General features: G+C 40.0%; 3 protein-coding genes across 5 annotated transcripts; 1 reads left to right on the top strand and 2 right to left on the bottom strand.

Annotated features, from left to right (window-relative positions):
* Positions 1 to 57,627: 57,627 nt before the first annotated feature.
* LY96 (lymphocyte antigen 96) lies at positions 57,628 to 86,213 on the bottom strand. The gene is made up of 5 exons (XM_059901777.1): positions 86,047 to 86,213; positions 73,279 to 73,368; positions 68,492 to 68,620; positions 58,393 to 58,445; positions 57,628 to 57,758 (listed from the first exon to the last, which is right to left on the bottom strand). The coding sequence occupies exons 1-5, from the start codon at positions 86,156 to 86,158 to the stop codon at positions 57,660 to 57,662; spliced, it is 483 nt and encodes a 160-aa protein (XP_059757760.1). The 5' UTR covers positions 86,159 to 86,213; the 3' UTR covers positions 57,628 to 57,659.
* Positions 86,214 to 91,979: 5,766 nt separating this feature from the next.
* Positions 91,980 to 98,264, bottom strand: TMEM70 (transmembrane protein 70). Of its 2 annotated transcripts, none has more exons than XM_059901708.1 (3): positions 97,937 to 98,264; positions 96,544 to 96,649; positions 91,980 to 92,582 (listed from the first exon to the last, which is right to left on the bottom strand). In XM_059901708.1, exons 1-3 carry the CDS (start codon positions 98,132 to 98,134, stop codon positions 92,125 to 92,127), a joined length of 762 nt encoding a protein of 253 aa, XP_059757691.1. In that variant the 5' UTR covers positions 98,135 to 98,264; the 3' UTR covers positions 91,980 to 92,124. The 2 variants fall into 2 exon arrangements, with proteins under 2 accessions (XP_059757691.1, XP_059757690.1); XM_059901707.1 differs by having other exon boundaries at positions 97,925 to 98,264.
* A 5,592-nt stretch (positions 98,265 to 103,856) lies between these two features.
* ELOC (elongin C) lies at positions 103,857 to 121,557 on the top strand. 2 transcript variants are annotated; one of them, XM_059901710.1, is made up of 4 exons: positions 103,857 to 103,994; positions 113,369 to 113,422; positions 115,670 to 115,813; positions 121,340 to 121,557. In XM_059901710.1, the coding sequence occupies exons 2-4, from the start codon at positions 113,419 to 113,421 to the stop codon at positions 121,528 to 121,530; spliced, it is 339 nt and encodes a 112-aa protein (XP_059757693.1). In that variant the 5' UTR covers positions 103,857 to 103,994; positions 113,369 to 113,418; the 3' UTR covers positions 121,531 to 121,557. The 2 variants fall into 2 exon arrangements, with proteins under 2 accessions (XP_059757693.1, XP_059757692.1); XM_059901709.1 differs by lacking the exon at positions 103,857 to 103,994 and adding an exon at positions 104,064 to 104,169.
* The last annotated feature ends 339 nt before the right edge of the window (positions 121,558 to 121,896 follow it).

Raw genomic sequence — 121,896 nt, forward strand, 5'->3', positions numbered from 1 at the left:
TGCTGAGACAGGAAGGAAGGGGGCAGGGCACAAGCATTAAACAAATGACACAGCTGTTGAGGATACAACAAAACCTAGTTAGAACCAACTCGGCCCGAGATGGTAGAAGATTCGACTTCTCGTAGACCTTGAGCCTCATTATATGCTCATTGTAATATATTAGCATATGCTAAATAACACACCCACCAGCGCCAAAACAGTTCCGAGGCCGACCGGTAAAAGGCCAAAAAGTGAGTGGTGGTCCAATTCCTGGAAACCCCTGCCCCTTCCCTCAAATTGTTGGAATAATCCTCCCACTCGTTAGCCTATGAAATTACCCCGCCCATAAAAACTAACCACCCCATACCCCAAGGCCACTCTCACCTTCTGAGATGGGCTTCATTCTGCCCATAGGATGTGTATCTCTCTAAATAAATTCGCTTCCACTTTATCATGGCTCTTGAATTCTTTCCTGCGCGAAGCTAAGGCCCCTCACTTGGCAGCCCATCACAGGAGCTCACCCGAGACCTGAGACATGACCATTCTCAGTGCTCCTCCTGCAGCACTGCCAGATGCCTTAGGAGCCTGAGAAGTCACCCATTCCAAACCCCAGTGGCCCAGTGCAAGGGCCTAGAAACCAGATACCACGTGACTTGGAATCCCAACTCCAGCACTTGGATGAGCTCCCACATTTCTGAGTCTTAATATTCTAATTTGCAAAATGAGAATCATATCCTGGGAAATCTTGAACAATAGCATGGGGTGATTACTGTGAGAATTAAAATAAGATGAAGTGTGGAAAGCCCCTAGTACTGTGGCTGGATGCTCTCAGAATTAAGTAGTTTTCTTTCTCCCTGCCTTACTGCCATCATCCTATTATTTCAGTCTTTCCTTTCCCAGTTATTCATTTGGCCTCGCTCAGGGAAATCCTCAAATTCCACTGAAAGCTATGGGCTGACGTGGCAGGATGCTTTGTTTCCTGAACAGGGCAGATGAACATGGTACTCAAATTTGACTTCTTTCTGGATTCGTGTCTAGCTCTAGAATATGAGACACCCAATAACATATGCCCACTCTATTTATTATAATTCTTTTACCAAGAGAAAAAGAATTTTATGATGCTTAAAATTTCAAATACATACATAGAATGCTATAAAATACCCGTGTGAAACCATCTCTAGCTTTAATGGTTATCAACAATTTAGCATTCTTGTTTCACCAGTAGCCCTTCTACTTTTGTTGCTGTTACTGTTTTTCTAGACATCTTATCATACCACCATTAATACTTCAAGATATGTCATTAACAGATAAGGACATTTTCTATCATAACCACAATATCATTATCACAACCAATAAACTTAATAATAAATCCTAACTATCATTTGATACCCAGTCTATAGTCCCCCATTGTCTCAAAAATGTCTTCTGATGGTTGTTTCTTGGAATCAGGAATGCCCTGCATTTGGTTAATGTCCTTTAAGTCTTTTTTAATCTGTAACAGGTCTTGCACCACCCAGATCCCCTCAAGGAGAACCTGCAGCCCAGCTGCAGAGCATGAGGTCGATTCCAAAAGCCTCTTCACCCATGGTAAACACCTTCCTCAAGCAGCCCACAGTCAAGGCAGGGGAGAAAGGCCCAACTTCCTGGCCTGACACAGGACAGACAACTCTGATGGACAACATTTGCTCCAGAGAGACCCACTGGATTGACCAAGGCTTTGCTAGGCCTGCTACGTGGGCCCTTTCCCTCTGCCCCCTGCTTCCCAGCCCCTTCCTTTACAGGTGTCGATCCTTATTAATCAATCACCTTGCCCCCAAACTGTGTCCCAGTACCTGCTTCTAGAGAAGGCAATTTCCATAGTTCTCTTCCTTTTCCATAACACTGACTAGTTGGAAGAAACTAGGACTGACCTTATATTTTAAAAATACTGTTTACTAGACTTACTGTGGTGATCATTTTGCAATATATACAAATATTGAAACAGTATGTTGTACACCTGAAACTAATGTTATATGTCAATTACATAAATAAATAAATAATATACTCTTCAGCATCCCCACATTCATTTTTCAAGAGTTGAAATTATAAGCCAAAGATTCTCATTTTCACTAAAAGAAATTTCTGATCAACTAAAATCAAAAGAAATCAAAGATAAATACAATATACCTTAACACTTCCACTCCATTTTCTTCAAAAGCTAACCTATTTCATATATATGTCTACTGAACTGCTGATGTTACCAAAATAAGCCACAAAGAAGAAAAGGCCAAGATTTCTTTTTTTTTTTTTTAATTTATTTATTTTTTATTTATTTTTATGGCTGTGTTGGGTCTTCATTTCTGTGTGAGGGCTTTCTCCAGTTGTGGCAAGTGGGGGCCACTCTTCATCGCAGTGCGCGGGCCTCTCACTATCGAGGCCTCTCTTGTTGCGGAGCACAGGCTCCAGACGCGCAGGCTCAGCAATTGTGGCTCACGGGCCCAGTTGCTCCGCGGCATGTGGGATCCTCCCGGATCAGTGCTCGAACCCATGTCCCCTGCATTGGCAGGCAGATTCTCAACCACTGCGCCACCAGGGAAGCCCCAAGATTTCTATTAAAAACTTTTGTCATGTGTAAATTATATGTTCATCGATCTCCTTCTTATCCCTAATAGAGCAAGAGCCAACTTGAGCAACCAAAGATTGTAGGGAAACTGCAGGAATTAGAATTCAAAACCTGTCCTAGGGACTTCCCTGGCGGTCCTGCGGTTACGACTCGGCATTTCCACTGCAGGGTTCATATGAATGAAAACTGGCTGACCTAAAGCAGTCTCATCTCCATCTCTCCCTGGATAAATGAGCAAGCCACCTTCCTTCCAGAATCTCATTTGACTCACCTGTAAATTGGAAACAATTACACTTCCAACTTCACAGGACTGTTGTGAGGGCTGAATGGGGTAAGGAATGAGACAGTATCTTTTATGCTGTTACATGCCCTCAGTTGTAAATCCTTGCCTGCACACGCACACATGCACGCACAGACGCACACACATTGCTAATCTGCTGACTCACCTTGTTGTTGGGAAGCAGCAGCTGGACCTGCAAATACTCCACCTTCCCCTTCCCACCTTCAGGGTCTCTGACCCCTGAGCCAGGTGTGCGTGTTTAGGTCCTTGACAAACATCCTGGGCTTCCAAGGGATGCCCACACCATCGAGGTGAGCGGCAACAAGAACTAACGTGGGTTCAGTTCTCACTCATGCTTGTGGGGCCCAGCCTTCCCTCACTCTCCCCTTCTTTCCATCCATCTTCAATTCCTGACCACCTGCCCCATGGACTGCAAGCTCCCGCATCAGACAAGTGACAACAGCCTTACAGAGACCATGTAATCAGCTCCCATGATTGCATAAGGCCAAGTCTCTTTGTCTACATCTGTAGTGGTTCTGCTCCTCCGGCTGGACCGGGTCTGATGCACCCACACCCTCACCTCCAAACTCATGCTCGCTCCCCACCTTCCTCAGAAGAGCCATCGAGAGCATGGCCTCACCCCCTTTCAGCTTCTCCCAGGACCTCCCTATATCTTTAAGCTGACAGCAACTTTGTCAAAAGCCATAAAACTGCTTAGATTTTGCAATCCCACCTCAAGAAACAAGAAAAATCTCAAATAAACAACCTAACCTTACACCTAGAGCTACTAGAGAAAGAAGAACAAACAAAACCCAAAGTTAGCAGAAGGAAATAAATCATAAAGATCAGAGCAGAAATAAATGAAATAGAAATGAGAAAAACAATAGCAAAGATCGATAAAACTAAAAGCTGGTTCTTTGAGAAGATAAACAAAATTGATAAACGTTTAGCCAGACTCACCAAGAAAAAAAGCGAGAGGACTCAAATCAATAAAATTAGAAATGAAAAAGAAGTTACAACTGACACCACAGAAATACAAAGGATCATAAGAGACAACTACAAGCAACTATATGCCAATACAATGGGCAACCTGAAAGAAATAGACAAATTCTTAGAAAGGTACAACCTTCCAAGACTGAACCAGGAAGAAATAGAAAATATGAACAGACCAATCACAAGTAATGAAATTGAAACTGTGATTAAAAATCTTCCAACAGGGGCTTCCCTGGTGGCGCAGTGGTTGAGAATCTGCCTGCCAATGCAGGGGACATGGGTTCGAGCCCTGGTCTGGGAAGATCCCACATGCCGCGGAGCAACTGGGCCCGTGAGCCACAACTGCTGAGCCTGCGCGTCTGGAGCCTGTGCTCCGCAACAAGAGAGGCTGCGACAGTGAGAGGCCCGCGCACCACGATGAAGAGTGGCCCCTGCTTGCCGCAACTAGAGAAAGCCCTCGCACAGAAACGAAGACCCAACACAGCCATAAATAAATAAATAAATTAAAAAAAAAAAAAAAAAAGAACCAGCTCTTGAACCTTCACCATAATACCTGGAAGATAAGATATCTATACTTTAAAAAAAAAAAAAATCTTCCAACAAACAAAAGTCCAGGACCAGATGGCTTCACAGGCAAATTCTATCACAGGATTAAAAGACAAATCTCTCCTCGTAGAGGGCCACCATTTCAGAAGGTAATTTGTCAGTGTATACCAAAACCTTTTCAAAATGAGCGTATCTGCCACCTCAGCCTGCTCCACTTTTAAGATTTATTTGAAAGACATAATCTTGGATGTACACAAAGGATCATCATGTCAGTTTAATTTACAATGACAAAATATTGGGAAAATATTAATCAGAGGACTGAATGAATTATATTTTAACCATATGGTGGATTATAATGTATCCATTAAAAATAGTCAAAAAAATTGCAAGAAGCAGGCTTTTCACAGGAGAGGAAACATTATATGGCCTATAAAAATATGAAAAATTGCTATTTCATTAGGATATATGGAAAAGCAAACCAGGATTTCAATAAGATGCAATCTTATACCTATGAGTTTAGCAAAATTTAGAAGTTTGACAAGATCACCTATTAGAGATATTGTGGATCAATGGCTGGTAAGGTGTAAACTGGTACAATCAATTCAGAAAATTGTTTGGCATTATCTTGCCAAGCTGAACACTCACGTACCTTCCAACCCAGTAATTGCATTCCTGGCTGTACATCCCAGAGAAATGCTTGAACTTGGCACTTGTGTACCAGAGACATATATAAGATCAGAGCAGTGTCTGCAATAGCAAAAAACTGGCAACAACCCAACTGGTCACCAACAGAAAAATAGATCAATAAATTGTATATCCACACAATACAACATGATATAGCAGAGAAAATGAACCACTGCTACACATAATATGGATAAATATTAGAAACACAATGCTGAGGAGGGAAAGGCAAGTGACAGAAGACTATGTATCATTTATACAGTGCACAAAACAAGCAAAGATGAACAATAGGACTCTTAAACAGACATACATTACAGCTAAGACCATATTTTACTTTAAAAGGTGGGCCTGGGCATTTGCAGCAACATGGATGCAACTAGAGATTATCATACTAAGTGAAGTAACTCAGAAAGAGAAAGACAAATACCATATGATATCACTTATATGTGGAATCTGAAATATGGCACAAATGAACCTATCTACACAACAGAAACAGACTCACAGACATAGAGAACAGACTTGTGGTTGCCAAGGGGGAGGGGTGCAGAAGGGAAGGCCTGGGAGTTTGGGATTAGCAGATGCAAACTATTATATATAGGATGGATAAACAACAAGGCCCTACCGTATAGCACAGGGAACTAGATTCAATATCCTGTGATAAACCATAATGGAAAATATAAAAAAGAATGTCTATATGTGTATAACTGAGTCACTTTGCTGTACAGCAGAGATAGGCACAACATTGTAAGTCAACTATACTTCAATAAAAGATAAATAAATAACACTAAAAAAAAAAAAGTGGGCCTGGGGATGAGAGTTACGGGATTAGGATAGGGAAACATAGATATAAGTGTCTGGTAATATCCTAGTTCTTGGATTGGGTGGTGGGTACACAGTATTCACTGTATTGTTATGCTTAAGAACTAACATCAAATTACATGTCATCTTTTGTATATATCAATTTTTTTTAAATAATGACATTCTGGAGTCAGGTGTGTTCAGTTTTGAGAGTGACCAGAGGAGGATTGGTTGGAGTGCCACAACGGAAGGGTTAACTCTGTTGGCAGTATAAAATACTGAAAGAAGGAGGACTATTTAGGACGATTTTCCGATTCTACAGAAACATCTTTATCTGTTTGTTCTAACCCTGTTTCTGCATATTTCGTAAGCTTTGCTTCTCAAAAAAAAAAATTCTTGCAAGTCAGTTGATGCCATGTAAATTACTTCCTGCCAAGCCTCCTGTGAGTAATACTTCTGAGCAGCTGGACAGCATCATAGCATGGTGGTAACAAGCCCATGTTCCCAAGTCCAGCTGCCAGGCTCCAAAGACCATCCTGCCACTTACCTGAGGTAAGTCTCTTCGTCTCCCAGTCTCACTTTGTCATCTTTAAAATGAGCGTGCTAATAAGAGTTCCACCACATTTCACTGATGTGAGAATAGTCTGTGTAGTAAAATGCTTGACACTGGATATTCAGTAAGAAAATTTTCATTTCTGGCAATATGGTACACTAGTACCCAGAACAACACTCCTGCCAAAAACAAACTCAAAAACAGTATACAATATTGTATATAAAATATTTTTTATTTTTTAAAATGCATCCATAAACTGGCAAGAAAATAAAAACAACTTGTATCCTGATTTTGGTCTCTAGTACCATTTCCCATGAAGAGAAATGAGGACTCTTTAGAGAAAAAATTGATTCAGAGGGAGGACGGGAAGGATACAAAGGGAGCCTGTGACATTTTTGTAGTTCTTGAAACCAGGGAAACTTTCAAAGATTAATGGAATCATAACAAACAGACACAAGAGTGGGACTTCCCTGGTGGTACAGTGGTTAAGAATCTGCCTGCCAATGCAGGGGACACAGGTTCGAGCCCTGGTCCAGGAAGATCCCACATGCCGCAGAGCAACTAAATCCATGTGCCGCAACTACTGAAGCCCGTGCGCCTAGAGCCCGTGCTCTGCAACAAGAGAAGCCACCACAATAAGAAGCACACGCACCGCAATGAAGAGTAGCCGCCGCTCACCACAATTAGAGAAAGCCCATGTGCAGCAATGAAGACCCAACACAGCCAAAAGTAAATAAATAAAATAAAAAATAATAAAAAGCCAATTCTTTTTTTAAAAAAAGACACAGGAGTAAGTTGAAGGTGATCTTAAGGGCTTATAAGCATCAAAAAGAATGATTATACTTGAATGACACACATTGACTATATTAAAACCAAAAATTCCATTGTACTGAAAAAAAATAAAGCTGCGGGGGAGGAGGAACTCATTTGTCACCATCTAAAGAAGCTGTTAAACCACATTCTTACTGAGAAAATTGGTAAAGGGAAGAAATTAAGCATTTACCTTGGCTTTCTAGTATAAAATGTATTTTAGGAGAGCCAAATGGCTCTATTTTACAGAAGAATGCCAGCTAATAAATATAGAAGGAATAACAGGATTAATTAAAAATTTTCATTTCACAGCCCCTAATGAAATTATCGATTTGTTTTTCAATAAATGAATGAATTGACTGTTGACTGACGGAGGTTAAAAGCATTAGGAGAATGGTTGATAAGGAAATGGACCTTCATATGATGCTAAAGGAACACCACATAGACTCTTCTTGGTCACAAGCAAGGAACGTCAGTGTTCCCTGCTGATCAGGTTGCTGTCCCCCCAACAGCCAGATCCCTGATGATATGGATACACAGTTCACAACAACGCTTCTGAGACATGCGAGCCAAAACATGTCCACTTCATACCTTCAGTCTGAGATAAATCCCAGTCCAAAACCTAAAACGATAAGACTTCTAGAAGAAAACAGTGGAGAACATTTTCATGACCTTGGGAAAGACAAAAGCCACACACTAGTTTTTAAAATAATAAATTGGACTTCATGAAAATTAAAAATTTATGCTCTTCAGAGGAGATCATTAAAAGAAAGAAAAGAGAAATCACATAGCAAAAATATTCACAATACACTTCGGTGACAAAGAACTTGTATCCAGAATATCTAGAGAAATCTTAAAAATCAGTAACAAGAAAATAAACCACCCAATTTTTTAAATAGGCAAAAGATTTGAACAGACTGTGCATTAAAGAAGATATATGAATGACCAAGGAGCACATGAAAAGATGCTCAACATCATTGCAAATTAAAACCACAATGAGAGGGGAGAGAGGATGTAAGCTTGACTGGGAAAAAATTACGTCTTTATTTTCCTAACACTTAACTAAAATTTTTCATTGTATTCAATTATAAACATAGACAATAAACCACACACACACACACAAAAAAACCACAATGAGAAACCACTGCACACCCAGTAATGGCTAAAACCAAAGCCTGGCAATATCAAGTGTTAAAGAGAGGATGTGAAGTAACTGGACTTCTTACACACTGCTGGTGAGAATGTAAGGCACAACTAATTCAGAAAACATTTTGACAGTTTTTTCTTTTTTTAAGTTAAATGTATACTAATCATATGACCCAGTAACTCTACTTCCGGGCATTTACTCAAGAGAAATGATTTGTTCACATAAAGATATGTACATGAGTATTCATAGTCACTTTATTCATAATAGCACAAGCCTAAAACAATGCAAGTGTCTGTCAAAAGGTAAATGGTATAGGGGAGGAAACACACTTTTCCTCTGTCTTCTTAGATTCGGTGGCTGGGACATGCAAATTAAACTAAGAAACAACAGATTAGCAGGAGGAAAAAAAAAAACAGTTTATTTATGTGTGTAATGCATATGCATGCAGGAGAATTCAGTGATGACTAACTCAAAGGGGTGGTTAGAATTTGAGGTTTATATATACCATCTTAACAAAGTGATAAACTGTGAAGAAATGGCAAGACATAGGAAAGGGGCTTTGGGCTTCTAGGGGAGGTAAATTGTGAGAAGGTAAACATATGGGGAAACTAACAGAAAAGTTATTTTAGTAATATTTATTGTGAAGACCCATCTTGATGCCAAGTTTCTGTCTCCAGTAATAAGAGTTTGTTTTCCCTTCCTGATACGGGAGAGAGCAGGGAAGACACCTTCACAAAGGGAAATTTATGCCCTGCTTTTAGGCAGATAGGAGGGCAGAAAACTCTTTCCACATCTGCTGTTTCTCAATTGCCTTCAGATCAAAATAATCCTTATGCCAAAGTGGCATATTCTGAAGCGGCATAATCTGATCCCCTTCAATGAATAAAAACTTGTAGTACAGGCATGACTCAGAGATATCATGGGTTCAGTTCCAGACCACCACAACAAAACAAGTCACACAAATTCTTTGGTTTCCTAGCTTATATAAAAGTTATGTTTACACTATAGTAGAAGTAGTCTAGTAAGTATTCAATAGCATTATGTCTAAAAAAGAAATGTACATATCTTAATTTAAAAATAATTTATTGCTAAAAAGTGCTAACCATCCTCTGAGTCTTTAGCAAGTCATAATCTTTTGGTGGGGGGAGTGTCTGGCCTCAATGTTGACAGCTACTGACTGATCAGAATGGTGGTTGCTAAAGGTTGGCAGGGTAGCGGGGGGCAATCTCTTAAAAATAAGACAACAATGAAGTTTGCCACATTGTGACATCTCACAAATTGACTCTTCCTTTCACTAACAACCTTTCTGTAGCATGCAATGCTGTTCGATAAGCATTTAACCCACAGTAGAACTTCTTTAAAAAATTGCAGTCAATTCTCTTAAACCCTGCCACTGCTTTATCAACTAAGTTTATGTCATATTCTAAACCGTTTGTTTTCATTTCAACAATTGTCACAGCACCTTTACCAGGAGTAGATTCCATATCAAGAAACCATTTTCTTTCTCATCCACAAGAAGCAACTCCTCATCTGTTAAACTTTTATCATGAGATGGCAGCAATTCAGTCACATCTTCAGACTCCATTTCTAATTCTAGTTCTCTTGCTATTTCTATGAGAGCTGCAGTTACTTCCTCCACTGAAGTCTTGAGCCCCTCAAAGTCATCCATGAGGGTGGGAACCAGTTTCTTCCAGACTCCTGTTGATGTTGCTATTCTGACCTCCTCCCATGAATCACGAATATTCTTAATGGTATCTAAAATGGTGAATTCTTTCCAGAAAGTTTTCAATTTACTTTGCCCAGATCCACCAGAGGAATCACTATGTATAGCAGCTGTAGATTTACAAAACGGATTTCTTAAATAAGAGTTGAAAGTCAAAATTACTCCTTGATCCGTGGGCTGCAGAATGGATGCTGTGTTAGCAGGCATGGAAACAACATGAACCTTGTACACTTCTATTAGAGCTCTTGGGTGACCAGGTACGTTGTCAATGAGCAGTCATATTTTAAAAGGAATCTTCTTTTCTGAGCAGTAGTTCTCAACAGTGGGCTTAAAATATTCAAGTAAACCATGTTGTAAACAGGTGTGCTGTCATCCAGGGTTTGTTGTTCCATTTGTATAGAGCACAGGCAGAGTAGATTGAGCATAATTCTTAAGGATTATGGATTTCCATAATGATAATGAGCATTGGTTTCACCTTAAAGTCACCAGCTGCGTTAGCCCCTAACAAGAGAGTCAGCCTGTCCTTTGAAGCTTTGAAGGCAGGCACTGACTTTTCCTCTCTAGCTATGAAAGTCCTACGTGACCTCTTCTTCCAATATAAGGCTGTTTCATCTACACTGAAAATCTGTTGTTTAATTTAGCCACCTTCATTAGTTATCTTAGCTAGATCTTCTGGATAACTTGCTGCTTCACCTTGCACTTTTATGTCATGGAGATGGTTTCTTTCTTTAAACTTCATGAACCAACTTCTGCTAGCTTCAGACTTCTTCTGAAGCCTGCTCACTTCTCTCAGCCTTCGTAGAAATGAAGAGAGTTAGGGTCTTGCTCTGTATTAGGCTTTGGCTTAGGGGAATGTTGTAGCTGAGTTGACCTTCTATCCAGACCACTAAGACTTTCTCCATATCAGCAATAAGGCTGTTTCACTTTCTTATCATTCGTGTGTTCACTGGAGTAGCACTTTTAATTTCCTTCAAGAACTTTCCCTTTGCATTCACAACTTGACTGTTTGGTGCAAGAAACATAGCTTTTGGCCTATCTTGGTTTGCAATATGCCTTCCTCACTGAAGCTTAATCACTTCTAGCTTTTGATTTAAAGTGAGAGACGTGCAATGATTCCTTTCACTTGAACACTTAGAGGCCACTGTAGGGTTATTAATTGGCCTAATTTCGATGTTGCTGTGTCACAAAGAATAGGGAGGCCTGAGGAGAGGGAGAGAGATGAGGGAGCAGCTGGTCAGTGGAACAGTCAGAACACACACAACATTTATCAATTAAGTTCACTGTCTTATACTGCACAGTTCATGGCATTCCAAGCAATTCAAGGGTAACATCAAAGACCACTGATCACAGATCACCATAACAAATATAAATCATAATAAAAAAGTTAGAGGGCTTCCCTGGTGGCGCAGTGGTTGAGAATCTGCCTGCCAATGCAGGGGACACGGGTTCGAGCCCTGGTCTGGGAAGATCCCACATGCCGCGGAGCAACTGGGCCCGTGAACCACAATTGCTGAGGCTGCGCATCTGGAGCCTGTGCTCCGCAACAAGAGAGGACGCGATAGTGAAAGGCCTGCACACTGCGATGAAGAGTGGCCCCCACTTGCCACAACTAGAGAAAGCCCTCGCACAGAAACGAAAACCCAACACAGCCATAAATAAATAAAATTTTTTTTTTTAAATCTTAAAAAAAAAAAGAAACATCCTTATTTGGAGTGAGATTTAAGCATATTCATTTGATTTTTTTTAATTGAAGTAATATTGACTTACAATATTATATGTTTAATTGTACAACATAGTGATTTGATATTTTTATACATTAAAAATGACACCACGATAAGTCTAGTTACCATCTGTCACCACACAAAGTTATTACATTATTGACTATATTCCCTATGCTGTACAATTACATCCCCATGACTTACTAAACATATTCATTTTAAATGCAAAGCAGCATATGATTAATACCAAATGGGTGATATCTTTAATTCATTGACAAATATTTATTGAGTACAAGGCACAAGATTGGATCTGAGATACAACAATGAACCAGAGTTAGGAGACTTTTTTTTTTAATGAAGTTCTGTCATGCTCTAGGGATTTAATTTGTCATACAGGAGAGGTAAAATTGTCTCCTTAATTATTTTTTATTCTATACATTTTGTGTTTATCATTCAAGAATTGTATTATTGAATAGGTTTTCCCCAATGCACAGTGTCATGAAAAATTCAGCAGTTCATTAAGGGCTGGGAATTTTCACAGCAAAATTTCTGATTTAGGGTATGAAATACATTATTAATAAAGACGCATAGAATTGTTTTCTCAGAAGAATATTGGGAAGGGGGAAACAAAGTTGATTTTGCAACAAAATGGGGGGAGACTGGCTAAACATGAGTCAGCCTCTCATACCAGAGCACAACCTAAAACAAGTTAAAGGAAATTGTCAGCTGCTGTGCATTGTGAATAATCACATTGTTAATCGCTCAGCGTCTCCGAGCTTTGAGTCTCTTCTCTGTTGATTCACTTTGTTATAAAGCAGAAACTAACACACCATTGTAAAGCAATTATACTCCAATAAACATGTTAAAAAAAAGTTAAAAAATAAATAAAATAAAATCTAAATTTAAAAAAAAGAAGAGCATGAACACGGGGCCCCAAGCATTTTGCATTTATCTTTCCTTCTGGCTTTTGCCCTGAAGCACTTGGGTGAAACTGCTCTCTGTAAGGTCACCAGCGACACCCTAGCTAGCCCGTGGTCTCTTTTCAGCTTAACCTCTGGCTGATTTCATAGCTGGCACCCTTTTGTTACCCCTCACCTCACTTAGTGATACTTATCTTCCCAGGTCTCCCTCTGCTTCTTCAAATATTCGTCTCAGGCTCCTCTCTCCCAGAGGAAATCTCAGGGACCCCATGGCTGCAGCCACATTAGACAATGACAGCTCCCACCCCTGAACCCCACCTTTCTCCTGCTTCTGCTCCAGGAAATGCCACCTCAGCATGCCCAGAACTGAAGGTACTGTCTCTCTCTCACCAAACGCCTTCCTCAGCCTGTGCCTCACCATTGTTAATATCATAGCTCGGAAATTCCCTGGTGGCACAGTGGTTAGGAATCCGCCTGCCAATGCAGGGGACACGGGTTCAAGCCCTGGTCCGGTAAGATCCCACATGCTGTGGAGCAACTAAGCCCGTGCACCACAACTACTGAGCCCGCGTGCCACAACTACTGAAGCCCGCATGCCAGAGCCCGTGCTCCGAACAAGAGAAGCCACCGCAATGAGAAGCCCACGCACTGCAACGAAGACCCAACATGGCCAAAAATAAAATAAATAAATAAATTTATTTTTTAAAAAAAGTCATCATCGCTCACCCGCGTGCCAAGGCACCAGCCTCAGAATCCACCCAATGCCTCCACCTCCCTCACCACCACCAGATCCAAATGGTCTCAAATTCTGCCAAGTCTGCTCCTGAACATCAGCTAAATCTGGGCACTCCTCACCTTCCACTGTTTCCATTAAGCCTCCAACCTCCTACCCAGACTGTTACCTAGACAGCTTGCCTAAACTGTAGCTGGTGGTCCACACGCCCCCAGTTTCTCGCCTTCACCCCATTCTGCCCCCAGGGGGATCTTTTAACACAATAATCTGCTCATGTTACTTCCCTGCTTTCCCTGAATCTCTCAATGCTTCTCCAATGCCAACAGGTTAAAGTACAAATTCCATAGTATAAGATATGAGGCTTTGGGACTTCCCTGGTGGTCCAGTGGGTGGGGCTCCATGCTCCCAGTGCAGGGGGCCCAGGTTAGATCCCTGCTCGGGGAACTGGATCCCACATGCATGCCACAATGAAGATTCCACGTGCTGCAGGTAAGACCCGGCGCAGCCAAGATAAATTAATTGATTTTTTTAAAAAGGCATGAGGCTTAAAAAACCCTGGATTCTACCTATTTTTCAGCTTTGCTTCATACTTCTTTTCTCCGCACTTCACCCGCACATGAAATACAAATGCACATCCGCTTTCCCCATGCCCACATTATGCCAAGGCCATACTGAACTCTGTGATACTTCGTAGTCACCTTTCTCTTTCATGCCTCAAGTGCCCTTCCCTCACATCCAGGTTTGCCAGATTTACCAAATAAAAACATAGGCGGCCCGGAAAGATTTGAATTGTCCTATATGTCTAAGTATACCATGTTAACAATTTCACCTTTGTACTTACCAATAAAGTTCAGGGCTGGCATTCAACTCCAAGAGCATCTCTCCATCACCAGAGCACAGAATGTGGCCTCTTGCTTTAAATGTCACAGAAATGCATGTCATAGAAATGCAGAAATGCACTCTCAGCTATGAAGATTGTTTTAATAGCAACTGTTATTCAATGCTTCATAAGTGGTTCGTATGGCCTTGTTTATCATCTCAATTCTCCTATAAGACAGGTAATGTTATCCACCTCACACCAGTCACAATGGCCATCGTTAAAAAGTCTACAAACAACAAACGCTAGAGAGGGTGTGGAGAAAAGACAACCCTCCTACACTGTTGGTGGGAATGTAAGTTGGTGCAGCCACTATGGAAAAGAGTACGGAGGTTACTCAGAAAACTAAAAATAGAACTACCGTATGATCAGGCAATTCCACTCCTGGGCATATACCCGGACAAAACTATAACTCAAAAAGATACATGCACCCCTATGTTCATAGCAGCACTGTTGACAATAGCCAAAACATGGAAACAACCTAAATGTCCACTGACAGATGAATGGATAAAGAAGATGTGGTACATCTATACAATGGAATGTTACTCAGCCATAAAAAAGAATGAAATAATGCCATTTATAGCAACATGGATGCAAATAGAGATTGTCATACTAAGTGAAGCAAGTCAGAAAGAGAAAGACAAATACCATGTGATATCACTTATATGTGGAATCTAAAATATGACATAAATGAACCTACTTACAAAACAGAAACAGACTCACAGACATAGAGAACAGACTTTGGTTGCCAAGGGGGAGGGGGGTGGGGGGAGGGATGGACTGGGAGTTTGGGGTTGGTAGATGCAAACTATTACATTTAGAATGGATAAACAACAAGGTCCCACTGTATAGCACAGGGAACTATATCCAATCTCCTGGGATAAACCATAATGGAAAGGAATTTTAAAATTTTAAAAATGTATGTATGTGTATAACTGAGTCACTTTGCCATACAGCAGAGATGGGCACAAAATTGTAAATCAACTATAATTCAATTTTTAAAAAATAGAGAAGAAAAAAATTAGGTAATGTTATTAAATTTCATTTTATAGACAAGGAAACTAAGGCATAGAGAAGTTACAGAATTTGGCCAAGGTAATATAATAAGTGGGGGAGCACCAGAATTTGAAGCCAAATAGTCTCACAGCAGAGCCCACATGATTAAGCTTTGCGTTTTGACAGCTACTTCTGTCTGCATAGTACTTTGCAATTCTCTTTTCTTTCCCTCATGTGATGTCTTAGAAAAAGATAATATGACCAAGACTCATGTACCACCATCCACAAGAAATACAACACAAATAAAGCTGAAACCCCCAATAGCATTCCCTTCACCTAGTAAACACCATGTTTAGTTGGTCCTGATCCTTCCAATTTGTGTATATGTGGTATACAAGGTATAATATTATTCCATATTTTTAACATATTATCACATGGTATGTATTCATCAACAGTTTGCATTTTTCCCTCCTATTGTATTTTTGAGACTTATCTATGTTGATATATGTAGTCTTATTTATTCATTTTCACTGCTGTGTAACTTTTCATTGAATGATTAGGTCACAGCTTATTCATTCATTCCCTTGTTAATGGATATGGTTGACAATTCTGGATTTTTTCTCTTGTTTTAGCTTTCATTTTATGTTTTATTTTTATTTATTTATTTATATTTGTTTGGTTGGTTCTGTTTGCTTTGTTTTTTATTGGCTAGAAGAAAAGCTACTTGTTATACATGGCTCCTCAGGCAAGAATTTCTCTTTAGTAAGAACTTAAGAAAGGGATTTCTCTTAAGAGTGAGTATGTGCATTATTATATTGGAAGTCCTAGCTAACAGAGTGAAACAAGAAAAAGAAAAGGCACAAGAATTAGAAAGTAAGAAACTAAACTGCCATTATTTACAGTCAATCTAGTTGACTATGGAGAAAATCCAAAATGTAATAAAAGAGTTCAACAAAAGTGGCTAGATATTAACTCAGTGTTTTAAAGTCTATTATATTCTTATACTATAGCAAAAAATAATTAGAAATATAAATTTTAAAAATAATTAGGAATAAATTTTACAAAAGATGTGTAGGGCCTTTAGTGAAGAAAATCATAAAAAATTATATGATGCATTATAGACCTAAATAAAGAGATATACTATATTCATGAATGGAAAGACTCAGTATTATAAGGCTGTTAGTTTCCCTCAAAGTAATCTGTACATTCATTGCAATTCCAATCATAATCCCAACAGATCTCGGAGAAAATATTTGCAGTGCATTTATCCAAAAAAGAATGTGTATCTGGAATATATAAAGGATCATACAAGATGGACATAGTGTTGTAGGTAAATTATACTTCAAAATCAAATAAACAAGCAAAAAGAGATCAGATTTGTGGTTATCAGAGGCGAGGGGACAGGAAGAGTGGGAATTGAATGAAGGCAATCAAAAGGTACAAACTTCCAGGTATAAGGGAAATAAGTACTAGGGATGTAATGTACAACATGATAAATATAACACTGCTGTATATTATATATGAAAGTTGTTAAGAGAGTAAATTTTAAGAGTTCTCATGACAAGGAAAGAAATATTTGTATCTATTTGAAATGATGGATGTTCACTAAACTTCCTGTGGTCATCATTTCATGATGTATGTGAGTCAAATCATTATGCTGAACATATTATAAAGTGCTATATGTCAATTATATCTCAATAAAATTGGGGGAAATTTTAATTAAAAAAAAGAATCACAAAAGACAAATTAAAAAAAAACAAATAAAACCGTAAGAATATAGGCAGTATATTTGGTGGTTTAAAAATATGTCCACACTTCTCTGGTGGCACAGTGGTTAAGAATCTGCCTGCCAATGCAGGGGACATGGGTTCGAGCCCTGGTCCAGGAAGATCCCACATGCTGTGGAGCAACTAAGCCCGAGCACCACAACTACTGAGCCTGCGCTCTAGAGCCCACACACCACAACTACTGAAGCCCACATGCCACAACTACTGAAGCCCACATGCCACAACTACTGAAGCCCACGTGCCTAGAGTCCGTGCTCCGCAACAAGAAAAGCCACCGCAATGAGAAGCCCGCACACTGCAATGAAGAGTAGCTCCTACTCGCTGCAACTAGAGAGAGCCCATGTGCAGCAATGAAGACCCAAAGCAGCCAAAAAAAAAAAAAAAAGTCCACAAATTCTGTCCATGCTCCCTTCAAAAGATAGAGCTAATTTCCTTCTCCTTGAGTGTGAGTTGAGTTTGGTAACTCACTTCCAACAAACAGAATAAGATGGGAATGATGAGAAGCGTATGTGTGATTTCTATGGCTATGTGTGACTTTTACGTCGTAAAAGGCATCATGACTTTCTGTTTGCTCTTTCTTGGATTACTTGATCTGGCAGAAGCTAACCACCATGTTATGAGGACACTCAAGCAGCCCTAGGGAATGGCCCTTGTGGCAAGGAATGGAGGTCTCCATCCAATAGCCATATGGGTGACCCATCTTGGAAGCAACTTCTCCAGCCCCAGTCAAATCTTCAGAAGACCAAAGTCCCAGCTGACATCCTGACTGCAACTTCATGAGAGATCCTGACAGAACAACCTAGCTAAGCCACTCCCAGATTTCTGACACTCAGAGATTATGAGTTAATAAATGTTTGCTGTTTTAAGCTGCTGTGTCTAGGAGTTATCTATTATTATGCAATAATAGATAACTAGTAATTATGCAATAATAGATAACTAGTACATGAAGTTATACAGTAATAGCATAGTGACTACAAACCCAAATGCCAAGTCTGACTGCCTAGATTCCAATTCTGGCTTCACCATTAACTAACTATGTGACTATGGGAAGTGACTACCCATGTAACGACCTCAGTTTACTCCTCTGTAAAGTGGAGATAATAATAGCATTCCACATAGGACCACTGTGAGGATGAAGTGAGTTGATACAGTAAAGCACTTAGAAGAATATCTGGCACACAGGAAGCATTCGGGAAGTGTTAGCTGCTGATATCCATTTACAAAAGAGTAAATCTGAATGTAAATTGGATGATCAACCTCACTAGAAATTAGTGAAACAAACTAAAACCACAATGAGACTTATTTGTTCCCCATAAAATCAGCAAAAAGCATAAACTCTTAGCTTGAGTGACGGTAGAATGGGCATCCTCACTGCATGATCATTTACCAACATGTCTATCTCTGATATGAGACATTTTTTGCAAACATGTTATACTTCAATTCAAAAATTTAAATAAATAAATAACACAATACACACAAAAAGCCAATCCTCACCCTCACTCTACCCTTACCCCCAGAAAATGCTCTGTTAATGTCAAATATTGGCAAAGATGTGGAACACAAGAGCTTGCATATCTTGCTGGTGACAGTATAAATTGGTACAGCTATTTTAGAGAGCAATTTGGCAATACTAGCAAAGTTGAAAATTCACAAGTAAGGTTTTACCTGAGTAATAGGATACAGACTTTCACTATCCATTTTTTTGTATCTTCTTTAAACTTTCATTCCTGTTAAGATGTCGAAGTGGGGGAGAAGGGAAGCATTCAACCCCGCCATAAAATTCTGTGACCCTGGACCCATTTATGTTCTTAAGAAGTCTCACTTGACAGAGAGAAATGATCATTCTGCTTCCAGCCTCAGGGACAGCATGTAAAACATGCCTGGCATGCCGAGTACTCTGTTATGTGCCTCTGAAAAGGAGAATTCCTAGATAAAACAGTAATCACGGTGTTTTTTTTAAAAAGCAGAAGGACTCGAAACCTGAAAAGGAATTAAGAATGAGTTGTATTAGGAGTAGGAAAGAGAGCGGGAAAGGGGATTGTCTTACAAGTAATCCAGTACTTAAAAAAAAATTTTTCTTTATTGTGGTAAAATATATATAATACAAAATTTGCCATTCTAACCATTTTTTAAGTATACGGTTCAGTGGCATTAAGTATACTCGCAATGTTGTACAACCATCACTACTATCCATTTCCAAAATTTTTCATCACTCCAAACAGAAACTCTAAAACAATAACCATTAAATAATAACTCTTCCTCCCTACTCCCCTCTAGTAACCTCTGTTCTACTTTCTGTTTCTATGAATTTAATTAAGTACCTCATATAAGTAGAATCATACAATATTCGTCTTTCTGGGTCCAGCTTATTTCATTTAGCACTTTATTTTTAAGGTTCATCCATGTGTTCAAAGGCACACTCAGAACTTCATTCCTCTTTATGGGTGAATAATATTTCATTGTATGTGTATACCACATTTTGTTTATCCACTAATCTATTGATGGACACTTGAGTTGTTTCCACCTTTTGGCTATCATGAATAATGCTGCAATCGACATTGGTGTACAAGTATCTGTTTGAGTCACCTGAAGTAAAGTTGGCTGTAAGTTCCAACATCCACCCCTAAGTTCGCAAAGTAAAGACAGATGTGAGCCTGGAAGGTGCTCAAGGGATTCGGGTTTATTCATTCAGTTTGGTCAGTCTTGCAACAACTATTTGGAGCACCTCAGTGCAAGAAACAGAGATTCAAAAGTGGGAAGAAAAAACAAAAAACAAACAAACAAAAACAACACTGTTTCCTCCTCTCAAAGAGCTTACTCCCTAGGTGTTCAACAGCAAAGATGGTTTAACAGTGAAAAGTGTTGTGATATAACAACCAAATTGAGGGTCAGGATGTCCGGGGGTAGTGAATTTTAAGCCAAGACCTGAAGGCTGAGAAAAGACAAAGAGAAGCAAAGAGGAGGTAAAAATGTTTCAGACAATAGGAATAGGAATTGTCCAAGTAGGACAATAGACGATAGGAATACCATGTATGAACCGCAAGGTAGAGAGAGATGGTTCTTCAGAAGACCATTCAAAGGCTCATTATGACTAAACACTGAGAACGAAGAGTAGTGGTGGAAGAGATTACGGGAACAGCAAATGTCAGATCAAAATTAATGGCTTAGGTGAACGGAAAAGCATTGCAGGGCTTGAAGGTAGGAGCACGAGAATCTGATTCATAATGTGGAGATGACTCTGAGGGCGTAGCACCAGGGGAAGCTGTGGCTGCACATCTGGCTTTGGCAAGCAGGTCACAGTGATTTCATTCCCCTTTGTCAGGACTGGCCTGGCAGTGGATGCGTGACCAAGTTCTGCCAAGGAGACATGAGGCAAAGCCTCATGGGGAGCTTCTGAGAAGTATTTCCTTCCTCTTGTGGGAGGGGGGGCGGGGACAAAGACATGTTCCTGCCGGAATTCCATCATGAAGAACATTGGAAAAGCCCAAATCAAGGGACATTATGGGAACAACTGACCTATATCCAGGGATCATCTGGGAACAAGCATGAAGATGAAAACTCACATGATGAGGAAGGTGGAATGGAATGATGGAAATCATCTGGGTTCCTGACAACTGTGTTTTGCTACTAATTAACCAATCCTGGATTTAACTTCAACCAGAACTTATGTGGTTTATGGTTAAGCCAGTCCCAAGCTTTTTTTATTTCATACCACATACTAAAAAGTGATGTTCACAGGACACACTTGGGTAAGCAGATGAGGATGCTCATGGCTAGAGGTAACTGTCTCCAGGGGCTCCCGGCCACCTCAGGCTCTCACCTGGTTGCCCCAAGGACTAAGTGGGTCAATATCTCAGAGCACCTGGGACACACCTGCTGCGCACTATGGTGCTAGGCACACTGGTTGGCAAACACTGGCTGAAGCCACTGTTAGTTGGGCTTTTGTTCCTTGCAGCTCAAAGCATCCTACCATCTGGCTAATGACTAATTCCAAGCATTATCCACTTAGCCACCCAACTTAAAAACCCAGGAGTCATCCTGCACTCATTCCTGTCCTTCGTCCCCACTTCCCTTATGTTTGTCCTGATGCCTCCCTGAAATCTCCATGTTCTGCCCCTCACTTCATCCCCACTGCTGTGGCCTTCATTTGGGTTACCACAGTAGACTCAACCACCCGACCTCTAATCTCAATAGTCTTTCATCCATTCTAACATGGCCAATGACTGCTCTAAAATACAGGTTACCACTCTCCTTTAAATCATTGCTGGAGTTCATCAATCCCAGTCTTATGTCATGATCATTTGTGATGAGGGCAACAGATAATTTGTTAAGCTAAGAGGGAGAACACTAAAGTATGCTGCTGATTTGCTATTTAACATAAATTAGAATATATCCAAATTTGTCCCAATGACGGTATTTGTTTTACATTCTGAGTGTTAGGAGTTACTGGAAGAGCACTGAGAATTTCTGCAGCAACTATTTATCCTTCCATCTGGGGAGGATAAATGGAAGCGGGCATGGAGGGGAGATGAAGAGAACGATTTTATCCTTGAAAAAAGGAGCACTTCCTGTGGGATAGGAGTGAAAAAGAAAAAGGATGGATAAATATCCAAAGACTTGAAAGAATTGGAAACATCTAAACTTAGGAAGCCTTAATCTTTTCAGGAAAATAGAAGACGTCTTCATTTGGGTCAAGAGAAGGTATACTGGCTATCTTGCCTGACCTCCAACCTTCTCTACCCTACTCTGAGCCTGGGAGGCTGAACTGTATGAACTCTGTCAACGACACCCTTGCCTCCACATCACGATGTGATCAGCCAATGGGAGACCTTGACAGGAGATGAAGGGATGGAGTAGACTGACGTTGGTTGTATTTCCCCCAGCTCCCTCCCTGCCAGTTACCATGAGTTGGCCATGTACCTGCACCCGAGGCCACAAATGTTGCCAGGCTGCTTCTCCATGTAACTATCCTCCCAATGTTCTGATAACCATTCCCCCCTGTTGTACCTTCAGGACTAAGGTGGTAATAGCTCCCCCGCTGTCGCTACCTCTTGAGATACTGCACAATCCGCCACTGGTTTTCTTAAATCTTGCCCATATCTTTATAAAAATCCTCTTATTAAACTCTCAAAGTTGGTTTGAGAGTATTATCTGTTTTTGCTGGGACCCAATGATTTCGAATCACAGAATGGGGTTTGGGTGAGGAGAACAGAAAGTTTTGAAATAGTCATAATGAAGAATTTTATAGGCATCTACTAAGTAAGCCTATGAGTGCATGACACACAAGAACCCATGCTCCCCCATCTTTCAGGATGGAAAATATTTAAGAAACTAGTGATTTTTTGGACTGAAATTACCAATTACCAACAAAATTAATTTTTATAATTATTAATCAATATTATTATTCACGTAATATTATTATATTAATGGCCACCAAATGATCCATCTTTTTCACTGTGCACCTACTGAAGTTAGCTGTGATGACACACTTAACTTCTCTGGTTTTGTTTCTTCATCTGTAAGTAGATAATCTCTAAGTTCCTTTAAGACTTCGGAATTCTGTGATGATATGATGACAATATTGAACCCAGGAATAAACAAAAATAGGAGAGAGAGAGGAGAAAGAAGTAGAGGTGGTGGGCTTCCCTGGTGGCCCAGTGGTTAAGAATCCGCCTGCCAATGCAGGGGTCACAGGTTCGAGCCCTGGTCCGGGAAGATCCCACATGCTGAGGAGCAATTAAGCCCGTGTGCCACAATTACTGAGCCTGTGCTCTAGAGCCCACGAGCCACAACTACTGAGCCTGCGTGCTGCAACTACTGAAGCCTGTGTGCCTAGAGCCTGTGCTCCACAACAAGAGAAGCCACCGCAACAAGAAGCCTGCATGCCACAACTAGAGAAAGACTGTGCACAGCAACAAAGACCCAACACAGCCAAAAATAAAAATAAATAAAATAAATTTATTAAAAAAAAAAAATAGAAGTAGAGGTGGCAAGGAGGAGCCAAGAGCATACTCCTCGTGTACATCCATGAATCTGCTGACAGCCTCAACCCTGAATAGTTTCTCTTCTCTAAATGTGATAGCACGTGACCTGCATCACTCCATCACATGATTTATGCCACTCTCTCATCTCTAAACATAGTATAGATATCAGTATACCCTTGTCTCTACCCCTCACCAACCAGCCACAAGCTCGTCAAAAGTAAGGACTACACAGTATATCTCTGTATCCAGTGCTGCCACAGCCCAATATATTTTTACAGATATTCAATATACATTTAATGAATTGAAATGATGAATACGTACTGACTGACTTCCGTGTATTTCTGCCAAGAACCTTTCCCACACACTTCCATTTTCATTTGTTTTTGTTTTCGTTGTCATGTTTTTATAGGAGAAAAAAGTAGATAGCATTTGGGGGCTTAAACTATTTTCTCCCAATTGGTAAATATTTACATTTACAGAACTAGTACATTAGTTAGGATAAGCTAGGAGGCAGTTACAAGTAGTCCCCAAATTCCAGTGGCTTAACACAAAGAAGCCCACTGCTCAAGTAACACCCATTTATTCCCTCACAGTTCTGTAAGTCAGGAGTCCAGTGGGCTCAGCAGGTTCCCTTCTCTGGGTCTCACAAGGCCAAAATCAAGTTGTCAACCAGCCTGAGCTCTCACCTGCAAGCTCTGGGGGAAAATCCACTTCTGGGCTTATTCAGATCCCCGTTTCCTTACTAGCTGTCAGCCAGCATCACCTTTCAATCTCCCAGGGCCTCTCTCCAGTTCTTGCACATGGTCACGTGGCCCCTGTCTCTCAGGGTCAGCAGTGGTGCAGAAATCCTTCCCAGGCTTGGTGTCTCTCTGACTCCTTGTTCTGCTGTACCTCTTCTGCCTCTAGCCAGAGAAGGTCCTCTGCTTTTACGGGCTTCTGTGACTAAATTAGACCCACGGGGACAATCCAGGGTAATTTCCCTTATTTTAAGGTCCGTCACCTGGATCCGTCTTCCTGGATCGCCAGGAAGATCCCACATGCCATGGAGCAACTAAGCCCGTGTGCCACAACTACTGAGCCTGAACTCTAGAGCCTGCGAGCCACAACTACTGAGCCCGTGCACCACAACTACTGAAGCCCACACACCTGGAGCCCGTGCTCTGCACCAAAGAGAAGCCACCGTAATGAGAAGCCCGTGCACCACAAATAAGAGTAGCCCCCGCTCGCCGCAACTAGAGAAAGCCCGCGCACGCAGCAACAAAGACCCAATGCAGCCAAAAATAAATAAATTTTTTAAAAAAGAAAAACATAAAATTGATTGTGGTAATGACTGCACAACTCTGAATATGCTAAAAACCACTGAACTGGATGCTTTAAATAGATTAATTGTATAATGTGTGAATTATAAAATTATATCTAAATAATGCTGTGAAGAAGGAGGAGGAGACGAGAAAAGGAAGAGGAGGAGGTGGAGGACAAGGAAGAGGAGAGAGGGGAAAAGAAGAAGAAGAGGAAGAGGAAGAAGGAAGCTACAATGTCTTTTATGTCCTGATTTCAGAAATCACACACTATCATTTCTACCATCTTGTTGGTTAGAAGTGAGTCATCAAATCCAGCCCACACTCAACGGAGAGGAATTAAGCTCCACCTCTTGAAGCAAAGAGTATCAAAGAATTTGTGGGCATGTTTTTAAACACTATATAGAGCCTCCCCAATTATTGATTCTATATGGGTGTCTATCTATTGACTAGGCTTTCTTTCAACTCTGTAGAAGTAAAAGTTAAGATGTAATGAGCCATACGTTCTTGTCTGCAGCAATGCAAACGAATTTTGCCAACAGAGATAAAATTGATTTCCATCCTATAAAAAGGATGACCCCCAAATATTTCATTTTATTGGCCTATAGGATATTAGCCAGATTTGGATCCAGTAGTAAATTCATTTCAGCATTCCTGACTACCTATGCATGTCGGTTCTTCAAATTCCCTTTAAACTGGTTACAGCATCTTACTTGTTCTCCCATTAATGAATGAGTTGAAAAAAACCTCTGACATATTTATTTTACATTTGCATAAAATCCATGTCTCTTAACCTTCTGAAAAGTATACTTTAGTATTATGATTCATGTATCTATACTGCTCTTCCTGTCAAAATTAGGTGTGGTGGGGCAGAGACTGGAACACTCTCAACCCAGCGTTACACAGCACAATGTAAAATGAGAACATTACCCTGGCCAAGAGGTTACAAAAGTCCAAGTTCCTCTATTCCTAATCTTAATATCACGTGTAGAACCTACCCAGAGCTGTGCAAACTATCAGAGCTCATCAGATGTTTGGGATGGTAGAAGTGATGAGAAAGAAAATACGAGGAACTTCCCTGCTGGTCCAGTGGGTAAGGCTCTGTGCTCCCAATGCAGGGGGCCCGGCTTCGATGCCTGGTTGGGGAACTAGATCCCACACGCATGCCGCAACTAAGAAGCCCGCATGTCGCAACTAAATATCCCGCATGCCGCAACTAAACATGCCACAAGGAAGATCCCATGTGCCGCAACTAAGACCCGGTGCAGCCTAAATTAATTAATTAATTTAAAAAAAAAAGAAGAAGAAAATACGATACCCATCTCAGGGTCTCAAGTTCTGAGAGGAAAAGTAACTTACCAACACTGTTGTTTTGTCTATAATTTATTTTCAAATGCTTCAGCATAAATGGGGTAAAGTATGAGTGTTCGTTTTCACTATACCCAAGAAGCAATGGATTGCCCTATTAGGCATATGAACTCAGGGTGGTAAGCTAACATGGCAGCAAAAGGATACGCTCCAATTTAGAGACTATCAGAGCTTCTGCAATCGTTTTCTCTGATCTATTACAGAATGTAACTTACTAGCAAAGTGGGGTTATAAATGGTTTTTCAGTGGTGAAACTAGTGGTTCAAGAACTAGTTCACAGGCTTTTCTATCCATGCGTGACCAGGGCATAGAAATCCAGCAAGCCCTGGTATCCATACCCTTAGAAATGGTGCATGATTCCTGAATGAATAGTCCCAAATTTAGCCACCAATTAAGAAGATTTTTGGTCATCTGACTTCAGTTAGCCAATGAGCTGGATCCTGTCCTTAGACGGTTGTCGCATTTACCGCAAGATGCTGTTGAAAGACCTAAAAGAACACAGAGGGCACAGAGCACAGAATGTATAAATGACTCTTTTGGGCCCACTTATTTATAAATATCTCTGTGTGACTGAAATTTGTCTAAAACTTGCTATCATTATAAACTGACAGAAAAGCTGAAAGGAGACATAGACCCATTACTATCAGTGATTTTTGGAAGCTACTGCTATTTATCCAAAAGAACCTAATTGACTTAGGTGAATTCACATCTGGTAAGTGGCAAAAACTAATCAAAATCATATTCATCTAACACCAAAGTCTATGCTTGTTCCTTGACATTACACTGCCTCTCGGAATTATTGCTTTTAGCTGTTTTTATTATTGCTATTAACTTTTACTAGCTATTATTTGTGAACATTTCTGGATAATAAGATTTTCATTTTGTACAAGCGCAATATATGAAAATCTGGGTTTTTCCAAAAAATAAATGGTATAGTGAGAATTTGAGATTTTTCATTTTGCAAAAGGTCTAACAAGATTTGATTCCTTTCCAAAGGAAGCTTTTTGGGTTCATTTAAAATGTGATTTAACTTATGAAAAATTAATATAAAGAGAATATGAGCAAAGACAAAGAAGTGAGGGCAGGATGTTCAAGGAAGAATGAGTAATCCAATTTGGCTGGAATGGAATGTATATGCTGGGAAGTGCTAGAGATAAGCCTGCAAAGGTAATTTTATTATGATTACTTATATATAAAATTCACATGTAACTGTGTCTTATTAGGCTACATCTGCTCAGTCTCAGAAGTATCTAATCAAAAACACAGACACAGATCCAATTAAGAATGTATCGACGAGTAATGCAGAATTTAAAAAAATGCTTTATTGCTATAACTTAGATATTATAAAGGGCACATATCTTAATTGTACAGATCAAAGATTTTAAAATATGTTTACCTCATTTTCTTCTCTTCTCTACCACTACCCCTATTTAGGATGTGGCCAAAGAGGCAGGTAGTCCAGGCGTTGTCAGCGGCTGTCTTGTAATGCCAGCCTTAAGATGAAGACATAACAATAGAAGATGGAAAAAGAGGAATCTGGGTCCTTGGTGACATCACTGAGCCACTAGATCAGACCAACCCTGAAGCTTACCCTACTATTTGCATAGGTCAATAAACCTACTTTATTATTTAAGCCAGTTTGAATTGGGTTTTGTGTTACTTAGAACTGAACACATCCTGATACAGAAAGGCAAGGGCATTCATCCCAGATAATAGGAGCAGTGAGGGCAAAGGTAGAGAGGAACGAAACAGCACGACCCTTAGAGGAACTGCAGGCAGGTCAGTATCTGAGCATAAAACAGGAGGAGGAAGGTGTAAATAACAAAATTTGCCCGACATCAAGCCATCAGCCACTACAGCCTCCCACAGCTGTGTGTCCTGAGGGAAATTCAGGATGGAGAACAGGACACTGGCCCTAGATAGTTAAGATGCATATCAAAGGAATAATTTCAAGGAGCCCAACTCTTGCATCTTCCCATACATGGAAAAGCACTAAAATCATTAACTTGAGATGTCTGGTTTTTGTGATTAGCAATAATATTTTGATGTTTGACTACATGGTTGGTTTTTTGTTTTTGGCAATGAAAACTCCTATATATCGTGGCTCTTCTCTTACCTCTTTGAAGTAAACAGTCCCTCAGAGCTATCTGGGAGGCTGCCCTCCTGGGCTATAGTCCTCAGTAAGGCCACTGAATAAAACATAATTCTCAACTTTTAGGTTGTGCATTTTTTTTCAGTCGACAAAGGCACATAAGCAATGAGGCTGAATATGTAGACAGGAGTCAGAATACGGAGCTGTGTGCCATGCCAAACCACGCTGACTTTACACAACAGGTAGTAGGGAAGATGGAATTTTTTGCACAAAGCAATAACTTGCTTCAATTTTTTTATTTTAGGTAAGTCACTAGAGGATTAGAAATGGATGAGACTAGGGACTTCCCTGGTGAGTCCAGTGGGTAAGACTCCGCGTTCCTTATGCCGGGGGCCCAGCTTCAATCCCTGGTTCAGGGAACTAGAGCCCGCACGCATGCTGCAACTAAGAAGTCCGCGTGCTGCAACAAAGATCCTGCGTGCCACAACTAAGACCCGGTGCAGCCAAAATAAATTTTTTTTTTAAATCTTCATTTAAAAAAAGAAATGGATGAGACTAAAGGCTGAGAAATGGATTAGGCCAGGAAAGAAATTGTGAAAACCTAAACAAAGCCAGTGAGAGTAGGTTAGGGGACAAATATAAGTGAGATTTCAGAAGTTGAATCCACATAGCTAGGTCACCAGTTGGATGTAAGGAGTAAGGGGGAGGGAGGAATCAGGGCTGATGCCCATCTTTCTAGCTTGAGCCCCTGGCAGTCAGTGGAAGCATTCACTGAAATGGGGAATAGAGACTAATGAGTTCCATTTTTGGCATATTGAGTTTGAGGGGCTGTGGGATATGCACACGTGGTTTGGCAGGTACAGCAACATCTGTCCCACATGGTACTTTTAAACTTTTAAAATCAATTGTCAACATTTTGTGATTAAATTTTTTTGCATAAAAATTCAAATTTATACTTTGTCTTGAAATGTCAGAAGATCTGAATAATTTGGGCCAGGATTCTATATATGATGATGTCGGGGAGGAAGAAATTTTCCTCTACTCTTCTAGGTTTTTCTGGCTGGTCTGAGAGTTAAATTGACGTGAGACAGATTAACAAGAGAAAAATCACACAAAAGTTTAACAACATGTATACATGTGAGAGACCCAGGAAAACTGAGTAACTCACCAAAATGGCTGAAACCTCACTTTAAATACTGTTTTCAGCTAAAGACAAAAGAGGATGTTGGGGATAGTGGTCTGGGAACTTGAAGGGGAGAAAGGCAACTGACATGGAGATGAAAAAGCAAATGCTTGGTAAACAAATGTTTTCCGGAGTATGCAGGGACAGTGGGACACAGGAATTTTAACAAACAGACTTTGCTAGATTCCTCCCCGTCTACACACCTAGGTCATCCGTATAGTTATCTACGGTGATGGTTCCTTTCCTGGAACAGGTCCTCTCTCCACATTCTTTAGGCAGTTAGGGGGAAGGTCAAAGTTTCTTCTTGAGTCCTTTGGAATTTGATTGTTTTCAGCCTGAAATAATCTGCATATCAACGAGACATTTTGGGGTGGCAAATTTTGTTCCCCTACAGCAAATTTTTTTTAATACAGCAGGTTCTTATTAGTTATCTATTTTATACCTATTAGTGTATACATGTCAATCCCAATCTCCCAGTTCATCCCACCACCACCCCCTCACTCACCCCCTTGGTGTCCATATGTTTGTTCTCTACATCCCCCTACAGTAAACTTACAATGTCCTCGCGTGCTTCTATTCGCCATAATCACACCCCTCCCCATTATCTTACACGCAGCAAGCTCTACCTGGACTGATTTGGGATCTGAATTTGCAACCTCTCTTATTGATGCAATTGATGTCAGAGAAGTAAGTATCCCATGAATGAAGTTCCCATCATTCCCAGGTGCCTCACTTTCTAGGTACGTTTCTAGTAGCATCTGGAGCCCCTGCCACAACCAACCACTCTTTCCTTCTGTAGCTGGGCTTGAAGCTTCAACTATGTCCCCAAAGGGGTGCCTGGTTTCAGGTGCCACTGCCTATAAGCTCTGAGCATTTTCCCCTTCCTTTGTCTTTTTCGCCCTTGTCCCTTCCAATACCAGAGGGGTAGGCCTCCATCAGACCAGGAAAGGAAGGGTCAGAAATGCATCAGCCTAGTCAGGGCAAACTGGGCTAAACTGGAGGAAGCTAGTTACAGCCTTCCAGATACATCTGCTTATGCAGGGCTGCCACCAGTGCCCTTATAAAATTGTAACAGAGGCAGTTATGTCACAAGTCTACTTTCTTTTCTTAGCCCCTCTTATCTGCCCCCCCCACACACACTCACATGTACCTGTTCACGTGGTATCCTCCGATTGGCCAAAATTGTCCATCTACCCAAATCTCCTTCCCTGCTCTGAAATAATCTTCTCTCCCCAGCTATATTACCAAGTCCTTTTCTTTGTTTCTTTTTCTGCACATTCAGCCTCTCTAAACAGCTGTATGAGTAAATTTTACTCAGACATTAGTTGAACTTGAAAACTCAGGCATTTGAATTGAGAAGTGAGTAAAATTGAACCCTGCTGAAGATTTTGGCATTACGAGGGAGAAGCTTCCTAAACTACATGACGAGCGGGAAATATGTGTGCACTGGGGCATCTATGGTCAAATGCATTTCTGAGCAGTCACTGAACAATTTATTAAGAGGTCACGCTCAGTGAGGTTCAGGAGCAAAACTGCTGAGTTCCCGACTGCTGGAGCTGTGCTGGGTATCTGCGCACAGAAGCTTGGCACGTACGCACGTACTTTCTGTCTGAGAGCGTGCTGTTCTCATTAGCAGTAATGTCAATGCCTGCTCAGGAACTCTAAGGAAATAAAAGCCCTTTACTTCCTTTCCCTGGAATTATTGCTTCCTCTCTTGGCTTTCAGAATTATAATTGAATCTTATACAGGAAAAAGTGTCTTCCGCACACTGGCCACATTCATGCTTATATTTAGAACAGCCCGTCTCCTTTTCTCTATTACCCATAATATCTTATAGATCTTGTGTATTTTTCTTAGTTCCCCAGCCAGGGATTGAACCCCGGCCCCAGCAGTGAAAGCGCCTGAGTCCCAACCACTGGACTGCCAGGGAATTCCCAGGTCTTGTGTATTTTTAAAAGGACATTGCTAACAGAACTGGTGGTGGTGATAATGTTTTGGAGATGGTAATGGTGCTGTGATTTAGCTTCATTAGCAACAATATAAAAAAAATGTTAAAATGACGATAATAAAACCTAAATCCCACCACCCTCACATATTTCCATTTTTTTTCCTATAGCTTCATTCAGTGTGTCCATATTAAAGTATTTTATATTTGTTATACTCTTATTATCTTTTTTTTTTTTTTTGGATAGAAAATTCCTACTTTGGGCTTCCCTGGTGGCGCAGTGGTTGAGAATCTGCCTGCCAATGCAGGAGACACGGGTTCGAGCCCTGGTCTGGGAAGATCCCACATGCCGCGGAGCGACTAGGCCCGTGAGCCACAACTGCTGAGCCTGCGCGTCTGGAGCTTGTGCTCTGCAACAAGAGAGGCCGCGATGATGAGAGGCCTGCGCACCGCGATGAAGAGTGGCCCCCACTTGCCGCAACTAGAGAAAAGCCCTCGCACAGAAACGAAGACGAAACACAGCCATAAATAAATAAATAAATAAATAAATTTAAAAAAAAATATAAAAAAAAAAAAAAAAAAAAAAAAAAAAAAAAAAAAAGAAAATTCCTACTTTACTTCATCAACAAAGAAGGTGAGGATGAAACCAAACACGTGGAACTTTGTGAATTTTCAGTGTGACAATATTCATATCTATTTTACTAAGAAACAGGAAATCCATGTGCGTGATGTAACCACTGGAACACGTGTCCACAGGCAGCTTCTCCTATTCTTTTTCTGCTTTGTCACCATGACACTGGTGGGCGTACCTTTACTTCTTCACCGGAATGGAAATCGGGTTACCAGAAAGCTCTCAGGAGAAGCTTCAATTCTGTCTTGTTTAACAGAGGTGACTTGGAGACTCTCCAGGCTTAGTTTATTTATATGGCGAGATGGAAGGGTCTAGAAAGTAGCATTCTCAACTTTGAAGGGAGAACTTCAACTGTTCCACTCTGCTGACATGAACCCACGCCTCCCCCTGAGTGGTGGGATCACCCAGAGAGCTGGGAGAATCAGCACCAGGCTAAAAGCCTGCTGAGCACCAGAAGAGCCGACCTCCCCGTTCCAGCTCCAAGCCGGCCTTCTCCTCTGTTGATTTTTGCGCTGCAGCGGCTGGTGACTGTGGCCTGGAACTGACACAGCATCACGGCGGCCGCCCGCTCATGGACCGTCGGAGACATGCAGACGCGAAGGCAGTCGGCACAGAGCTAGGTGTTTCAGCTCTTTCTTGTACTTGTCTTTTGTCCGTCTCCTTTGGTAATCACCGCTGCTGTGACCTGAATAGGTCCTCACGCCAAGTGCGAGCTCGACCAGTGGCTGGATCTCCAGCTCTTTCGCGCTTCTCTCGTTTTCAGGGACAGTTTCCCTCTGGTGCTCTAATCCCACCCTTTCCAATCCCTGTGTGTCTATACTCTTATTATCTCTTAAAAAAGGAAAACATCTGGTAGTAGGTGGTGTGGTTGGGTAATTGTGGGCGAGCTGGCCATCCTTCCCACCGTGCCTTAATCAGACTTATTCAGTTATCAATACAACATTAATCTTTACTGACTGCTGAAACTCATGGATATTCCCTTAAAGAGCAATTTAAAACACCACCTCCAGTGGGTGTGTTTTTTTCCACACCATCAGGACATTAACTTAATTCTCAGAGGACACTGGCCAGGTGTCCCACCGATTTAACTCAATTCTGACACTATCTACCTGGAGGTAGCCTCAGATGCCACAGGTTAGTAGCCAAATCCCACTAGACTCACCCGCTTCAGATGCCAGTCGTACGTCCAGCTTGTTATCTGTGCTTTTTCCGATCAACTGGCTGTAAATCGGAAGTTCCCACAAGCTCCACCTCAGGTTTGATTGATTTGCTAGAATGGCCCACGGAACTCAGGAAACCAGTCTACTTACTAGATTACCAGTTTATAACAAAGGATATTAAAGGATACGAATGAACAGCCAGATGAAGAGATACATAGGGTGAGGTCCCCAGCGCAAGTGCTTCTGTCCCCGTAGAGTGTAAGGCCCGGAGAGTAGCTGCATCCTTGTTCACCAACCTGGAAGCTCTCTAAACCCCTTCCTTCTGCGTTTTTATGGCGGCTTCTTTATGCAGACGTGATTGATTAAATCATTAGCCATTGGCCAACCTCCAGCCCCTCTCCCCCTCTCCCATCCCTGGAGGTCAGGGGGTGGGACTGAAATTTCCAACCCTCCAATCACATTCCCCTGGCAACAAGCCCCTAACCTTAGATCCTTTCCAAAAGTCACCTCATTAACATAAACTCAGGTGTGGTTGAAAGGGCTTTGTTCTGAGTATCAAGGCACCTTAATTGCTCTTAACACTTAGGAAATGCCAAGGATTTTAGGAGCTCTGTGCCAGAAATGAGAGGAAGACCAAATACAGATTTCTTATTATAAATCACAACATCACACCAACCTTCCAGGTTCTAAACAGGGAATGTAACCTTTAACTCTTTGCTTCTCAACTCTTGTGGAAAGCTCAGGTTTAAGAAATAGCATTCAGGTAGAATTGCATGAAGGCCCTAATCCAAGCATTATATTTTACTCCTCATCAAGCAAGTGCCTGAGTATGCTGCCTAACTTTGACTAAAATCTACTGTGTTAAGCTCTTAGTGTACTTCAAAGGATGTTGTTAGAATTGGTCATATCAAATCTCAAAACAAGAAGTATTAATGGAAATATGTGAAAATGTGTGTAATCTCAAAAATCAAAGAAAGTTAAACAGTGAGATGACTATTTTTGCTTTTCAGATTAGCAAAAAAAAAAAAAATTTTTTTTTTTTTTATAGAGAACGAATTAAGGCAACCACAAGTGGTTTGGTCTGGCTGGAGTGTCAAGTGTGACACCAGAAGTAACAAGAGGTAGTCAGAGACCCAATCTCTTCATTCATGCATGCATTCAACAAATATTTATTAAGGTCATACTATGTGTCAGGCATGGGGTTAGATGATGAGGACACAATGGTCAGCAAAAATAGATATGGTCCCTGCTCTTGTAGAGATTACAGTCTGGTGGGTTAGATAGACATCAATCAAATAATTACACTAATTAATGTAGCATTGCAGTCAGGGTTGGGTGTTATGTCACAGGGACCACTAGGTGTCCCCATATCCATTCACTCCATCTATAGGAACAGATCTCCAGGTTCATTGCCAGGTATATGGCAACCAAAATAAAGGCTACTTTTCCCAGCTTCCCTTACAGCTAGGTGTGGCCACATGACCAAGTTCTGATCAGTAAGAGGTGAGTAAAAGTAATAATTGGAACTCCTGATTCATACACTTAAAAGGAGTGATTGTGCCCTCCCTTCCCTCCTTCTCCCTTCCACCGGCTGGAATGTGAGATGGTGGTGAATCATCTTAGAGCAGGCTGGTAAGCAACAATCTAGAGATGTCAACACAACAAGGCAGAAGGATCCTGGGCTCCCAATAGAACAGAGCCTCCAGACAAATCCTCAGCTACTTAGGCACACAGTGTATTTTGAGCGAAAAATAAACTTCTATCACATTAATGTCACCAGAGTCTCTGTTTCAGCAGCAGATCCATGTCCTACCTAATACATATTCTAAAAAGAAGAGAGTTCTCCGAGGAGACACAGTAAAGGGTCATGACCTACGCTTATTTGAAGAGTTGAGGTGAGAGCTTAGATGGATAGATGGGTGGACTTAACCAGCTGGGGTGGTGTGGGTAGGAGTGGCCTGGGGGAGGCTTGTTTAAAAAACTGAAAGAAGACCACTGTAGCTGTAGAGCATAGAGGAAAAATGTATAAGAATGATGGTGGGAGCTGGCACTGGGTTTGAAGGGCTTGAAAGCTGTATCAGAGATGTCAATCTTTAGTCTGAGAACAGTGGGAAACCATTAAAACATTCTAAGCAGGAGAATAAGATGATCAGATTTGTGTTTCAAACACATTGCTCTAGTTGGGATTAACGTTAAGCTTATGTTTGGATAATACTGTAGTAGTTGAGGGAATTCCCTGGAGGTCCAGTGGTTAGGACTCCGCACTTTCACTGCCATGACCTGAGTTCAATCCCTGGTCGGGGAACTAAGATCCCCTCAAGCGGTGCAGGGCAGCCAAAAAAAGAAAAAAAAAATTGCAGTGGTTGAGAGAGAAATTATGGTGCCTTTTCCTAGTGTTGCAACCCCTGTGAGCCCAGGGCACAGGCACAAGACTGTTCATGGCAGCGTTGTTGTTTGTAGTAGACAACATGAACAAGCTACAACTGCTTGTAGTAACAGTGAAAGAGTCTCACAAACATCCTGCTGATCCAAAAAAGAAAAAAGACAGAGGTAAAAGAACACATGCAGTATAATTTCACTCATATGGTTCAAAAACAAGCAAAACTAGTCTACATCAAATCTAAGGTGCCACTAATTGTAAAACACACCATTATTTTATATTGTATTTATATTTTATATTTCTTCTTCTAGGAAAGAAAAAAAGTGCTGCCAATTAAACCTTGACAAGCCATCATCATAAGCACGTCTCCACTTCAGATATGCTCAAATATAAAAAAGAGAACTTCTTGGATTCACTAAAGTGAGATATATCGTCTAGTGATTAATCATACATAGGTGGTAAAACTAAAAAGAAAAGCAAAAACATTATCACAGATATCAGGAGAGTGGTTACTTCTTGGAGAGAGGGCTGGTTTTGTAACCAAGGAAGGGCACACAGCAGTGGAGAGGGTTCTGGAGAGCAACAGTGTTGAATTTCTTAACCTAGGGAGTAGTTTATGATCATTCCTTAAACTGTGTACAGATTTTGTACGTTTTTTTGCATGCCTGCTGTATCTCACAATCAAGCAAGCAAGCAAGCAAGAAAAAGACCTAGAAGAGTGGTTAGAAAGATGGAGAAGGAGAACTATAGGGAGAGATGTGATAGGTGGGAAGGGGTGAGGACAAAGAATCTGAGGCTGCAGAGTGACGGAAAGGTAAGAGGGGACAAGCCTAGAAGCAGGAAGACCAGTTAAGCAGAGAGAGAGATCTAAGCCTGGCCTAGGTAGCAGCCTGAGAATAGAAGCAAAGGAGCAAATGGGAAACATGCCTGAGATTTAAAATAACCTGGACTTGGATCTGACTCGATACATTGGTTGATTGAATTATCTTATCATCCTCATAGCCATCATTTGTGGAGAGATTACTGCATCTCAGACACTGGCACTTTACATGCATTGTGCTGGTAATCCTCACCACCACCTGAGCTGGTAAATATTATTATCAGCCGTATTTTAGAGTGCAGAATGGAGGCATAAATCACACAGTTCGTGGCTGAGCCAGGATGCAAAGCCAGGCCTGACCAGGACACCCAGAATTTATTTACCAGTTGCCTGTCACTGGACTCAGGTAGCAGAAGAGCTTTTCTCTTGTGTCTGGTGCACAAAGATTGTGTTACTGGGCACCATGCTTTACCCAACTTTCAAAATGAGGCAAGCAACTTGATCCACTGAGATCTTCTTCCATCCTTCAGTCACTCCATGCTGAATCTTTCTACTGTTTCCAGTGGAGAAAGGCTCCTGGGTCGGCCTCTGGGCTCACCCATAAGTCATGGGGCCAGAAGCACAGTGTGACGGGCAGGGTCCACCATGCCTCTTTGGCTGTGTAAAGAGGTCAAATGGTAAATTACAACTAATAAATCTAGATTTAGTTTAAGCCATGATATATAAGCAATAGTGGGTGTTTTAGAATGTGTGGTCAAAATCAAAACTACAATGAGGTACCACATCACACCAGTCAGAATGGCCATCATTAAAAAGTCTACAAATAACAAACGCTGGAGAGGGTATGGAGAAAAGGGAACCCTCTTACACTGTTGATGGGAATGTATATTGGTGCAGCCACTACGGAAAACAGTATGGAGGTTCTCAGAAAACTAAAAATAGAACTACCATATGATCCAGCAATCCCACTCCTGGGCATATATCCGGACAAAACTATAATTCAAAATACATGCACTCCTGTGTTCATAACAGCACTGTTTACAATAGCCAAGACATGGAAACAACCTAAATGTCCATCGACAGATGAATGGATAAAGGTGTGGTACATATATACAATGGAATATTACTCAGCCATCAAAGAGAATGAAATAATGCCATTTGCATCAACAAGGATGGACCTAGAGATTATCATACTACGTGAAGTAAGTCAGAAAGAGAAAGACAAAGACCATATATCACTTTTATGCAGAATCTAAGATACAACACAAATCAACATATCTACAAAGTAAAAACAGATTCACATATATAGAGAACAGACTTGTGGTTGCTAAGGGGGAGGGAGGCAGAGAGGAGGGGAGGATTGGAGTTTGAAATTAGCAGAGGCAAACTATTATATATAGGACAGATTAACAACGAGGTGTCCTACTGTATATATAGCACAGGGAACTATATTCAATATCCTGTGACAAACCATAATGGAAAAGAATATGAAAAAGAATATATATACGTATAACTGAGTCACTTTGTTCTACAGAAGAAATTAGCACAACATTGTAAATCAACTATACTTTGATAAAATTTTAAAAGTAAAATAGAAATAGAATGCATGGCTACAGACAGTGGATACTCCTTAAAATGGGAAAAATAACAGTGCTTATCTCAAAAAAAGAAAAAAGAAGTCAAATGATGTTGTTTGAACCCTCTGATTCTGTGCTGTTGTTCCTGGGGGCTCATTAAGGATGGGAACTGGTTCAGGGAACCGGTTCTTCCATTAAATTAAAACAAAATCTTTTCCTGTAGAAAATCCCCAGAGGATGAGTGGATCAGGAAACGTGCTCACCTCCCCCAAAAGGCCATGAAGATAAAAAGTTCTAATAAACAACAAACACACAAACAGCCATGTAGGAAAGGAGATGGGGGATTGCTGAAAGAAAACGGGAAGGATGACAAAGGCAAATTCATAATTTGCCCTTCACGATTTAGCAGAGCCTGCTCCAAGAATAGCCTGACTTTCTTAGTAAGGCTTTCCTGGTCTTTGTTATTGATCATACAGTACCAGAAAATATTCAGGACAGCTTCCTGCTTATGGTTAGTAAGGAAGTGGTTTTTCTCACATGCAGAACATCCTTTTTGTTTAAATTACACTGCCTTACTACCTTGGAAAAGGTGTCCTTAATACATGGCAAAATTGTTGGTGGATGCACTGTCAAGGTGTGTCATCCACATTCAGTAACCATTAAGTGACCTGTTCTAGGATTTTGTCAAACATTGGCTGGGAAGGTGATCTGATGTCTTTGTGAATGCTGATGTTCAGTTTCCTGTCATGGAGTTGTTCTGGACATCTTCCACTCACCCCTCCCTTCTCCTCCCTGCTCTGTGCCCTAGGGGCTGACCTGTAAGGATGAAGACAGCTTGCTTCCACGCCTTCTGGTTCCACTGGGTTCAGCCAGCGGGGACCCCAGCAGGAGATCTGAGGGAGGAAGCAGAGTGAAGTCCCTCCCTGTGGGGTTACTTCTGGCTAGTCTAGCTGCATAAAGGATGTAGGGGATGTCAGCTTCCATCAGACAGACCGTCTACCTCCCAGTTCCTGTACATGGTCCCCTACCCTTGACCTAAAGCAATAATGGAGCTCCTCTGTTTCTAGCCCTGGGGTCCTGCACTAATCTTCATGGTTTCCCCACACCTGGGCCTCAGTAAACTCTTTCTTTACTAAAGGCTCCTTAAATTATCCTAATTTAAATGTGTCATGTTTTCTGCTGGGACCCTGACTGACACAGTAGTAATAACTTACAGCTAAAACTTTTAAAGTTTCTCATTCATTTATTTGTACTTCGTTAACACTTTCTGAAATTGTTTTTTTTTTTTTAAAACAATAGACCATGGACACCATGCAAGTGTCCGTGTTTGATTTTGAGTCACCATGCTGCAAGTAGAAATGAACAATCTCTTTATTCTTGTCACTGGCATTGTTTTTGTACCCTTTGTGTTTTTGTTTTCATTTTCACCTGTTGTTCTTTGAGAGATTTTTATTGTTAGGTAGTGTTAGGGCATGAAGCCACTCTTTCCCATTTGCTCTTTGCTTGATTCACTTTTTATCCTCTAATTTCTGGACTGACAAGCCTGTGAAGGCCCTGCAGCCAGAAAAGTGTTTTCTATTTGCACCCTCCATGCACAGCACCTGGCACAGAACACAACTCAGGGCAGATATTTTGAATGAATGGAGAACCACATCTACTCTTGCTCACAGTTATTAGGGAACAAAGATCATCAGACAGTACTCTTCTGAGAGACATGAAGAGGTGTGTCTGTGTAGAGGGCAAAGCATATAAAAGCTTGATCAGGGACAATCAGAAGCTGAGATGCTCACAGACTTACATTGCCTTATAATTTCCCTTTAAAAATTCAAAGATGACCACTTTTTTTTCCCTCTGAGCAAATTATCCCACTTAAACAGTCATGAGTTAACCACATTAACTTACTTTTAACAAAAAGAAGAAGAAATGGCTTCTGTCTCATACATTTCAGCTGTCTTGTACCCAGTGGGTTGTCAACTTGAAGGATTTCTTTTACATTCCTAATATTCCACTATTCTCTGTGAACAAAAATTTAATTTAAAATGGAAAGTGAGGGTTTGGGTTCATGTCTAATTTTTGACTCACTCTCTATGCTCTAAGAACATAAAACACCCAAGATAAAATTAGAAAGTAATAGAATTCTTTAAGAGGGTAAATCATGTTTTAGGTTCTCCTGTTTCATCAAGCCATGGCCTTTAGAGATGATCCAGTCCAAACCTCTCACTTGGCAGGTGACGATGATAAAGCCTGAGGTCAGATGCATGATAGATACAGGTCTGGGATCAATGTTTCCTGGCTTCCATCAGCAAACCAACTAGAGCGAGGGTTCTGTGCACCTGGACTAGTCCAGTGACAGAGAACTCTGCCCACCTGGTCATGACCCAGTCATGATCTGAAGCCCACCCAGTGGCCGACAGGCACTGGCCAGACCCTGGAGCTGGCACAGCAGTACAAGTAGTAGTGATTGGTGACAGACAAAGGCCACTGACATAAAAAAGAAGCCTGAAAAACAAACAATCCAATTGAAAAATGGGCAGAAGATATGCATAGACATTTTTCTATAGAAGACATACAGATTGCCAACAGGTACATGAAAAGATGCTCAACACCATCAATCAAAGGGAAAAGCAAATCAAAACCACAGTGAGATATCACCTCAGATCTGTTAGAAGGGCTATTACCAAAATGACAAAAAATAACAAGTATGTTGGAGAGAATGTAGAAAAAAGGGAACCCTTGTGCCCTGTTGATGGGAATGTAAATTGGTGCAGCTTCTATAGAAAACAGTATGGAGGGTCCTAAAAAAATTAAAAATAGAACTACTGTATGATCCAGCAATTTCACTTCTGGGTATTTATCCGAAGAAAACAAAAATACTAACTTGAAAAGATATATGATCCCCAATGTTCATGACAGCACTATTTACGATAAATACTCAAGACATGGAAACAGTCTAAGTGTCTGTCAATGAATGAATGGATAAAGAAGATGTAAGATATATATATGTACACACACACACATATATGTATACAATGGAATATTATTTTTCTATAACAAAGAAGGAAATCTTGCTGTTTGTGAAAACATGGATGGACTTGGAGGGCATTATGCTAAGTGAAATAAGTCAGACAGAGAAAGCCAAATACGATAGATATGATCTCTCTTATATGTGGAATCTAAACAAAAACAAAAACCAAGCTTATAGATACATTGAGCAGATTGCTAGTTACCAGAGGCCGGGGGTGGAGGGTAAGAGAAATGGGTGAAGGAGGTCAAAAGTTAAAAAAAAAAATAAAAATAAAAATAAAAATATATATATATATATATATATATATATATATATATATATATATATATATATATGAAAATGAAGATGGGAAAAAAAAATCAGCCTAGAGGCTCTGATTTCCACTCTAAAGCACTGGAAATTTCCATCTTCAAGTAGTTTATAAAAGAAAACATGGGACTTCCCTGGTGGTCCAGGGGTTAAGAATCCGTCTCCCAATGCAAGGGACGTGGGTTCGATCCCTGGTCAGGGAACTAAAATCCCACATGCCGTGGGGAAACTAAGCCCGCATGCCGCAACTACTGAGCCTGCACGCTCTGGGCCCCGCACGTCACAACTAGAGAGCCCACCCACCGCAACTACTGAGCCCACGCTCTCTGGAGCCTGTGCACCGCAACGAAGAGCACGTGCACCACAACAAAAACATCCCACGTGCCACAGTGAAGATCCCGCGTGCCGCAACTAAGACCCGACACAGCCAAATAAATAAATAAATATAAAATTATTAAAAAAGAAAAAACTGTCAATATAGTGTGATTACTATAATATATTATTTAAAAAAAGAAAACATGGAAGAGGGAGGTTAAGGGAGATAAATAATATTTACGGTAAACCTACCGTGTTTCAAGTTCTCTCATCTTACCTGAGTACTATACTCTTGTTGGAACACACTGGGGCTCTTGTGTAAAGGAGCAGAATTTTGAGTGAGTCCACATCTCAACTTCTATTAGTTTAACTAAATAAGTATAATGCAAATGCCCGTTTATTTCTTTTTTTAAATTAATTTAAATTTTTTAATTTACAGATCATTTAAAATAAATTTTTAATTTCAGAATTTAGTTTTAAATTTACAGAAAATTTGCAGGAATGGTTAAATTCTTGTATACCTAGATTAACCAATTTTTAATATTTTACTAATTTGCTTTATAATTCTCTCTGCATATATGTGTGTATGTGTACATATATAAAATGTTTGTGCATATATATTTTTTCTTCTAAACCACTCAGGAGTAGATTATATACACCATGCCCCTTTACCCTTTATAAACAAGGATATTCTCTTACATAAACATAGTATAATTATTAAAATCAAGAAATTTAATAAGGAATTTGAATTTAATATGTAGTCCACATTTCATCTCATTTGTCCTAATAATTTCCTTTATAAACAACTTTTGTCTGGGCCAGGATTCAATGAAGGATTACTTATTTCATTTAGTTGCCATGTCTCAGCCTTTCTTTGTCTTTCATGACCTGGGCATTTTGGAAGAAAACAGTTATGTTATACAATAATCTTCAATTTGTGTTTCTTTAATGTGTCCTCATGATAAGTTCAGTGCATTTTGCCTGCAATGCTACATGAATGGCATTGTGTCCTTTTCAAGGAGTGCCATCGGGAGACACATGATGTCCACTTACACTTTACTGGTGATGTCAACTGTGACTGCTTTGTGAAGGTGTTTTCTCGTTTCTCCACTGGATAGTTATTACTTTTCCTGTTGTAATTAATAAGTAACGGTGGAGGGTACTTTGGGTAAACACTTCGTTTCTCTTCAGACTTTCCCTCCCTAGATGTAGCATCCATTGATGATGCTTTTTTTTTTTTTTCATTGATGATCCTTGCCGGAATAAAACTTTACTGTGATGGTTAAAATATGGTAATTTTGTAACTCCATGATTCCTTCTAACTTCATTACTAGTTGGCGTTCTACTGTAAGAAAGAACACTCCCTTCTCTCCTATTTATTTATTCTTTTATTTATTACTTGTACACCTCTAAAGACTCTTCATATTTTAATAGATAATAATCTATTACTGTTCTTATATATTTTGATGCACTAAATGACCTGGTTTTGGACAGTGAACGTTTCAAGCCGGCTTTTGAGCGTTTTTGACATGACACTCTTTTTTTTCTTGTTAGCACTTCCTTACTGTCTGGAACAATATGATGATTTGGGCTCATCTTGGACCTTCCCTACCCCAAGCTTGAGTCACCCATTGCTTAAAGAGTACCAATTCCTATTAGTGGGTTAGTAGGGAATGGTATCATATGCGCTAAATTTGTGCTGGAGTGTCCTTGCTCCTAAGCCCCTTCAATGAAAAGTTAGGAAAGATGTTAGAAATCATAAGTTTAACCAATACCAATTCCAGGACCGGTTTACAGGGTTCTTCTTTACCTCCCCACTGTCCATATTTATATCTCCTTCCTTATATAGTGGGAAACCTAGCTCCCAACAAATTAATATATTTATTCCTTTGATCAATCCTATAATACATAAAAGTAGGTTTAGAATTGCTATTCCCACACTACTGTGGAAAAAAACTACTAAGAAGAATTCAAGATTTGTTTGCACCTTTTTTTTTTCTTTAGACAGGATATATAGACAAATTACTATATTCAGAAGTTACTTAGTTCTTTTTCTTCCTATTTCAATGTGGTCATGATGTTCATTTTAAAACATAGTTGGGCTTATATGCTTCTATTTACCTTCAATTTTAGGGTTTTTATTCTTCATCCCTGTTGATGTATTTTCATTTTGAAATACCTAGAACATTAACATAACTCTAAAAGTGAAAATTATATTAAAAGGTGTAGTCAGAGAAATGTTACTCCTACCTCTATAGTTTCTGTGCCTCCTCTATACACACTCTTTGTAGGTAACCAATTTTACTAGATTTGGGTTTGTGAAAATAAACAGATACATGCATTTAAAAAAATTTCTTCTTCTCTCTTACACAAAGGTAGCACACTCTACATACACTTTTGCAACTTGCTTTTTTCACTTAATATACCCTGGAAATCATTTCCTATCAGTTCACAGAGATCTCTCTCATGGAACTCCATCATGAGTATATACCAACATTTATTCAACCAGTCTTCCAACATTTATTCAACCAGTTTGGCCATAGAAGTAGTTTCCAGTATTTTGCAATTGCAAATAATGGTGCAGTGAATCACCTTGTGAATTTATCCTCGTATTGTTTGAGGTACATGTTCACGTTGAATTTCCAGAAGTAGATGGCTGGGTTTGTTAGATATTGCCAAATTCCCCTTTGTAAGCCTGGTACCATTTGCCTTCCAAGAATCAACAAACGTTTCCTCCTAACCTCACCAACAGAATATATTATGAAGCTTTTGAATGTTTGCCAATCTGAAGAAAGAAAAATGGTATTTCAATGGAGTTTTAATTTCAGTTTTCCTTATGAGAATGAATGTCATTTTATATGTTTAGAGGCTATTTTTATATAAATAATTCATGAATTGATTCATAAAAACTTGAAGCACCCTTTTAACCATCACCCACAATCTGGACCCATTTTCCCTTGCCCAAGGGTAACTACTGTGATCAATTTTGTGTATATCCTTCCAATTTTTACCTACTGTCTTTATATATGAATATATGTCCCTGTAGAAAGTACACTGTATACTTTGGTAGGTTTTGATTTTTTCTTTTGCTTTTCTCAATGTATCATATAGTACATGTCTATCTGCAGCTTAACTATTCTTTTACAAAGAAGTAAAGCACTTTAATACTCAGTGTTTCCAATGTTTTAAATTACAGTATACTAAATAAATACTAGTTTTACTATTTTTCCATTTCCCTATACATCTACAAACAACAGAATTTTTAATGTTTTGGCAAAAAATTTTACTGTGGTCTAAAACACATAAAATCTACCATCTTAACCACTTTTAAGAATACAGTTGAGTATATTCACATTGTTGTGAAACAGATCTCCAGAACTTTTTTCATCTTACACATCTGAAACTCTACACATTAAACAACAACTCTCCTTTTCCCTTTGTCATACTCCTGGTAACCACCACTCAACTTCCTGGTTTTTGATTGCTTTAGATACCTCATATAAATGGAATCAAACAGCATTTGTCTTTCTGTGACTAGTTTATTTCTCATAGCACGTCCTCCAGACTCTTTTGTGTTGTAGCATTTGGCAGGATTTCCTTCCTTTTTAAGGCTGAATCATATTCCCTTGTACGTATACACCACCTTTTGTTTATCCGTTCATCCACTGATGGACATTTGAGTTGCTTCCACCTCTTGGCTATTATGAATAATGTTGCTATGAACATAGGTGTGCAAATATTTCTTTAAGACCCTGCTTTCAATTCTTTTGTATAGATACCCAGAAGTGGAATTGCTGGATTACATGGTAGTTCTATTTTTAATTTTTTAAGGAACCCCCTTACTTTTTTCCATAGTAGTTGTATCATTTTACAATCCCACCAATAGTGCAGTAGGGTTCCAATTTCTCCACATCCACAAATAACTTCACAAATAACACTTGCTATTTTTTGGGTTTTTTTTTTTTTTTTTTTTTTTTTTTTTTTTTAATAAATTTATTTATTTATTTATTTATTTTTGGCTGAGTTGGGTCTTTGTTTCTGTGCGAGGGCTCTCTCTAGTTGCGGCGAGCAGGGGCCACTCTTCATCGCAGTGCGCGGGCCTCTCACTATCGTGGCCTCTCTTGTTGCGGAGCACAGGCTCCAGACGCGCAGGCTCAGCAATTGTGGCTCACGGGCCCAGTTGCTCCGCGGCATGTGGGATCTTCCCAGACCAGGGCTCGAACCCGTATCCTCTGCATCGGCAGGCAGATTCTCAATCACTGCGCCACCAGGGAAGCCCTTTTTGGGTTTTTTGATAGTAGCCATCCTCATGGGTGTGAGGTGTCATCTCATTGTGGGTTTTTTTTTTTGGTTTGTTTTGTTTGTTTGTTCTGTTGTTGTTTTTTTTGGCCACACCACGCAGCTTGCAGGACCAGGGATTGAACCGGGCCCTCGGCAGTGAAAGTGCAGAATCCTAATCATTGGATGACCAGGGAATTCCCTCTCATTGTGGTTTTGACTTGTATTTCTCTGATGTAATGATATTGAGCATCTTTTCATATACTTCTTGGCAATTTGTATATCACCTTTGGAGAAATGTCTATTAAATAAAATCCTTTGCCCATTTTTAAATCAGATTATTGGATTTTTTGTTGTTGAGTTGTAGGAGTTCTTTGTATATTCTGACTATTAACCCCTTATCATGGGGAAATAATTTCTCCCATCCATAGGATGCCTTTTCACTCTGTTGATTGTGTCCTTTTGTGCAAAAAAGTTTTTAAGGTTGTTGTAGTCCCATTTTCTATTATTGCTTTTGTTGCTTATGCTTTTGGCATCTTATCCAAAAAATCATTGCCAAGTCCAAAGTCAGAAAACTTTGCCCCTATGTTTTCTTCTGGGAGTTTTATAGTTTTAGGTTTTACATTTAGTTCTTTAATCTATTTTGAATTAATTTATGTCTATGGTGTAAGGCAAGGGTCCAACTTCACTCTTTTTTTTTTTTTTATAAATTTATTTATTTATTTATTTATTTTTGGCTGCGTTGGGTCTTCATTGATGCGCGCGGGCTTTCTCTAGTTGTGGAGAGCGGGGGCTACTCTTTGTTGCGGTGCGCGGGATTCTCACCACGGTGGCTTCTCTTGTTGCAGAGCACAGGCTCTAGGCACACGGGCTCAGTAGTTGTGCCATGTGGGCTTCAGTAGTTGTGGCTCGTGGGCTCTAGAGCGCAGGCTCAGTAGTTGTGGCGCACGGACTTAGTTGCTCCGCGGCATGTGGGATCTTCCCGGACCAGGGTTTGAACCCGTGTTCCCTGCATTGGCAGGCGGATTCTCAACCACTGCACCACCAGGGAAGTCCCCCAACTTCACTCTTGTACATGTGGATATTCTGTTCTTTCCCCATTGAGTGGTCTTGGCACATTTGTTGAAGGTCATTTGACCATATAGACAAAGATTTATTTTGGGGATCTCTATTCTGTTCCATTGGTTTATTTATCTGTCTTTATGCCAGTACTACACTGTTTTTACTACTGTAGCTTTGTAATATGTTTTGAAATAAGAAAGTGTGAGTCCTCCAACTTTGTGCTTTTTCAAAACTGTTTTGGCTATTCAGGGTCCCTTGATATGCCATATGAATTTTAGGATGAATTTTGCAGCTTAACTTTTTAAAAAATATTTATTTATTTGTTTGTTTGCACCAGGTCTTAGTTGCAGCTCCTGGGCTCCTTAGTTGTGGCATGCGAACTCTTAGTTGCAGCATGAATGTGGGATCTAGCTCCCTGACCAGGGATCAAACGCAGGCCCCCTGCATTGGGAGCATGCAGTCTTATCCACTGCACCACCAGGGAAGTCCCTGCAGCTTAACTTTTTAACTCAATAATATTCCTTGGAGATTTATCCATATTAGTACATGTACATCTACATCTATCTCATTCTTTTAAAATGCTGTATAATGTGTATTAATGATATCATGATTTACTTTGAAAATTATCCATAATGACTGTTTCCAGTTGAACCCCGTGGCCCAGGTTCAATCCCTGGTTGCAGAACTGAGATCCCACAGGCCACACGGCGTGGCCAAAAAAAAAAATCTAAGATACCTATAATCCCACCAAAATGATAGGCAACGTAACACAGATTTTGGAGATTTACAATATGGAGATTAAATCCTAGATCTTACACTTACTAACTGTGTAACTCTAGGCAAGTTACTTAACTTCACTAAACTTAATTCCCTCACCTAAAAAATGAAGATAATAATAATATCTACCTCTTGGAGACTTGTGAGAATTAAATAATACTTTGTATAATGTTTAGTACTATATTCTACATCTATACTATATCCTATACTATAGATTCTCTAAGGAAATGGGTAACTAAATCATGGTATATCCAAACAATAGAAATTTACACAGTCATTAAAAATGAGGTAGATCTATATGTTCTGACTTGGAAATATTTCCCAGATTCAAAATAAAAAACAACATACAGTAATTTCATGTTTAAAAATGTGCATGTTTATATACATGTGTATAAAACTGGCATGTATAGTGTGACATACGTATGAAACAAAGGTCTGAAAAGTTACATACTAAACTGTAAAAATGGTTTTGGGGAAGCAGTGTAGAGAAAGAAATGAAAAGAGAAGTTCTACTTGTTGCTTTTTGCATTTACAAACTGTGTGAAACTGTTACAATGCAATGCACTATTTGGTAACTAAGAGGCCAACAAATTTTTTTTTTATCTAAAGAGAAATTCTAATTGTAAAAAACCCAAAAATTTAATTAAAGAATTGCTTTACAGAACCTTCCACCTGTTGTTTTTTGAAACTTGAAAACACCATATGAAGAACAATTTTAAAGTAAATATAGCAAATAGGTCATTTAAAACCTTCTGATTGGGCTCATCTTGAAGTAATATCACAAAAGGTTTACTTTAAAGCAGCTCTGCAGGAAGACTTGCGAGATTGACCTGAATCTTCTGACCTCAAGGGATCAACCTTGGATAGAATAACCACCTGCTAGGTCTCTCCTGGCTTTTGTTAATCTGGGCCTTCTGGCTCATTTGAAAATTGGCCACCCCAGCTCTCCTTATGAGGCACAGCAATCCATGTAAATCTCTTAGCCTCAGCTGCCCAGGGCCACACAAGTAAACCACTACAACCACTGTCTTTTCTTAATTCCTAAAGGAAATCAATGGTGAGGAAAAGACTACTTCCACAAACCATGGGGTTTTCCATGATACACTTATGATGCTGCCATAAACTGATCTAAATAAAAGAATTGCTATTTTCAGGATTTCCTTGAATTAAGTTTGTAGATCAAGAAGAAGCTTCTAAAAACAATTATATTTATTCACTGGATTATTTATTCAATGAGTAAATATGCTGAAAACCCTAAAATGACTCCAAGAGACAGAATAAAAAGTCAACATCTAAGCAATATTTTTATAAGTCATTTACTCTTCATGGGCAATGAAGGAGCAGTAATAAACAAGAATTAAAAGAGTGATGTCTGCTACCAAATATAAAATAGATAGCTAGTGGGAAGCAGCCACATAGCACAGGGAGATCAGCTCGGTGCTTTGTGACCACCTAGAGGGGTGGGATAGGGAGGGTGGGAGGGAGGGAGATGCAAGAGGGAAGAGATATGGGGATATAAGTATATGTATAACTGATTCACTTTGTTATAAAGCAGAAACTAACACACCATTGTAAAGCAGTTATACTCCAATAAAGATGTTAAAAAGAGAGAAAAAAAAAAGAGTGATGTCTGATAACTTTATAAAAGTGTCTTTTAAATGGTGTTGTTAACAGAAAGGTGCCATCTGGGTCACAGATATAGTGAAGAACTGTTTGGTCCATTCAGACCAGGGCCAGCTAGATGGTTACTGGGTCCTCAAGGTGCCATATCAGTCCTAGATGAGAGAGAAATAAACTTCTATCTGATTTAAGTCACTGTTATATAGGGTCTTTGTCCTAGGAGCCAAACTTGCATCCCAACTAATACTGATGAAGTCTGATTCACTGAAAAAATTGAGGGTTTTTTCCTTCTGTAAAACAGAGAATTGTTCTCCCAGAACATGGCGATCTCACCAAGACATTACAACCCAAAGTCCTTTCTCTGGGCGTTTCTCTCCAAAGTCATCAGCCATGCTGCAAGAGAGGCTTGTAAATGAGCTGTCAGTAAAATCAAAGTGGCACCCCAGCATCCATAAATCAAACTGAAAGACAGCTAATGAGGAATATATATATATATATATATATATATATATATATATATATATATATATATATATAATAAAATCCTTCACTAGGCCGTTAAAATCAGCTCCACTGTCAGATTGTCCTATTTATGTTTGGGGAATTCTCCCCTGTCACACAAGCTTGAAAACTCAGTGGTCTTTGAATTCTTCTCCTTATGCCCTTATAATAAGCAGTTGCTGCATATGTTAAGACTGTGTTTGGCTGCATGTAAGAGGAACCCAACTAAAGTGGCTTAACTGAATAGGGGCATATTTTCCCTCAAAACCAGAAGACAGGAGTGGGCAGTCTAGAGCTGGTATGACATCCAACTCCATAACAATTATCAGAAACTCAGGCTCCTAGTTTTCAGCTGCATGGATCTTAGCAGGTGACTTTCATAGAGCTTGAAAGACGGTGCTTCTTATCTAACACCTTCTGTGTTTGTCTTAGCCTAGGAAACAGAGACTGGGGCAAGATAGATAGAAGTGCTCCTGCTTTATTGGGTTTTATAATCCCAGGGCATAGAACAATAAACAAAACAAGATTCCTGCCCTCAGGGAGTACATTTTAGTGGCAGAATCACACAATAAACAAATAAATAGATATATTGTGTAAACTAGAGAAGATGGCAGAAAGTGAGTTCTATTTTATATAGACTGACCAGGGAAGGACTCTCTGAAGAAGTTATATTTGAGCAGAAAATTGAATGGAAGGGCTCCCCTGGTGGCACAGTGGTTGAGAATCTGCCTGCCAATGCAGCGGACACAGGTTCGAGCCCTGGTCTGGGAAGATCCCACGTGCTGCGGAGCAGCTGGGCCCGTGAACCACGATTACTGAGCCTGCGCATCTGGAGCCTGTGCTCCGCAACAAGAGAGGCCGCGATAGTGAGAGGCCCGTGCACCGCGATGAAGAGTGGCCCCCGCTTGCCGCAACTAGAGAAAGCCCTCGCACAGAAACGAAGACCCAACACAGCCATAAATAAATAAATTTAAAAAATAATCTATTTAAAAAAAAAAAAAAAAAAAGAAAATTGAATGGAAAGAATGGATAAATTATGTAAATATCTGAAAGACATTCCATGCTCAGGGAAGGATGATTGCAAAAATCAGAGATAAAAATGTGTTAAACATTTTGGAGGAAAAGGAAGGAGATAGTGTGGCCAGAACCAAATGAAAGATGCCAACAGAAGTAGGCCATGAAGTTGGAAGGGTGGACTTTGGGGACCAGAAGATGTCAGGTCTTATGGGCCAAATGGTAGGATTTCATTCTAAGGATGATTAGATGGGCCATTGGAGGGTTTGGGGAATGAGAGACAAGAGTAGAAGAGTAGATGTCAATTAAGAGGGCAATTGCAGTGGTCCAGGAGAGAGGATGTGATGGATGTGGTGAGATAAACACAGAGGTCAAGAAGGAGCAGGGCTCCTGCTCAGGGTTGGGGGTCAGGAGTAGGACGGCCCAGCAATGCAGCGCTGTCCCCTGCCTCACCTCCGACAACTCTCTCTCTCTCTCTCACTTTCTAACTCCCAGCTATACCTGAAAAGAAGAGGAGAAACCTAAGCCTGGAGCCAGACTGTCAGGATCCAACCCCAGCTCTGCCACTTACTAGGTGTATAACCTTGAATAAGTTACTTTAATTTTCTGTGCTTCTTCTCTATCTTCCTCACCTGTAAGATGGTGATAATACTAGTACCTATCTCTTAGATTGCTGTGAGGATTAAATGCTTTATTACTTGCAAAATGCCTAGAAAAGTGGCCACCATCTGGCATGATAAGCATCAGTAACTATTAGACGTTCTCAACATCTTGAATATGCTGTATCTCTCTCACCTCTACACCTGGCACCTGCTCTTTCCTATGCCTGGAATATAGCACTTGGATTAATTTCAAACTCATCCTCCAACTCTCAGCCTCCATGTCACTGCCTCCAGGAGATCTTTTTCCCATCCCCTAGACTAGATTCAATTCTCCTCTTGTCTCTTGCCCCACCACTCTATTCTTCCCCTCCAATAATGACCCCCCTATCATATTTTCCAATAATCACTTGTTTTGTTGTTCGATTTTCTTACTAGATCAAAAATTCTGTGAAGGGAGGAACTATTCTTGTTTGTCTTGTTTACCCCCGCATCTTCAAGGCCTAGCACAGTCCCTGGAAAACAATAGGCATTAAATAAACACTGAAGAAGTCTATTCATCTAGCAACCTTCTAATATTAGCAAAAGTCCCCAAAGCAGAGAATGTAGTAACCAAGCATCAGAACCACGTTACGACTTTCTAGGGTCCTAGTGCTTTTGCTTTCATGGGCCCCCTTTCTGCTTCAAAAATACATATATTAAGAAGTATATTTTAGGGACTTCCCTGGTGGTCTTGTGGTTAAGACTCCGTGCTCCCAATGCAGGGGGCCCGGGTTAAATGCCTGGTCAGGGAACTAGATCCCACATGCTGCAACTAAGAGTTCGCATGCCGCAACTAAAGATCCCACATGCCACAACTAAAAGGATCCAGCATGCTGCAACTGAAGATCCCTCACGAGGCAACGAAGATCCCATGTGCCGCAACTAAGACCTGGTGCAGCCAAATAAATAAACAAATAAAACTTTTTGTAAAGTATATTTTATAATTGACTTGGCATAAAGATGAATATAACCCAGACTAGATTCATCATTATATATTCATTGTTATTATATTCGTTTTTTAAATTCTGATTTTAAGAGAAATTAAAATTTTTTAACATTTTTTTCTATATTTATAACATTTTATATAACTCAAAAAACAGTGCTTGTATAAAAATTCACACAAAGTTGCTAGAGAGCATACAATTTCTAAAAATGTCCTGGGTTTTTGCTACATTCAGTTTTCTAAGGATGTACTCAAATCAATGGTAAAATGCAGACATTATGCGATATTTTATTATCTTTGGTAAAACTACTCTCATTATTTTGTCTCCTCACAGTATTAACTCTGATATCCACTTGGTGTAGGGTCTGCTATCACTAGGATGTGAGAAAAACATTAAGGCTTGATCTACGTGAGGCAAGTATCTCCAAATGACAGTCAGAGTCCCTTAGCCCCCCATTCCCACTTCATATCATGTATATACACAGCAAGGCAGGGTAAGAGCTCAATGGCCTCCAATCTGGGGTCTCGAAACCCTCCTCCTCAATCAGGCAAGAAGTAAACATTTGGGGGCAAAGGTGGAAACTGAGGCCATCTCTGCAGGAACTTGAGTGGCCATGCTGTGGTGTGGTCAGGCCAGTGACCCTTAGCATTTAAACAGCTAATCCATTTACCACTAAGTAGATCCCACTGGTTGGTTGATGATGGCTGCTGATGTGGTGGTTCCTCCTCGCAAATGTAAAAAGAAAAGAGGGTTCGGGGCCAACGCTGAAGGGGGAGGGGCAACTTTAAAACATTTTTGAGGGCCTTAAGCACTGTGCCCACTATGCCTAATAGATAAGTTGCCCCACAAGTATCAGCAATGGAAGGGTTAAAGAAATGGAAAAAACAAACACGAACTGTAGATACAGAGAACAGAGTAGTGGCTACCAGAGAGGGGTGGGGGGAGGGTGAAATGGTAAAAGGGATCAACCATATGGGGACAGATGGAAACTAAATCTTTGGTGGTGAGCCTGCTGTAGAGTACACAGAAGTAGACATATAATGATGTACACATGAAATATACAATGTTATAAATCAACGCCACCTCAATTTTTAAAAATTAAATTTAAAAAAAAAGCAATGGAAAAAGTGAGAAGGGAGCAAAGGGAGTTCCAGAATCTGAAATTAACCTGACTTCTGGGATGAGTCAGACCCTGTAGTTGTAAATCAACTAGAATGCTTTCAGCTGCAAGTAATAGAGTCCTGACTCCAACTCACTAAACCAGTAACAGGACCGTCCAGAGGTATGGCAGGGTCTGGCTTAGTTGACTCAATGACTCAACAGTGTCTGCAGAGTTGCAGGTTCTTTCTAATTCTCTATTCTTCTGTCCACAGCATTGGCTTCATCTAAAGTCTGGTTCCCCTTTGGTCATCAGATGATTGTCAGCAGAAATGGAGGCAATATCCTCCTTGTTTATATCCAGTGAGACAGCCAAGGAATTTTAGTACTTTTTTGCCATCTGACTGAGCCAATTTCAGTCATGTGCCCAAGTGGACCAATAATTCCCTGGAGAACACCCCACACTGGCTGATCTAGCAAATCAGGATCCATTCCTAGAGCTAGGGCTGTGGCTACACCAAAACAACATCAGGGAATAGGGAATGTCTGATAACCCATTCCACAGCTCTGGAACCCTCTCAAGAGTTCAAAAGTTACAGAATGAGCTATCATACATGAAGTATATAAAAAAATATTTACATCAAGTAATAAAAAGTATTTCCATCAAGTATAAAAAAAGGGTCAAGGGATCTTTTATGCAAGGGAGGATCTTAAAGGGGATTTGTGGAAGTGTTTTTAGAGGAAGCTGTGCTGTGATCCTCAACCCAAACCCCTCCTCTTAAAGGGCGAAATGGAGGTGGGTAAGGACCTGCCCTCCTACCTCAAACCTTAGTGAGTGGGGATTGCACAGAGCATTGCAGAGAGCTTAATAAATGACTCCCACATTTGGGTGGCACATGGTTGGAACTGATGCTTAGAAAATTCAGGGGACTCTCTCTTGGTGACATTATCAAATCACAGACCTCCACAATGCAAAATCCAAAAGTCAACACTCAGTCTTCATCTTATTTAGCAGATCAGCAGATCAAAATTGTGGAAACAGTTTCTTCACCTGACTTCCAATAGGCCAGCATTCCAGGTTTTCCTCTTACCTCCATGGCCACTCCCTCTCTTTCGCTGGCTCCTCCTAAACCTTCCACTCTCCGATGAGGGAGAACCCCAGGGCTCAATCCTTGGACCACTTATTTTCTCTCTCAACACTCCTCTCTACGTGTTGGCAACTTCCAAATGTCGATCTCCGGCCCAGGAGACCTCTCCTCATTTACCCAGTGCCTTTAGAAAGTCTCCACTTGGATGTCTAATGATATCTCAACATGTCCAAAACGAAGTTCTTGCTTTCCCCCCCTAAAACGTGCTCCTTCCTGACTTCCCCATCTCAAGTAATGGCAACTCCATCCTTCCATTTGCTCAAGCAAAAAAGTTGGAATCATCCCTGACTCCACTCTCTGTCTCATATCCTACATACAACCCATCGACAAAAGTATTTTTGGAGTTGTCTCTACTTACAGAATATATCCAGTGTAGCTCACTTCTCACCACCTCCTCCAACATCTTTTACCTGGATTGCTTCATAAGTCTCCCAACTTTCCCCTTCCTTCCCTACTTAGATGATCACAAAAAGCTCCCTAGTTTTTTCCCATGTCTAAGCAGATGGCTGCCAGAATAAGCCTTTTTAAAATGTGAGCTGACATCATTCTCGACATAGACCCCTCCAGGAGCTTTCCATCTCATTCAGAGCAACGGCCAAAGCCCTAACAATGGCCTATCAAACTCTACAGCACGTGCCTACCCACTGCCAACGCGTACACCTCTCTGACCTCATCTCCCCTCACTCACTTCATCTGAACAGCTCCCTGTTCTTCCTTGACCCCTGGGTCTTTTCATCAGCTGTTCTCTCAGCTACAATGCCTTTACTCCCAGAAAGCCACATGGCCTGCTCCCTCAACTCTTTCAAATATCATCTTCTCAGTGGGGCCTTTCCTGACCAGCCTATCTGAAAGCACAACCATCACTACCTCCCCACCCCAGTCCCTACACCCTGCCCTGTTCTATTGTTCTTCATGGCACTTACAAAGCATGCTCACTTCTAAAGTAATTTAGTTGTCAGTCTCTTCCCACAAAAATATAAACTCAATGAGGACAGGGATATTTCTTGCCTGGGTTGTTAAATGCTGTATCCCCAGCATCTAGAACAGGGCCTGCCATATAGCAGGAGCTCCATAAATACTAGTTGAATGATTGCAGGAATATTGCTTTCTATAGTTAATGTATTATTTGAATATTTTCTAAGAAGAAAATGTTTGTTTATCCATTCAACAAATATGGATTCAGAGCAAATTTAAGTCTAAGTACTATGCTAGGTGCTGGGTCAAGAGCGCTGAGCAAAACTGAGCTGACTACCCTGCCTGGGATCATGGAGTTGAGTCTTGTGACTGATGATTGACATAATGACAAAAGGAGTGTCGAGAACTGGAAGGAAGGGACACAGGTAGACAAAAGCATATCACAAAGAAAGCTGGGCCTGCCTGGATGAGGTAAAGGTGGGTGGAGGAAAGGGATCTGGGGGACCAAGAAAGCCACAGGAGACTGGAAGCCTGGCTTCATGTTATATAGTTTCTGCAGGATTTTACTCAGGACTGCCTCTGTCCAGTATCAAAAGTGTAAGAGGTGTGCTGCATGCTCCCTGATGATAATTCCCTGAGAAAGTAGCACCTGAGCCAATGAAGATCCACACCTGTTACTGATAAGGGGTAAAGGTCGGGTTGTGGGAAGCATGCAGTCTTAGCCGGAGGTAACTCCTGGAGGAGACAGTATGTCTCTCACAAAAAGCAAAGCCCTTACCTTGGAATGCACTCTTTTCCCCAGGCCTAAGGAATGTAAAAGAGATCAGCAAAGCTATCTCAAGCCAGGAGACCTCAGGGAACTGAGAGTCCTGGTTGTTCCTTATGGCTGGGGGCTGTGTGTGAGCCTGGTTAAGGGAAGATAATGTTCAAGGATAGTTGTTGTAAACTTGTTGACATCCGTGGTAGTGACCGAACTGAGACTAGTGACCGAACTGAGACGATAAGCAATTCCATGGGATTATTGTCTAATAATGAGTTCCTCTTCTGTCTATATAAGATTCAGTAGATTCTAAATAAAGTGCCTTGCAACCATCAGTTGTCTTGGTCCTTCTGACCCCATACTCACGGTGCTATTCAGTCCCTTACCCCTCTCCGTCGGGACCGTCGCATAGGGTAATGTGGAGGCACGGAGCTGAGGTAGAGGGAACTGTGTGGGTGAAGGTCCTGGAGTAGGAGGGACTATGGCACATTCCGGAACACAGAGAGCAAGGGGAGGGTGGTGGGAAAAGGGGCTGGAGAGGGAAAGGGTGGGCAGGGCCTGGCATACTCTCCGAAAGATTCCAGCTTTATCCCGAAAGGAATCAAAAGCCATAGGAAGGGCCTTGTTTGTTTTTGTTTTGTTTTGTTCCATTTGCACTGCAGTGACGTGACAGGACCTGTATTTTGAAAGTATTATTGAAACTACCTTTGTGGAGGATGACTTACCTGAGGCACCCGACCAGGTGCAGGACAACCAGTCAGGAGGCAGCAGAGGCGTCCACGGGAGCAAGGCTGGCAACTTGTCCCAGGGTAGAGGCAGGAAATGGAGAGAAGTCGACCGATTGAAGAGGCTGTATTATGGGCTATGTGTCTATGTGTGCTATGGGCTCAACTGTGAACGTTCAAAATTCACATGCTGAAGCCCTAACCCCCAGTACCTCTGAATGCGACTGGATTTGGAGACAGGGTCTTTAAACAGGTAATTAAGGTAAAATGATGTCACTCAGGCGGGCCCTAAACCAACATGACTGGTGTCCTTATAAGAAGAGGAGATTAGGACACACGCACAGAGGGAAGATAATGTGAAGACACAGGGAGGAGAAGGCCATCTACAAGCCAAGGAGAGAGGCCTCAAAAGGAACCAAATCTGCTGACACTCTGATCTCAGATTTCCAGCCTCCAGAACTGTGAAAAATAAATTTGTTGTTTAGACCACCCAGTCTCTGGTATTTGCTATGGCACTCCTAGCAAACTAATACACTGTGCAAAAAAAATTTTAAGTGAAAAGACTTCCCTGGTGGCACAGTGGTTAAGAGTCTGCCTGCCAATGCAGGGGACACGGGTTCAAGCCCTGGTCCGGGAGGATCCCACATGCCACGGAGCAACTAAGCCCGTGCGCCACAACTACTGAGCCCGCGTGCTACAACTACTGAAGCCCGCACACCTAGAGCCCATGCTCTACAACAAGAGAAGCCACTGCAATGAGAAGCCTGTGCACTGCAACGAAGAGTAGCCCCCGCTCGCCGCAACTAGAGCAAGCCCGCGCGCAGCAACAAAGACCCAATGCAGCCAAAAATAAATAAATAAAATAAATAAATTTATAAAAAAAAAAAAAAAGATTTTAAATGAAGAATAAAACCTTTGAAAAATAAAAACATATACTCGATTTATTCTAACTGAAATCAGGGTGGTGTATGACGGTAAAGTTCAAGCAAAAGAGCCTTTCTTCAGTGTTCCCAGCGATGGCTTCTGTAATACAATTGTATCGTCCCTAAAATGAGTAGTAAGAAATACATTAATATAAAATGTTAGATGCTTGTATTTTGTAAGACTTTTTTATAAGAATTTTATCTTACTAGGAGAAACCCATTTAAATTGAATTGGTTTTTACTTTCTCAGTTTTCTAGCCTAGCCTATGAAATCTTCAAACATTAGATATAATTTGTAACAAAATAGGTAAAGAATATGCATTATTAATGTTTATCTTAAAATTGTTACCAAAAGTGAAACATGTGCAAAATTTCATTGCATTTCTAATGCAAATATCTAGAATTACATCATTATTATCCATGGAGGCAGTTACTGAGTTATACACAATGGTCCTACAGTGCTTTCACCCAAAGATCATTCAACATATTAACAATGAGCATTACTTTTAGCAAGGTATGCTGGAAGGAAAAAATAAAATTTAAAGAGGACTTTCTTCGGTGTAAGTTTTCTATTTTTCCACATTCCACAGAAAGAAGAAATAGCAAACTATCCAAAACCAAAAAGAAGTGAAAAAAAGCCCTGAACATCTTAATCTTGAATCGATACTTTTAGAAGCTGTGAATTGCTTGTTTCAAATTCTTAACACATCTGTTACTGCAAAAGGTTAAGGAAGTACAAAATGACTTGAACAATACCTTAGAAAATCGTATTCCCCTGAAGGAGAATGATATTGTTGTATTCACAGTCTCTGCAACCAAAATACAAAATACAAAAAGTTATTGGCTGACATCAGGTGACTTTTTTTGTTTGCTTGCTTGTTTGTTTGTTTGTTTGTAGTACGGAGTGCACCTCTTACAATTTTACTACTGGCAGAAGCAATCCCAAGCAAAACTGTAGAGAAATAATGAATCTTATACCCTGGCTACGATTCTCCTATGGCTCCCTCTGCCACACTGAGCCCCTCTCAGTATCAGCCTGTATCTCATCCCTTAGCGGATACAAACTTGTAAGGCCCACTGGTCTCAATAATGAATGAATGATGAACAAGCTAGTGCTAATATGCTTCATCCCAAGTTACATATGTGCTTATTTATTGTTGCTGCCTCTTATCAGGGAATGATAAAGAAAAATCTTCCTAAAGGTGGAGGAGAGATTTGGGAGGCAGCCAGGATACCAAAGCTCCTTCCAATCCCACCACCGAGAAGCCTAGATATGTAGTCACTGTTGAAATGCACAGCCATGGGCCTGGCCCTGAGGAAGCTGTGGGACAGAGTCAGAAATGCAGGAAAAACCACACTCCACTGACCCAGTCAGAAACAACAAAGGAGTGAACTTACAGGGTAGGGATAGAAAGAGAAATGTTCTGAACCTCTAACAAAAGCAGTATTGACCAAAAATCTTTCTTAAAGTAATATAAATAGTCAAGTGCAAACTGTATTGATTATTTTTCTCCAAGTTGGCTAAAGACAATCCTTACCAGCAAATGAATAGATTATGTCTACATCTATACCTTCATTTCTCACAAATAAGCATTTATTTATTTGCTGCTGGGAGTATTCTTATTAGGGGTACTAATACATTAAGATGTTGGTTCTTGAACTTAGTAAAGTGGTCATATCTTCATGATCTTACGATCTTTCATTCAAGGCTAATCCAGTTCAAATTTAATAGTTCAACCAATATTTATCGAAAGCCTACTATGTACCAGGGACTGGGGAGACAAGGGTTAGTACAATACCATCCTTTCCCTCAAAGAGTTAAAGTCTTTTGGGGACACAGACATGCAAAGAAACCATTCCAAATACAATGTGCAATGAAAAGATGCAGTAAGGATAAAGGCAGGATAGCATTTTTGTTAAGGGTGATGGCTCTGGGACCTGAACTGCTTGGATTTGAATCCCAGCTCCTCTACTTACTCAGTGTGTGACCTTGGGCAAGTCACTTAACTTCTCTGTGCCTCAGTGAAATGACAGTGGATAATGACACCTACCCCGTAGGATTATTATGAGGGTGTCAACTGAAAAAAATGCACAGCCTATAGTTGAGAATTATGTTTTATTCGGTGGACGTACTGAGGACTTAAGCCTGGAAGACAGTCTCTCAGATAGTTCTGAGGCACTGCTCCAAAGAGGTAAGCGAGGAGCCAGAATATACAGAAGTTTTTCCAAAAAAAACTGAGATAGTCGGAACATCAAAAGATTACTGTTAATTAAAGAAAAACCAGACCTCTCAAGTTCATGAATTTAGCACTTTTCCATGTATGGGAAGATGCAGGAGTCTGGGCTCACTGAATCATTCCTTTGATGTGCACCTTAACTATCTAGGGCCGGTATCCTGTGTTCTCCATCCTGAATCCCCTCACAGTCTACCACGGTGGGGGGAAAGGGAGAGGAAGGAGGGGGCGGCTGCAGTGGCTGAAGCCTTGATGGCCACAACATTCTCTGTTTACTGATATGGCAGGTGACATTCTTTGTCCACAAGGGCTATATAAGTTAATACACGTAAGTGCTCAGAACAAGGCCTGGAACATAGCACTCATTAAATGTTATTAACATTCAAATGTCATTTATTATAACATTAAATGTTACTCCTTTCTAGACACCCCTCCCATGGCATCTTGCGAATAATAATGATAATGTTATGAATATTATAGTTGATGTTAATATTATTGTTATTGTGACAGTAGGACCATCATAAAAGATGGGAAGGAAGGCAGGGGGTACATTCCACGTGGCTGGAAAAAGAGGAGCAAAGGCAGGAAGGCGAAAATCAGTATAGCTTACACGTATGCCTGCAAGGGGCTCAATGTTATTAAAGCAAAGAAGCAGCAGGAGTGCTAAGAAGTAAACCTGAAGAAGTAAGCGTGACTGCGCTCAGGTTCCACACTAAGAGAATGGAGGTGATAGGGAAACATCCAAGGATGTGAAATGGTCAGAGTTTGTTTAGAGAGATGAGTCACACGGCTGTACAGTAGCTGGATTTAAGGGGAGCACTGAAAGTCAGGGAGACCCGTGAGAGCCCAGGAGGCAGTGACAGTGGTGAAGGGAAGAGGAAGTAAATGCCTCCCATGACCTCCATCTCAGGTAACCTCCCTCATCATGCTCTGTCTCGTCATCCTGCTGTTTTCCTTGAGAGCACTTATCGTACACTGAATCTTATTTCACTTTCATCTTTATCTTCTTTCGTGACCTAGTTACCATCTTGTTTCCTCCACTGGCCTACAAGCTCCATGAGGACAGGGGCTTTGCTTTGGTCACTTTTGAATTTCCAGCTCTTGGTACTACCTGGTCCCTGCATACCTGGCTCCCAGATCAGCTACATAATTTGCAAGGCTAAGCACAAAATGAAAATGGGAGGGCACTTATTCAGAAAGCAGGGGAAACATCCATTAAAGGTACTAAAATACAAAGTTTTTTCCTTTCTTCCATAGTCTCTCTCTCCCTCTCTCTCTACTTGCCATGAGTTAAAAAATTTTTTTTCTTTCAATTTTATTGAGATATAATTGACATATAGCACAGAAATTTAAGGTGTACAGCATAATAACTTGACCTACATACACTGCAAAACGATTATCACGGTAATCCATCACCTCATAAAACCAAAAAAAAAGAAAAAGAAAGAAAGAAAGAAAAAAATGGTTTTTTTCCTTGTGATAAGAGCTTTTAGGATCTACTCTCTTAGCAACTTAGAGATATACCACACAGCAGCGCTAACTACAGTCACTGCCATATTTTTTGTTTGTTATTTAATGTATTCAAAATAAAACAAAAATTTTAATCATTAGCATGAATTTTACCATTCCCCTTTATATTGTACAATGCCGACCGTAAACACAAACATCAGAGCATTTAACTCTGAGGCAGAATCACTGAAGTTTCACAATTTATATTTCGTGGCTCATCCCCAGAAGGTGCCTGAAGCTGGTCAGGAGAAAGTGACCTAAGCCAGGCTCAGGAAGTTTGGAAGGAGGAAGAGAAGGTCCCCCAGGCATGAAAGAATCTGAGGGAATGTTCCCTGGCACAGGGCGCAAGGTAAGTGTAGAAGCTCACAGGCACCCAGGGGCTGCTCCACAACGACCTGGGGGTGGGAGGTGGGGGGACACCTGTGCAAAGCCTGGGCCTGACAGCTGCCTGACAGGGTCACCCTCCCACATGCTGCCAGATGCCTCATACCCCAGAGCGGGGCAAGGAAGCCAAATCGGGCATCTTTCTTTACCACAGGCCTGCAGATGCACAAGTGACCCTCAAAGGTTTTGCAACCTCTGTGCAATACTTCCACGAGCTACCTGCCGCGGGGGAGACCGTCTGGCCCCCACCTAGTCACCCACTAAACAGTGCCGCGGTGCTGCCAGCCCAGGTGGGGCGGCCACTGCCATACCCCAGCCCCGATGGTACTGCAGGGAGGTGGGCACATGCACCACTGTCCCAACACACTCTGTGTACAAGACACACGCTCAAAGATAAAATGACTAAGCGTCTCAAGAATGTGATGCCAGAGTAGTAAACCCCAAATGTGAAGCCCTTCTGAGTATGGGGCCCTGGTTGTGAAGCAAACCCTGTCAGCTTTGTAGGAGGGAGGGAGATGGATGGGACTTGAGTTTGAGGAAGAAATCAAGAGTAACTCCCAAAGGACTTCCCTGGTGGTCCAGTGGTTAAGACTCGGAGCTTCCACGGCAGGGGCCACGGGTTCAATCCCTGGTCAGGGAACTAAGATCCCGCATGCCACACTGTGCAGCCAAAAAAAAAAAAAAAAAAAGTAACTCCCAAATTTCTACCTGGGGAAACTGCCCAAATGTTTACCAGGTCACGTGGGAAGGAGCTCTAACCTCTTCTGTGGAGTAGCCCTCTTTTTTCAACTGTTTTGTCTTTCTTTCCGAGAAAGACGTATCTCCCACTCTCCTCTTACGGGAAGTTAGCTTGAAGCCTCGTGAAGGCGCCAAGAGAGAACCAAGGCAGAGTCAGAGAAAAGGAAGACAGAACCTCAGCTTAGGCCCTTCTCTGCTCTTCCCAGAAGGGATCCACGCAGCTCACTGGTGGTCCAGTCCAGGTCTCCTGGCAACTATGCAGGACGCAGGACCCAAGCCTCGGATGGTATTAAGGGGTTGCACAGTGTCCCCCCAAAAGATCTATTCAAGTCCTAACCCCCAGTACCTGTGAATATGGCCTTATTTGGAAATAGGATCTTTGCAGACGGTCAAATTAAGATGAAGTAATTAAGGTGGGCCCTAATTGAATACGACTGTGTCTTTATGAAAAGGGGAAATTTGGACATGCAGACTGACATTCATAGAGGGAAGACCACGTGAAGGCACAGGAAGACGATGGTCATCTACAAGGCAAGAGTCTCCTGGGGCCGCCAGATCCTAGGAGAGAGGCCTGGAGCAGATCCTTCCCGAGAGCCTTCAGAGGGAGCACAGCCCTACCAGCACCTTGATCTCAGACTTCTAGCTTACAGAACTGTTAGATGATAAATCTCTATTGTTCTAAGCCACCCAGTTTGTGGTACCTTGTTACAGCAACCCTTGCAAAATTCTGAAAGTAGGGCTAACAGACTTATTAAGTTTAAAACACCTTTGAAATATCCATTTATTTATTCATAAACGTGTTTTTGAAAGAAATGAAGGGGTGTGTGTGTGTGTGTGTGTGTGTGTGTATAAGAAGTGGAGGGACTTCCCTCGTGGTCCAGTGGGTAAGACTCTGTGCTCCCAATTCAGGGGGCCCAGGTTCGATCCCTGGTCAGGGAACTAGATCCCACATGCACGCCGCAGCTAAGGAGTCCATATGCCGCAACGAAGATCCCACGTGCCGCAACTAAGACCCGGCGCAGCCAAAATAAATAAATTAATTAAATAAATATTTTTAAAAAATAAAAGAAGTGGAATGATTATGTGTAATTTTTATTTTATGTTCACTTGCCCATATTTTCTAAATATCATATCCTAAAAATGTATGACCTTTGTAACGACAACAGAAAGGCAAGTTATTTTAAAAGTTGGTAAGTATGTTCCGTACTCATTTGCTTCCCAAATTTTCAAGGAACGGTTGACAGCATTAATGCTTCTTAAATCAGAATGTCCTGAGCTCTAAGCCCATATATTTGGCTGCCAGATGGACATGTTTATTTGAATGTTCCCAAATGACCTTGAGCCCAACGTGCCAAACCAGAACTCGTTATCCTTTAAAAATCTGCCCCTTCCTCTTGCACACATCATTTCTGATAATGGCACTTCCGTCCATCCAGTCAACGGCCCTGGAGCAGTTCCTGATTTATCTAATGTTTGCCTGCCACATGAGATCAGTCAGCACTTCCTGCCTGTCCTGTTCCTCAATACGCTCTCTTCCGTCTCCTCCTCTTTACTCCCAGGGCCGCCCTCGTGGTCCCTCACACAGCCTCCCAGCTGTGTTTCCTTCCGTCCAAGTTTCTTGCCTCAGCCAACCCCACCTCCTTTTGAGACAGGCTGGGACCTGGGACCCTTTGCTGCAGTGCTTGCACCTGGACTAACGTCTCCTCCAGCAACAAATCATAGAGAAACTGTAAGGGAGGAAAAATAACTGCATGCAGGCCCAGTCAGGGCAAATTATGGACAACAAGATACAAAAAGGCCAAAAAAACCCCCAACTGCCACTTCTGAAGAGCCGGAAACAAAAACCGGGTGTCGGGAGCAAAAGCAGGGTACTGCGCATGCGCCCTGCACACACCACCACCTAAGGGGTGGGCAGACCACCTAAGCCACGCCTCCGGCCGACCCCTGGACACACGCCTACCGTCATCCCATATAAGAAACAAGCTCGCCCACCCCTTCTCGGGGAATGAGCAAGGGAATCTGTTACTAGCGGGGGCTACTCTTTGTTGCGGTGCGCAGGCTTCTCATTGCAGTGGCTTCTCTTGTTGCAGAGCTCGGGCTCTAGGCGCGCGGGCTTCAGCAACTGTGGCACACGGGCTCTAGAGCGCAGGCTCAGTCGTTGTGGCTCGCGGGCTCTAGAGCACAGGCTCAGTAGTTGTGGCGCACGGGCTTAGATGCTCCGCGGCATGTGGGATCTTCCCGGACCAGGGCTCGAACCCGTGTCCCCTGCATTGGCAGGCAGATTCTTAACCACTGCGTCACCAGGGAAGTCCCTCTTATCAATTTCTATCGATCAGGGAAGGCTAAGAACACTGGTCGGTAACACTTCCATAAGGACCCTAGTTATCTGCAAAAATGGAAATCTCAGTGGGTCATCCCCACCCACTAACAACAAGGTGCAGGCCAATATTTTATGCATGACTTACATGTTGGCTCCTTCCCCCTTTTCTAGGCTCACCTCCAGCAATTCCCCACAAACACATTCTGCTCCAGCTACAAAAAAGCTACTCCCCAAATAAAACATATTCCTTCATGGCTAGATACGTTTGCATATGCTGTTTCCTCTCAGGGGATGTCCTTTTTCCTCACTCTCTGATGTTCTCAGACTCAAGATTCTAATAAAAGACTCTCTGAAGGCTTATCTGAGTTCTCCTGTCACAGTAAGTTGGTAACTATGCAGTTAAGACTAAGAGCATATAATCTATTAGCATTTATGACATTTCCTTGTAACATTTGTTCCCATGACTATTTTTCCCAGAACAGAGTGACCTTCTGAAGAGGGAGAACCTATCATTCAACTTTGGATCACCACAACCTAAATCATGACTCGCTCAAATTAGGTTCAACAGATGTTTGTGGAAAGCAGGGAGGGGAGGTGGGAAGAAGCAGGCAGGCTGGGTTGAGTCTGATACATCTTTGATCTCAAGAAAGTGAAACTTTGAAAATTCACATAAATGTCAACATAATCCCACAGAGATTAAGTGAAATAATTGTAAAGCTGTTGTATGAGAGAAATGGACACTTTTTAAACAACAGTAATCTACCAAGAGGATTTCTTTCACTTTTTTGTTGTTGTTGTTTTGGTTTCTTTTTTTTTTTTTTTAGGCCACAGTGCAGGCTTGCGGGATCTTAGTTCCCTGACCAGGGATCGAACCCATGCCCCCTGCAGTGGAAGCGTGGAGTCCTAAGCACTGGACCACCAGGGAAGTCCCGAGGATTTCTTTCAAAGGGAAAGAAAGCATGGCCAGTGGAAGAGTAGTTCTTAAGAGTTAGGAGGCTACTCCATTACCAGATCTCCAAATGACCAAGGGCACATTACTGAACCACTGCAGACATCGGTTTCCTCACTTATAAAAATGACAGGACTATAAAGTCAGGAACAAAAGAAGGATCCGATTATGCACATGAATACTTAATCACCATAATTCTTGAATTCTCACGCTGAGCACTGTACTAAGCTTTTTAACACACATTCTCTAATTTAATCCTTAAAACCATGTAAAATAGGTTTCACCGTTGCCATTTCCCAGATGAGGAAAACGAGGTTGATAGAGGTTAAATAACACCCAAGGTCACATTGCTGATAGGTGGAAAAGCTGGGACACAGACTCAGGTGTTTATGGCTCTGAGCCCAGGCTCATAAGCAATGCCAGCTCCACAATGTGTATGTGGCTTGGGGGTGGCAGACAAGTTAGAGATGCGGAGAGTTGGTTGGCTGGGAGACATATCTTGAAGCTTCATTTGCATAGCAAGCAGATTGGTTTACTTAGAAACTTTTTTTTTTGGCCACACTGCACAGCCTGTGGGATCTTAGTTCCCCAACCAGGGATCGAATGTGGGCCCTTGGCAGTGAAAGCGCAGAGTTCCAACCACTGGACCGCCAGGGAACTCCCAGAAACTTTTTTTTTTATTGACTGCTAAAAAATGTATAATCCAATTGATGTCCCTGTCAAAGCAAGTATAAGCCTTTCTGTTAAGAATTTTTATATTACTCTCATTCCATTAATTCTCTACCCTTATTTTCCATTTTTGTCCCATCTAATTTTTGTCTATCTAATTTATGTTATGTTGCTCAAATTAACATATGCATGTAAACTACCTGAAATCTTTTTTTAAACAAGAGAGGGCACTGGTTAATGGTAAATAATTATAGGGGAAAACATTCAACTGCAATAGTAATTTTTAAAATGTTAATAAAAAACAATTAGGCTTAAGTTTTTTAACCTAATAAAGTTTTTTAAAAACTTCTTTTTTAAAATGATAATGCCCTATACCCTGAGAAAACCATAATTCAAAAAGAGTCATGTACCACAATGTTCATTGCAGCTCTACTTACAATAGCCAGGACATGGAAGCAACCTAAGTGTCCATCGACAAATGAATGGATAAAGAAGATGTGGCACATATATACAATGGAATATTACTCAGCCATAAAAAGAAACGAAATTGAGTTATTTGTAGTGACGTGGATGGACCTAGAGACTGTCATACAGAGTGAAGGAAGTCAGAAAGAGAAAAACAAATACCGTATGCTAACACATATATATGGAATCTAAAAAAAAATGGTTCTGAAGACATAGAGAATGGACTTGAGGACACGGGGAGGGGGAAGGGTAAGCTGGGACGAAGTGAGAGAGTGGCATGGACATATATACACTACCAAATGTAAAACAGATAGCTAGTGGGAAGCAGCTGCATAGCACAGGGAGGTCAGCTCAGTGCTTTGTGACCACCTAGAGGGGTGGGATAGGGAGGGTGGGAGGGAGATGCAACAGGGAAGAGATATGGGGATATATGTATACGTATAGCTGATTCACTTTATTATAAAGCAGAAACTAACACGCCATTGTAAAGCAATTATACCCCAATAAAAATTTTATAAAATAAAATGATAATGCCCGATGTTAACAAGACAAGAGATTAAACTACTATATGTATACATTGGCGGTGGTACAATGTATAAACTGATACAATCTTTCAGAAAAGCAATTCGGCCTTATGTAAACAAAACCACATAGATTCAAACCATTTAAGCTCAGGAATCTCCCTTGGAGTTATGTGTTACCTCCTTCTTCCAAACATGAGAATATTCAAATCTAAAATATGAGAATATTTATATATGCATTATATTATTTATAATAGTAAAAATATCAGAGGAAAACTAAATGTCTAATAGGAAAATAGTTAAGTAAACCAGGGCATACCCACTAAGGGAGATGTTTCATTATGTAACATTTATACTCTGATTTTTAAACCACATGCATTATCTGGTCAAATAATTAATTAATTTTTAAAAAGAAAATAATTATAGTACAGTATACTTACAACTGCATAACAATATGCATGAATTTTAAAATGAGAACAAAATACACCAAAATGTTCTTAGAAATATGATTCTGTGACTTTTTGATTGTTTTCATTTTCTAATTTTTGGTAATGTGACAATATGATATATAGAATTTTTTAAACTATTTAAAATACTAGTTTAAAAATTATTAAGGAAAAATTCATGGGTTTACAGTAAGTGACCTTTAAGTTCCTAAAGTTTGAAATTTTATGATTCTGTGAATAATTGCAGGGTGGATAAAAAGGGAGAAAAGACACTGAAGGAACGAATGTAACTGCATAGAAAAATCTATTGTGTTTTTATGAAAAATAATAAATGCAATGTTTAGAAAAAGAGAACATAACCAAAGGTAAATATACAGTATTAATCTGAACAAAGTAAAAATTTTAATATCCCTTCAAACACACCAAATAAGTGTCATCTTAATAATAATCCAGTCACATAATTGTAAAATATTGTTTAAACTGCTAAAAGAAAAACTTTGGATGGAAATAAAGAATTATTATCAGAAAAGGAGCTTCACATTTTTAACATATTTAATTTTCATAGCGTTCTCATAAGGTATTATACTCTATTCTGAGGGTAATATGAATTGAATGCTTACCTCCCTTCAGAGCTCTGCAAAAAGAATAATCATCATCAGATCCTCGGCAAATAACTTCTTTGCGCACTGGGAAATTCACGGACTTAAAAGATACATAGATATTGAAATATAAGCTTTTTAAGTCTCTTCCTTAAAAAGAAAAAAATTTCATTAGCCCCTCAAATAAGGTATTTTTTAATAAATATTTAATAACCAACATTTACTGTATACTTAAAATATGCCCTGTGCTTTTCCTACATTATTTCATTTAATTATGACAACTACCCATAATGTGGATATTATTATCCTGTTTTGTAGATGAGAAAACTGAAGTTCTGACAGGGCCACTAGTTGATTGTAATCAAATAGGCTGTTCCACAGTGAGAATTATGTGGGCTATGCCTAAAAATAGAATAACCTATATTTTTGAGAAAACTATCAAATGAAAATATAAAATTTCCAGTTGTAGTCATAGTTCCACTAGGAAATTCAAAAGAGAGGGAAGGGAAAGGAAGGTTGGTTTTTTTGGTTTTTGTTTTTTTTTGTTTTTTTAAAGATTTATTGATTGATTGATTGATTGATTGCTATGTTGGGTCTTCGTTTCTGTGCTAGGGCTTTCTCTAGCTGCGGCAAGTGGGGGCCACTCTTCATCGCGGCGCGCGGGTCTCTCACTATCGCGGCCTCTCCCGTTGCGGAGCACAGGCTCCAGACGCGCAGGCTCAGCAGTTGTGGTTCACGGGCCCAGTTGCTCCACGGCATGTGGGATCCTCCCAGACCAGGGCTCGAACCCGTGTCCCCTGCATTGGCAGGCAGATTCTCAACCACTGCGCCACCAGGGAAGCCCAGGAAGGTTGTTTTGATGAAAGATTTCTTGGAGAACAAAATTGAACCTTTTGATTAAAAATTAAATAGATGAGCTATTTATTATTTCCTCAGGATCTCTTTATTACCAATGAAGATGGAAAATTCCAGGAAGAAATGCATTTTGCTCAACTCTTCTAAGTTACTCAGTTGGTCCAACTGGACAAGATGCACAATCTTTTTTATAATGAAAACAATTATTGTAACCACTATCTCATGGAAAGTATTTTTCTAACAAAGTCACCATGACTCATTGTAGTCATAATAAAAATTAAAAAAATTTTTTCCATCTTTACCTTGACCTTGGCTGTGCAGAACAGAACTGCCAGCTCCTTCCTCAAAACCCTGTCCTTCCTTTGGTGTTGGTGCTACCGCTCTCTTCTTGTCCTCCAACCGTTCTGACTCCTCTCCCCAGTCTAGCTCACTGACTCATCTTTCTTAGGATTCTAATCTCAGTGCTTCTCAGTTTTCACACTGCACACTCTCCCCAGCTTTAAATACCACATAGGGTAATAACTCCCAAATCATCATCTTTAATCTCAACTTTTCTTTTAAGCATCTGTCCCCTGTGTGCATTCAATATCTCTACTCAAATGTCACTTATTACCACACCCAAAAGATCCAAAATTGATTTCCTTATCTTCATTACCAAATCAGCACTAGAATTCCTAATCCCGGTCAATCCTACTTGCGTCCCTTTTATCCGCATTACCACTATCTTAATGCAGGCTCTCGTTACTCTGAGCCTAAAGTACCACCAAACTTCCTTATTTGTCTCCACTTCTCTACTTTCAGGGTAAAGCGTAGAGAAGAAGAACGTTATACAGTCTGTTTCAAACAGTGGCCCCGTGGCCCACGCCATGGACATGGACCTGAACCTTTCTCAAAGCAGGGATGTGTACAGAAGTTGAATAGCTGTTTTCACAAGGGGTGCCTTGAGATACAAGCACATGGTAGCGTGGCATCCAATGATAATGCAGAACAAAGAATCTTCTTCCATTTCTGGGTGGAACACACTATGATTCCAGTCTTCAATGATTCCAAGAAAGGAAGTGCTGCTTTGACATCTCAACCCTCTACATCTTGAGAAGCTTCTTGCCCTTAGATATCACTGTGGTCATGTTAGGCACGTGAACAGTGGTTGAAGTGAGGTACCACTTGCGTGGCTCAGCAGGCCAGAGATATCAATGTGGGTGTTGGAGTGAGAGACAAGAAACATGGTGGCTCTCGGGGGTTTAGCAAAGAAGACTGTTTTTGAGCTCACCTAACACAACTTTGGGAACTTCTGGAAATAACTTTGAGGAAGGCTTATGATCCAGCTGTATATGTCAATTAGTTAATAGTGACATATAATTTATTAGCAAGGCTATGAAGTCTCAAATCATTTCCATTCCCAACCTATTTTTGGTACAAGATTGCTCTTATAGCTCTCACTGAATTTAAGTAGAGATAGGGCTACAAAAATAAGGTTGATTTCTATGAATGTGGCCCACATTTTATACAGATGTTCTAGTATATTCTAGGGAAACTCAGGTCATAACTGCAAAGCATTATTAAAAAAAACATGACTAAATAATTCTTTCATTACTGAATTAATATCATGTTATATAAATGTCATATTTAGTAAGTGATTAGGGTATTTGCGGTGACCATGGAGGTGTGCTGCTTAAGACTCCCTTCCAAAGAATCTGTGGGGAGGAGGGCAGTGGGCAGACAGCCATCAGCTACTGCACTTTCAGATATATCTTAGCACTCATCCGGAGGCCAGACCCTAACAGTCTGCTCCTATAACGACAGAGCACAACAAGGACACTAGAGCCAGCCTACTCCTGCCTATCATGGGACACATGTGACAGGCTATCTTTGCTCTAAGACTCCCCACTGACCTGGCTGAGGATGTCTCAGGGATGCATTTTGGTCTGATGACCATCCTACCAAATTATCCTTCCTTCTCTCTCATTTCAAAGGTATCAGACCAACACCTCTATCTGCATCCTCTCCTTGCCTGCTCTAGCTTCCTCTTTCCTTTATTGTTCACAAACATTTCCCCCCAAAATATCCTTTGTATGTCTAATTCCTTCTTGGTATCTGCTTTTCAGAGAACCCTAAGTGAAACTGTGCTGTATTATTATTACTTGGGTCTGGAAGGCCTGCTTCCTGTGTGTAAGGGGAAGGGGATCACTTGAAAATGAGGTCATTCATTATGTAAATAATCACTTTTGCAAGCACCTAGAGGTAAAGCACACCACATCGACCAGAAAACAAAACCTGAGAAAAGAGGAAGAAATTGTAGAGCCTTCGTTGGGCAAAAATTTAGATTATTTTAGGGGATTAAGAGATACAAACTACTATGTATAAAATAAGCAACAAGGATATATCATATAGAACAGGGAAATATAGCCATTATTTTGTAATAACTTTAAATGGAGTATAATCTGTAAAAGTACTGAAGCACTATGTTGTACACCTGAAATTAATATAGTATTATAAATCAACTATACTTCAATTAAAAAAAAAAAGTTTAGATTATTTATTTCACCCTTGGCCAAGAAAGTGGAGCAAGTAGCTCATTGTTCTTTCCTCTGTGCTACCACTAAGCCTTATTGCTATCATTTCACTTATCATACTATATTATCTACACATCTGTCTCTCCTATTGCGCTGAGAGATTCTTGAAGGTCAAGAGAATGGCTTATTTATCAATGAAATCACAGCACCTAGCATAATACTTGAAATGAACTATACATTTACTAAGTATTTTTTAATGAATAAATGAATGCAGAAACAAAGTGTCAAGATACAGGTTTTCAGGGAAATTAAAGCATAAGTTTATTGTCTATCATTTCTAGATTCTCAACTACCTTTTTTCCTGTAAGCTGGAGAACTAAAATCAGGGTGATATGTTTCTTTAGCTTATTTATGTAAAAGCACATTTTAAAGTATAAGCGCCAAATATAAGCTAGGATGTAAATGATAATAGTGAAAATGAAAACAATAATGATAATGATGATGATTACAACTGAATTTCCTGGGATCCTTACAGGCAACAGCTGACCAGTAGGAGAGGATGAAAGTTTTGTGTGTTTTCACAAACACTCAGATCCAGCCCAATGCTATCACCATCACCCAATTAACTTTTATAAGATGATGGCAAGTAAACTCATAGAGAGGAAAAAGAAGAAATAACACAAAACAAAAATCATTGCCTTTTTTCATATCATCATCATCATCATATTTTTTTCTAGAAAGGTCACCTCTAGGAAAAAAAGTCCTGGCTTGCTCATACACAAATCCTTGACTCATGGAAACCCAAGTTTACTTATCAGCTGAATATCTAATGATTGACAATGGATATACCTAGCAGATGGTTAGAAGTTTCAAATTATTTCAATTTTTACCATGCCATTATGTAATCCCTCCTCATGAGTGTAAGCTAGCCTAGTGACTTGCTTCTAACAAACAGAATACAGCAAAGGTGATAGGGTGGCACTTTCATCATTAGGCTACATAAGACTGTGACTTCTATCTTGTTAGTTAACTGTCCCCCTTGCTAACTTCAATGAAACAAGAAGCCATGATGAAAAGGCCCACATGACAAGGAACTGAGGGCTGGCCAACAGTCAGACAGAAACTGAACACTGTCAACGACCACATAAGCTTAGAATTGGGTCCTTCCCTAGTTGAGCCTTCAGAAGAAACCCTGGCCAACACCTTGATTGCAGCCTTGTGGGAGACCTCCTGAAGCTGACACAGGTAAGCCATGCCCAGACTATTGATATACAAAGACTATGAGATAAAGAATATGTCCTGTTTTAAGCCATTAAGATTGTGATAATTTGTTACATAGCAAGAGAAAACTAATACACATACATTTAGAACACCATCATTTTTCATTGATATTTCTGGAACCCTTTTAATTGATCTACAAAAACAAAACTTTGGACTTACTTGGAATGTAGTAAAGATACAGATTTCCACGGCCTCCCTTCAATGTTATACAGGGATCAGAATTTACTGAAATAGGGAATTTCAAGTTATCTAAATGGAAGAAAGAAAATGTCAATAAAATTACTATAAATCATTTACAATAAGTATTCTGAATATCAGCTCCCCAAAACTACCTTTAGCATTAAAATTTTATAATGAGAAAAATTGAGGGTAGTTAAAAATATCTCCCTCCCCAGAGGAGTGAAGTCAGCCAGATGGTAGAGTAAAAAGTCCTCCTTCCCTTGACCAACACACCAGTTCAGCAAAAATTTACGGACAATTTCCCTTTGTGAGAAATCAGAAACCAACCGAAAGTTTCCTGCATCCAGGAGAATGTAAAACCAGACTCACCAATTCAGTACTGAGGTTCGGGACACCTCTCACAAGAGACACTGCTGCTGGCATAGCATAATTAGGAAGAGATAACCTACCCCTCAATTTCACTCAGAGAGAAGAGATTGGTTCATGCATTCAGAGCCCCACATTTTCCAAGGAGATCCCCAGAGGACTAAAGAAAGAAAGTCTGAACAGTGTTATAACTAGTAAGGAGACTGAATCAGTAATCAAAAATTTCCCAAAGAAAAGTCCAGGACCAGATGGCTTTACAGGAGAATTCTACAAAACATTTAAGTCAGAATTAACACCAACCCTTCTCAAACTCTTCCAAAAAAATGAAGAGGAGGGCACCCTTCCAAACTCATTTTATGAGGCTAGCATTACCCTGATAGTAAAGCAAGACAAAGACACTACAAGAAAACTATAAGCCAATATCCCTAATGAGTTTAGATGCAAAAATCCTCACAAAATATTAGCAAACTGAATTCAACAGCACATTAAGAGGATCATATACCATGACTAAGAGGCATTTATCCGTGGGATGCAAGGATGGTCTAACACACAAAAATCAATTAATGTGATATGCCACATTAATAGAATGAAGAATAAAAATCGCATGACCATCTCAATAGAGGACAAAATTCAACATCCTTTCATGATAAAAACTCTCAACAAACTAGAATTAGAGGAAATGGCCTCAACATAATGAAGGTCATATATGAAAAGTCCATAGTTAACATCATACCCAACAGTGAAAAACTAAAAGTTTTTCCTCTAAGATCAGAAGCAAGGCAAGGATACCCACTCTCAACATAGTACTGGAAGTCCTAGCCAGATGAATTAGGTAAGAAAAATAAATAAAAGGCATCCAAATCAGAAAAGAAGAAGTAAAATTTTCTGTTTGCAGATGACATAATTTTATATCTAGAAAACCCTAAAAACTCCATTAAAAATTGTCAGAACTAATCAAAAAATTCAGTAAAGTTACAGGATACAAAATCAAAATCCAAAATATCAGTTGCATTTCTATACACTAACAATGAACTATACAAAAAGGAAATTAGGAAAACAATCCCACTTACAATAGCACCAAAAGAATAAAATATCTAGGATTAAACTTACCTAAGGAGTTTGTGAAAGACTTGTATGCTGAAAACTACAAAACATTGATGAAAGAAATTAAACAAGACACAAACAAATGGAAAACTATCTTATGTTCATTGATTGGAAGAATTAATGTTATTAAAATGTCCATATTACCCAAAGCAATCTATAGAGTCAATACATTTCTATCAAAATCTCAATGGCATTTTTTACAGAAATAGAAAAAACAACTCTAAAATTCATATGGAACCACAAAAGATGACAAATAGGCAAGAAAATCTTGCGAAAGAGGAAGCATCACATTTCCTGATTTCAAACTATACTGCAAAGCTACAGTAATCAAAACAGTATGGTAGTGGCAAAAAGACAGCCATGTAGACCAATGGAACTGAACAGAGAGCCCAGAAGTAAATCCATGTGTATTTTGTCAACTAATCTTTGACAAGGATGCCAAGAATGCACAATGGGGAAAGGACAGTCTCTTCAACAAATGGTGCTGGCGAAACATGCAAAAGAAAGAAACTGGACCTTTATCTTATACCACAAACAAAAACCAATTCAAAATGGATTAAAGACCTAAACATAAGATTCAAAACTGTAAAAACCCTAGAAGAAAATACAGGGGAAAAGCTTCATGACATTGGTCTTGACAATGATTTCATGGATATGACATGAAAAGCAAAGGCAGCAAAAACATGAATAAACAAGTGGGACTATATCAAACTAAAAAGCTTCTGTACTGCAAAGGAAACAATCAACGGAGTGAAAAGGCAGCCTATGGAATGGGAGAAAATACTTGAAAAGCATATATCTGATAAGGTGTGAATCTCCAAAATATATAAGGAATTCCAACAATTCAACTGTAATAAAACTAATAACCTGATTTTAAAATGAGCTAAGGACTTGCATTTGTTGAGACGTGGATGGACCTACAGACTGTCATACAGAGTGAAGTAAGTCAGAAAGAGAAAAACAAATATCGTATATTAACGCATGTATGTGGAATCTAGAAAAATGGTACAGATGAACCGGTCTGCAGGGCAGAAGTTGAGACACAGATGTAGAGAACAAACGTATGGACACCAAGGGGGGAAAACTGCGGTGGGGTGGGCATGGTGGTGTGCTGAATTGGGCGATTGGGATTGACATTTATACACTGATGTGTATAAAATTGATGACTAATAAGAACCTGCGGTATAAACAAACAAACAAACAAAAAAACTAATGCTAAACTTTCTTTGGGTTACTTGTATGGAAATATGTTAATATAAATGTTTCAGACATTACATGAAATTTCTAAAAATCTTATATGTTCTGGTATAATGTTATAAGTCATAATTCTAGTTATTACTTTGAAATGTATATCTCAGAAATAACTAAATTTCCTTGTCAATTGCATTATTATGAACTTTCATCAAATCTTTAACTGTGGTCATTTTTACGTCTTTTGTCATTTACAGACAGTTCTGGGTGTACTCTGATGCTTTCACAAAAATGTCCCTATAAAAGGGTTTCACCTTCAAGGAATCCATGGAAAAGACTCTGACAAGTACAGGTTTCTGGTAACTGACTATACTGCTGAACTGAATGAATAAGCATTTTCAGAACTGTAATGGAAAACTGATGAATTCATAAAAGTACTAACAAAAGATCAAGATAAAAAAAAAATTAATTACATGGGACTGAGTGAACTGATGAGGATGATTATAATTTCTGTGACTTTCTGTTTGAATAAAAAAAAAAATCCCACAAGGACTCAGAGGCAAAAAATATACAAATCAATTTTCACTGCAAAGTAAAGGAGCTGTTACAGTGGAGGATTACTGGACTGAATGTCAATATTATGACATAGTATGAGTGTGTTTTGTGTTTGGTAATTGCAATCATTGTTGCTTTTGTTGTGGTCATCCATTTACAATGCTTGGTGTCAGTTTATTTATCTCTTGTAAAAATAAAATACAGTGTGTGTGAATAAATAAATAAATAAAATAAAATGAGCTAAGGACTTGAATAGACATTTCTCCAAAGAAAACATGCAAATGGCCAACAGGTATATGAAAAAATGCTCAACGTCACTAAGCATCAGGAAAATGCAAATCAAAACCACAATGAGATATCACCTCACACCAGTCAGAGTGGTTATTATCAAAAAAAGAAAAGAAGGACAAGAGTTGGCAAGGATGAGGAGAAACTGGAATGCTTGCACACTGCTGGTAGGAATGCAACTGCTGCAACTGCTATAAAAAACAATATAGAGATTCCTCAAAAAATTAAAAATATTACCACCATATGATCCAGCAATCCCACTTCTGGGTACTTATCCAAAACAATTGAAATCAGGATCTTGAAGAGATATTAGCATTCCTAAATTCATTGCAGCACTATTCACAATAGCCAAGATGTGGGAACAACCTAAATGTCCATCAACAGTTGTATGCATAAAGAAAATGTGGTATATACATACAACGGAATACTATTTAGTCTTAAAAAAAAAGGAAATTTTGCAATATGCTACAATATGGAAGAACCTTGAGGAAATTATGCTAAAGGAAATAAGCCAGTCATATAAGGACAAATACTGCCTGAGCCCACGTATCTAAAATAGTCAAATTCATAGAATCAAAGAGTGGATGGTGGTTGCCAGTGGCTGAGGGGAGAGGGAAATGGGGAGTTACCAATCAATGGGCATAGAGTTTCAGTCAAGCAAGTGAATAAGCTGTAGAGATCTGCTGTACAATTTCATGGCTACGGTCAACAATGATGTACTGTACACTCAAAAATTTAAGAGGGTAGATCCCATGTAAAATGTTCTTACCACAGTAAGATAAAATTTAAAATACTGTACGAATACCAAAAAAACTCCCTATAATGTAAACAGATTAGTATTTTAATGCCCTTACATTGTTAAGGTGGAGGTTGAAGGTAGTGAATTACTTTAAACTGTGGGGAAGGGGGTGAACTCCCCAAAACATATTTTCATAAAATTACTTGTTCCATTTTCATACTTTTTAACCTGTTCTTTTCTACATTGTTCTTCTTTTCTATACTCTCCTCACCTTTCTGTATGTTCCATTGGTTAAAAATAGAAAATACACATCAAGTACTTAGAATTCTAGTAAATGGTAAGTGACTGAATACATGAATGAATGAGTTAATAAACAAATCTTCCTAAATAAGAAGTTTCAAGAAGGATGTAGAAGAGCTTATAAAAGCCCTGAGGAGGAGGGGAAAGAGATTAAACCAGTTTTATTTAATTTGCCCCAGAATGCAACCCTTAAAATTAATGTTAACAGCTCTCATTCAATGAATTGAGTTTGCCTGCAATAAAAGTCTCACAGAATGAGCTATATTAACAGTCATTTTATCGAATCATGGATGTTCACAAACATTTGATGCAAAGATGTTTATTCCTGTGTGGATTATGACCAAAGGAAAACCTGCCCAATTTGCAATAACATGGATGAAACCTGAGGGCACTGTGCTAAATGAAATTAGTCAGACAAAGAAAGACAGAGAATTCCCTGGTGGTCCAGTGGTTAGAACTCCGAGCTCTCACTGCCGAGGGCCCGGGCTGGGGAACTAAAATCCTATCAGCTGTGTGGCGCAGCCAAAAAAAAAAAAAAAGACAAATACTGTATGACTTCACTTATATGTGGAATCTAAAAAACAAACACACTCAAAAGACAAAAAATAAACTCACAGACACAGAGGCTGCTAGAGGTAGGGGGTGGGAGATCGGAGAAATGAGTGAAGTGGGTCAAAAGGTACAAACTTCCAGTTACAAGATAAATAAGTCATGGGGAAGTAATGTACAGCATGGTGACTGTGGTTAATAATACTGTTTTACATATTTGAAAGTTGCTAAGAAAGTACATCTTAAAAGTTTTCACCAAAAGAAGAAAAAAATTGTAACTATGTGAGGTGATGGAGGCTAACTAGCTTTATCGCGGTGATCACTTCACAATATATACAAATACCGCATCATGTTGTACACCTGAAACTAATATAATGTTATATATCCATTATATCTCAAGTAAAAAAATGCTCAGAGGTGACTGAATAAATAAATATTGTGCATCTATTTACTGAATTAATATACAGTCATTAACATGAATTTTTAGGATATTTAATGTTATAGATGTTTATGGTATACTATCAAGTTTTAAAAATGCTGGTTACCCAACAGTATATACAATATGGTTCTACTTTTACTGTTTTCAACATATATCATTATATATCTAAAAGAATATTTACCAAAATATCAGAATGCTCATAGTGGTTAATTCTTAACTGTGATAGGCTTATGGTGCCTTCTTTTCTTTTTTTTTCACCTATATTTTTGAAGGTTTGCATAATTAATATACTTATTAACTTTCTTACCGTGAAAGGTTGACATGGTATTGAAACGTGGGCACTTTCATATGCATTACCGAGCACAGTGCAATGTGTCTCTTCTTTCTCAGTGATAAGCTTGTAGAAAACCCTCAGAGCAAGCCAACCAAGACTCTGCAGCAAGGCCGGGAACAAGTTAAAAGCAGTGAATCACCAGGGCCATGTTGTATGTCATAAGGGCAATTCTCTATCTTCAGTTAAGGTTCCCACATGTCTGAAGTTGGTCTGATTATGATGAAACCATCGACAAGTCAATGCAATCAGACAAATGTTCAGAATACCCCTGTGGGTGCTCAGTGTTAAGCCAGCACCAGAGCAAGGCAGAGTGGGGTAGGGTGGGATGAGGGTGGAGAATAGAAGTGTAACCTTAATCTTTATGTCAGGAAGCCTAAGATTTTTCTAGGAAGACAAGACCACCATACATTAAAAAAATTAGATATAAGAATCAAAAGATCACATAACAGTACATAGCATGTGATTTTTAATTTATTTGCAAAGGTTTGGGAGCTAACGGAAAATAGCTTTATTACTTTAAAGTCACCATGTTTATGGTAAAATTCTACATTTGGTTTATTAAATACCACAGAAAGTAGTGACCAGGTTCAGCAAAAGCACAGTACAAGAGCCTCTGGTGTCCCCTGCAACCACAAATGTCAGCATTGTGAATCCATCATAGCACTTTTTCCCACTGAGCTCTGCTTCAGAATCCTTCTTAACCCAAGAGTCCAGGCAACTGCAGTTGGCACAGGAAATGAAACCAGTGCCACCCTGAGTGTTGGTATTAAGTACTATTGGAGATCAAGGGAGGAAGCATTAGCTGGAGTTGAACCATCACAGCACTTCATTTTACCTCTTTAACAGAATTTCCATTACATAAATATGCAGTTCCTTCTGACAGGAATGCCCTGTCCTCATCCATCTAGAAACTCCTTGTCTGCCTTCAAAATGTACTCAAATATCAACAATGCTGTTAAATCTTCCTTGACTCCTCCACACCTCCCCAGCCCGACAGCCACAAACACACTATCATTCACAGTACTTGATCATCCTTCGATGATCATTTAAAATGTTTACTACAATTATTTGCTTGCATGTCAGTCTTCTTCATAAAAATAGCACAAGCCTTGAGGGCAGGAAGAATGTCTCATTCATTTTTCATGTCTCTTGCACGTAACACACTGTAGATAATAAATGTGTGTTTATTCACTTCTGCTTAGCACCAAATATTGCTCTAGGCACTAGAGAAACAATGAACAAGACAGGCAAGGGCCCGGCTCTTGATAAATGTGCACTCTAGTAAAGAAACCAAACAGGGCCATGAGAGAAAGACTGAGTGTACGGTGGGGATGGAGGAGTTGGGGGTGGCAATGGGTAGAGATACCTCAACTACGGTATCCAGTAAGTGAGTGACAGAAAGCAACCAACCCTGTGGACATTGTAATCAGGAGTACAGACTCATAGGTGACAATGACTTTGACGTGTTCAAGCAACAAAAACAAACACACACATATATACACAAAGACTGCTACATGAGATACATATAATAGACAAAGTCACAGAGACAGACAGTAGAGGTTACCAGGGACTAGGGGGGAGGAAGAAATGGGGAGTTACTGTTTAATGGGTACAGAGTTTCTGTTTGGGATGATGAAAAATTCCAAAAATGGATAATGGTGATAGTTGCAAAGTGATGTGAATGTACTTAATATCATTGAATTGTACACTTAAAAATCATTAAAAGGGTAAATTTTATGCTGGTTATATTGGTAATACAAACAATAACCATAATAATAATATAGGTCAGTGTAAATGGAAAATAATGAGGGAGGGTGGGAATCATGGGAATCATAGGAATCAGACAGGTAGGCAAGGGCCATCTCGAGGGGTCTTGGACGCCTTGGTACAAAGTTGGGATTTCACTCTAATTGTAGTGAAACGCCACTGGGGGGCTTTAAGCAATTGAAATAACATTATATAACTTATTTACATTTTTAAAAGATCTCTCTGGTCTCTAAGCTAAGAACTGATTGTATGGAGGCAAGAATTAAAGTGGAGAAAGGACAATTTAAGAGGATGTTGCAGAGGCCACAGAAGAGACGAAGGTGACATGAGTGGTGAACAAAGGAAAGTGAAAAGTAGTTGGCTTTAACTATTTACAATAGCCAAGACATGGAAGCAACCTAAATGTCCATCGACAGAGGAATGGATAAAGAAGATGTGGAATATACAATGGAATATTACTCGGCCATAAAAAAGAATGAAATAATGCCATTTGTGGCAACATGGATGGACCTAGATATTATCATTCTAAGTGAAGTAAGTCAGACAGAGAAAGACAAATACCATATGATATCATTTATATGTGGAATCTAAAAAAAAGATACAAAGGAACTTATTTACAAAACAGAAACAGACTCACAGACATAGAAAACAAACTTACGGTTATCAAAGGGGAAAGGTGGGGAGGAGGGATAAATTAGGAGTCTGGGATTAACATATATACACTACTATATATAAAATAGATAATCAACAGGACCTACTGTGTAGCACAGGGGACTCTACTTAATATTCTGTAATAACCTATACGGGAAAAGAATCTGAAAAAGAATGGATATTTGTAGATGTATAACTGAATCACTTTGCTGTATACTTGAAACTAATACAACATTGTAAATCAACTATACTCCAATATAAAATAAAAATTAAATTAAAAAAAAAAAAAGTAGTTGGGGAATTCCCTGGCGGTCCAGTGGTTCAGACTTGGTGCTTTCACTGTGATGGCCTGGGCTCAATCCCTAGTCAGGGAACTAAGATCCCAAAAGTCACACAGTGTGGCCAGAAAAAAAAAAAAAAAAAGTAGTTGGCCTTAGAATATATTCTGGGGATATTAAAAACGGAATCATCGATAAATTCAATGTGAAAAATAAGGGAAAGAGATAATTAAGGATACCCTTGGTTTGGGGATAAGGAATTAGGTGGATGATGAGATAGGGAAGATTTAGGAAGAAACAGATTTGGAAAGGAGTATAAGAGTCCTTGGGCTTCCCTGGTGGCGCAGTGGTTGAGAATCTGCCTGCCAATGCAGGGGACATGGGTTCGAGCCCTGGTCTGGGAAGATCCCACATGCCACGGGGCAACTAGGCCCGTGAGCCACAACTACTGAGCCTGTGCGTCTGGAGCCTGTGCTCCGCAACAAGAGAGGCCGCGATAGTGAGAGGCCCGCGCACCGCGATGAAGAGTGGCCCCCACTTGCTACAACTAGAGAAAGCCCTCACACAGAAACGAAGACCCAACATAGCCAAAAATAAATAAATAAATAAAAATTTAAAAAGAAAAAAAAAAAAAGAGTCCTAGCTCCAAATGGCTCTTAGACTTCCCAGTGGCCATGTTGAGTTTGCAGAATAAACAAATGAATCCTGGTGATATGTATAGTTATCCCTCCTACTACACATAAGTAAGACAAAAGCCAGAAGTTCCTTGAAGATACCAGCTACATCTTAACATAACCTTTGCATTCTCAGTATTCCTCAGCATAATAATGAAACCTAATGCCTATTAAAGACGTATTAAACTGAATTAAATTCAACTGACTTGACTAGGCTCTGTAAGGGAGGTAGGACTTTTGATGGACCTCAGAGGTTTCCATGAAACAGAAAGATGGACACGAATATTTCAGGTTAGAGAATAGTACACATATATATCAACAGAAGTATAAATAAAGGCCAGTAAAGAGGCTGGCCTGCTTGGAGTTGGGGGGGACCCTCCAGATGCCAAGATACACTCACTTAGCTGGGAGGACCATGCTGCAACCATACGTCCAATCAGTCAGCAAGTCCTGTCGGCTCCATCTACAGAATACTTCCAGAACCAGACCCCTCCTCATCACCTCCACTGCTCCCCCTCCGGTCCGAGTCACCATTCTCTCGCTCACCTGGATTACTGCAACAGCTTCCCAACAGGTCGCCTGCTTCCACCTTTGCCGCCTTACAGATTATTATCAACCCAGGAGTCAGACCAGGCTTTGCTCATAGTAAAAGATAAAGTCGTTCCCTGACCTACATGGCCCTCACCCTCTGCCCATTCCCTTCTATGTCATCTTCTGCTACCTGCCCCCACACTCATTCCATCGCAGCCACACTGGCCTCCTTGCTATCCCTCCATCACCAGCCGTGTTCCCACCTCAAGGCCGTTGTGCTTGCTCTTCCCTCCACCCCTTCTGCTGGATATGGGCGTGGCTCACTCCCTCAACTATTCCTGTCCTCGCTAAACATCACCTTCTCAGTAAGGCCTTCCTTGCCCGTCCTAATTTAAAATGCAACCCCCATCCCCATCTCTGTACTCTCTATCCCCTCCCCTGCTTTATTTTTCTCTCACAGCAATCACCACCATTTGACATGCTGAATATTTCACTGATCGAAACTCCAGGAGGGCCGTGACTTTTGTCTTGTTGTTCACTGCTAGATAATATCCTCAGTGTCTAGAACAGGCACATGCCAGATGCTCAGTGAATATTGGTTTAATTAAATAATCCATTAATTCCTTAAGTTTCAGGACTATCCATAGCCAAAAAAAGGTTAGAGCTGAGTCTAAGAACTCTAGGTTGCGGACGGTGTGTGTCCAGGGCTCTGTGGACTGACTCAGACAGCCACATTTTCTGCCTTTTCCAAAGGTGGAGGATAAAACAGCCAATTCTTGCCATTTCTGTATGTTATGCGCTGAACTGTGTTCTCCTTAAATTCATATGTTGAAGTTCTCATCCCCAGTACCTCAGAATGTAACTGTCTTTGGAGACAGGGCCTTTAAGAGGTGATTAAGTTAAAATGAGGTCATTAGGGTAGGCCCTAATCCAATACCGTTGGTGTCTTAGAAGAAGAGGAGATTTAGACATACAGGGAGTCACCAGGAATGAGTGCATACAGAGAAAAAGCCATTTGAAGACATGGCAAGAAGACAGCCATCTGCAAGCCAAGGAGAGAGGCCTCAGAAGGAAACCAAACCTGCTGACCCTTGATCTTGGATTTCCTGCCTCCAGAACTGTGAGAAATAAATTTCTGCTGTTTAAGCCACCCAGTCTGTGATGTTTTTTATGGCAGCCCCAGCAAACAGGTATACTGTGTATGCCCAGTAGCTTGGCCAAATGGGAATCATCCTCACAGAAAGGACTGAATTGTCGTCACCAACATCCTGACAATAATACCTAGAGGGATCAGTGCTTCCCACAAATGACGCATTTCCATCTCAGCCAGGACGGATTCTCTAAGGCAGGGAAAGGTTGACGTGGCAGGGGCAGGGGAGAGGGGCATGGCAACAAGCAGGGTCTCGCTTAGCTGTACGTCCCACCTGCTCACCACGGTCCCTACATCCGTGGGGCAGCAGGAAAGGACCACAGAATTTCTCAGCATTGGAGAGAAACAGATAAAATCCCTCCTCAAAAATCAAATCAGAAGACAAATTGAGTTAGTGTTACTAGAAGATTAAAAGCTAAATAATAATATGAAGTGTTATATAAATAAAGGCCATAGGAAATACAGCACAGAGAAGGTGGCATAATCAATGCATGGAGTAGAAGCGCCAAAGGAGAGGAGAGAAGGGGGCCGAGTGCGCTGAAGAGGGCCTGGAACAGGGCAGTGTAAACTGACCTTGCGGGGTGGGGAATTTTCAGGGAATTCAGCACAATCACAGACAGAAAAAAAAGCCACCAGTCTGAGACGAGTCACACACTTAGGTCTTGTTCCCACATCTGGCAATTACCCTAATTCCCCAGAAGTAACTTTATATTAATATTTGCCAGAGTGCATTTGCAGGATTGTAAACACACACTCAAAAAATAAAACAAAATAAAACGGAAAATTGGGGGATTAAATAGGTTTCTTTATTGCAGAACTTCTCAGAACTCAAAGTACATTTGTAAATCTCCCCCAAATGATTAGACCATAAATCCTTTTTTCCCATGAGGATTTCAGCTAGCAAGTATTTTCGGGAGCATCCCCTTAAACCTTTCTGATATCACTAGTGGGTAGAAAAGGCCAACCAACCTATGGTGAACAACACAGTGCAAAGCACCAAACCAAAACAGTAGTCAAGCCCCGAAGCTGTGCTTTCAGACCAGCAGATATTTGTAGAGAAAGAGGGAAAACTAAACAAAACAAGATAAAACAAAACAACAGTGATCCAACCAGTAAATAGAATTAGAGTGTGGCTGATTTTTTTTTTTAAGTAATCAATATTATTGTTTCTATGTGGCTCTGTGCTAAAAATTTTACCTCAAAACAATCCTTGTAAAATGGGTTCAAAAATCACTTTCACTTTACAGATAAAAAACCTGAGGCACAGAGAGGCTAAGACTTTGCTCAAGGTCACACAGTAACTGACAGAATCAGCCTTACAACCAGTTAGGGAGGTAAGTCCAAGAGCCTTCAAAAACCACAGCCTGAAACACTTACAGAGCACCTGTTATACACCCAACATAACCTTGGAAAAAAAAAAATCATTGCCTGGAGCTATAATCAATTCCAAGCAGCAGCTAGGACTGTTCTACCTTCTCAAGAAGACCTGGTCAGTCTTGGGCCTGAGGCAAAATCTCAGAAGCAGATAGTTCTGCCCAGACTGGGAAGAATCTGAATCTGGGTTCAAGGTAGAGATAGCTGACCACAGGAAAGGACAGAAGCACTTGGAGGTCAAGCGCAACACAGTTCAGAGACCTGTGAGGCCGGTGACGGATGGAGAAAATCCACCCAGGGCAGGAACCAGACATCACTTTTGCTGCCAGCAGCCTCCCCGGCAGCTGGAACATACGGTCATTTCCTGCATCCCGGCGACAGCGGAAAAAGGTTCCTGTGAAAACTTGCCCTTGGAACAGTTGACATTATGAGTACCTGCTTTTGCTCTCGTACTTACCACAGTAAGAGTACCAAACACTTGTGTCAGAGGAGTTGCAGATCCAGAGTTTCTCTCCAGGTTCAGTAAATGTGGAAGAAAACAGGGTGGAAAAAAGCATAAATGGGAACATGATTCAGTATCTTCAAAACTTTAAAAATGCAACGACAATCAGTAACTAATCATCAGACTCTTCCTTTTTAATAAGTAGAAAAAATTTAACTTAGTCATCAGTCACATGATTTCTGAGTTCCTATCCAACTGTTTCCTCTTTTGAATGTGTGTGTGTGTGTGTGTGTGTGTGTGTGTGTGTGTGTTTAATATCTGAGCACTTCCTGCAAGAGGAAAGGAAAATGATTCAGAATGTACTCTTTGCGAACACATGATACAAATGAGAGCACAGAGCTTTAAAAACAAAACCAGTACTTCCCAATCAATAGTAAAAAAAACCAGCCTGTAGGTCTTCTTTAGAAGATCAAAAGACTAGCACTCTTTATCCCTCTGCATTGCTATTCTCTCTCCCACAAGTTCTTTTTTTTTTTAAACCCTAAGCACCCCCTCCTATTCCTTCTTTCTTTATTTATGGCCATGCTGCTGGGCTTGGAAGCGTGGAGTCCTAACCGCTAGACCGCCAGGGAATTCCCTCCCACAAGTTCTTTATACAACAATTCTCATGGCCAGAGAGCAGAACCTAAAGCTCTGAACTGAACAGGCTCATGCAAAGTGTTTCTGCTCGGCAACAGGTTCAGCCAAAGGGTAGAGCCCGGCTGGATGAGACCCCAGACACAGGACATTAGCTGTAGTTCTGCATGGTGGGTGGGAGGGTCTCACCAGGCTTGAGAATGCACTCACTTTAGCAAACTACAGGTCCAGGGAATACCTTAAAATGGTCATTATTTGGTGTGTGGAATGTATTTCATTCCAAAACTCTCACTTTGTTCTAGAAAGACAGCCACCGCTTTAGATGCTTTGCTACCTGAAATTCTTTAAAGGACATGGTCTGGGATTAGTAGCCAAAAAATGGCATGGAGTCGGGGCCTTAAAAACCTACAAGTTTAGAGGAAAATAATCATATTTGTAAAAGGTTTTACTAAAGAACTGTACTACTTTCCCATTTTTTTAAAGGTAAAAATCCATGGGGTGGGGCGTAGTCTGGGGAAATGGGGAGTTGCTCAATGGGTATTGTTTCAGGTTGGCAAGGTGAAAAAGTTCTAGAGATCTGTTGCACAGCAATGTGAATACAGTTAACACTACTGAACCGTACACTTAAAATTGGTTAAGATGGAGAATTCCCTGGAGGTCCAGCGGTTAGGACTCCATGATTCCACTGCAGGGCACATGGGTTTGATCCCTGGTCGGGGAACTAAGATCCCACAAGCTGCCCAGTGCGGCCAAAAAAAAAAAATGTGGTTAAGATGGTAAATTTTATGTTATATGTATTTTCCACAATTTAAAAATATATTTTTTAAGTGGGGGGAAAAAAAGAGGACAAATCCATGAACGCTTCTAGTAGTCTCGAAATACCATTTCCCACTAAAGGGAACAAATACTCTAGAGAAATTACTGTTTCCAGGTCTGAGGCAGAAAAGGTTCAAGATGAGCCTAAAACATCTGATCATATTAGACACCCAATTTGATGACAGTCCCATTGACCAAAGATAGGTTTCCTATTGCTGCTGTAACAAATAACCACAAACTTAGTGCCCTAAAAAACAATACAAATGGGGAATTCCCTGGCAGTCCAGTGGTTAGGACTCTAATTTTCACTGCCGAGGGCCCAGGTTCGATCCCTGGTCAGTGAACTAAGATCCCACAAGCCATGCTATGCGGAAAACACACACACACACAATACAAATGAATTTTCTTACAGTTCTGGAGGTCAGAAGTCTGAAATCAGTTTCAATGGGCTAAAAGCAAGGAGTCAGCATACCTAGTTCTTCTGGAGACTCCAGGGGAAGACTGTTTACTTGCCTTTTTCAGTTTGAGAGCTGCAATCCTTCCATTCCTCCATCTTCAAAGTTCAGCACTGTCCTCTCTGCTTCCATCATCACTTCGCCTCTCCTCTGATACCCTGCCTCCCTGTTATAAGGACCCTGTGATTACACTGGAACCATTTGGATAATCCATAACAATCTCCCCAACTCAAGATCCACCTATAAAATCCCTTTTGCCATTTAACGTAACATTCACAGCTTCCAGACATGAACATTCAGCCTACCTGTAGACTATTACTATCATTAATAAGATAGTAACTGCGATGAATTGAAATACATCAAATATATTTAAATCAATAAGCTCATAATAATTTTTTTAAAGTCTAATCAGCAGATGATGCTAGGAAACCAACTCTATTTTGAAAACTGATAAAGGGAAAGAATCAAGCATTTATCCTGACTTTTCTATAGAAACTGAACGACTGGTAACCAAATAGTACAGAGAGGCAAGTTTCCCTTGCCTTCTCATACTCTTTTCTCTACTTTTAGAAGTATTTCAGCTAATATATGAAAAAGGAATGATAGAATATAACCATTTTGCAACACCTAATGAATTAGTAAACTTGGGCACTGAGCATTAGCAGTTGCTAACGTCACAGAGAGAGAGACAGAAAGACATTGTATACTTCTTGATGGATGAACATGGTAGCCAACCTCCAAGATGGCTCCCAATGATCCTTACTTCTTGGTATGCAAATCCTTGTGTAGCCCCCTCCAACAATGTATAAGGGTGACTGTGTAACTAAGAAAATACTGCACAATGATAATGTGCAACTTCCAAGGTAGATCATAAAAGACATTTTACCCTCTACCTTGCTCTCCTGGATCAATTGCTCTGGGGGAAACAAGTAGCTCTAAAGAGAGATCCATGTGGCAAGAAACCAAGGCCTCCTCCCAAAAGACGAGCACCAATTTGTCATTCATGTGAGTGAGCCACCTTAGAAGCAGTTCCTCCTGCCCCAGCCCAGCCTTCAAATGACAGGAGCACCGGCTGATATCTTGACTGCAACCCCATGAGAGTACCTGAGCCACACCCCCTCAATTAAGCCATTCCCAAATACCTGACCAACAGACACTGTGCAATATCATAAACGTTTGTTGATATTTTAAACCTCTACATTTTAGGGGCAATTTGTTATGCAACAATAGAAAAATAATACAAACAACATCAGCTATGAATCAGTCTTATCCAAAATAATCAAACCTCAACCTGATGAAGCCTCAATTTATAGCAAATACAGTAGACAGACAAACATGGTAAACTACACCTTGGGGATATAATCAGAAAATCTAGACCATGAAAACATAATATAGGACAAAAAACTCAGTTTCTTCAACAGATGATTTGCAAGGGGCCGGGGGGTGGGGGGTGGGGGTGGGCAACAAAGTGAAAGAGGGAATTCCCTGGCAATCCAGTGGTCAGGATTTTGTGCTTCTGCTGCCAGGGGCCGGGTTTGATCCCTGGTTGGGGAACTAAGATCTCACATGCCGTGTGGCAGGGCCTAAGAAAACAAAAACAAAGTGAACAATATAGAAGGGCCCATAGATTAGAAGTCTTAAAAGACACTTAGAAAATAGGTGTGAATAAGGTGGGAACTTTAATTAGATCTTAATCCAAACAAAATGGGGGGGGGGGGGAATTATGAAACAATTGGAAATTTAAGCAGACTGGATATTTGATAACACTGGGGTCAAGGGCAGCTTAGGTATTATGATGGTATTGTTATTTTTTTAAGTCTTTATCTTGTAGAGTTACAAAATTAAATATTTAAGAAAGAAATCTTATGATGTCTGGGATTTGGTTCCAAATAAAAGTAGAGAGCAAGTGGTCTAGATGAAACAATGAATCTGGATGATAGAGTCACTTTTTCTGAAAAAATCAGAATACAATTTTAACAAGTGTGTCCAAGCTAAAGCTGTCATTCATACCTAATGACCGTTTTGTTACTTTTGCTTCCAAAAGCTGAAGTCTTTCAGTACGATGTAATCTACGTTGAGGAAAAGTATTACATCTTATTGTCAAAGGGTATCCTATCTGATGTAACCCAGAGGTCCAATGGGATCACCCTGCCCTTTGAGACTCAAATAAAACTGACTCAATATCCTTCCCTTAGGTAGAGGGAGACTCACCACCTTCCTAATCTTTCCAAGATCACTCTGCCTGGGGAGAGGGTAGTAAAGTGGCATGGAAGGACGTGCGTATATTTCTTACCTTGGTCTGAGCTGTTTCTGCAGACTTATTTCAGTGATGAATCATTATGGTATCCTATGCATGCTGATCCTTTTCTACATCTTGGTCTCACTCCAAATCATGCCCTTGAGAAGTCATCTTTCTCATGTAGTCTTTTAAGCCTTTTTTCTTTTCTCTAAACAATCTGAGGAATTATTTTTTTAATTAATTTATTTATTTATTTTTGGCTGTGCTGGGTCTTTGTTTCTGTGCGAGGGCTTTCTCTAGTTGCGGCGGGCGGGGGCCACTCTTCATCGCGGTGCGCGGGCCTCTCACTGTCGCGGCCTCTCTTGTTGCGGAGCACAGGCTCCAGATGCGCAGGCTCAGTAGTTGTGGCTCACGGGCCCAGTTGCTCCGCAGCATGTGGGATCTTCCCAGACCAGGGCTCGAACCCGTGTCCCCTGCATTGGCAGGCAGATTCTCAACCACTGCGCCACCAGGGAAGCCCCTGAGGAATTATTGATACTCATAAAAATAGGATTTTCACTCCACTCCACAGGTGACAAAATGGTTGCATGGGTACAGGACATTTAAAGAAAGAGATAGGATGTACTAAAAACAAGTTATGAGAAAACTGACCCTTGAGAGAAAACTTTGAAATGTTAACAACACTGTTTTCTTCTAATATTTATCTAACATTTGATAATGAGTATTTGATTATGGAATAATCTTTTTACAGAAAGATATAAATTACATTAATTGCTAAGATAGCAACAGGTCCATATGTAGGTGACAGAGGACAGAAAAGCGGACAGGCAGAGGCCCCAACTGAGGACAGAGGTGGTGGCAGCTTGTTCATCTGAGAATAGAGCCCGCCCTCTACTAAGACCACAAGCTGGCTGATCCAACAGAGGGCAGGCTCTAAGTCTCAGAAAGATGAGCACTGTTCTACCTTAAGCTGTCTCCTATAACCTTCTAGCAGCTTCAGACTTGAATGATCTTTCCCCTAAGAACTAGTGATGTCCCTGCTGCTTCTCCACCTACCTCCCTCATACACAGGCAAGCCAGAAAGATTAATCATCGTGGCAGGTGATAGATGTTAGGCAGCTCTCTACAGACTGGGTGTTTTGTTCTTAACTGTGACTCTGGCAACTAGCCCAGTACCTGACACCCTCTAGGCACTTAATCAGTATCTACTAGTCTAAATAGCATGATTTGAGGCCCTTTGTTCCTGGCTGAAAATCCTTCACAAGAACCAACTTAACATTAGCATGGAGACTTTTATTTTATAAAAGGTACTATCCATCTATGTAGTACATACAATTTTCCCACTGTGATAGGGTGTAACAAAGGAGAGTGCACATGGAGGGACAAATGGAACCACTGAAGACGATACTACTTAGGTCACCACTTCCCCAAGAGCTAACCACACCCTACTGGACATGGGTATCTTTAACGTGGGCAGCCATGCCAGAGAAGATAGGCAAAAACCTGTGCTCTGAGCCAAAGGAAGCAGATTAACAGTTTCCCATAATCTGTGAATTTTTAAAGAGTTTTCAATGTGGGCAAAGGCAATATCTACATCCTTAGAAAAATCCAAACACAAAGGAAAAATAACTTTCCCATTTGCTTCTGACATCCAATCCCCAGCTGAGAGGCAATCACACTTATTATATAAAAGTAACCATGCATATGTCGCATATACATGTATTTTCACACCCTTTTAACACAAATGATAGAGTATTGTATGTTTTGTTTTTCAAACATAACTTTTTTTATTATAAAGGAACATAATTCTCTGGAAATTAAAAGTTCTGTGATACAATTTCAAATTATGTTTTTAACAATCAGTCACTAACAAAAATCAAAAGTAAAAGCAATTATTATACACTGGAACATAAATCACATTTAAGCACAAACATAAAAACGATAGACTCATTTCTCTTCTTTAAGCTGTTTCTTTTCACTGGCTTCTTCCACATCAAAAGTGAATGGCTTGTCATAACCCATTAGATGGTTATAGTCTTCAGGGTTTGGAAAGAGTGCTGGATTAACTAACAGTGATTTTGTTTTAGCATAAAAGGTGGTAAACACATGTGTGCTATTTGGAATCTTCACGTCATTCTGGTGGAACACTGTACTTGTTTCCAAAAGCACAACGTTGTAAGTAATGGCTTTGTAAGTGTCTGTTGTGGCCTCATGGTACAACCGAATGACGTAGCCTTTTGTAAGCAAGTGAAGCAGTGCTGGAGTGATCACTGTAAAGCTTCCTATGATGCCATAAAATAAGATTTGCAAAGGCAGACTTCCAAATATAATATTATTTTGTGCAAAAATGTACGGTAGAAATGCAAGGCTGATCAGACTTGTAGAGTAAGAAAAACATTTCACACCTAAATAAGAAAAAAAAATGGGAGATTAACACTTTCAACTTTTATAAAAGAATCAACCTATCCAATTAATTCTTCCACCTTTCTCCCTACAACATCATCATCAAAACAACAAAACCAAAACACCTATATGGTGCTTATTATATTCCAGGCTCTATTTTAAGCACTTTACATATTTCATTCATGAAATCTAGAAAAAAGCCCTATGAGACTGATGTATGATTATCATCATCATCACTCCCATTTAAAAGATGAGAAAATATGAGGTACTTGCTCAATGTCACATAGCTACCAAGTAGCTGTGCTGGGATTTAAACCCAGGCAATCTGACTCTAGGGTCCAGGCTGTTGGCCGTTACAATGCACTGCCTCTCCAGCTGGGAAGTCCGCTTTAGGGTTGACTGGCTTCTATCTCAGTTCCCAATAAAAGGTTTACTATTACTCAAAAATCTTTATGAATACTATAAAAGTTAATTCAGTCAGCAGATAATCAAATAAAGCTCTCTATTAACAAGCACTTCCACAGATCTAACATAAAATGTTCAAATATGAGGCTAACTTTTTCAGGCTAAGTGCCCAGCATTAAAACAGCAAATTAAAAAACAAACAAACAAAAAACACCACCAGTGGTTAAGAAACATATGGGAAAGGTAATCAACTTCTTTACCAAGGAAAAACATTCAAGTTAAAATAGTGAGATATTTTTACTTATCACGTTAGAAAGATTAAAAAACCAGTGACTTCTGAACTGTATACTTAAAAATGGTCAAAATGGTAACTTTTACTTTATGTCTATTTTACCACAGCAAATAAATAAATAACTTAAAATGTAAATTTTCTTAGTTTGAAGGTACAATTTTCACGTGATCAAATACCATCTGTTTGGAAAACAGACAAGTTGAGATCCTAGAAGGGTTGATTATAAAGTTATTTTGGAAAAACAAAGGAAGCAAAAAAGGGGGGAGGGTTAGATACTAAAACATAAGATTCTATAATTAAAATAGTGTGGTACTGGCTCAGTACATAAACAGATCAATGGGAAAAAACGGGAAATCTAGACACAAACCTAACTGCATATGGAAATTTAGTATAGAACAAAGATACAATCTAAAATAAGTGGTGCTGGGACAACCAGATTCAGAGAAAATTCAATCTATCCCTCATACCATATACCAGGAAAACTCCAAATAATCCAGAGATTTAAGTGTATAAAATAAGAGAGGTATAAGAAGAAAATACCCGTGAAGTCCTTTATAATCTAAGAATAGGAAAACTTTTCTAATTATGACCGAAAATACAGAGGCAATCAAGGGGAAAGTTGATACACCTGATCACCTTTTTAAAATGTACATGGACATAAATACCGTAAACAAAGAGACAAATGAGAAAAATATTTGCAGCTTATATGACAAAGGGTTAATATCCCCAATACACAAAAGGTTTCTAGTATATGAGAAGAAAATATCAACAACCCAATAAACAAACATGCCAGAAATATAAGCAGACAGTTCAATGAAACAAAAATACACACGGCCTTTCAACAGATGAAATGATGCTACGCCTCAATCATAAGAAACATTCAATTAAAACCACAGTGAGATACCGTTTTTCCCCCAAACTGGCAAAAACTAAAAATATGACATCATACTCTGTTGGTGAGGCTATAACAAAGCAGACACTCTCATACATCACTCTTGCTTGAAGGCTTATTTTGCATCAGTAATTTAAAAATAATTCCTTCCCCCCACAGGTAGATGCCATGACATTGGTACACATGGGATTCAATGGGGACCAAGCTGCCTTCTATATAAAAGCCTCCTTAGCCCTTCCAACTACCTGTTTTCCCCATTACTCTTTCACACTGTAGTAGGTTGAATAGTGTCCCCTCAAAATTCACATCCATTTAGAACTTTAGAACGTGACCTTATTTGGAAATAGGGTCTTTGCAGACAATTAAAAGTTGAGATGAGATCATACTGGATTACGGTGGGCCCTACGTCCAATGAGAGTATCCTTAAAAGGACAGAACAAGACAAGCAGAGACACAGAGAACGCCGTGTGAAGTAGGTGGCAGAGACTGGAGTTATGCAGCTACAAGCCAAGGAAACATGAAGGATTGCTGGGAGCCACCAGAAGTTGGAAGAGACAAGGACAAGCTCTTTCCTAGAGCCTTCAGACAGCACGGAATGCCAACACCTTGATTTCAGACTTCTAGCCTTCAGAACCGTGAGAATAAATTTTTGTTGTTTTAATCCACCAAGCCTGTGGAAATGTATTGTAAGAGCCCTAGGAAACTTATACATACATACACTTTATTATGCCTGGATTGAAGTAACTGCTATTTTCTAAACATATTCTCATGCCTTTGCTCATACTACTTTTGTGCCTGGGATGCCCTTCTTTCACACGTCTTCATGTTCAAATTCTACTCATCTTAAAATGAGAATACTATGACATCTGTAATTATTTGCTGCTGAATTAACAAGAACCGTCAACTAAAAGTCCCTTCAAATATCTTTAAATTAGGACCCAATTTGGTAGTTTAAATGGTACCGCTATGTTAATGTCTCTCACTCAGTTTTACACAGAAAAAATATTAATCCCTGATAAGTACAGTGACTTCTTATTAATATAATATTGAAGGAACTCAAACATTAAATTCTTCTACAGGTTAGAGTTCTAGAACTTTGAATATCATGCGTAGCTCTGCTCTTCCACAAATATTATATCGTACCCACACTAAAATTAATTCCTATCTATATTCTCTTCTCTTCAGAATTGAGTCAAGTGGGAACATGAAAAAAATTGATTAAGCCTTCCCTTCATTTGAAGGAACGGTGTCTGTATTCAGAAAGAAGGGTACCATGGGGGTCACGGTGAACACATCTCAAGGGCATCAATCTAGGTATCCCAGGCTCAATCCAGAGATGAGAAACAGGCTCAGTGGCCCACTCATGTTGTGACTTCTGAAGAAATTTCTACCATCCGAAATTGATTATTCCAATAACTTCAGAACGCCACTCAATACTGATTATAATCAGTCCTTATTCCCAAAAAGTTTTAAATAGCTAAAATTGTATTTTAAACATACTCTATTTTAATGTCACACACTCTTGAGAACTTACAGACTTCCAGATTAAATTTTAGACAACTGGTTAACACCAGCATGATCAAAAACACACATGCAAATGGGGCACAGAAATCTTGTGGCCAACTTGGCTATAAAGTAATCCTTCAGATATTTCAGGTTATACTTTTTTTTTTAAGATTATTAAAATGAAATACAACCTCAGGAACTTGAACAAATCACAAACTTAAGTTCTTCTGACTCTCCCTACTAAAATATTCCATACTAAATACTGAATTATGACCTAAGGAAAGAGCTTTAAACTTCTAGCTATCTAATACACTGCCCTTTCCTTCTCCACGATAACTCCCTACTACCTGGAAAACCACTAAGTAAATATGTTTGCTGAAAATTCTAAGATGACCTAAAAAAATGTAAAGTTAATATATCTTTGAATTATAAAAGTATTACTGCTCATTTTAACTGCAAAATCTAAAAACATATACCGTAAATGTCTACTTACCCGAAATAACTACTAAGAGGTATTCGCCCATATTTTTTTCCTCTGCATATTCAAACATTACATAAACATACACTTTTTGTTCTGTTTTATTTTGTTGCTAAACATCCCGAGAGGTGACCAAAGGATGGAATCTTTAGTGCCCAGCCATAAGATCAGAAAGTCATAAGAGTCTACAAAAACCTTTTTAAATCTTCTTAAAATGCAAAGGTCTTAACCTCTAAATCTTTTATCAACAGACCACAAGAAAAAAATTATAATTTTTCCTTCTGTCTTGCAATTACAAGGTGCTAAAATAATAAGTATCATATGCTAAGAACCTTTTTTATAAGTAAAAGGGGGGGAAAAAAGGAAATATCCTCACTTCTGATTACCCACCAAATACTGTTCGGGCCAGATTCCCAGTATAAATCAGCCTTCCATCTTCTGATTTTTCAAGTTGTGTATGTAAACATCGAACACATCTTTCCCAACAAACAGGTATCTATTGAAACAGAGACCATTATAATGTGAGTACAGGATAAATTGCATTTTAGGCCAACTTTTAAATTTTTTTAAGTTTATTTTGAAAAATATAATAAAGAGTAAAAGAGAACTTATCACATGGGGTGATTTAAGGAATTCTTCCAATAATCTACAAAGCTAAAGAAAGCAAACTGAGTAACAGAATGGCTTTCCTTAATTCCACTCACAAGTAGACATTGAATTGGGAGTTTGAAGACCTAGGTTTGCATCCCAGCTAGAAGCATTTTAAAGTGTGACCTTAAACAAGTAAAAAGTTAGTGGAATAGTTTCTTCTATTCCACATCACTCTCGCTCAACTGTCAAAGATTTAAATGCATTAGCTTTTTTTAAAAAATTAAGTTTAATTATGTAAGTAAAATACTGCAAATTCAGAAAGTTTAAAGTCCAGACTTCTTTTAATACTTCTAAAATATTTATACTATAGCTAGTATTAAAAAAATAATAATAATAACTCTTTCCCCAAGGGTCTCGTATCCATCCCTTGCTCCTCGCAAGGAAAATATTTTACTTGAACTCCTACATCAAATTTCACAGGAACAAAAGAGTTGCCCGAACCTGTGCAAATGACTTTCACAACACACGCTCTTCAAGATGTAGAAGGCGTGCCTAATCCCTTTATGCTGAAATTTAATGCCATTCCAATTCCAGCGTTGGCCTTTCCTCCCAAATTTCAACCATGTTTGCTAATCCTAATATTTTACAGGGCAGGATTGGGAGACAATTTATTCAGATTCAAATGAGAAGGATTAACGTCTCCATCCCATTTTTCCAAGGAGCAAAGGAATTCCTAAAAATAGAGCCACCTAATAAAAAACAGAACAAACTCAAAATCAGGTTCCCCGAGTTCTTTCAGTTCGGTCTCCACGTGGTGCATCTAATCTCGCTGCAAATTAAGCCTTCCGAGCTTGCGCTCGACAGAAAAAAAAAAAAAAATGAGAGTCCTCACAAGCTAGCTGGATTTGCAACCATCTCTGTAAAGTGACTGGAACCGCCCAGAAAATAAGCACTTTCCAAGGGACACTGCTGGACTCGCGGGGGCTGCGAACCCCGGGAGCACCGGCCTGTTGCCCAGGCCGAAGCCGGCCACGCCTGCCAGCCCCGCAGCACGGGGCTCCTTCAGCACCAGAGCCGCCGTGCAGGCCGGGGAGAAGCTATGGGAGAGCCGGGCTCCCCAGGCCCGGTGTTACTCCCACCCCCGCCCTTACTCGGGTCCGCGAGCCCTCTGACCGCCGACCTGCGCTCGCACCCGACACGGCAGAAGCGTCGCGGCTGCCGACAGCCCCGCGCCCCCGCCGCCGCCCCGCCCCGAGGAGCCTCTGCAGGAAGCCGCCCGCCAGACGGCCGCCCTAGGGCCTCGGAGCGCAGTGGCTGCCCACGGTGCCGTCCTCTTCCCACCGAGCCGCAGGCCGGCCGCCCACGGGCCGCCCAACGCCAGAAGCAGCATCCCGCGCGTGACCAGAAGCGGCGACTGCACTGCGGCGGCAGCCGGGCACGCCGAGGCGCAGCTCCTCACCGGACCGCGGCAGAGACGAGCCGCGCGCTCGCCACCGCCTGCAGGTCCGCGGGCCGCACTGGCCGCCTGCGCGTGCGCAGAATGGACGGCCCGCCGGCAACCTGCCCAGGCTCGCGCGTTCCTTGTGGGCTGAGATCGACCTGACCCTCGCTGTCGGGACCAGCAAATGGCCATCCTGCGCGCTGCTTCCCCTCGTCGGAGTCTGGCGCTCTTATAACCGTGTGGAAGGACAGAGGGGAGAGACACGCGCGAAGGACAAAGCCTGGAAGCAGGGTTAAATCTTTCATTCTCGTGGGCATCATTTTCTGTGCCCAAAAAACCATTTTCTCTGCGGAAAATGTTTCTAGCCTGTTGGCACAGAGGAATAATACAGTGCACGTTTGAACAAAAATGAATAGTAATTTAATCCAACCAGTAGGTTGGTAGAAAATGAGAGGAACTTGTTCATATAATATTGATACTTGTCAAATTTGTCTTTGGAAATCAGTCTCATCCGTTTACACGATTGTTCATTATTTGTTAAAGAGATATTGAGCGCCTCGCCAACTGCCAGGACTAAGTTGGAAGCAGAGGATACAAAGATACTGAATAAAATTAGAAATCCACAATGCTTACATAGTGAGGGAAACACCTAAAAATTAGCTAAAATATAATGCTGAAATATAATTGTAATATACCAATTTACAAAATGCTGCAGAGGCCCGAGAGACAGAATGATTAATTTGGCCTCTGAATGTCCAAAGGTTCAGCTGGGTATTGAGGGATGAGCATTCAACTAGTAAAGGACGCTTTTGTTTTCTATTTCAGAACCATGTTTTTCACTCAATATGGTACTGGCGGGCTTCCCTGGTGGCGCAGTGGTTGAGAGTCTGCCTGCCAGTGCAGGGGACACGAGTTCGAGCCCTGGTCCGGGAAGATCCTACATGCCGCCGAGCAACTAAGCCCGTGCGCCACAACGACTGAGCCTGTGCTCCAGAGCCCGCGAGCCACAACTACTGAGCCCGCGTGCCTAGAGCCCGTGCTCTGCAACAAGAGGAGCCACCACAGTGAGAACCCCGTGCACCGCAACCAAGAGTAGTTGCTCACAGTAACTAGAGAAAGCCCACGCAAAGCAATGAAGACCCAATGCAGCTAAAAATAAAATAAATTTATAAATAAAATAAAATAAAATAAAATATATATATATATGTTATTGGCATAGGAGAGGAACAAACTAATAGTCGAAAATAGTATCATCTTCGCAACTCCAAATCCTGTCTATTTTTTTCTGGGTATCCAGAAGGATAAAATTATACTATTTCTTTATGGATAACTTCACTTTCTTTCTTTCTTTTGTTTGTTCATTGAAGTATAGTTGATTTACAATGTTGTGCTAATTTCTGCACATTATATATTATAGCAAAGTGACTCAGTTACACACATATATACGTTCTTTTGTCATATTCTTTTCCATTATGGTTTATCCCAGGAGATTAGATATAGTTCCCTGTGCTATACAGTAGGACGTTGTTGTTTATCCATTCTAAATGTAATAGTTTGCATCTACTAACCCCAAACTCCCAGTCCATCCCTCCCCCTCCCTCTGCCCCTTGGCAACCACACCTGTTCTCTGTGAGTCTGTTTCTGTTTTGTAGATAGGTTCATTTGTGCCATATTTTAGATTGCACATATAAGTGATATCATATGTCTTTTTCTGACTTAGTATGATAACCTCTAGTGGCATCCATGTTGCCGCAAATGGCATTATTTTGTTCTTTTTTATGGCTGAGTAATATTTCACTGTGTGTGTGTGTGTGTATATATATATATATATATATATATATATATATATATATACCACATCTTCTTTATCCATTCATCTGTCGATGGACATTTAGGTTGTTTCCATGTCTTTGCTATTGTAACTTCCCTTTTTTAAAGTTATCTTCCACTTACCTTTCAAAAACTCTTGTTTTAGTGTAATTCATATTACAAACAATATCAATTAGCCATTATTGTACTGATATGTATGTAAATTTTTCTGTTCATATAGTGTTTTTCTTTAATACCTTTAAAAAGATAAACTGAGGCATGCTAAAATTTTTGAGTTTACTTGAGCAAAAATTTATTCAAATCGGACAGCACCAAAACTGGAAGTGGTCAGGAGCACTCCACTGACAGGAGCTAGGGGCAAGGTTTTTATGGAGAAGATGCACATGCAAAGCAAGGAAATTATTCGATTGGTTATAGCTTATGCCACACTGTGAGGCATGTAGGATCTTAGTTCCGTGACCAGGGAACTGCGTGCCCCCTGCAGTGGAAGCGTGGAGTATTAACCACTAGACCGCCAGGGAAGTCCCTGCTTATAGCTTATGCTGTTGCATTATTTGAGAAAATCTAGTTGTCTGTTTGTGATTGGTTGTTTGTGATTGGTTGTAAATACCTTGAGGTATTTATAAGAATTGAATCTGGCTTAGCTTTTGGGTTGCTCACTAAACTACCAAGGCATCAGAACCATCTCAGTCTAATGGCCTCTTTGTATGATTACTTCAACAATACATCGAGGGACTTCCCTGGTGGCACAGTGGTTAAGAATCTGCCTGCCAATGTAGGGAACACGGGTTCGAGCCCAGGTCCGGGAAGATCCCACATGCCGTGGAGTAACTGAGCCCGTGTGCCACAACTACTGAGCCTGCACTCTAGAGCCAAGCCAGTGAGCCACAACTACTGAGCCCGCACGTCTAGAGCCCCTGCTCCACAACAAGAGAAGCCACCGCAGTGAGAAGCCCGCACACTGCAATGAACAGTAGCCCCCGATCTCAGTGACTAGAGAAAGCCCGCACAGCAACAAAGACCCAACGCAGTCAAAAATTAATTAAATAATTAATTTTAAAAATATATATATATATTGAGAGAACCTGAATTTTTATCTTCTGTTAAGCTTAGTTTCTTTCTACAGAAACTATAAGCAAATGGAAATAATAATATTTGGTCTACTCAAGGTTTCTAAGTAGCTAAAATGAGATGATATTCTGAAAACTCTGTGCTATAGAATTATATGAAATTGTCATTCATGGTTAAAAAGATTTCCCAATTCTAGTACTTTAGAGACAATTTTTGAATATATACTACTTGAGTGGGATTTTAGAATGATACTAAGGCTGTTTACAAAATAAGCCTTGATTCCCCATTCATATCATCTCAGAGAGTCCCTTTAAAGATGGAGGGTGATGGAAAAATTGAAAATGGCTATCACTTGTAGAATGTATGACTACCATTATTGTATGTATTTTTTGTTTGTTTTTTGGCTGTCTTTCCTCCCCATCCACCAGCCCCCTTCCCCTCCTTTAACATGAGCTAAAGGGCAGAATGGTGTGATGGAAAAAAGAAAAGAAAAATTGTGGTAAAGCTAATATTTTGATAAAGACCCTAAATACTTCTTTATACATTACTAGTTTCGAAAATAAACTACGAGAATCTTTGGGGAAAAGAATTTGTCAACAGATTATCAAGATCTTTTAAAATGTTCATATTCTAAAGAAATAGAAACATGGTCAAAGATTTCTGCAGATACTGAACACAGTATTACATGAAGTAATTTAAAAATGGAAATATGGTCAATGTCCAACATTTAAGGAAATACTTAAGTGAGTCATGGTACATTTGGACAATGTAAGTATATACAGACATTAAAAATGATGCTTGTTGAGATTTTGGTTACAGAAGTGTGGGTTATTGAGGTTTGTTGAGTTGGAAAATAAATAAAGAACCATATATATACACAGTATAATCTATGTAAAAGTGTATTAAAAAACCAAATTTATCTGCAATTTCTGCATTTTTATAAGCATGTATTATATTGATTACATAATAAATAAAATTTTTAAGTAAAATTTTGCTTTTTTTAAAAAAACAGTCCTAGACTAGATTCTAGCCCTAAATCTGGCATTAGCTGGCCTCAGTATCCTCACCTGGAAAATTCTATCATTCTCTAGGCAACTAACAGAGTGACCCTTATGGAAGGTGATAATGCAATGAGGAAAAGGGAAAGTTTTAAGGGGAGAAAACAACACTTCTGAAGTAGAGGAGGAAAAGTATAATTGAAAATGGGCCCACAGCCTCCTTTTCTCACTGCATTGCCTCTCCTCCCCACCAAATTCTACTCTGAGCTATTATAACCAAAAAACTTTAATAATTTTTGCAAAGGCTTTGAAAAATTAACCCAGGACGGTCTGTCCCGTATTGCTTTTGCAACACCTTTTATCTGCCAAATGAACTAAAAAAGTCTTGCAGGCAAAAGTCACTAATTAGGTCAACAAACTTTGGATCGCCTGTATCTGTTTTCCTTTTGCGGACATCGTTACACAACAGTCGGAGTTGAGCAACTTGCAATGGTGAGAGTCTTGGCCCTACATTCCTTTCATGCCACAGTCCGGTAAACAGAGGGTGAACTTTATTTAGCTGTTTCACCCTTCCTGGAAGGGTGCCTAAACTTCACCAAGGGAAAGCGAGTAAAGACGGCTCTGATTTACGATAGTTCGACTTACAATTTCTTGACTATACCATGGTGCCAAAGCTATCCGCATTCAGTAGAAACCATACACAATTTGAAATTTTAATCTTTTCCTGGGCTACCAATACGCAGTATGAAACTCTCTCTCCGGCGTTTAAGCTCCTAATCAACCACCCAAACAGGAGGGTAAACAACCAATACACTTATACAACCATTGTGTTTTTCACTTTCAGTACAAGTAATCAATAAATTACCTAAGATAATCAACACTTTATTATAAAATAAGCTTTCCATTGGACGATTTCTGCCCAACTGCAGGCTAATGTAAGCATTCTGAGCACATTCTAAGATAAGCTAGGCTAAATTATGTTGAATAGGTTAGGTCTATTAAATGCATTTTCGACTTACGACATTTTCAAATTCCACTGGGCTTATCAGGACATAACCCCATCTTAAGTGGAGGTAAGATTTGTAAAAATGATAGGGGGATTGGGGGGTGGGGGGAAGCGCGCCGGGGAGAGAGCGGGAGAGAGAGGAGAGGAAGGAGGGGCAAAGGGGGCGTGGAGTGACAAAGATGGTGTCAGAACTGAGTACTGGTGGCAGGACTTGCGGTGAGTGATTTCAGAATCCAAAAGCTGAGCAACCCTGTGGCTGGGAGGGAGCAGGAGGTGGGGGAAAGGCCTCAGAGTGGGGGTGGGGGGCGTGGTTAGTTTTCAGTAAACACCGAAAGGTACCGGGAAGAGAGGAAATGAGGCCAGAGATTTCGCGAGCTGTTGGGATGCTCTTCAACAAGCTCTGCAACTTTTCACAAAAGACAAGCTGCTTCATAAAGAGCACGATCTTGTTAGCATAGCAACCGCACTCCCACTATCCAATCTTTCCTCTGCAGATAGTCTCCGACCTCTACGCGTACCCCTAAACGAGCGGCAGGAACAACCTCCAAAATTACAAGGTTCTTAACATTCAGCGTGAGAAACTACAAGTCCCAGGTTGCAGTGCTGCCTCAACCAAATACGACAGTACCCGCCAGAGAAACTACAAATCCCAGGATGCAATGCTGCCTCGGACCCACCCCCACACCCCCGCCCCCCAGCACCTCTTTGAGGATGCTGTCCCCGCGGAAATCAGATCAGGATCGGCGCTGCATGCTGGGAGTCAAAAGACCCAGAATAGGATTGGTTGAGACTTTCCAGGGACGACCGTCCTCTTAGGCTTGGCCTGTGGGAGAAGGGAGGGGGCGCTGCGCACTTCCTGTAGACGCCGGCGGGCGACGGACTCAGCGAGTCCCCGCCTCACCAGGTACTAATCTCCCGCTCGTAGAAAGCGTCCGTGACCCAGCGGAAGTGATTCCTCCAACTGCCCCGGAACCCACGGCGGCAGGCAGCTGGGGGTGGGGGGGGGCGGCCCTGGTGTAGGGGCTGTGGCGGTGCGCGTGGACCCGGTGCGGTGGCTGCGGTTGCTGCGGGGCTGACGAGTGAGTCTCGGGCTGGAGTGGGAACGGAGCTCCGGGCCAGCGTGGGGGGACGGGGGAGGCTCCTAGTGGGCGCGCTCGCCATCCCACTTCCCACCCCTTCCCATTTGGGCGGGGAAGGAACGGAAGCTCTTAACCTTCCCTGGCTTCTTCGGCTCCTGGTTTGGGGGAGGGGAGAGGAGGGCGGCGGGACCTTTCCTGGCGCCGCTCGGTGGGCTTGGAAAAGGGTGGAAGGAGGGGCGGCGGCCGGCGAGACTGGGCCTCCTCGGGGTTGAACGCGGGCAGGGTGGAGTTAGGAGCATGGCAGCCCTGTCGCTTTCCCTTTTTGCTTTCGCCGGCTGCACTCAGATTCGTTCTTTTCTTGGGGTCAGTCCCTAGTTATAGAAGAGGGCCTTCGTTCTTCCCAGTTGCGGGACCCCGAGAAGTTTACCAAGTTGTTGGGTGATCTCTGCCCGACTTCGTGTTTTGGGGCTGCCGTGCATCTGCCTCCCAGTCTCATCTGAAAGGAGGTATCTAGTGTCAAGTACAGTGGCCATTAAGTGTCTCTTACGGAACCTCTTTAATACAGCTATGGAGTTTGAGTTATTAGTGCGAGCATTCCTACTCTGCATCGCCTTCAGTGTGGAAAACAACCGCAATCCTTTAGAGTTTTAAAACCTCATTTTCAAACTGCCAGATTTGCTTTCTGATCCCCAACTAGTTTCCTTTTTTGTTTAGTGGACTAAAATGATACGTCTCGGATCTCGTTTACATTATAATTGTGGTATAATTCATGATGTTGAAATATCACGGTTCACCCGTGGATTCATTCATTTTGGAGATACAGTGGCAAGGAGACAACTATGGTCCCTGTCATCGTGGGTATTAAGTGCTTATTGCCAGTGATGATTTTGGCTTCATACTTAATTTTTAAATGACTGTCTTTTTTCTTCTTAAGTGTGAGATTTACCTAATAATTATCTACCATTCCAAAAAATATATATGTATATAAATTTATTTCAAATGGAAGATACTAGTTTCATTACATTATGGTAATTCTGTAATGTAGTCAGTAGTTTGTAGTCAGAAGTTACAGTCAGTTCAATATATCAAGTTCCAAAGTAATATATATTTTTTTATTTTATAAATTTATTTATTTGTTTGTTTTTGGCTGTGTTGGGTTTTTGGTGCTGTGTGCAGGCTTTCTCTAGTTGCGGCGAGCGGGGGCTACTCTTTGTTGCAGTGCACGGGCTTCTCATTGCAGTGGCTTCTCTTGTTGCGGAGCACGGGCTCGAGGCGTGCAGGCTTCAGTAGTTGTGGCACGTGGGCTCAGTAGTTGTGGCTTGCGGCCTCTAGAGCGCAGGCTCAGTAGTTGTGGCGCACAGGCTTAGTTGCTCTGTGGCATGTGGGATCTTCCCTGGCCAGGGCTCGAACCCATGTCCCTTGCATTGGCAGGCAGATTCTTAACCACTGTGCCACCAGGGAAGCCCTCCAAATTAATATTTATAGCTTATAAATTGCTTGTTTGGTTTTTTTGGGAAGATTTTTTTCAGTACTAGAAAATAATCTGGAAAATCTTTGTATTTACACTGGTATGTGTTAATGCATTTCGGCTAACCTGTCCTAGATGTTTACTGTTCCATTAGAAAATAAGATCAGAAAAAGCTCACCCAGTGATGCTCAAAATTTCAAGCCTTGGTGATTAAGAAAACAGTAGTGCCATTCACTCAACTCTTTATTCAGCATCTTCTATATGCTAGGCACTTAATGAGGCCTGCCCTCACCGAGCTTGAAGAAGGAGGCTATACATTAAGTAAGCAAATACAGTTTCAGGTGGTGATAAATGTGAAGAGACTATAGCTAGATTAGAGTTAGATTAAGTTAGAGTGACTAGGGTGTGGTGTCTGATTTTGAAAGGGAAGTGATCAAGGAAGACCTACCTCTCTGAGGAGTTAATGCTTTGCCTGGAGACTAAAATAATAAAGATCTGAAAGAAGAGTTTTTCAGAGAGCAGTAACTGTAAATGCATAGACCTTAAGGGAGGAATGAACTTGACCTATTAAAATACTTAGAAGGCCAATGTGGCTGGATGTTAATGAAGGAAGAGTGATGGGAGATGAGATCAGAGTGGTTAGCAAGGAGTAAATAAGATGGAACTTTACAGTCCTTGTTCTGTCCGTGATGAGAAGCCATTAGAGGATTTTGTGCAGGGGAGTGATATCTGGCTTATGCTTTTGATGACTAATTGCTGAGTGGCAAACTGACGGAGTTGGAGGAAAGTGGAAAAACCAGCTCCTAAGGAGGCTGGTAGTAGTTCAGTTGCCATGTGGTAGCTTGAACTAGAGATGTAGAGTTGGAAGTTCGTGAGAAGTGGTCTGATTTGGAATGTAATTTGAAGGTGGAGCCAAATGGTTCTTACCTTCGCCCCAGGACAAAAAAAAATTTGGAGGAGTCACCTGTTTTGCCCGAGCATCTGGGTGAACAGTAGCACCATTTACTGGAATGAGGAAGACTGGGGCAGGGGCACTGGTTTCTGAGGGATAAAGCAGGAGTTCTGTATAGACTGTACTAGGTTGATGACTTTATGCAGCTCAGAATATGTGCAGTAGGCGAGTAGGATGTCCACTGCTGTTGCTCAGGGGAGAAGTCAGGTTAGGGGGATAATCTTGGAGTCATATTTTACATGTGATATTTAAAACTATGGACCAGAGGACATCAAGTAAAGAGTGTTAGTGGAGAAGAGGGCAGATGGCTGGGAGCACTCGGGTCAGAGGAGGAGCAAGCAGTGACAGAAGCAGAAAGGCCAGGAGGGTGTGGCATCCGTAATACTAAGGGAAGAAAATGTTTCAGAAAAGAGGGCGGAGTCAACTGTAAAACCGTAAGAGTAAGATGATGATTAAAAATTGACCCAGAGAGGACTTCCCTGGTGGTCCAGTGGTTAAGACTCCGCGCTTCCAATGCAGGGGGCCCGGGTTCGATCCCTGGTCCAGAACTAGATCCCGCATGCCGCAACTAAGACCCCCGCGCAGCCAAATAAATAAATAAATATTTTTTAAATGAATAAATAAAATAATAAAAAAAATTGACCCAGTGACCAAGTAGTTGAAATTTGACAAGAGCACTTTGAATGGACTGGAGGTCTAAAAAGTCTGATCAGTGTGGGTTACAGAGAAGCGTGTGGTAGTGATGAGTTACAGCATTTTGATACGTTGAATTGTGGCAGGACAAAGCCCTTGGATCACTGTGCTTAGGTGGAAAGGTTGGCCTTGCATAGGAAGGATGATTTTTACTCAACTTTTGAAACAGGAAGTATATGGTATATAGACGCAGGTAGGATGAAGGTGGAAAGATAAGGCAGTTGAAGTGATTTGTTTCTGTTTTGTTGGTGAAATAAGTGAAGTTGTCAGGGTAGGGAGGAGAGGTATGTTGGAGGTTTAGGAGATGCTGTAAATTTTCTCAAAGTAGGAAAGCCAGTTTACTAGGTAGGAGGATCAGTACGACACCAAGTATCTGTTAGAAGTGTGTGGCCAATAATTTAAAATTGAGACCAGTCAAAATGGTTGTGACTTTTCTTCAGCCGATTCAGTCTTTGGTTAGGCCTGAGCTCGGTGGAGAATCGGCTTTGGCCAGCGTTGGGATTTGGGTGGGTAGCTACATCCGAGGAGAGGGCAGGGAGTTGCGGGTGGAAGGACCGTGAGGCACGCGTGGTGCCGATCTTCAGGGACTCTTCACAGTGGGAGGAAGCAAGGTCAGGGTTGGGTTTATATTTGTTTATTTTCAGCCCATCATTTAAAGGTTCTTTTTAATTATTTTACAGTGTGTAGAATCTATAATTAGGTACACACTGTATAGTGAAGTACTTGTTCGTAGTTTTTAGACCAAAACAAAGGAGTTTGGAGATCATTGTCTAAGTGGGAGATGAGGTAGGTTACGGGGTAAGGCAGACAAGACAGCCTCAGTGGGAACACACAGCACTCTAGAACTCTTGAGTCGTGTGCTGTGTGGGAGTGACTCTTGCTTAATAAAAATGGGAAATTGGGAGTTGTGGGCAGTTTGTTGTAGAGGGAGGGTGAATTTCACATGGGTTCAGTCATGAAATGGTAGAGCTGGAAGGGACTTTAGACACAGTCGAGTCCAGTTTTCTCATTTGGGAGATGAAGAAACAGAAGTTTTATCATTTAACCTATCTGGGTCTCAAGATAGAAATGCGCAGAGTAGAAATTCAAACATGGACTACTAACGACACTGAGTTACTTTGCCAAAAGCATTAAAACTGCCTACACAAGAGTTAAGTACTATAGGAGCATTGTTATAAGTTGAATAAGCCAGAATGAGAATTTTATCTCATCCTGAGATACATAAATTCAGCGACACTATAAGCACGTCTAGGCAAGATATTCTGATGTCTTGTTACAAACTGGAATTGTGTAACTTCTGTCAATTTGTATTAATGGCCAAAGCCTCTCTTCTTGCCTCTTCAAATAGGCCTAAACATTAGATAATTTTTGCTTAATGTAATTTACTTCGTTTTCCAAATTAATCATATTCTTACATATTGTTAAGAACAAATCATCAGGCTGACTGACCATTGTTTCCTTCATGAGTGGCTTAGTTCCACATACTTGTTTCTTTTTAAAAATCAGTTTTAAATCATAGGTTTTTAGTTATTTGTTCTTTCAAACACATATTTTTATGATTTTTTTTTAAAAATTGAAGTATAATTGACCTACAGCACTACGTTAGTTCCAGGTGCACAGCATAGTGATTCTATATTTCTATACGTTACAAAATGATCACCACAATAAGTCTAGTGTCATCTGTCACTATACAAAGATATTACAGTATTATTGACTATATTCCCCATGCTGTAGATTTCATCCCCATGACTCATGACTGGTAACTGGCAGTTTGTACCTCTTAATCTCCCTTGCCTACTTCACTCATTCCCCCACCCCCTCCCCCGTGGCAGTCACTGGTTTGTTCTCCTGTATCTGTGAGTCTGGTTCTGTTTTGTTGTGTTTGTTCATTCATTTTGGTTTTTAGATTCCACATATAAGTGAAATCATGCAGTTTTTGTCTTTCACTGTCTGATTTATTTCACTTAGTATAATACCCATGTTGTCACAAATGGCAAGATTTCATTCTTTTTTTATGGCTGAGTAATATTCCATTATATGAGTAATCTTGTAATGTGTATGTGTGTGTGTATCATATCTTTATCCATTCATCTATCGATGGGCACTTAGGTTGCTTCCATATCTTGACTATTGTAAATAATGCTACAAGGAATGTAGGGGTGTGTGTATCTTTTTGAATTAATGTTCTTGTTGTCTTTAGAAAAAATACACAGAAGTGGAATGCTGGACCTATGGTAGTGCTTCCATGCTGTTTTTCATAGTGGCTGCACCAATTTACAGTCCCACCAGCACTGCGTGAGGGTTCCCTTTTCTCCACATCCTTGCCAAAAATGAGATAGCCATTCTGACAGGTCTGAGGTGGTATCTTGTTGTGGTTTCAATTTGCATTTCCCTGATGATTAATGATGTTGAGTATCTTTTCATGTATTTGTTGGCTATCTGTGTGTTGTGTGTCTTCTTTGGGAAAATGTCTATTTAGGTCCTCTGCTCATTTTTTAATTGGGGTTTTTTTGATGTTGAGTTGCATGAGTTCTTTATATATTTTGGGTATTAACCCCTTATCAGACAGATTGTTTGCAAACATCTTCTCCCATTCAGTACGTGGCCTTTTAATTATGTTGATGGTTTCGTTTGCTGTGCAAAAGTTTTTTACTTAGTTTGATGTAGTCCCATTTGTTCATCTTTGCTTTTGTTTCCCTTGCCTGAGGAGGCATATCCCCAAAATACTGCTAAGACCAATATCAGAGAACGCACTATGTTTTTTCCTAGGAGTTTTACGATTTCAGGTCTTACATTCAAGTATTTGAGTTTATTTTTGTATATGGTATGAGACAGTAGTTCAGTTTGATTCTTTTGCAGTAGCTGTCCAGTTTTCCCAACACCATTTATTGAAGAGGCTGTCTTTTTCCCACTGAATATTCTTGGCTGTTTTGTCATAGGTTAATTGATCATATAAGTGTGGGCTCATTTCTGGGCTCTCTGTTCTGTTCCATTGATCTATGTGACTGTTTTCTACATACTGTCTTGGTTACTGTAGCTTGTAGTAGTGATTTGAAATCAGGGAGCATGGTACCTCCAGCTCTGTTCTTCTTTCTCAAACTTGTTTTGGCTATTTAGGGTTATTTTTATATATATTTTTTCCAGCAGAAAACGTGAGGTTAATAGGTGAGAAACCCCTTATTTTACTTAAATGGCATCAAACTGTACCTATCATTCTAATTTGCTTTTTAAAAAATTAACAGTTTATCTTGGTGTTTCCATGTTATTATATACATAGGTTTAACTTATTCCTTTTCACTGTCCCATAATATTTCAAAAGTATAAATATACTATTTTTGTTTAGTATCACCCATTTCCCCTTCCCTCCAAAACTTGGTTCTTAGCAACTTTTAATGTTTTCATTTTCTTATTACCATTGGGATCAAACATTTTTATACAGGTCTATGAGCTATTTGTATTTTTTCTTTTGATATTTTTCTAGAGTTCAGTGGGGTTTTTTTACATTTGGTTCTTTAATCTGTAGTGTGTTTTTGTGGGTGATGTCAGTTAGACATCTAACCTTATTTTTTCCAGGTAAATAGCCAACGTAAAAAAGCAAAAAGATACAGAGAATAGATTTGCAGCTGTTGCTCTCATCTACTTAGCTAATCCAAGCAAGTCAGCTGAAAAACTATTAGAACTAATAAGAGAGTTTGTGAAGATCATGGAATACAAGCTCAACTTACCGAATTTAAAAGGTTTTCTTTAAAACACCAGCAATAACCTTTCAGAAAGTATAATCGAAAAAACAGATCCCATTCATAATGGGAACTGTAAAGTACCTAAAAGTAGACCTAACAAGAAATGTGTAATAACAAAATGTGGACTTGCCCAACTCTTTAGCAAAAACATGTTTATCACACTATTGTAATTAAAACAGTGGGGATATTGGTCAGGTATAAACAGATTGATGGAACAGAATACAGTCTAGAAATCCATGTAGTAATATAGTATATGATAAAGGTAACATTTCAAATCAGAAAAGGGATGGGCCGTTTAAAGATCTTTTTGGTGTTCAAAGATACTAGGATAAAAACTGATTTCAGTGTAGGCCCTAGGCTAACCTAGAATTTCTAAGTATTTGTTAGGTAATAAAAATCTAAAAAATAGAAAACTGTAAAAAAGTAATGTTTATATATAACACTCTAAAAGCACAATGACATCAAGTCTTTGTTCATGTCTTCTGCCTGGAACTGTTCTCAACCCACTGTTCAACCACTTCCTTTTACCTCCCTTGTTCATATATACCTAATTCAGTTATGGAGTAGACGTTCAGATGTTCACACTGAGATTTTGTAACCCTAAACTTAGATTTTTATAGGTTATTTGTGGGTTAAGTCCAAATTTAATCATATTTCAAATATTTTTAACTTCCACGTAGGAATCAGTGTTTACTCTTAATTGTTAATGTTGATTTACTCTTTTCTTTGTTAGTGATGGGGAGCTCCCTCCCCCACCCAACCTTAACCCTTGTATAAATGATGGATTCGATTTACTATATTAAGAAGTCTGTAGAAAAACTGTTGCTACCCAAAGGGCTTCTAAGGTGTGACTTTTCATGGTTGCTTAGCTACTGCTAGTTAAGTAAACATCCTGGATGTTTTACTCTGGAGATTTTCCAGAGAAAAGTTGGCACTTGAAATTCTTCTTCTTCTAGCTTTTCTAGCATTTTTTCCTTTTTTTGCGTTTTAGAAGGAGTACAAAGCAGTATGAACAGAAGAAAATAATAATGACTGATAAATTTTTTAATTGCCTACTACTATGACCAAAAAGTGACATAGTACTGTTTTTAAATTTTAGATAACTAAGGATTTATATCAGCACCTCTCAGCAGTAGTGGAAAAGAAGTTTTAACAGGAGCCAGAATTTATTACCATGGTGGTATGGAATAATGGAAGGGAGCGTGGGCTCTAAAGCAAACCTACCCAGGTTTAAATTCTCACGTTGCCGCTTAAGCTGTAGAAGCCTTGAGCAGGTAGCAGCCTCGTCGTGCTTTCTCATCTCTAAAATGGGAATGATGATTCCCCTGTAGAAGTGTTGTTTTAAAATAAGACAGTGTATGCAAGGCATTTAATGCAGTGTTTACACTCATTAGGCCCTCAAATGGTTGGTAAAAACGTTACATTGCCCCTGCTGCCCTTCTCTCACATTAGACATGGTACTTTAAATACCTCCCTCCATGCTTGGGGAGTGTTCTAGACTAACATTTAATTTTTACCCCGACTCTGTCAACACCTGGAGCAAATCATTCAGCCTCTCTGTACATCAATGATGTTTTTTAAGGTGAGGGATTACATAGGTTTATTGGTCAGGGATTTCTTAGAGAACAGGATAATTAGGATACAGTGTTTTCCTGATAATGACATAAAAAATAATATTCGGATAAATAAAATCCTCCTTTGAAGAAATGCTGTTAAAATACAAATTACTGAAAACATGAGCTCTTTTCCTTTGGTAGTCATTTCTTTGGTGAAATTTAAGATTTCTCAAAAATTAAATTTTTTTTTAACACTTCATTGTTAAATCTCAGAACTTTGGTAGCCTCTGTGCAGAAGGGATGGAACAGTAAAATGTATTATAGATGTGCACACTTACATAAGAAGAGGGCAAGCCTTACCTTTTTTATTCACATGAAAGCTACTTCACGTCCTTGGATTTATCATGTTGTCATTCATTTAGCAGATACTTGCTTTAACGTTTACCAGTATCTAGTAGATATAGTATACAAAGATGATTAAGGCCAAGGGTGTCTCCTTCAAGTTCAGTTCAGCTCCTAAGGAACAACATATGTATTTTTAAACTGTTGTCAGAATAGTTACCTTAAAAGGGCGGGGGAAAACTCTGTATTTAGACTTTACTGCCCTGGAGGTGATCATCTTCTCTCAGATGTTCAGAAACTTGATACTGTTCCGTATTGTGGTGGCTGGGAAACTTACATAGCAGAGAGAGAGAGTCCTTGCACTTGTAACACCAAGGACGTATTAAAAAAATAACGGGAAAACATGTTATTCTGGCATTAATCTCAATATAGCATTGTTATATTTCAGGAAACTACTAAAGTTCCTGTGGACGCAAAGTAGAATTTCATAAGAACATAATGGGTAAGTTATATAAAAGTCATTTTGTAGTTCAATTAGTTGAAGCTTTCTTCTCAAAGATAGGCCTTTGAAGTCAGTGAATGCAAGTAAGAAAGTAGAGTAGACTGAAATTAGTTGTTTAAATCAGCAGCTTATGTTTATAATATATTTCTTTTTTTTTTTTTATTTTTTTATTTTTGGCTGTGTTGAGTCTTCGTTTCTGTGCGAGGGCTTTCTCTAGTCGCGGCAAGCGGGGGCCACTCTTCATCGCGGTGCGCGGGCCTCTCACTATCGTGGCCTCTCTTGTTGCGGAGCACAAGCTCCAGATGCGCAGGCTCAGTAGTTGTGGCTCACGGGCCCAGTTGCTCCGCGGCATGTGGGATCTTCCCAGACCAGGGCTCGAACCTGTGTGCCCTGCATTAGCAGGCAGATTCTCAACCACTGCGCCACCAGGGAAGCCCTATTATATATTTCTGAAAGGCAGATCAGTAACATTATTATTATGCCAAATTTAATTTGTGATTGCTAGTTATTGTACCTTAGGAAATTAGAAACTCTCCCAACAGACATAGGAAGTGGTTTCTCTTGCCAAAAAAGAAAAAAAAAATACTAGAAGTATAAATTTAAATAATTGATAATTATTTTTTTGTTCTCAGAGGTTGGCAAAAACTGCTAAAAATTTGTACACTTGAAAAGTCTATAATTAGAAGTTACATGCATTTTTATGAGTCCTCCAGCTTTTTATTATGAAAAATTGCAAGAATAATACACTATAGCCTTCACTAATTAACGTTTTGTCATACTTGCTTTTCCTGCGTGTATACGTATGTATGTGTTTATATACCCACATATACACACAAAAACACACATAAGCTTTTTTTTCTGTTCTGTTTATTTAGTTGTACATGTAATACTCCACACCTAAATGCTTAAGCATGCATCTCCTAATTCATTCCATATTCAGAATTTCAGTTTTTTCATTCAATTTTTGATTAGTGTTCTTTACAGTGGGTTTATTACTTTTAAATCCAGGGTCCAATCAAGGATTACTTATTGCATTAATTTATCTCTTTTGTCTTCTTTAAGCAGTTCCCTACTTTTGGGATTGGGTGAGGAGTGAGGTGTTTCATGACTCATTTAAATTTAGATTTGTCTGAGTATTTCCTCCTGAGTAGATTCAGATTAAACATTTTTGGCAGCGGTAGTACATAAGTGATTTTGATATTTTTTAATCTCAGTTTTAGGGATTTCTAAATTATTAACAAGTGAATGAGTAAATGGATGTTTGTAACTGAACAGTACTTCAGCTTTATCCTCTGTACTTCTCCTCGCTAAGTCTTCCTAAGTTTTTAGAATAAGCCTTAAGAGATATTTTCTTTCAGATATTGGTACCATAAAAATTAAAATTCTGTCAGTATAAAGTTGTAAAGTTATACGTGTGAGAAAAGATCTTAAAGGGTTGTATAAAAATATATACTCCCTCAAAAAGTTACGTTGAGCCAACTCCTGTGGCTGAAGCCAGCATGGTGACATTGAGGGTAGCTGGTAGCTACCTCACCTCCACTTTGAATTTTTAAAGCTTGATTATTTGTCTGTAGTCATTATTTCAATATTCATGCAATAATTTAAACTGGGCAGTAAAATGTTTTGATCATTTTTTTATGGATCAAGAGTAAAATGCTGAGTAAAGAAGGCCCTACATTTTAGAATACAGGGCTTGTCAGAAGTTGTGCTCACATGGCATATAAACATTTATTCATAAGCATACTATGCACCTTATTTTAAAAATGAGTATTTCAGGTCATAGAATTAAAGTTTTACTATTTGAATATTTTCTTTTAGTCTTCAAATTTGAATGTGCTGCTGTGTTCACAAATTGTTAATACTTCCATGAAAAATACTGGTAAATTTTCATCTAAAGTAAACATCCTTGGGAGTTCCCTGGTGGTTCAGTGGTTAGGACTTGGCGCTTTCTCTGCTGTGGCCCAGTTTCAATCCCTGGTCAGGGAACTAAGATCCGAGAAGCCATGTGGCCAAAAATTAAAAATAAAAATAAATGAAGTAAACATTCTTGAATGTAAAGTTTATTCTGATATTGGAAAATATTTAGAGAATAATAAAACTAGGAGTTAAAAACTTTAAAATCTTGGTGGCTATTACTCTCCAGAAATGTTTCTGCTCTGAGTTATTCAGATATTAACCTTGGTAAACCTGTTTACTTTTAATAAATTTTGTGATTCAAAAATTATTTTACTACTTACTTTACTTTAGATGGAGAAGAGAAAACCTATGGTGGCTGTGAGGGCCCTGACGCCATGTATGTCAAATTGATATCTTCGGATGGTCATGAATTTATTGTAAAAAGAGAACATGCGCTAACATCAGGAACAATAAAAGCCATGTTGAGTGGCCCAGGTAGGTACATTTCTTTATTTCCTCTTAATATATCCTCACTTTTTTAATGTTTGATGAATGTGTTTTTAAGTTGAATTAAATGACTCATAACATTAAAAGAAAGACAGTAACTGTTCTAACATTAATTACTGCATGGTTATATTGCATTGGGAAAAAAATGTCTTCTGCTATTTCCTGTTTTCAGTTATTTACCATAGTTTCAATAAAACCTAATTGAGGGGCTTCCCTGGTGGCGCAGTGGTTGAGAATCTGCCTGCCAATGCAGGGGACACGGATTCGAGCCCTGGTCTGGGAGGATCCCACATGCCGCGGAGCAGTTAAGCCTGTGAGCCACAACTACTGAGCCTGAGCGTCTGGAGCCTGTGCTCCGCAACAAGAGAGGCCGCGATAGTGAGAGGCCCGCGCACCGCGATGAAGAGTGGCCCCTGCTCGCCACAACTAGAGAAAACCCTCTCACAGAAACGAAGACCCAACACAGCCAAAAATAAATAAATAAATAAATAAATAAAATTAAAAGAAAAAAAAAAACTAATTGATTATTTTGTAATAGGAAGGATCATTTCCTTATGCTACCATGGTCAGTTCACCACAGAAGGACTCTGGTGATTTGTGCTCCTGGTTACATGTAAAGTTTACCTATAGAAGTTATTGCTTCCCACGTATCTACTGTTCCCGTTTTACCTCAAGAAAATTTTTCTTGAGGATTGGAATTTCTGGAGCATAGGGTAATTCTATGTTTAACTCTTGGAGGAAATGCTGAACTGTCTGCACAGTGGCTGAGCCATTTTACGTTCCTGCCAGCCGTGTATGAGGGTTCCAGTTTCTCCACATCCTCTCGACATTTGTTATTTTCCATTTTTCTGATTCTAGCCATCTTAGTGGGTGTGAAGTGGTATCTCATTGTAATTTTGATTAGCAATTCCCTAATGACTGATGAAGTTGAATATATCTTCATGTGCTTGCTGGTCATTTGTATATTTTCTTTTGACGAATATCTATTCAATTTTGTTGCCCATTTTTTAATTGACTTGTCTTTTTGTTGTTGAGTTTAAGAGTTCTTTATAAATTCTGGACACTTTATAAGTTCTTTATAAATTCTGAAATTTATAAAGAGTTCTTTATAAATTCTTTATACCTTATGAGATAAATGATTTGCAAATATTCTCTTCATTCTGTAGGCTGTTTTTTCTTGATAGTATCTTTTGATGCACAGAAGTTTTTTTTTAAGTTTTTTTTAAATTAATTAATTTATTTATTTATTTATTTTTGGCTGTGTTGGGTCTTTGTTTCTGTGCGAGGGTTTTCTCTAGTTGTGGCGAGCGGGGACCACTCTTCATCGCGGTGCGTGGGCCTCTCACTATTGCGGCCTCTCTTGTTGAGGAGCACAGGCTCCAGACGCACAGGCTCAGTAGTTGTGGCTCACGGGCCTAGTTGCTCCGCGGCATGTGGGATCTTCCCAGACCAGGGCTCGAAACCGTGTCCCCTGCGTTGGCAGGCAGATTCTCAACCACTGCGCCACCAGGGAAGCCCCACAGAAGTTTTTTATTTTGATGAAGTCCAATTTATTTTCCCTTTTGTTGTTTCTGATTTTTGGAGTCCTGTCTAAAAATCCATTGCCAAGTTCAATGTCATGAAGATTTACCTTCTGTTTTCTTACAAGAGTTGTGTTTTAAGCGCTTACATTTAGGTTCTTGATTTTAAGTTAATTTTTGCATATAGTGTGAATCAGCTTCATTCTTTTGCATGTGGACATCCCATTACTATTTGTCAAAGAGACCATATTGAATGATCTTGGCATCCTTGTTGATAATCAGTTGACCATAGGTATGTAGGTTTATTTTTGGGCTCTCAATTCTTTTCCATTGATCTATGTATCTGTCGTTATACCATTATCACGCTATTTTGATTTCTGTAGCTTTGTAGTAAGTTTTGAAATTGGGAAGTGTGAGGCCCCCAACTTTGTTTTTCTTTTTCAAAATTGTTTTGGCTATTTCAGATCCTTTGCAATCCCTGTTCTATATTGTTTACTCTGGAGATTTTAGAACATACACAGACTTGGAGAGAATAACAACACACCTTCCTGTACCCATCAACTAGCTTCAATAGTTGTCAACATTTTGCCAGTCTTGTTTTGTCTATTATTCTAACTTTTTTTAAAAGAGTTATTTCAAGCAAATTCCTGACATTAGGTTATTTCACTTGCAAAATCTATGATAGTCCCCCTGCAACCGCCCCCCTGCTTTTTTTTTTTCAGCTATCAATTTTACTAGAAACAAAGTTATTTGTGTAATGTCCACATCCAGGTTATACTTAATCATGTTTCATCTTGTAAATTCATAATTAGAACCCTAGAGCCTTGAGCAGAATCCAGTTTATCTTTCTAGCAAGAATACTTTATAGGTGGAACTCTTGTAGTCCTATTGTATCACGTCTTTTAGCAATGTCAAGACTGATTAGTGGGTTCCAGAGTTATCAAGCTGATTTGTCCATGAGCAATTCCCCAGTCATACTTTCATATAATATTTAGTTTTAGCGTTCACTGTGATTATTGCTGAGATTTACTTCATTTGGAATTATAAAACAGAGATTTTCTAGTTCTGTAATTTCTTCTGCATTTATTAGTTAGAACTCTCCTATAAAGAACTATTTGGTTACCCTGAAATACAGTCTGTACGGGAAAGAAAAGATAAATGCTTGATTTTTTTTTTCCCTTTACGTGTAATTTTTCAGAGTAATGAATTGGTTCTCCAGCATCCTCCAACAGTAAAGAATGTTTGTTTTGTTTGTTTGTTTGCGTATATACTTTTTATTGGATACTTTTCAGTCAGATGCAGTCATTCTTACTGATGCTCAAATGGCTCCATTTTTATGCCAGAAGGAGCACATCAGGTTGGCTCCTGTGTCCTTTTGACACAGCTTTATTAGTCTTGAATAGCTCTACTACTTTCTGTAATATCAAAATTTCTCCGGTTCATTTTGTACATTATTCCTCAATCCTAAAAACAGCCATTCGTTAAAGAGCCCTGGGGTTTGGGGGGGGGGTAGTTTTTTTTCAGTTTGTTTTTTAGTGGAAAATGGTACTTAGATACCCCACTGTGGGTGCTAGCAGTACTCATTGCTCCTGGGTTGAAGTGCTTTTAGACTTTTCTACTGGACGGAACTAGGATGTACTTTAGGGGAAAAATCCCGATGCCAACAAAATTTTAACTAAAAATTGAGATTAAAGGATTTTTACAAAGCCTGATCTCCTTTAATTTAAAAACAAGAGTTTTATCTTTGAAGCTTCAAACTTTCGGCGCCAAACTAATGTTTGCATGAAAAGGAATGAAGTACTGATGCATGCTACAAGGTGGATGCACCTTCAAAACATTATGCTAAGTGAACGAAGCCAGACACACATTGTTGTATAATTCCATTTGTATGAAATATCCAGAATAGATAAATCCATAGAGACAGAAAGTAGAGGGGAGTTCCCTGGTGGTCTAGTGATTAAGGATTTGGTGCTTTCGCCGCTGTGGCCTGGGTTCAATTCCTGGTCAGGGAACTGAGATCCTGCAAGCCGCGCAGTGTGGCCAAAAAACCCCCAGAAACATAGAGAAAGAAAGTAGGTGGGTGTTTTCCAGAGGCTGCGGTGTGGGTTTTACTTGGGGTGGCGAAAATGTTTCGGAACCAGATAGAGGGGACGGTTGCTCAGCATTGTGAATGTACACTGAATTGTGCATCTTAAGATGGTGACTTTTACATGAATTTCTTTTTTTTATTATTATTAATTTTTATTGGAGCACAGTTGCTTTACAATGTTGTGTTAGTTTCTTGCTGTACAGCAAAGTGAGTCAGTCATACGTATACATATATCCACTCTTTTTTAGATTTCCTTCCCATTTAGGTCACCACAGAGCATTGAGTAGAGTTCCCTGTGCTCTACAGTAGGTTCTCATTAGTTATCTATTTTATACATAGTAGTGTATATATGTCAGTCCCAATCTCCCAATTCATTCCGCCCCCTCTTTCCCACCCAGTAACCATAAGTTTGTTTTCTACATCCGGGACTCTACTTGTTTTGTAAATAAGTTCATTTGTACCCTTTTTTTTTTAGATTCCACATATAAGTGGTATCATCTGATATTTGTCTTTATGTGTCTGACTTCACTCAGTATGACAGTGTCTCGATCCATCCATGTTGCTGCAAATGGCATTTTGTTCTTTTCTTATGGCTGAGTAGTAGTCCAATGTATATATATACCACATCTTCTTTATCCATTCGTCTGTCAGTGGACATTTAGGTTGCTTCCATGTCTTGGCTATTGTAAGTAGTGCTGCTATGAACATAAGGGTGCATGTATCTTTTCGAATTATAGAGTTTTCGTCTTTTCTGGATATACGCCCAGGAGTGGGATTGCTAGATCATATGGTAACTCTATTTTTAGTTTTTTAAGGAACCTCCATACTGTTCTCCATAGTGGCTATACCAATTTACATTCCCAGCTGTTATACCAATTTCACCTAAAGAAAACACTAATGTTTGTCTAGTGTCAAAGGCTTAATAAGTGCCTTTTGGTAATATTTCGTACATACATTTAAGAAAGAGAGTTTTCGTTATTGGCAAACAAAAATTTACCTCGTTGCTATGAATTATCTGCTGAATCCTTCTTTCTCCGCATCCCATCCTACCCCCAACCAATAGACAATTACTAGAAAACTTTTAAAATACTACATTCTCAGAAAGTACATTTTTCTGCCTTTTATATTCAGTGCACAGTGCTAGTGCTAGACTGCCAAGAAAATATTTTATCCCAACAGTAAAGAAATCATATAGCTAAAGAAATTCTGAGAGATCACTAAAAACAGTTTATGAACTGTTATTAAACAAAGGGAGGAAGTAGCTTATGAGATCTCATTAACATGACCATATTTTTAAAAACTAAAGGGGAAAACAATGGATTTACTTTCTTGAAAAGATTAAGTACAGTGTTTTCATTTATTATTTATATTTACGTGACAACATAGCACAGAGCTCCTGGTGATCTATAAATACTTAATTTCCTAGACTGAATCTTTTTAATAAAGATTTTTTTTATGTTTCTACTCAGAAATCTACATATTTCTACATATTTCATTTGATGCTAGTTGGGTTTATCCTTTTTGCATTATATTAGTTTTGCTAGGGCTGCCATAACAAAGTACCATTGACTGGATGATTTAAACAGAAATTTATTTTCTCACAATTCTGGAGGGTGGAAATTTGAGATCAAGGTGTTGGCAGAGTTGGTTTCTTCTGAGGTCTCTCTCCTTGCCTTGTAGATGACTGTCTTCTTCCTGTGTCTTCACATTGTTGTCTTACCTCTGTGTGTCTGCAGCCTAATCTCCTATTCTGATAAGGATGCCAGTCATATTGGATTAGGGCCTTAATTACCTATCTCCAAACACAGTCACATTCAAGTATTGGGGGTTAGGACTTAAACATATGAATTTTGGAGGAACACAGGTCAGCCCATATATCACGAACAAATTCATTTTCTCTTCCAGGTCAATTTGCTGAGAACGAAACGAATGAAGTCAATTTTAGAGAGATCCCTTCACATGTGCTGTCAAAAGTATGCATGTATTTTACCTACAAGGTTCGCTACACTAACAGCTCCACGGAGATTCCTGAATTTCCAATTGCACCTGAAATTGCACTGGAACTGCTGATGGCTGCAAACTTCCTAGATTGTTAAATAAAATAAATTATAATAAACTGTTAACTTTTTTCAGTATTTAATACCTGTAGTTCAGTTAGTAATTTTTTCATATATAGCATGTTGCCTGTGTGCAATTGAACTTTAAAGTTCGTTGCAAAGCAGATTATCTTCTGTTCTTTTGCATAGCAATCAGAGTTGAAATTTGTTTGCTACATCAACAAATTAAGGACATTTTCACAAATTGAGAAATAAACAAATATGCCAATTCTTAGGTGGTTTTGCCTTATCCTTTGGATGTGATTTTTAAAGTTAGAGCAGTGGTGATATAGTAAATGCTGAAATTTAGGCATAAATTCAACACGTTCTACAGGTAAATAATGGGGCTACATATTTTTATGTTTT

The sequence above is a fragment of the Balaenoptera ricei genome, chromosome 17, assembly GCF_028023285.1.
Source record: "Balaenoptera ricei isolate mBalRic1 chromosome 17, mBalRic1.hap2, whole genome shotgun sequence".
Classification (NCBI taxonomy): Eukaryota; Metazoa; Chordata; class Mammalia; order Artiodactyla; family Balaenopteridae; genus Balaenoptera; species Balaenoptera ricei.

Excerpts from the sequence above, each read along its gene's own strand:
- LY96 (XM_059901777.1), bottom strand. The coding sequence starts at position 86,158 with ATGTTCCCATTTATGCTTTTTTCCACCCTGTTTTCTTCCACATTTACT. Across the intron at positions 73,369-86,046 it reads TGTTTGGTACTCTTACTGTG|ATAACTTGAAATTCCCTATT; the intron begins GTAAGTACGAGA and ends TCTTCCATTTAG. Across the intron at positions 68,621-73,278 it reads GTATCTTTACTACATTCCAA|GAAGAGACTTAAAAAGCTTA; the intron begins GTAAGTCCAAAG and ends TTTCTTTTTAAG.
- ELOC (XM_059901710.1), top strand. Across the intron at positions 115,814-121,339 it reads AGCCATGTTGAGTGGCCCAG|GTCAATTTGCTGAGAACGAA; the intron begins GTAGGTACATTT and ends TTTCTCTTCCAG.
- TMEM70 (XM_059901707.1), bottom strand. The coding sequence starts at position 98,134 with ATGCTGCTTCTGGCGTTGGGCGGCCCGTGGGCGGCCGGCCTGCGGCTC. Across the intron at positions 96,650-97,924 it reads CGTGTCGGGTGCGAGCGCAG|ATACCTGTTTGTTGGGAAAG; the intron begins GTCGGCGGTCAG and ends CTGTTTCAATAG. Across the intron at positions 92,583-96,543 it reads TCTGGCCCGAACAGTATTTG|GTGTGAAATGTTTTTCTTAC; the intron begins GTGGGTAATCAG and ends TTTCTTATTTAG.